Source organism: Halichoerus grypus, chromosome 11 (genome assembly GCF_964656455.1).
Source record: "Halichoerus grypus chromosome 11, mHalGry1.hap1.1, whole genome shotgun sequence".
In the NCBI taxonomy this organism is placed as follows: Eukaryota; Metazoa; Chordata; class Mammalia; order Carnivora; family Phocidae; genus Halichoerus; species Halichoerus grypus.
This window is the reverse complement of record NC_135722.1, coordinates 111,211,060-111,355,238: the sequence shown is the minus strand read 5'-3', so window position 1 is coordinate 111,355,238 and position 144,179 is coordinate 111,211,060. Positions and strand designations below refer to the sequence as shown.

General features: G+C 40.5%; 2 protein-coding genes across 7 annotated transcripts; one reads left to right on the top strand and one right to left on the bottom strand.

Annotated features, from left to right (window-relative positions):
* Positions 1 to 11,755: 11,755 nt before the first annotated feature.
* ANGPTL5 (angiopoietin like 5) lies at positions 11,756 to 27,001 on the bottom strand. 2 transcript variants are annotated; one of them, XM_078059098.1, is made up of 9 exons: positions 26,850 to 27,001; positions 25,951 to 26,105; positions 24,199 to 24,343; positions 22,395 to 22,498; positions 21,783 to 21,876; positions 19,595 to 19,695; positions 17,839 to 17,959; positions 15,582 to 15,767; positions 11,756 to 12,321 (listed from the first exon to the last, which is right to left on the bottom strand). In XM_078059098.1, exons 2-9 carry the CDS (start codon positions 26,041 to 26,043, stop codon positions 12,002 to 12,004), a joined length of 1,164 nt encoding a protein of 387 aa, XP_077915224.1. In that variant the 5' UTR covers positions 26,044 to 26,105; positions 26,850 to 27,001; the 3' UTR covers positions 11,756 to 12,001. The 2 variants fall into 2 exon arrangements, with proteins under 2 accessions (XP_077915224.1, XP_077915225.1); XM_078059099.1 differs by having other exon boundaries at positions 25,951 to 26,137; positions 26,850 to 26,988.
* A 3,758-nt stretch (positions 27,002 to 30,759) lies between these two features.
* On the top strand, positions 30,760 to 121,574 carry LOC118520436 (centrosomal protein of 126 kDa). 5 transcript variants are annotated; one of them, XM_078059094.1, is made up of 11 exons: positions 30,760 to 31,144; positions 35,678 to 35,797; positions 74,408 to 74,553; positions 81,775 to 81,886; positions 91,701 to 91,899; positions 94,996 to 97,123; positions 109,482 to 109,594; positions 112,060 to 112,135; positions 113,735 to 113,938; positions 114,854 to 114,918; positions 121,146 to 121,574. In XM_078059094.1, the coding sequence occupies exons 1-11, from the start codon at positions 31,017 to 31,019 to the stop codon at positions 121,206 to 121,208; spliced, it is 3,354 nt and encodes a 1,117-aa protein (XP_077915220.1). In that variant the 5' UTR covers positions 30,760 to 31,016; the 3' UTR covers positions 121,209 to 121,574. The 5 variants fall into 5 exon arrangements, with proteins under 5 accessions (XP_077915220.1, XP_077915219.1, XP_077915221.1 ...); XM_078059093.1 differs by having other exon boundaries at positions 113,729 to 113,938; XM_078059097.1 differs by lacking the exons at positions 30,760 to 31,144; positions 35,678 to 35,797 and adding an exon at positions 89,905 to 90,516 and having other exon boundaries at positions 74,539 to 74,553; positions 113,729 to 113,938.
* The last annotated feature ends 22,605 nt before the right edge of the window (positions 121,575 to 144,179 follow it).

Sequence of the window (144,179 nt, the reverse complement as noted above, 5' to 3'; positions counted from 1 at the left end):
AGAAAGACAAATGCTGTATGATCTCACTTACATGTGGAATCTTAAAAAAGAAAAAAAAAAGAAAAAAGCCAAAATCATGAAACAGATCATAGATTGGTAATATGCCAGTTGGGGGAAATGAGGAGATGTGGGTCAAAGGGTACAATGAACTTCTAGTTAAAAGAGGAGTAAGTTCTGGAATCTAAAATACAGAATGGTGATCATAGTTTTTTTGTTTGTTTTGGTTTTTTTTAAAGATTTTATTTATTTATTTGACAAAGAGAGACACAGCGAGAGAGGGAACACAAGCAGGGGGAGTGGGAGAGGGAGAAGCAGGCTTCCCGCGGAGCAGCGAGCCCGATGCAGGGCTCGATCCCAGGACCCTGGGATCATAACCTGAGCCAAAGGCAGACACTTAACGATGAGCCACCCAGGTGCCCCCAGAATGGTGATCATAGTTAACAAGACTGTATTATACACTTGAAAATTGCTAAGAGAGAAAATCTTAAATGTTCTCACGACCACCACAACAAAAAAGTGCTAATTATGTGAAGTAAAGGATATATCAGTCTTATGGTGGTGATCATTTCACAATATATATATTATCAAATCATCACACTATACACCTTAAATTTATACAATATTATATGTCAAGTTTTTTCTCAAAGCTAGGGGGGAGAAAGGATCAATCACTAGAGTGACATCAGAAAAATGGTGAAGTAAGAAGCCAAAAAAATGAGATAAAATTGAGTTACTAAAAGGCTCAATTAGTCTAAAAATAGGGAGGTAGAAAAATAAAGAACATATGAGACAAATAGAAACAAAGAGTAAGGTAGTTGATGTCAACTAAATCATATCAATAATTACATTAAAAGTATATAGTTGAAAATCCCCAGTTTAAAGGCAGAGATTTTTAAGATTGGCTAAGAAAACAAAACTAAACTATATGCTGCCCACAAATACACTTTAAGTATAAAGACACAAGTATATATTTTTAAGTGTGGTATCTTTTTCCATTCCAACATAGTCAAAGAAAAGCTGGAATAGCTACCTTAATATCCAACAAAGTACCTTTCAGAGAAAAGAGTATTTTTGAAAATAAAGAAGGTCATTTCCTTATAATAAAGTGGTTAATTTATCAAAAGAACATAACAGTCTTAAATCTTTGTGCACCTAATAAGTTCATAAATTATCTCAGCAAAATAAAAAGAGAAAGAAACTTTTTCAACCTTATAAAGGGCATCCACAAAAAGCCTACAGTAAATATCATACTTAATGGGGAAAGAATGAATGCTTTCCCTAAGATTGAAAGTTTCTATGATCAGGAGCAAGATAAGGGTGTCTGCCTTCCCCACTTCTATTCAACATCATAGTGGAGGTTCTTACCAGTGCAATAAGACAAGGAGAAGAAATGAAAGACTCCAAATTGGGAAAGAATAAAACTGTCTTTAATCATAGACAGTGTAGGAAATCTAGTCAAATCTATAAAAAAAAAAAAAACCTACTAGAACTAATAAGTGAGTTTATTAGAGTTACAGGGTACAAGATCAATATACAAAAATCAATTTTAGAATGATAGAAGAAATGGCAGTAGATCCAACCATGGGGTACTAATCAGCAAGAAACAGTAAGAAACTACTGATATACATGACCATTTGAATGAAATTCAAGATTATGCTGAGTGAAAAAATCCAACCTCAAAGGAATACACTCTATGATTTCATTTATTTAACATCATTAATTAACATAATTATGGACGTGGAAAGCAGACCAGTGGTTGTGGGGTGAGAGAGAGAGAGAGAGACGGCGCCATCTGCAAGTACAGTCAGTAAATCAGCTGCGTCCACTACCATTGCCTCCAGGATGACCCAGTGTTTGATTCAAACCCACACTTCCTCCAGCCAGTGACTGATCCCTGCAGGGCAGGTCGGGGGAGACAATAAGGCCTGGCCATTGCTGCTCAACACTGGACACCTCCAATGGAGAATTTTTTCTATGGAGCTCCCTGGTGAGCTAGCTGAGTCTTTCTCAGACTGGTACCACAACGTGAGGCTCTTCTTATCTAATCTACCTTCTCTTCCTTTCATGGGTGTCAGACCTGTCTCACATTCCTATTGCATTTCTTTCTTTAAAATTATCTTTTAATTTAAATTCAATTAATGAACATTTAGTGTACTATTAGTTTCAGAGGTAGAGGTCAGGGATTCATCAGTCTTCTATAACACCCAGTGCTCATTCCGATTGTATTTCTATTCTTCTCTACTCCCATCCCCTTTACCTTCCGCCAGTTATTGCCCCCAATGAATCTATTACAGAAGACTTGTTTCACAGGTGATAAGTACAAACTATTGCCCCTTAAAAAAAAAAGACTGTTTAATATGTTTAATAACAGAGCCATAGATCACTGTGTGACTATTAATCTATTAACTTATGTGACGACTTACAGAGAAAAACGTTCAGACATGATGGATCTACTGTAGCATGTTAAATTTGTCCTTGTATCATGCTTCCCAATGACTGTAGACCATGTTTTGTGGGCAGAGGGCAAAAATCTAAGGTAAATAATACTAGGCAAAAAAAACAATGTTAGTTGCAGTAACTTGGTGGGCTTATATACCTACTGATGGCAGCCCATTGTCTGCCAAGAGCATCTATGGGAAGCTCTTGGCATACTCAAACTGTATTTTGGGTCAATGATACCCATATGGCATTATTATGTGGAACTCAACATTTTGGGGTCCAAAATATATATTCAAAACTACTGAAGCAATAAGTACTCTACGACAACAACACATTGGATAAATAAACCAACATTGGTCAAAACACCCTAAAAGCGCCCTGGGTGAAAATGGCACAAGTCTAGAAGTCCTGGGACAAGCCAAATCTGTCTCTAAGGAAAAAATTTATTGGCCCATGTTGGACATTTAGCAAAGATTTTATTTCAGGAGGAAGAGAAAGGGTGACAAGCAGCCTGGACAGATGGTACAGCCTTGGAGAAGTGAATGAAGACTCAACAACTAGTTAGATAGAATATTAGGGATCACACTGACCCAAGATGGACGAGTAAACATGCCCCTTGAGATAGAAACAGAAATAGTTTAAGGAAAATGTCTTGGAATCTTGGCAGTGGAAGTACATGGAATGAATGTAAAGATGTGTGGAACCCCTAGCCTATGGGAGTTCATGGAGAGCATAATTTGCATAGATCCCTTCTAACGGCCAAGACACCATGTACGACCAAAAACTAGATGTACCAAATTTTGCAGTTAGTCAGAATAGGAAGCCTATTAAACTTGATTGGTGGGGTGCCTGGGTGGCTCAGTTGGTTAAACATCCAACTCTTGGTTTTGGCTCAGGTCGTGATCTTGGGGTCCTGGGATCAAGCATGGAGTCTGCTTGAGATTCTTTCTCTCCCTCTGCCTCTGCCCTTGCCTCCCCTCATGTGCACATGCACTCTCTCACTCTCTCTCAAAATGAATAAATAACGTCTTTTTAAAAAAAGCTTGATTAGCATTTTAACAAAGTTGACCAATACTTAAAGCCCACTGAGATCTCATGTCAGTATAACCCTTAGTATGAAGCATGGCATATGTGTATGCCCACAAGATTTGCAATCCAGAATTAAATGAGACTTGGCCCTTGATTTATTCTCCAATTCATGACAGTATTTGGTATATTGTCAATTCTAGTAAGAAAGCATTAGTGTAATTATGACTTACTAAAAGGCCACTTTTATAAGAAAGTATTAGTGTAATTATGACTAGTTAATTTTCTAATGATTTTACTTTAACTCATAACGTAACCACTATCAAGTATAATTAGTAAGATTAAGTTGATTTTTTAAAGATTTTTTAAAATTTATTTATTTGACACAGAGAGAGAGAGCACACACAAGCAGGGGCAAAGGGAGAGGGAAAGGCAGTCTCCCCACCGAGCAAGGAGTCCAACTCAGGGCTCGATCCCAGGACCCTGGGATCATGACCTGAGGCAAAGGCAGACGCCCAACCAGCTGAGCCACCCAGGCACCCCAGTTAAGTTGATTTTTAACACAGTTTATGATAATACCAATATCAACAATGAAATGTACCAGGAGATTTAGTTAAAAATATCTATAAAATGTTCTTCCATTTGAACCTGATTCCTACAAATAATCTCCAAAATTATCCCTTTCTTTAATCCTCCAAAAATCTATAAAAGCAAGGAGAACACCAAAGGGAAATGGTCAAAATCAACTGTTGTAGAACTTTAGAAATTAACCAAAGGCTTGCAACAATCTAGAGATAATTTATTCAAGAAAAATGGCTCAATCTTGGTAAGAACAGTGAGCTTTGTGATTTTATAATTTGATCTATTCCTACTTCTTCTCCTCAGATCAGTCATAGTTTTGAAAACCAATAATTGCAATCACAGTAAAAATCAGCAGCCTGGAATACACTGGCGAGGGTAGAATGGGGTCAGAGCTCCTGCAAAGCACATTCACAGAGAATTATCATGATTTTATGGCCTGGTGGTTCCCTAGAAGAACCCACTCATAATACCGTAGTTTACCTTACTTGGAACCTTTCCATTGCTAAGAAGTCTTTTCTCCAGGGGCCTTTGCTGAAAACAACTGGAGGCAATTATGTAACATTGCGGCTGCCAAAAGTAATAGATAAGAGTTGGGCCAAACAATAGACTAACCAAAAAACTTAAAAGGAAAAGCTAGCAAATAAGATGTCCATGGGGGCTCTAAAAAGCTGTATAACTTTTAGTATGAAACTTAGGGATCTTCTTGGGATTCTTCTAGATTCCTGGGAATCTGGAAGGCTGTTTGCATGTATAGAGCTGTATGCCCTCACAGGGCTCCGCACATGCTCAGGAAAGACCTAAGAAGGCCCTAAACTCTCACCTCTGGCTCACTTTGAGCTCCTGCACAAGGAGAAAGTGAAGGCTAAAGCAAAGTTGTGAACTTCCTGGCTGAGTCTTGAAGTCAGGCCCCCGAAACACACAAAGAGCCACTTGGCAGACTGGGAGGCTTATTGGTTCCAGGCATTTAAGGAAATCTCTATCAAACCATTAAGTGGCCACTTAGCTAACCAAGCAGACACTTGAGTGGGCACACCTGAAGAAGAATAAGGACTTTACAAAATTAATTCTGAAAATTCACTAAGCAAACAAACACATAACAACAAAAGCAGCAAAAATAACAAGCCATGAGGAGTGATAAAGACTCTGAACTCCAGAGTTGCCACATGATATTATTTTAAGTGTTCAATTTGCATCAAAAAATTATAAGACATGCAAAGAAACAAGAAAATATGGGCAACATGCTGGACAAAAAACGTAACAAACAAACAAAAAAAGAGTCACTAGAAACTGTCCCTAGGAAGATCAGATATTGGACTTAGATAAAGACTTTAAATCTGTTGTTTAAATATATTCAAAGAACTAAAAAAAAACATATATAAAGACTTAAAGGAAAGTATAAGAATGAAATGTCATCAAATAGAGAATATCAACAAAAAGAAATTATTTTTTAAAAAAAAGAACCAAATATAAATTCTGGGGTTGAGAAGTACAATAACCGAAGAGAAGGAGCCCAGATTTGAGCAGGCAGAAGAAAGAATCAACAAATTTGAATATAGGTCAATTGAGATTACCCAGTTTGAGGACAGAGAGAAAAAGAATAAAGAAAAATGAATAGAGCCTCAGAATCTTATGGGGCACCATCAACAGTACCAACATATGCAAAATGGTAGTCCAAGAAGGAGAGGAGAGAGAGGAAGAAGCATTAAAAATATCTGAATAAATAATGACCAAAAACTTCCCAAATTGGATGAAAACCATTCATCTACATATTCAAGAAGCTCCAGAAATTCCAACTAGAGTACACCCGAAGATGAGGTAAAAATGTTCTAAAACTGATTGTGGTGATGGTTGGACAATGCTGGATTTACTGAAGACCCTTGACTTGTACTCCTTAAACAGAGTGCATTGTGTGTGTAAGTCCTGTCGTACGTGAATTATAGCTCCAAAAAAAGAAGAGAATAAGGTACTGGGACCTGCTACAACGTGGATGAAACTTGAACATGTTATGCTAAGTGCAAGAAGCCAGTCACATATGATGTGAGTGCATCCATATGAAATGTTCTGAATAGTTCCATAGGCACAGAAAATAAATTTGTACTTACAGGGGCTAGGAGGTGGGGGAGGCAAATGGGGAGTGACTGCTAATGAGTATGGGATTTCTTTTTGGGGTAATAAAAATTTTCTGGAATTATATGGTGGTAATGTTTATAACATCTTGTGAATGTACTAAAAATCACCCAACTGCACACTTTTAAAGGGTGGCTTTTATGGTTTATAAATTATATCTCAGTTCTTTAAAACAAAAAAGCAATCCCCTCTCCCCAAAACATATTCAGTGGCAGAAGGAGGTAAAACCATTGTTAAGCTTGTATGTAATTATGGGCATTCTTGCGCTGGAAATTTGGTAAACTGAAATGTGTGTACAACAATACCTATTTAAAACAATACTCATTGGGGGCGCCTGGGTGGCTCAGTTGGTTAAGCGACTGCCTTTGGCTCAGGTCATGATCCTGGAGTCCTGGGATCGAGTCCCGCATCGGGCTCCCTGCTCTGCAGGGAGTCTGCTCCTCCCTCTGACCCTCCCCCCTCTCATGTGCTCTCTCTCTCATTCTCTCTCTCTCAAATAAATAAATAAAATATTTTTAAAAAAAAATAAAAAAATAAAATAAATAAAACAATACTCATTGGGAAACAGTTATTACTTTGGAAAATGTTTTTTCCCCATTCTATAAATAGCCAAAGTTCCAGGGAAAAGAATAACACGCAATGTATACTTTAAAAGACATGACCTAGTGTCAGAGGGTAGATTGTATAGGCTGGTTCCAGGATGACTCCGCGCTTGTCTCCGCGCCTGGGATTCTGGCGCGGACACTTAGCCAAGAGGAGGGCAGTGAGCCAATGATTTATGATGTGCTGTGTGAAGTTTGGAGTCTGCTGGTGTCAGGCAGGACCAGTTTGTTTATCGACGGCCTAAGCCTGGTGTAACTGGTTGGACAGCCTGGTGTGGCTACGTGACCGCGAGAGACATGAAAGCCCCTGATGGAAACTTGGAAGTACTGCTCCCAGAGCAGAGATGCATCACACGCAGCTCTTGGCAGTTCAGTCTGGAGACAAAGTACACCTTGTACAAATAACGAGGACACTGGGAGCTACATGAGGAAGCGGCTTGCACTCCCAGTGCTTGCTTGGACTCTTTCTCCTTCTGCACCACTTCCTTTGTCTTGACTTTTAAAGACGTCAGGGAGGCCTGCTAAGTGTCCCAGTCATCCAACCAAACGACGCAGTCCTTGTCCCGATAACGCATCCCCTACCGCAAACTGTTCTTTTTGTAAAAGTTAAAGAGGAGGCAGCCTCAGAATTCTATTTTGGTGAGGCCCCCAAATTCTGTTAACAAATGTAAGCAGGGGCAGTCCCCCATCCCTGGGACAGTGTCAATGTACCCAGCAGTTGTTCATGAGGAGTAATTGCCCGGGGTGCCTGGCGGTGCTGGCAGTTAAGCTTGGTTTCGGCTCAGGTCATGATCTCAGGGTTGTGAGATCAAGCCCCGCGTGGGGCTCCATGCTCAGTGGGGAGTCTGCCTGAGATTCTCTCTCTCCCTCCCCTGCTCCCTGCTCCCCATGCTTGCTCTCTTTCTAAAGTACATAAATAAATACAAAAAAAGAAAAAATAAAAGAAAGGAAAGGAAAAGAGAAAAGAAAAGAAGTTGCCCCTCCTGCACCCGGAAACTCAACCGGGTCTCCCAGTTCAAACCACCACAATTGGTCATTCTACGGACAGGGGTGCAGAAGTCATATGTGTGAAAGAAAAAGAACTCTCTCGTTGAGCGGGAAGTGAGGATCAGTCCACCAAGCTCTGAATCTAAGAGTCTACTTCTGAGTACCGCCCCCCATACACATCATCTATCTCATAGACTGTGGGTCTAAGTCAGAGACCCTCACGACCTTCCAAGGCACGTCAGCAAATTTAGGACAAAATCCTCCAATCGTGTCTGGGTAGAGAAACATTTGGGGTGGAAATTTCTCAAAATAATGTAGCAGGACATCCAGTTTAGGAAGACAAGATCCCCCAGAATCCCTACCTCCACGATTCACAGTCGGGTCCTCTAGCCCAACAGAGCTTTCCTCATGTCTAAGCTGGTCTCTGGCACAGGTGTTCAGATCTCTCCAGGCTCCACCAGGGATCCAGTATCAGGGCACAAACATCGGGTCCTCGCCGCTTTGGAGTGAGCCTCAGACGCCCCCTTCTGCTTTCCTGAGCTCACCCTACGGACATGTCTGGGGAAGGCTCTGCTCCCTGCATCTACTACAGAACCCCCCCCCCCCCCCCGGCTGCTATTTAACCACTCGTTCACTCCATCATGACCACCTGACTGTTATCCTGTCCACCCAAAACGTCACCGGCGCACAGCCAGGCTTGCCACCGCCCTCGAGGATTCTGACAGTCCTGGCTCGATCTTGCCCCGTCCTCTCACGGCCTTGTCCTCCACCCCACCACCTGGCACCCTGTGACTCAGAGGCCCGTGCATCCAGACAGCATCCTGGCCCCGTAGCCTGTCCTTCCCACTTGCTTAGGTGCTGGGATAGACTCCCGGGGCCTGCAAGAGCCCGAGCGCAGGGCCTCCTTCTCGGGGATCTTCCCAGCCCCTGAAAACTCCGACTGAGCCACAGAGTCACTGTTCTTTAAAATACCGCTGGCTCTTTCTCTGAAAGCAGGCAGCTCAGGGGAGGACATAGGTTCTCCTAACTTCTGTTTTTGTTCGTTAGTGTTTGGGTGGGAGGGGATCCAGTTGACTTTTCCTTCAGGACCCCCTGTATCCTAGGAGGAGGGGCGAGAGCTGAGGAACGGTGATCCAGACTCTCCAAGGAAGAGGCTCTGCGGTCAGTCCCGGTCCCCACAGGATGGCTGCAGGCCACCTGGGTGGACAGAAAAGCAGCGAAGGACTTTAACACACACACACAATAAACAGAGCTGACTTAATTCTTCCTCACTGTTGTGGAGGGCAGACATAGATCATTTTTCCGCCCAATGTCTTCCTCTGAAGCTCTGCGAGGCGCCTCCAGCCGAGCACCCACGGGGACGCCGGGCAGCCCGAGGTGTCCTCTGGTGGCCGGTGCAGACGTCTGCGCCCCGCGCCGGGCACGCATGGACACCCGGGGCTCACGGACACCTGGCAGGGCGCTGACTGGATGAGCACATTGGAGCTGAGACGGTTGCAGTATGAGAAATCCATGTCTGTTATACGCATACTCATTTAAAATGGAAGTTTAATTCAGGTCCTGTGTCCAGATGGTAGAACGCTGAATAAATTCCTTAATTTTCAGATTATCAGCTGCTTTCATACTTCTCATACTTCTCACTTCTCATACTTCTCATGATACTAAGTCTGTTTACTGCTTGAATATCTGGCCAGTTTTAGGAGTTTTATTTTAAGACATTTATGGAATTTTACCCCCAACAAATGTATTTGGTAACAAAACTTCCATCCAAGTGTGAAATTGCAGTATTGTTAAAGATGTAAATTAAATACGTTTTCAGATACGTTTCTCAGAAATTTGTGTGACTTACAAAAAAAAAAAAAATCAAAGTTCTCATTATACCATTTGTCTTGGTTTCAGGAGCCGAGCTCTGAAGTATGAAGGGCTTGGGCAATCCTGGAAAATGCAGTGCCTCAGGTCTTACTCCCAGCCGGGAATGCACCGAATTCTCAAGCATCAGAAACGAAGCGTTTGACTTCTTAACTTGCACTTTCACGGGAAACACAGAGAATGAATGTATTAGATGCATCAGTGATGTTTTGTAATTATGCTTAAACAGATTTCAGCTTGTTTCTAGCCTGCATCTAAGTCCCATAGTTCTCAAAGTTATCATGCCTGCTAAGCTTTTCCTATTTATAATTAATACATATGCTGCTATAGAGAGAAGCCTCTGGGTCTGCATATTTTTCTTTTGATTTCTAACCAGGCACTGTTTCAGCGTTTACTAACAAGGAAGGTGTAAGTTGATGGAAGAATTTTTATTTGTATTTATTGAATTTGTTTCAGTGTGTGCATGTTCACAGGATACCATTTCTCTGGGGCGGCCCTCAGACCCTGCAAGGATGATCTGCGATGATGCTGTTCAGACCACAGGCTGTAGCCCGGCCTTCTCTGCCCACTGCTGGGAATGCGTGTGGGCTGTCGGGATAGTAGATAGCAAAGAAGGAACAGTTGTCCTGATCGCTTAGCTTCTCCCAAGGCTCAGGTCGCCTCATTTCTGGGAGCCCTGAGCTCAGGATTATTAACCAAAATATGCCTTCTCCTTCGCAATGGGGCCTGAGGCCTCTTGATACTTTGCAGCTTCTCACAAGGCTTCCTGGGGGCCATTGCCCCTTAGCCGTTCTGTGTTCCTCCGACCCGGTAGACATCTTCCTCCACTGCCAAGACCCAGGCCCTCAACGGTGCCTCCATGAAATGCGTGGAGGCCACGGGGAACCATGTTCCCCCACGTGTGACCTGACCCTGTGCAGATCCTGGATATGATCTGTTCACAGCTTTGAGAGGCGATCAAAGCGAAAGCGATCTTGCGTGGTGACCCTGCCATTTTTGCCCATCCCTGAGCTCAGATCAGATTCTCTGTTCTGATCAAGCTCAGCCTACCGGGGCTGATGTCTCCCCTTGATCTACATCCTCGCATGTATTTCTAACTCAGTCTTCTTCCTACCTCAGTGTATCACCCTAACTCTGGACAACGTACTTTTCAGTTCAATACTGATTTTTGTCTCTCTCGTCTTTTTTTTCTTTAATGTTGTTTTTATTATTATGTTATGTTAATCACCATACATTACATCATCAGTTTCTGATGTAGTGTTCCATGATTCATTGTTTGCGTATAACACCCAGTGCTCCATGCAGAACGTGCCCTCCTTAATACCCATCACCAGGCTAACCCATCCCCCCACCCCCCTCCCCTCTAGAACCCTCAGTTTGTTTCTCAGAGTCCATAGTCTCTCATGGTTCATCTCTCCCTCCAATTCCCCCCGCCTTCATTTTTCCCTTTCTTCTCCTAATGCCCTCCATGCTATTCCTTATGTTCCACAAATAAGTGAAACCATATGATAATTGACTTTCTCTGCTTGACTTATTTCACTTAGCATAATCCCTCATCTTTTTGATCAATGACTGACCCTTGGCTCAGGATGTTCCCTGCTCTTTTCCCAAGGAATACTTGTCGTTCCAACTCTTTCCAACTTAGTGGAAAAAGTGGAGGGGACAGGCTTGTTCCAAGAGCTGCCTCTAGACCGCTGAGTAATGGCTCTTTCTCTGTTGTTCTTCACTTAAAGAAGTCCCTACCATTCTCACTGGCTTAATATAGGATAAAAGGACATAAATGTACAGTACATTTATTACAAACAAGAATAAAATTACTAACCAGAATAAAATGTGGAAAAAAGGACTTTCTTTGTGCAGCGAACTCTTATTACCTGTAAAATATTGTGGAATCACCTGGAAATAGTAAAGTATTTAAACCATGTGTGTATTAATCTGCACAGTTATTCCTTGTAATGGTCTTCAATAGAAATTATCTGTATATTATAGAGTTGACCATTTCTAATGAATATGGAAATAAGTATAATGTTCCCTTCAATTTTCCTAACAATCTACTATAATACATGTTCTTTGAAGAGAAGGGACAATTCTTTGAAAGGACAACAGACTCCAGGAAGACAACGTGCAATTTACTTACAACAAATTTTATTACATATTGTTAATGTGCTTAGTACTAAAAGCATACATTGAGCCATGTTTTATAAAACTCTACAAAAGTAAAGATTTCTAATTAAACCCTTAACACCTAGATGTCATCTATAGTTAAATTTTGGCTAAATTGTTTGAAACAGTAAAAGGGGAAACCATGTAAAATCCCTTCTATATTATCAAAAATAACTGTGGAATGCACACTACAATTTAAAAGGAGATTACTTAAAATATGGATTGTAAATTCTTCTAATCTTCATTGAAACAGATTTAATCCTGACAGGTGCGTTGTTTTTGGTCCATGTGCCCCATTGGATTCCAGTTGCAAGCAATTTTCCAGGGAAATGATGAATGCCGTTTAGGTTCGCTAGACCACACTGGCTGAACCACCAGCCGGTGTTGTTACTCAGGTGACTACAGCTTTTCACGGACTGACCCTGGACTAGGCATGCGGGGCGACACCCATCATTATCCACATCCGATGTGCTGAAAGGCATTGCGTTTTGGTTTTCTTCTTTTCTGAAGCCCCGGAAAGCATCACCTGGGTAAAACAGATTTTTTTTACATGGGTACATTTAAAGGCACTTTTTGTAAATTTAATTGACCTTTGCCAAAACTGTTGTTATAAAGCTTCACATCTAGAGCTAAGGTTTCGGTTATTTTCTACTAGGTATCGTATTAAAATCTCTCCTCCAGATTGCAATATAGCAGAACCTGGAAATGAATTCCTCAGCATGATAGGCATCGTTAAGCGGATATTTGATGTAAAATTACAATCCAAATGGAAGTTTGGCTGTGTAGACAGAATCAGATAATTTAGGCCAAAAATGATGCTGTACAAACCTGTCATACTTTGGGGAAGGGTAATATGGTACTTGGTAATTTAGGGAAAAGAAGAATTTCTATGTAATAATAATACAGAGTACAGAATAAGTGTTCATGCCACTACCATTCTCCATCGCTTGGCTGGAAAGGTTGCTGCCACCTTTCAGATGCTTCCATCTGTAAATGCACAAGTTGTTGGGTTTTATTTAGGGGTCACGAAGTTGGTATAAAACACCCAGTTGCTTCCAGCATGCCATCAGCTACACTACCGAGGTGCGCCTTTTCTTCATGGCTCCCCACACAACACATGGAGAGGAGTTGAAGGAAAACCATTTTTAAATGGCTGATGTTCATGTATGGCATCCCTGATAGTCACCAAAACCTCAGAGTGAGCATCTTGGCCGAGGAGCCCATGTAAGTAAGTAGCAGGGGCAGAAGCCATGCCCTGTTTTACTAAAACTGTATAAACAGAAGGTTCTAATTAGTCCCTTACATGAGATCACCCCACAGGTAAACTTCGCTAATCTGGGGCGCTGGCTGGTGCAGTCCGTTGAGCGTCTGACTCTTGGTTTCACTCAGGTCCTGATCTCGGGGTCATGAGATCGAGCCCTGCATTGGGCTCCGCACTCAGTGGGGAGTCTGCTGGAGATTCTCTCTCTGCACCTCCCCACCTCCCACCCCCCCCACACACACACGCACGCGCACACTCTCTCTCTCAGTCTCTCTAAAATAAATAAATACATCTCTAAAAAAAAAAAAAAAAACTTTGCTAATCTGTTTGAAACACTGACTTAAAGTGAAGTTATGCGAAATCTTTAAGGAATCCAAAGCCCACATTTGTTTCATTATGTTCCGAATGTTTGGGTCTTTGAGGAGCCTGGAGAATTTCCCAAGTGGTAGTGACCCATCCTATACCCCAGCTCTGCTTGTTATTAAAGCCTCTTACCCTACACTTCACAGGAAACAAAATGCCCACATTGCAGGGATTTGCAGGGAGAAGATAATTGTCAGCACCCACACAGAAGTTCGGATGAGAGACAACACTTAAGGAACATTGCCTAAATCATATGATTCCTCCACAGATAGTTTCTCTGGACAAAGACCAACCACCAGAACGGGTATATGTTATATGGGCTCCTCCCTGGGTTATATTTAATAAATAATTCTTAAAATATAGTGCATAGGGGGCGTCTGGCTGGCTTAGTCGGTGGAGCGTGCGACTCTTGATCTCGGAGTTGTAGCTTCAAGTCCCACGTTGGGTGTAGAGATGACTTACAAATAAAATCCTTAAAAAATAATACTATAATATAATATAATGCATAAGTCTATTTTTAAGACCTAGCCCAGTAAAACTCACTGCCATGTTTCCTGTGAGAGTGTACTTAGAACACGGCACTGTTTTCTCTGAGAACCCAAATAAAGCTCTCTCAAGTTTTAGAATCAAGAATATTTGTCCTCATGGAACAACTGTGTTGTTCAAAAGTTCAAATTTCATATTTCTATTTTTGCTCTGAGGTCAAAATCAAATTTGCAGCTCACCTCTACCATGCACCTGATCACACTTAACCCCCTGGTTTTATCTATGTTTCTATCTTTATGTTCTACTGACAACGTTTCTTTATCTTGATTGTATTATGTGATCATCTGTTGAAAGTTACTTAACCTTACTGGGGAAATGCAGAGTATTTTCTGAGGGCAGAGTCTGAGGGCTCTGTGGTGAAAACACTTGCACCATTATAAATCGTATCCTCTAGATCCTACTCCAAGAGAGAAACCCACACAAACATTTCCTAACATAATATGTTCCATATTGAGATAGTTCTTTCCACTTTTATAGATGCAGCATTAAAAATCACATATTGTAACTCTTTAAAATTTTCCCTATACATCAAGATTGGAATTTCAGACCTTCACCTAATATCCCAAGGCTAAACCCCCTCGGGCATCAGGGACTCCAACCATACCCGACACCTCTTCATGCTCAGCCATTTTCCTCCCGCTGTGTCTTGGCTCAAGCTGTTCTCTTTGCCAATATTCATTGGCCAGAGGCCTGTCCCTTCCTCCAAGTACAGATTAGTGGTTCTCAACTATGAGGATGCTGACATCTCCATCTTTGGATAGAAGTAGCTGGGCCCAAACTGACTGAATCCGGCTCTGCAGAGTATATACTTTCAAAAAACCTTCCCACATTAAATCTAACATTAACTGCTTGTTAGAAACTACCCTTCCGTGAAGATTTTCTAGTTGCAATCAGTTGGGATCCTTCTCTCCCTCTCTTAAACGCCCAAAGCTCTGTCAGTATTCAGTATTCCAAGTTTTGGTTTTCTTTATCCTCCCTCTATATTGTACTCAGTTAAAGAACTGGGAACATATCTCACTCGTAAATATACACAACAAACAAGTGCCATGATTTAAGATTTTTCAGCATCAAATTATAAATTTAACATGATGTATTTTGAATTTCTTAAAAATTACATTTATTTGGAAATGAGTAGATGAATCAAGGTATAGTGAAAAAAAATACCCACTTAACTAGCTGTTCTATCAACCTGGCTCCTTGCCCTGGCTCATGTGTGGTGAGCTGGGACTTGTGGGCAAGTCCCTTAATCTTAGGTTCCTTCAGCTGGAAAGTGAGAACAGAGATCAGCTCTAACATTCTACAATTTCTAAATGCCAACCTCTCATAACATGAGAATGTCAGCAATTCCTTCCCAGCCTGCCCCATAGACTCTCCTTCTAAAGAGTCAATTGCAATTACACATGGAAAATAGTTTTAAAGAATATAAGCTCTTCAAAATCATGAGATTGTTCAATGATCATAGCAGGGCTTCAAAACTCAGTGTTCTCATTGCTAATCTATTCGTTATCAGTTATGTGTCCTAGAGCAAGAGAAACGCATTACTTTATCTTCACCTAATATTGAGTCAGCTATATATTTAAATATATCCTGCATAATTTGGGGAATAAAAAACTTACCAGCATTTCCTGAATACCGTCCTAAGTGCATCTTAAAAAATCTTGTTTCATCTTCTAGCCAAAAGTTATCATATGATGCATAAGCAAATGTGTCATCTTCAGATTCCAATGCAATATACAGCATAAAACTGGTATTTTTCTGATTTACTATATAAAAAATCTTTTTTAGTCCTAGCCAAAATTCACCTGTTAAAAAAAAAGTTTTTTAACATATTTTAATACAACTTAGAATAACCCCCTTTATTATTGAGTGTTTGGTGGTGTTTAGTTTTTAACACTGAAATGGCTCACATAAATTATTTGAGAGACTAGATAGCCCTCACTCAAATTACCAGTGTTTGCCTAATTTACAAAATATATACATATGTATTGTTTGTATATGGATACATACGTATTTGTGTATGTATGTGTGTGTACATACATACATACACGTGTATAGGTATATAAGCATGTTTATGTACGTATACACACACCCACACACACACACATGTAATCTTCCCCCTTCTACGTCACCAGACTGGGGCAACTAGACTGTTTTATTTTTACTCTCACCAAAATAAATTCAAAAATTCATTTAACGACTAACTAAAATTTCAAGATTTACCTCAAGGTATGTCAACAAAGAAGCTGTTGAAATATAATGGCAGGTAACAAAATGATGTGTGCTCATAAACGTTAAGAGTTTTAACCTCCAAATCAGCAGCTCCTAAAGAAACATTTCCTGAAAATGTTCAGTTGAAATTATTTTTTTTTGTCTTTCAGAATGATGCCCTGTGAACAAGCATTTCTTCGTTAGAATGCAGTGTGTCAGCTACCTACAAATAAACATGTCATGTCATGTGATGAATGAAAATGAATTCCGGGATGAATTAGGAAACAGTGTTGGGACTGCATGCTCTTTGCATGTTCTACTGCGGCTTCGGGCCTCCCCCTGCCCACCTTGGCACGGCCTCTGCTCTAACATACATGCCCCCAGCTGAATCCTGAGATGACGGAGGGAAGGACGGGGCTAGTGGAAACAAACTTCCGAGAGTTGGAGAGTTGGGGGACAGAGTGACAGCATTCACGTGGTTGAAACTCTAGCTAGGGCACCACGTTCCCCTCAGGGCTGACGGGGGCACTCTAACTGCACGCCCACGTGGAAGTGGAAATTACCCCGAAGAAAAGACAGGAAGGAAGGGGGTCCACTTGGTGTCTCCAGTCTATGACACTCCATTATAAGTGTCTTCGCCATCTTGCCCCTCTCCCCAGCCCCTAATTTGAACTAACAATATATTTTCCTTAATCCCAAGTTTATTTTTTAAACTATACCAAGTACAGTCTGTTCACATGAAATATACCTGCCTGAAGAGCTTTGTCTCAAAACTCAGATAATTTCCCCGTAGAAGTAAGCATCAAGGGAGAAGGATGACAATTCAGAGCCTGTAGATCTATGACTGCTGAAATCAGGAGATAGCACTTGCCAGAAAATTAGAGGTAATGCTGGGAAAGTACACTATATTAACCATGCTCCATGACAGGGCATCTGTCCAGCCGCCTTCGTAACACTTCGTTACATGTCCCGTGCTTTCTAAAATCATTAGCGTGCAGGCGGGATTGTAGCAGGAGAACTAACACCCCTGCTTACTAAATCCTTGGACGATGTTATCACGGGATGTTAAAGCTTTTAAATTAAAACAACAGTAACTTAAAATAACAGCATGAAAATGATCAAAATCGCCTGCAAAACTTCCAACAAAGTTCAGATTCTGCAGTGGTCAGAAATACTGGCATTCCTATTTGCTGGCAAAGGTAATGCTGTCATGCGGCTATTATGTGAACAGATTTCACAAATTTTTATAAAATACTACTCCCAGGTCACGTGATTTGAATTGGTAGCGCTGTGCACCTCAGTTCTCCATTCGCGGAGACAAACCACACACGCCAAGCGTTTCAAGGTTCGTGACAACCCTGCCCTCCCATTCAGTGTTTCATTCTACAAATAGTTGTTGAGCATCTACCAGAATTCTGCTGGTTACACAGTAAATGCTTAATAATTACCCAGGTTAGAACTTTCACTCAACCCCATTTCAACACGTATCTAAAGATAAGGATTTCCAGATCCCAACCCAAGACCCACTCGTTCTAAGTAATACAAATGAAGAGAAAGTAATTTGAGAGAGGATTTGCTGTTTTTGCTTGTGATGTGACCTACAGAGAAACAGTCCATAGGTGTCATGCCAAAAAGAAGAAAAAAAGAGGAGAAATAAGATTTGACCTAAAAGGTCGCCAAATCCGTCCAGATAATCACACCACAGCCTTTGGAAATCAATGACCCCGTCAACCCTCTTCTGTATCACGGTCCATCCGCCTCCTCGGTAATCCATGTCACACATTACCTAAGACAGACCCAGAAAGATAAAAATCATATACTATCACTTTCATTCGTTGACCTAAAGCTCATGCTTCACCCTTAAGCCCAGAGAAAGCAAAGACAGTTCCACTGAGTTTCAACGCAGTTGTATGCTATTCATACATTCAAATGTAAATCTCTAGAAATAATGCTGTTTAAGACAAACCTGCAGCTAAGCTAATTGCAGCTCCGTGTCAGTAATCCGTCTACATACGTAAGTGTTCTATCCTCGTATCCTCAACTCCGTGGATATTCTTCAGTTGAGGTAGTGCTGCCGACTGACGTAGCAGCATGGGTGTCTGCAAATTCACTTTTCCTTTGAATGAAAACACTGATTTTTTAAAGTGTTCATTAAATATGCCCGTGTACCTGTCTTCAATTACTCTTTTCTCCAAAAGCCTGAAAGGCCTGTGTTCAGACTGGGCTCTGGCAGACAGAACGGTGTGATCTGTGCCCCACCTGGGCCCGTGTCCCTAGCTGCACCTCTGAATGCCCCTAAGAGGACAGCTGGCGGGACCCAGGGAAGCGACATGGGGAGAAAATCCAAGCAAGCGTCCCCATCCGAAACTCCCTGCACACGGAGAAAGGCAGCCTGGAGGAAGTTAGGTCCTAAACACCTCCCCATGGCTTGAGAAGGTAGTTATGCATCCCACTCTTGACAAAATCAGAAGCCCTCCCTCTCCTCGTATGTTCAGGCTCATTTCTGAATCTGTAGGTGAAGCAAGTTAGGTAATTTTAAAATTATTTCCCATCTAAACCCCAATTTTTTGACATCTTGTCAATAGATGAGAAAATAATGTTAGAAATAAATAATTTAATAACTTCAGGATGAGAAACTGGTAGTATCTACTCAGGAGAAAAATTATGTTATTGTGTAATGAGATTATCAATAAGATGTGATAGTGACATCATAAACTTTCTTACGCACAAAAGAGTGAACAGAAAAAATTATATATAAATAATTTATATGTTATTGTATATGTAATATTACTAGGTTAATATTATAATACGATATTATATATATCCTGTCAATAACAGTAATTTCTGATAGAAATTTCTTCCAGAAATCATAGCATAGGACTACTAAAGATAGACATGAGGGTAATTTATCTTATTCAATTTAAAAATGGTTTTAATTTTAAAAAAGTTTTTCTCAATCTGTCTCACACTTTAGTGAAAGGTTTTTTGTAATTATTAATTTCTTATATAATCACATAAAACCATCTGTCACCTTCATGTATGGGAAGGGAAATCAAAGTTTCTTTAGCAAGTTCCAAGGCAGAGCACCCCACTACTTTCTAATATCCACAAGATAATTAAAGCAAGCATTTATATGCATATTTCTGCCTACTGTAAAGATAATATAAGCTCTTACACCAAATGGATTTACTTCAAAGAGTATAAACATGAAACCTCAAATGGAAAAGTGAAAGACTCTCAAGCTGTTTTACAGGTTCGTGGTTTGGGCAAAGAATTTCAGGAAACCAAAATTTTGAAACTGGAACTTCTACCCATTTATATTAAAAATTTCAAGAAAAAAATATTAAAACAATTGAATTTTTAATATTAATTAAGTAGATTGGCTGCTTATCCTGTTTCATATGATAAGGGAAAACTTTACCTCAAACGGGTAACTAGATCCTTCCGGGTAGATTATATATAAACCACTTGGAGTTCTGGTGACAGACCCAATGGTATCTTTAATATCAGTACAATCTAAACCTAGAAAAGTAAAACCAGTTAGTTAGGATATTTTCAAGTGCACATTTAAGCCTTAATCATTTTACTGTAGAGATCTGACAGTGCTCTCTGAAATTATAATTTCCATTAACAATATGATGATTTTAACTTCTTAGAAATGAAAAATGATCTCTATTTTAGAAATCAGGAGAAAATACACGCAAGAAATGGGATTAAGGAATTCATGTTGCAATAAACCTTTACTAATATCATCACTGTTAGTGATTAGTACTCCATACTGCTTAAATGTTCCATTTGGGATCCACATTTATTTAATATATTTTATAATTATGCATTCTCTCACCCAATAAATAATGCTCTTTCCTGAATCTAGGCTTATTTGGGGGGCATAATGTGTAAAGGAAATCTATATGAATGGGAAGGAGAAACCCAAATGAATAAGTAGATTAACGACAGGTGACACATCCTTGACTACTGGAAACTTCAGAGACTAGTCGGGAAGCACCGTTACAAGAGCCAAAGGGAGAGGACGGGAAAATCACTTTCTTCACCAAAAAGAAATTATGCTTGAGGCCAGAGCCTGTTCTGCGGCCGGGAGTTAGAATTGTGGCATCCTGTGATCACCTTCTCCAGAGCACCCCACTTCCCAGGGGATTGTAAGCATATTATTTGGATATGGATATTATATTTTATTCTAAGACACTTTGTGTTATCTTTTATAAATGTAATAAAATAAATGCAACCCTTACATTGTTAATTACCCAGAGAAACAAACACATGCAAGCCTTTGACTCCAGAACCAGAAGCCTGTGTTAGAGTCCTAGTCCTAGCCCTACTCCTTAGCGGCCGAGAACCCTTAGCTAGGTTACTCAACCACTTTTCTTCTTCTATCGTTGTAACAATGCTGTCTACTTTATAGTGTTATTCTGGTGATTACATAGTGAGGCATTATATAAAGCACACATATGCAGAAAATGTCTACAAAAAATTATCTATTAAAGATTATTTGTTTCCCCCTTTTTCTCCAGAAGATAATGGGTTTGTTGCCTTTGTTCTGAATTGCTAAGAGACATTCTTCTAGAACCTTGGACGCAAGTAGATATGATAAGAGTTCACAATAAAGGACCGATCTGGGTTGGAATACACGCTTCGCTATCACCATCCAAATAAATGTGCGCACATTCTTTAGATTTTTCTGGGCTGCATATTCCTCCTCTGATGATCATCATCATCACAGCACAGCCTTATATTGTCTTACTGTGCATCAGGCACTATTTGAAGAGCTTTTCGCGCACTTGGTCATATAATCCTTGCAACAACTGTAGGAGGTAAGTGCATCATCAGTCAGCCGATAAGGAAATTGCATGAGTTAGTGGAAGGCGGGCGGTCCGGCCTCAGCGCCCACGCTCCTAACTACACGAGGTACAATAAAATAATATAAAATAAAATAACATACGCAAGTGCCTGTCTTACACCTGACACTTAGGAGATTCTCAGTAATTGTTTATTTCCTTCCCTTCGGAAGGAAGAAAGATCATACCCTAGGCCCTCAATCATATTTATTTACTTGGAACTCTTTGGTATTCATTCACATTTGTAAGATATGATACGGTATTTTCCTTAGAAACCCAGGCCTCTGGGAATTACTACACTGTATTTTTATACAAAAAGCTCTAAATTCCACTTTATTTCTGTCTTAAGTTTTTCTTTTCAAATTTTATGTTCCAATTTGAAATATTTGGAACATATCAAAAGTACTCCACAGGTGGAAAGAACTCTGAAACCTTCTTTTCTTCTAACTGAAGATTAATCATGAATAAAATGTAGGTCAGCCCAGAAAGGACGTACATAAAACCGTGCGGTTTCCAACAAATCCAGGATGTACATTTGGTATAGTATGGCCTTCAGATGCTCGAAAACCTTCCTGACTTGGGAAAGCACACTTGTCCGGGTTGAAGTCTGCCCAGTGGCAGGTAGGACTCCTCCAGTCCATTAGATAAGAGCGAGCTCTATTTTATAAACAAAACCCCTAAAGGCACCAAGTTGTCCGGGAAAATCTGAAGCAATTAAAGACAAGTACGAAAAGTCCGAAATAGCAAAGTTCTCACCATGTGACTGAATCGGCCTGTGGGGAAAAGGATCCAGGTGCTTTCTGAAAACTTCTGTGGTCAGAAGGAGAACCCGGTTCATGAGCTCGTTAACCTGAACACACAGGCGCACCTTTAAGCACTTTATATTCGAACAAAACCCCTTCCCCTGAATTCTGTAGCTGGCATCCCCGAGCTTCTCACAAACCCAGCTCTGCAGTATGTAATAATGCCCACTGCCCCGCCCCGCACTGCGCCCCTCACCCCTACAGCAAGGCTGCAAAGGAACAGCACAGACTCCTTCCAGGTGTGGCTCCCACCTGCCCCCCTGGGCAGCGAGCAGCCTTGCAGGCCCCCAACCTGTCCCTTCCAGCTCCCCCTCACACACTGCGGGGCTCCCGGTGGGCGCCACTTAGGGCCTGCGTCTTTCAGTCAGTTGTCCCCGTACACCTACCACCTCACCAGCACCAGCTCCAAGCAGCTTTGTGTCTGCCTGAGGTTTGCTATGATGCCCCTAACAGAGCAGGCCCTACACACACGCCTGGACGTGGCCGCATTGCAAAATGAAACGGCTGTACCTCCAACCATATCGATGAATATGTGCAGTAACAACGCCAGGGAACAGATCCATACCTGATTGGATAAATAATCCAAGGAAGTTTGTTGCTCGTCCATCATATTTCTTAGCAGCTTTTTGGTACTTCGGGTGTAGGAAACAATAGAATTTTGCAAATTTCCTTAAATCATAATAAAAAGTGTTGGCTAAATATTAGATTGTTAGAGAAAATAGAGTGAAAAATCATGAATTTTACATGATTTTGGATAAATATGTAGACACAATAATATCTCAATCTATCTAAATACTCCAGTTAGTATAATTTTTGTTTAACCAAGAAAATAACTGTCGTAACACTTCTTAATGAAACTATGCTTTCCAACAGTTTAGATGACCCCCAAATAATTTAATCTCATGTAACAGAGACACAACATTCTGAATATTAATTCTGACTTCATAAGATGAGAGATACAAAAGCAGGAGGTCCAGAAGTCCTCAATTCTTACCATATAAGAAAGTAAAAGGCAATAATCCATATCATGGAAGTTAATTTTCAAAATAAATGTTTCTCTTAGTTTGTTCTATCACTGCTGTATGTTTTTATATCAGCAAATAGCAAACACACATATACACGGTAAGTCTTAGTCGAAGTTTTGGTTGGTTGGTTTCTGATTGAACTTTTACTATATGTTTTTCTTTGAAAAAATTTTTTTTATTTTAAAGCAATTGTATTCTTAGAAGGGTTGCCAGAGCAACACAGATAACCCAAATCGTCGGAGAGCAGGCTTCCGTGGTGTCCCTGGATATTTCAGTCTGTACTTCTTATACCCAAGACATTCTCTACGACACAACCCTCAAATCAGGAACTAATCATACACTATGTTGTATTTCCCAGACCAATTATAGTGATGATGTCCTTTATAACGAAAGCATCTACATAGTATTGCACACAGTATTCTTCAAAAGGTTATTTCTAATTTTCACTCTCACAGCAGAATCACATTAATAATCCTTGATATCTTAAAACCGACCCCACCCAGCTTCATCCCTCTTTTTCACTTTCAGTCTCTCGCTTTCTGTTAGATTCTTCCTGGATTTAGACATCTGTCTTAAGGGACAGTACCCACAGGGCACTCACCAGCTTGGGAAACCAGAGGTGCTCGTGTTGCACATAGAATTAAGCACGTAATTTGTCCTAGGATGTCCACCCTGTAAGAGCTAGACTAGAGCATCACCCCCTCCCTCTCCGATCCCCCTTCTTTATCTTGCCGACCATGTGCATGTAATAGACCATGAAAATTCCTGCACTGTTACTGAATAGTTTTAAACAAAAATCGACTTTGAACATTTGTTTTTATGCTTTGCTACATAAACTGGCTATGAATTTGTATTATACTTGCTGTAGCAGCTATTCAGTATTAATGGACTCCCCCCTCAAAACTAAGGTGCAATTTCCTAGGGGCTCAGAGGGAAGATCAAAAATAGCCGTTGGTGGATTGATAAAACACAGCTCTCAGCGCCCTCTGCCCTCTGTGGGCAGCGGATGCCACAGGGCTGTGTATAAGAAGGATTCATTCATTCACTCACCAAATATTTACTAAGCACCTACCATGTGCCAAACACAGAAAACTTCTGGCCTAGGATGATCAAGATACATATAAAATGACCCAAACACATCAAGGAGGGCATGTGATGTGATGAGCACTGGGTGCTACTTGAAACTGATGAATTATTGAACACTACATCTGAAACTAATGATGCTAATTGAATTTAAATTTTTAAAAAATGACCGAAACAAAGCTAAGGCCTATTTCCTTCTATGTATACCCTAGAAATAATAAATCATATACCCTTATAATTGTGGTCATTTTTAATACTTACTACACATAAAATGTTTTTCTTCTCGTGTAATTTTAATTTTACCATCACATGACTCCTCACAGTCTTCCTTATAAACAGTATCATTACTTTTACTCTCATCTTTTGCATTAGATACGTCTTCTACAACATTAACTGCTGGAGAATCCTTTACATTAAAAAATAGAAATAAGAAAACAATATATGAGGTATGTTCTATACATAATACATAATAAATAAGAAGAGTGCATGGAAAAGATGAAATTTCAGGACATACACAAGGATGATCGTTAGAAAAAAGAAAACAATGAACTGGTTAGTTAAACTTCCACAAGTAAACCTTATGGGTAAGTTTTAGGTAAGAATAAAAAGTATATGTTAATTCAATATTTTTGCTCTGCCTTCTTCTTCTCCAATTCCTAAGGGATATATTTAGGGTCTACTTTCCATTACATGGCTCCGTGGCCTTGACCTTGAACTTTGGCCCGTTCGGTGTCTGATCCAGCGCCCAGCCTTCCCTCCTCCAAGCATCTATCTGGCAGTCTGAAGTTCCTTGACCAGGACTAGGAAGGTTCCCTGAGATATCTACACTTCTATGCCAAATGGGCTTTCTGCCAGCAACCTATTAGGAATTGGGGGCGGGAGGGCGGGGGTATGTGTGGAAGGCTTGTTGCTTTTGTAGAAACTAAGCTATTCACAGATTTGAAAGGTCAAGTACTCATTGGTTTGAAAGATATCAGTGACAGTAGTAAAAAAGCACGAATTTTGCAAAATCAACAACAGATGTCATCTTGGAAAGCCAACTACAGCTGCCGTTCCAAATGTATTGATTTCTGTTGGTAAATACTGGTTTTCCGATATAAAAACATTCTTTGGTAGAAGTCACATAGATTTAAATAAATGTTATTAAAAGAAAATAGTAACAAGCTTTACCTCCCTTTGACCTGGATATTGAGAGAAAGGTAAAGAGCTAATCATATTATAAAAGATATTTGCCCCCAAAAGACCCTGGCATTTTGTTACATTGACCTATTTTTAACTTCTTGCTCTTTCCCCTCTCCTCCTGTAATAATTGGCATACTGATGTTTTCAAAAACCTAGGTGACAACCATATTTTTTCAGCTCTAAATAAATAAAGTTTTTAAATTTTTAGTATTTTAGAGAATTGTATTATTAATATTTGTGTGGCTCTCCTAAAATTTATTCTTTATTCAACCTTGGAACTTTGAATTTGTATTGATACCATGGTAAATATATTGTAAAATATTTTAAAATTATAAACCAATATTTGAATATGTACAGATTCAAATCCCCATCTGCTTAGAGTACTGCATATACTTTATTAGCTGTCACACTGACATTGTTTTAAATAAAAGTTTCTAATTTCCTAGGTAACCACTCACAAGACTGTATTTGAAATATAAACACTTATAGAATACTCATTTTTTTAAACAGCAAGTGAATTTTTTCTTATTACCTATCAGATATTTCATTATCAAAGTTAACCCGAAAGTTGCTGGCTAGTTTTTAACCTAGGCCTGTAATTTCTTTAAAATTTTTTTCATTAGAAATGTGTTAAGTGACAATCCTCAATTTATGGTTTCCTAAGTTTAAAAATAATATCATTTAAGCAGAGTCTCAGCATTCTAAATAAACACTTTAATCTTTCCATAATTACATTGGGTACTACAATTAATCTTTTCAAACTTTTAATATGTATCTTGAAAACAATATACCCATACTTCCTAGCTAAAATAATATTGCTGAAATTCTTACCTTAGAATGATGTACACAGTTACCTTGTATAACTTCTCCACAAATAAAAATAACTGTGTTTAAGAATAAAAGTGAAGCTTGAGGAAGATACATTATATTCTTCTTGGAGAAATGAAAAACTTCTTCAAATATCAGTCAGCTCTCTGTTGAAAGAACTACAGTGCATAGAGTCTTCAGTTGAAAGCTTCTGGAAGGTGTTCAACAAAAACAGAAGCCAATACTTACTGGTTTCCATGCCCTCGTTTGAAACAACACCCTTCATATGAAAAACAAGGTAGCCCATAGAGATCCTGTCATTTTTAAGTTATACAAACCTTTTTTTTATGGCTACACGCCTGCTGTTAGAATATAGGCAATAGCTAGATAAATAAGTAAATAGATAAAGCATGAATTTATAAGCCCACCTAATGTTTATGAGTTGGATTTTTGGGGGCCTTGGAAAAAACACCTTTGATAAAATATCCCTCAATAATTGTAAACCAGTTTGCATAAAAATAGTAAGGAAGTAGACATGAATGATGGAGTAGAAAGAAGGTTATATTAAAATTGTTTTTACAAAACGCTAAGCAGAAATCTAATCAATGTGGATATCCAGGACAGCTAATTCAGTAAAAAGTAAGCTTCCCCCTGAATTTAGCTTTCAGGGATGGTCATATTAATCACATAAATGCCAAATTTCTAGGACTCTGATTTGTATGTAACATCTATGTTACTAAAACTTCAAAAATTCTGAATGTCAGGTAACTATTATTATTGAAAACTACCACTCTCTAAGAGCTGATAGATCAATGTCTATAATGAGTCTCCAAATAACCCCTTACACACTTCCTTCTCTTCATTATATAAACATGCCTAAATATTCACTATACTAAAATTAAATAAAATAAAAGGATCCAAACCTTTCCTGAGTCTGGCTTCCTGTTCCAGGTATTACGTTCTCCACTCCCTTTTCCCGGCCCGAGAACTACCATAGTGTTTCTGGGGCTAATCATGCTGACTGGGGCACAGCAGGCACTGAAATGCTGATTAATGAATTAATACCTTCAAACAGTTAAGTATTCTCTGACTGTGCTTCCTCGCCGCCCACTATTAAACCCAAACACTCTCCTCCTCTCACTTCGAGCCTCTCCAGCAGGCAGCATGAGGCGGCTGCTGGCATCGGCTCTGAGACCAACTCGAATCTTGATTCCACCCCGCCTTCACTCTGGAATCTTGAGCAAAGTTATCCAGTATCGCTATAGCTTAACTACTTCCTCTGTAGAATGAGGATTATGCTGTGGATTCAATGATTTAATATACATAAGCACTCAGCACAGTGCCTCGGAGAAAGCAGGCACTCAAATGTTAGGGGTCACTATTATTACTATTATTTGACTTGATCTATAATGCAGTCTAACATTGCTGACATTATCGATGACCCTTATAATCTGTATTAAGAGTAGATTAGCACTTATCTTTAATTTCTGGTTGAAGTCTTACAAAACTTAATGAATATGGCAGAACTTCAGTAATTTTAAATCAGCCAGATGTTAAAATTCTTTGTTCTTTCATAGCTTTCCCAGAAACAAATCCAGGAAATTCTTACTGGAGCAAGAAAATACTTCAGCAGAAGATGGAAAAAAAATAGCCTCAGCCAAGAAGAAAGTGAAAGCTCAGGAAATTGTCCCTCACAGCTGCTTTGCATAACTCACAAGGTTATTACAGTACTCAAATTAGATAAGTTATGTGGACATGCTTTGTAACCATAAAGGGGTTATTATTAGTTTCTTTTGTAAACAGAACATCATTAACAGTTTATGAGCTTTGTTAATGAAGTTGGGTGTCTACTAGGCATCTCCTCCTTAGATCATGTCCGAAGCCCAAATCTTATTCCTTCCACCTTCAACCTGTTCCTCCCCATTTTAGTAAATGGCAATACTTTTCATCCAATTGGTCCAGCCCTAAATCATAGAGTCACATTTGATTCTTTTTTCACTCACTTGAAACACAACCATTTTACCCACTTGCCCCAACCATTCATCAATACCTCTTACTGGCTCAAGGTTTAAAATTCTGAACACTTCTGGGACACCTGGGTGGCTCAGTTGGTTAAGCGACTGCCTTTGGCTCAGACCATGATTCCAGGGTCCTGGGATGGAGTCCCGCATAGGCTCCTGGCTCAGTGGGGGCCCTGCTTCTCCCTCTGCCCCTACCCCACTTATGCTCTCTTTCTCTCTCTCAAATAAAAATAAAATCTTTAAAAATAAATAAAATTCTGAACACTTCTTACCACCTCAATTACCACCAACCTACTCCCAGCTTCCATAATCTCTCACCTAACCTACTATAACAACATTCAAACTAGCCTCATCGTGTCTAGTCTTATCAACTACAGTCTAAGCTTCCTTACCTCAGCTAGAGTGATTCTTTCTAAAGGTTAACTTAGATCATATTATGCTCTGGCTCGAAACTCTCCAACGGCTTCCTCTTCATTTGAGGTTGGATTTTACATCGATTCCTTGAAAACCGTTATCAGTCCCTGCTAAATCTGAGGTACATCCCCAAAGCATTTCTCCAATCTTGTGTATTAGCACACTTCCCTCCCTCACCCTGTTCTAGTCACAGTGTCTTCTTGCTGGTCTATGAACACATCAAATATAGTTCTGCCCTCAGAGCCTTTTGTACTTACAGCACCCTCTGCCTATAATATTCTTCATCCAACTATCTGAACGGCAACCTCCTTTCTTCATTTAGACTCTGCCCTAATTTCCCTTAATCAGAGGCCTTCCCTAAGCACCATATCTAGAATAGAACTATATCAGTCTCTACCCCCCTACACTACTCCATTTTCCTCATAGTGCTTTTCACTACCTAATATATTCTCGTGGGGAAGAAAAATAAATACAAACTTCATGAGCATAGGGTCTTTGAAGTTTTGTTCACTATTGTATCCCCAGCAGCTAGAAAGTCTTTGGCATATACTAGGTGCTCAGTATACATTTCCTTAATAAAAGAATGAATTATATATATTAAAAGAATGTATAAAATATTTGTAAAATAAAAATATTATATAACATGTATATAATATGTTATACTGTGGTTTTAAAGTGCAAAAGAATTAAGCATTATATTCAATACAGATGTCTCTTCTGACAAAATACAGAGACTTTAGTGTAATATTCTTTTTTGTTGCTTGAATCATACTTGACTTTCCTGTCAAAAGAAAAAGTTTATAAATTTTGCCTCAAATTATCTATTATCCAAATATCTAATCTTAAAGCCTCTTTTTTTTTTGAACCTGGGACTATACAACTTCCATAAAGGTGGAAACCTGATTAATATTTTGAAGAAATAATTTAAAGGTTTAAAAAAAAAACAGATCCTGTGATTTAGAAAAAGTAACAGCACTGTGCTTAAAATTTCTTTTCTTCTTGGTCATCATTGCAAAGCAACATTTGAATGAAGAATGATTAATATGAATGAGCATTTCTAGGCACTTGAGAAACTAAGCCATGCTTCCTAATGCTAATAGTCCATGCAAAGCAAGAAGGTGCCTAGGAATTTCAAAATGCCAAACTAATAAGATAGCGAAAGTTAGATTTTGAGGAAGTCTAAGCATGCCTAAATACTCCCAACAGCAACTACAATTTTCTCACTTTGCAGCCTGCTTTTCTTACTCTTTCAAATAGGCCCTAGAGAAACAGACTTTTGATGATAGCAATGGGAACAGAATCAAGGTCAACACTGTGGCTAGGCCAGTCTAAGACTTGCCAAGATAGCTAATGGTCCATTTAGCCTTTCTTTGCCAAAATTATATATTCTATCTTCTTGGCATTGTCCTGAAGGAAACTTATGTGCTTTGCGTGTTAAATCAAAACTGGATTTGCTGTGGCACTTTAAAATCTCAGTCACCAGATGACATTTCAATTTGGATCACTGCATCCAACTTTGCAAAAACTGTTTTAAATAGTTTCAATTGGAAAAGTTTATTTGAACTCCAAAAATGAACAAATTAATTCACAAAGGCAGAGACATTTCAATGCTGGGTGAGTGATTTTTATTTGGTTTGTACATTCTGCTTCCAATCTGGGAGTTTTTACACACACACACACACACACACACACACAAACCCTGGCTGAAACACAGTCGGAATTTATATGTACTTTTCTACTGAGCTCCAACAAAAATTTCCAGCCTTTTTTTCAAATTTTCACTTGCAAAGCCATTACATCAACGGCTCAGAAACCCACTCAGGTTGGCACACCTCCCGCAGCAATCTGACATGGTGATGTTTGGGGCATACTCTCCCCGAGATCTGAAATTAAACCTGGACTTCTTTCCAGGCCCCCGACGCGGCGATGCGCTGTCGCCGGAATCTGGCAGCAGGGCAGGCGCCATCGGGGGTGCTGAAAGGCAGACCTTTTCAGCAGGGCGAGGGCGAGGAAGAGACTGCAGAGGACCGGCCAGCATCCTGCGGCGGTGAGAGAATGCAGAGGAAGGGAAATCGCCACCTCATCAAGCTGGGGGAAGGGACTGCTGCCCCCAAAGACTTCCAGCTCGAACCCCACAAGATTCGGTGGTTCCATCGACAATCCCCACCTTCCCACCCTGAATGATCCCGTGGCCGCCCTCCCATCCCTCAACACCCCCAGGACACGATCCTCAGGACCGGGGACGGAGGACTGTGCCAGGCGCTAACACGCCACGCAGCTCGGGGCTGCTGCGCAGACTCGGTTCCCGGGAGGCCGGGACCCGCTCACGCCGCCTATTGGCTGCCCGGAGCATAGCCCCGCCCCGCCCCGGCGCCCTGGTTTCCGTCGCCAAGGACGCGGCGTCCGTTGGTTGCCAAGATGGCGGCGGCGTCGGTGGGGCAGCTGCCGCCCCCTCCGCCAGTGCCAGGCAAGGTCGCCGCCGCAGCCGCCACAGCCACCATCGCTGCTGCACGGGAACCGGGGCTGCCGTGGCCAACCCTTCCGCGCCCGTGACGCGAGGCCTGAGAGACGGAGTGGAGGGAGGAAGAGGAGGAGGCCGGGGCTGCCATGAGGGAGGCGACAGCGGCGGGCGGGGAGGCGGCGCTGAGGTGAAGGATGCTGGCCTGGAGGCCTGGAGCCCGGAGCGCGGTCTCGGGACGGGGCCCCGAGGTGTCGGACGCCCGCGACGGAGCCCCCCGCAGCCCCCGCTTGGGCCGCGGGCGCTGCCGGCCTGTCGCCGACCTGTATCCTTCCCGGGGGTGGTGGCCGGGGTGGCGGCGTGGGCGGCGGGCCCCTCGCCCCCTGGGAGCCCGCGGACGTGGGGCGGGCTGGGCGCGGGGGTACGCCCCGGCTGTGGGGCGGTGGGCTCCCCGGTCCTGCGCCCGCACCCCCGCTCCATCTCGGCCGGGTCCCTGAGCGCCCGTCCCCCCCCCCCCGCCGTCCGGGTCCCTGAGCGCCCGTCCCCCCCCCCCCGCCGTCCGGGTCCGTGAGCCCCGTTCCCCCCCCCCCCCCCGCCGTCCGGGTCCGTGAGCCCCGTTCCCCCCACAGTCTTCCGGGGCCGTGAGCCCCGTTCCCCACCCCACTCCGCCGTCCGGGTCCGTGAGCCCCGTTCCCCCCCCCCCCGCCGTCCGGGTCCGTGAGCCCCGTTCCCCCCCCACCCGGTCGTCCGGGTCCGTGAGCTCTGGGCCCCCATCCCCCCCCGCCGTCCGGGTCCGTGAGCCCCATTCCCCCCCCACCCCGTCCGGGTCCGTGAGCCCCGTTCCCCCCACAGTCTTCAGGGGCCGTGAGCCCCGTTCCCCCCCCACCCGGTCGTCCGGGTCCGTGAGCTCTGGGCCCCCATCCCCCCCCGCCGTCCGGGTCCTCGAGCCCCGTTCCCTCCCTACCCGCCGCCGACCTGGCCCTGAGATGTTCTGGAACGTCGGAGCACCGACCCGCATTGTGCGGGGACAGCGCTGTGGCCTCGGGAAGGGCGCCGCTGTGTTCTGTGCACCGGGTTCACCGTGCCGCTGGGAGGGCGGAATCCCGCAAGTGCAAGGCCTCCCGGTCCTGCGAGAGGGCGAGTTAGCCGGTTAAGCTGGCACAGCCCCCCTGGTTCATTCGCGGAGCGGTCCGTTCACGCTGGGTGTCCCGCCGTCGGGGGACCGCCTTCCCCAGGACGAGCGGGAGCCCGCCTTCGGTGTGGCCGGGGCTGCGCCACGGGGAGTTCAGAAGGAAAGCGTTCGGTTTGCGGAATGTGGAAGCGCGTGTCCGCCTCCCGAGGACGCTAGGACGGGGACGAGTCGCGTGGGTGCTGGCGGAGGCCGGGGCTGGACTCCGCACTCAGTCGGCCGCACCGCGCAGCGACCTCTGTCTCCGCCCTGCCCGTGTCCCTACCCCGCGCTTGCCCCCGCTTCGGAGAAGCTGCGCATTCACTGCGAGCGAGCAGAGGCCCTGGCGGTGGCGCGGGCTCCGGCCGGCGCCGTCGTGGTGCAGTTCCGGGGGCAGACCCCGTGCCAGGAGGACGGCAGGTGTGGCCGGAGCTCCCCCTGACCGTGCCGCTCCTGCAGCTGGCCTCTCGGCGAGCCGTCGTCCACCCCGGCCTGCGCTGGGCCCCAGAGCTGCGCTCTCAGACATGTGTTCTGAAGTAGATGGCATCCTTCTATACGGATTTGATTTGGGTCCCTTGACATTGTGTTTTCATGCACACTGAAGTCCTATTACACTGACCCTGACTTACTCTAAATCGGAACATGGGGAAGTAGGGTCAATGGCTCACTGACAAGAGTGTATCTTTCCATCATTTTCATGAAAGAAATGGTTGTAGACTTCATTTTGTAAATTGATGTAGTAGGAACACTGATTAAACATCAGAGAAAATATTTGTAAATAGAATTAGTAGTAGCTCAAAGGAACAAAACCAAACATTAATTCCAGAATTGTAACAATGGTTTCCTGTAAAGAAATATATTACTAAAAACATACTTAAATACTGCATCTATGGTTGAAATTAAGAAAGTTGTGAATGACTATTTCAGTAGATGCTCAAGAGGCTTTAAGGAAATCCAACAACTTCTACTAATATGTGTGTATATATATGTAAAAGGTATCTACATACCTATCTTTTGCTAGTTTATATATATACATCAGTTTAAATTGGGATAGAGGAATTCTTCTTGGACATAGTAAGGACTACGACACTAAATCAAGAATATCATTATATTGCTAATTGGAAAAATGCTTAAGTACCTTTTGGAAGTATTTGAATGTTCTTAGTGTCTGTAATGTTTTCCAATGGATACATTACAGAGTAGGAGCTCAAATTTATTGAACAAATAACTAAATGGGGGGGGGGAGAACAAATGAAAGAACTTTAGTCAGAAAATAAGCAAGTGCCTTGGTAAAATTTCTACATGTAATTTCTGAATGTGAATTCAATACTCAGAAACATCCAGCTTTCTGTTGAAGATGTTTTCTTTCTCAAGTCAGAATCCCCTGACTTTAAAGGCTATGAAAGAACAAAACCCTATAAAGTTCATCTAATTAAAATTACCTAAATTTCTATCATTTCAATCTAGAATAGGAATAGAATAAACTTTTCTTTAAAAAAAAAAAAAAAGGTGAAAGGTCTCTCGTTCCCTTCACACTGTGCCTCTTTTTCTTCTCATAAATATCTCTTCTTTTCCCCTTTCATTTTATTTTAGCACCCACCTTGCCTGTCCCTTCTCTACCTGGTTTATACCCTATTCTTGATTACCCACGCATGTTCTCTCACCAGCATCCTTGGTCCTTTGCACCCCTGTTCCTCTGCCTCAACCACCCAATAACTACTAGAGTCCTACTTCTCTACTCCTTCACCCAAGTAATAAAAATGCTGTCAGAGAAAAATCACAAAACAATACAGACTGGCTCCACACAGATTAATGGTTTCCAGCTTTGCCTGAACAAGAACAGGGATCTCTGTTGTTCCTCTTAATGCCTGTGCCAGATCTTTATCATTTCCCTCAGCTCTCAGTAGACTGTCTTACTACATCATGAGACAATAGACACCAGGAAGGCTCTCAGGTCCCTCCTCAACAACAACACAAACCCACATACTACCAACCACCACCCCTGCCCCCAAACCCATCTTTTTTTCCAGGCTCACTGATGGGATATCACTTTTACTGTAGAAGATGAGTCTGTTCACCTGTGTCTTATTAACATAGCCTTTTTTTCCCCCTCCTTCATACCCCTGGATTATAAATTATCCCATCTTATGATTTACTTTCAACTTGTAATGGCATTCTTTCCCTCCAGCCTATAAACACACTCAGGTCTTGGCTATCCTTAAAACGAACTAAACTAACAATCAAACCCTCTGATCATAAGAACCCTTTTAACTTTATTCTAGTATCTCCTGTGTCCATATTCAGACCTCAAAAAAGAATAGTCTAAGTTCACTATCTCTACCTTGAGTCACACTTGGTATTACATTCCAAAATTAACTTAAGCTAATAAAATATAAATATGAAATTGTAAAAGAATACTGACAGAAAATAGAATTTCATATTTTTCATGTGTTTGAAGTATAGTAACTTTACTTTTTGAAAGGAAAGAAATTTTAAGGGAAAAATATTTCAAAGATGACTAATAAAACTTCAGTGGAAGGAAAAATTGTATAAATACAATGATCTGGGAAAAATACTTAACACTATAGTAGAGGATTAATATCTACACTATCTCTATTGAATTTATTGAAATTGATTTTTTTAAAAATCAAGTTCTCAATAGATGAATGGCCAGTGACTGTGAGCTAACAATTCACCAAAGAGGAAAATAAAAATTAGTAATCATACATGGAAAGTAGTCTATTTTGCTAATACATATATAATAAATCATGGTTTTCCACATGGTCTTTCTAGGAAAAAAAAAAGTACTATCCTATGCTCATGAGGTTTTCAAACTTACATACATATATTTCTGATGACGTAAGTTTGTATAACCCTTCTAGAAACCTATTTTTGTCTATAAGGCACAAAAAGCTATAAAAAATGTATATATCTTTTGTCCTGTATATCTACTGAAAAATTTCTCCAAGGGAATTGTTCAACGAGATTTTATTAAGCCATTTTTCTATTTTAAGCACCATGCCAGGCATTGGAGTTACAGAAATGTGGAGGAGACATGTACTCATAGGATGTACTCATGAAGGTGTCGGGTCATTCAGTGAGGGTTTTCTCCTAGAAAATAGGAGGGGAACGGCTTGAGGTGGTCCTGAACCACCATTTGCTGAGAGATGATGGTGGATGTGTCATGGCTTGTTCTGTTAGTATCTTCGTGTGTCTGGGTGTGGGATTCATGCAGGGAAGTGTTGAGAACTGAAGTTGAAAAAACAGACCAGATTACAATGCTTTATATACTAGGTAAGGAGATTTAGAATTTATCGGGAATGTGACAGGGAGCTTTAAGAGAACAACAAAGAATGAGAAATCCAATCAGATTTGCCTTTATTAGGTTTTATGAGGTTCATAATGAATGAAAAGATATGTAGTCTCCTTATCTGAGCTCATGATGTCTAAAAGTACAATTTTTTCCCCAGGGAAAGTGAAATATATATTCAGTTCTAATACCGAATCAGATTTTTTTTTTTTACACAGAATATTTGCTGGTCACATACTAACGCTAATGACTACACCTATTAGTTGTTCCACAAAAAATCATTATCCTTAGTATGAGGCTGTGATTATATTTATCAGATAGCACTAACATTCATCCACTGGAGATATAAGCCATTGTCCTTAACTTTGTGCTATTACTAGAGATATGAAAATCCATCTGGAGAAAAATTTAGAAGAAGAGCGTCAAATATTACTGCAGCAACAAAAAATATGTCGAAATCGAGCACGTAAATATTTTGTGGAATCAAACCGGAGAAAAAAGTAAGTAATTGTATTTTCTTCAAAAGTGTAGAAATTCAAAGTCATTATAAATTAATAGTTTCTCTACTCTGCAGCATTTTATGAACTATGAACCTAAGTCATGACATTGCTTTATCTGTAAAACACTGATCAAGATTTGTGTGCCTTCATAAATTTTCTTATTGTTTTTCTGCCTAAAGCACAAAGGTGGTGGTGTACTCATTCCACTGAGTGGGACCATAGCAGTTTTTTCTTGTCATAGAACTTCTTATCACAGTGTCATAGGATGGCTGCAAAATGTGCTATCTTCTTTGTTTTCTGTATCCTTTTACGGTAAATTAAAAGATTACTAATTAGTGTTTAGTCTCTAATGGAATGTAATTTGATTTTAATTTACTGTTCACTTCTATATAATTTTTCTATATAGCTATGCTCATTCATCCAATCAGAAAATGGGGGAAAATATAAATAATGGTGGAAATATGATGCAAAGAATATTATAAGTGACTACCATGAAAAAAAGAAAGCTTTCTAAGCTGGAAGCCCAATAAAATAAAAGTATGAACCATCCAGTCACTGCTTAACATTTTTCAAGCTTTCTTTGAATGATTAGATTTTGTTTTTTATACAGATTGTTAATAATGTTTTTGCTACCTTGTCTGTATTTCGTCAATACATCAATAGCAAATCCCTAGAGTGTATTAACTACATCATTGAGCATGTGTTGCAAATCCCATTTGGGGAATACAGAATTGTTTACCTGTAACTTTTTTCTGGCATCATATTTCTCTTTCGATTAATTCTTTCATTGTCTGGTGTAGTTGACGTTACTTAATGAAGCTTGTTTTTTGTTGTGTATTTGTGTCTTACTGTTTTTCTCCTACCTCTTGTCTCTGGGGGCATATAAAAGGCACAGGACAGGTGTTCAATAAAGATGCACAGTCATATGTTGAGTCAGTCGTGGGTTCTGGAGTCAGAGATCTAGGTTGAAGTCCCCATTCCATGAGTTAGAGCAACTTAATCTCTTTGAGCCTCAGTTTCTCAGTTATGATTGGAATTAATAACATCTATTTCAAGGGATTGTTATGTAGAGCAAAAAGGTAATATTAGGAATAGTTGAAAACGTGGAAAATATTTATCACACTGTCTGACCGATAGTGCTTCTTCCTTATTTAGTTTATTTTGTTGATTAGTAATTAGTATTTCTCAATTGTGTGTTTTCTAATAACTGAATTACTTTGTAAAAGTGCCTTCCTGTCTTCTCTCATCAAACACTTTTCTCATTAAAAAAACAGAATTCTGGGATGCCTGGGTGGCTCGGTCAGTTAAGCATCTGCCTTTGGCTCAGGTCATGATCTTGGGGTCTTGGAATGGAGCCTCACATCCGGGCTCCTGCCTGCCACTCCCTCTGCTTGTGCTCTCTCTCTCTCTTTCAAAAAAATAAATAAAATCTTTTTAAAAAACAAACAAACAAATCCCTGGAATTCTGATGTAGAAAGAAGAGAAATTTTGGTTTAAAATTCTAAGAGGCAGAACATTTTCCAATATAATTTATGTTTTATTTTTCTGTTACCCTACAGTGCTGTGTAAAGACACGTAAAAATTTCTTTTTAAATGCTAATCATTTTACTTTTTAAATGGGGACCAAATTATTTGTGCACTTCTGAATTTCAAAATATGTCTATCATCATGGCCTTTTTGGCCTTGCCATTATCTATCCATTTATGTTTTACATCATCTAAGTTTATGCTGTCTACTCACATTATGGTCACACAGTTTTTCTTAAAAAAACTATTTTTCTTACAAGCAGAGACGTTGTCCCTCCACTCTTAGTGAGTTACATTTTGACATTAACAGTGCTGTGTCCCCTATAGTTTTCAAAGGAGAATGTTCACAGCATCAAGTTCTCTGTATTTATTGCCATCAGTTGCTTAAAATCGCACACATTTCTTTTTAAAGATTTTATTTATTCATTTGAGACACAGAGATACAGAGAGAGAGCACGAGCAGGGGGAGGGGCAGAGGGAGAGGGAGAAGCAGACTCCCCGCTGAGCCAGGAGCCCGATGTGGGGCTCGATCCCAGGACTCTGGGATCATGACCTGAGCCGAAGGCAGACGCTTAAGCATCTGAGCCACCCAGGCGCCCCCAAATCACACACATTTTAATTTTCTTGTTATTTACTACTGCTTGGCTTTTCTATTTGCCGGTATTTTTCTTATATGTTTTTATTACATTCTCAAGTTTTCCATTCTCTCAGTATCTGTAGAATGGAATCCCCTTTATTTTACTCCCAGGACCTCTTACCTTCACCCCTACCTTCAGTAGATACTGCCCCAGTATGTACTGGTTATCTTCAGGCCTAGTGCATAACTGGCATTCTGGGGCTTTCCTTTATTGCTCTTGCCTCCCATAGCATCCCTTTTATTTGGTTTTACAACATTATTAGTTCACTGGAGCACATCCTCACAAAGTTCTCCAATATGCTGCTATGTAGACCAAAGGACCAAATGACCTAAAGATACACATACACCTAAAGAAATGAACTATTTCCTACCTTTTTTTAATTTTCAATTTTGGAACTATCTTTGGTCAATAACTGAACAGGCATTTATTTACTGAATGAGCATAACTGGTTGAGTACCGATAATTAAACGTTGTGTCAGGAGAAAAAAAATTTTGTTTGTTATTAAACTTTAGAAATGGCAATCTGATTTAGTGTGACTTCATAAGGAAAAGAAATTGAAGTAGATTTTAAGAAGTGTGCAAAAGGAACCTCAGTTTTTTTAAAGTTTGTTTTAATTTTGTTTCTTCAATTGTTTTTTTTTTTTTAGATTTCAGATATGAGTGAAGTCATGTGGCGTTTGTTTTTCTCCTGGTTCATTTCACTTAGCATAATACTCTGAAGTTTCATCCATGTTGTCAGCAGTGGCAAGATTTCAGTATATTTTATGGCTGAGTAGTATTCCAATGTATCAATATATCTTCTTTATTCATTCATCTATCAATAGGCACTCAATATCTTGACTATTGTAATTAATGCTACAATGAACATAAGAATGTATATATTTTTTTAAATTACTCTTTTTATATTATTCAGATAAATACCCAGAAATGGAATAGTTGGGTCATATGGTAGTTCTATTCTTCATATATTGAGGAATCTCCATATGGGTTTCCATAGTGTTTGCACCAATTTACAGTCTCATCAACAGTGGGTAAGGTTCCCGTTTTTCCATATCCTCTCCAATACCTGTGATTTCTTATCTTTTTTTTTTTTTTTCCTTATCTTTTTGATAATAGCCATTCTGTTGGGTGATTTCTTATGGGGGTTTTGATTGAATTTCTCTAATAATTAATGGTGTTGAGCATCTTATTCATATGCCTGTTGGCCATCTGTATGTCTTCTTTGGAAAAATTTTTATTCAGATCCTCTGCCCATTTTTAACCAGGTTGTTCATTTTCTTGTTCTTGAGTTGCATGAATTCTTTATATATTTTAGATGTTAACCCCTTACTGAATATATGGTTTGAGATTCAGGTATATGGTGTGCAGTTGAGCAGGCTGCCTTTTCATTTTGTTGATGGTTTCCTTTGCTGTGCAGAAGCATTTTAGTTTCATGTAGTCCCATTTGTTGATTTTTGCTTTTTGTTGTTGTTCCCTTTGCTTTTGTTCCCTTAGCTTTCAAAAAAAACAGTAGCTGTGACTAACATCAAGGAACTTACTGCCTCTGTTTTCTTCTAGGAGTTGTATGGCTTTTGGTCTTACATTCAAGTCTTTAATCCATTTTAAGTTAATTTCTGTGTATAGTGTAAGACAGTGGTCTAATTTCATTCTTTTGCATGAGATTGTTCCGTTTGCTCAACGCCATTAATTGAAGAGACTGTCCTTTCTCCATTGTTCTTGGCTTCTTTGTCCGAGATTAATTATCTGTATATGTGTAGGTTTATTTCTGGGTTCTCAATCTGGTTCCATTAATCTGTATGTCTGTTTTTATACCAATAACATACTGTTTTGATTACTATAGGTTTGTAGTATAGTTTGATATCAGGAAGTGTGATACCTCCAGCTCTGTTCTTTCTCAAGATTGTTTTGACTATTTGAGATCTTTTGTGGTTCCATACAAATTTTAGAATGATTCTGGTTCTGTAAGTATGCCATTGGTATTTGGATAGGGATTGCATTGAATCTGTGGATTGCTTTATGTGGTATGGACATTCTCGCAATATTAATTTTTCTAATCTGTGAGCATATAATACCTTTCCATTTATTTGCATCTTCAATTTCTTTCACCAGTGTCTTATAGTTTTCAGTATAGAGGGCTTTCATCCCCTTGGTTACATTTATTGCCAGATAGCTTATTCTTTTTGATGCAGTTGTAAATAGGATTGTTTTCTTGATTTATCTTTCTGATGCATCATTATTAGTGTATAGAAATGCAATGGATTTCTGTATATTGATTTTGTATCCTGCAACTTTACTGAATTTATTTATTCTAATGGTTTTTTTGGTGGATTCTTTAGGGTTTTCTGTATATAGTATCCTGTCATCTGGCAATAGTGACAGTTTTGTTTCTATCTTTCTGATTCGAATGCCTTTTTTCCCCCTTGCCTAATAGCCATGGCCTGGACTTCCGGTACTCTGTTGAATACTAGTGCCAAGAGTGAGCATCAAGATTGAGCATCCGTGGGCGCCTGGGTGGCTCAGTTGGTTAAGCGACTGCCTTCGGCTCAGGTCATGATCCTGGAGTCCCTGGATCGAGTCCCACATCGGGCTCCCTGCTCGGCAGGGAGTCTGCTTCTCCCTCTGACCCTCCCCCCTCTCATGTGCTCTCTCTCATTCTCTCTCTCTCAAATAAATAAATAAAAATCTTTAAAAAAAAAAAAAAAAAAAGATTGAGCATCTGTATCTTGTTCCTGTTCTTAGAGGATCACCATTATGATGTTAGTGGTGGGATTGTCCTATATGGCTTTTATTATTATGTTTAGATACATTCCCTCTTTACCCACTTTGTTGAGAGTTTTTATCATAAATAGATGTTGAATCTTGTCAAATGCTTTTTCTGCATCTATTGAGATAATCATATAATTTTTATCTTTCATTTTGTTAATGTAATAAATCAGTTTAATTGATTTACAGATGTTGAACCATCCTTGCATCCCTGGAATACATTCCATTTGATCCTGGTATATGATCCTTTTAATGTATTGTTGGATTTGGTTTGCTAAAATTTGTTGATGATTTTTGCATCTATGTTCATCAAGGATATTCGCCTGTAGTTTCCCTTTTTTGTGATATCCTTGTCTGGTTTTGGTATCAGGGCAATGCTGGCCTTGTAGAATTGTTTGGGCTTTCCTTCCTCTTCAATTTTTTTGGAAGAGTTGAGAAGTATACGTAATAAATCTTTGAATATTTGGTAGAATATGCCAGTGAAGCCATCTGGTCCTGGACTTTTGTTTTTGGGGGAGATTTTTGATTACTGATTCATTCTCCTTACTAATAATTGGTCTGTTCTAATTTTCTATTTCTTTATGATTCAGTCTTGGAAGATTGTATGTTCCTAGGAATGTATCCATATCTTCTAGATTTTCCAATTTGTTGAAGTATAATTGCTCCTTGTAATCTGGTATGATCCTTCATATATCTGTAATGTCACTTGCAATTTCTCCTCTTTCATTTCTAATTGTATTTATTTGAGTCCTCACTCCGTTCTGTTCTTGGTTAGTCTAGCTAAGAGTTTGCTGATTTTGTTTATCTTTTCAAAGAACCAGCTGTTAGTTTTATTGATCTTTTCTATTGTCCTTTTAGTCTCTATGCATTTCTTTCTGCTCTGAACTTTATTATTTTCCTCCTTCTACTAGTTTGGGACTTTGTTCTTCTTTTTCTAGTTCCTTTAGGTATAAAGTTAGATTGTTTGACATTTTTCTTGTTTTTTGAGGTAGACCTGTCTTGCTATGAACTTCCCTCTTAGAATAGCTTTTGCTGTATATAGATTTTGGTATGTCATATTTCTGTTTTCATTTCTCTCTAAGGGCTTTTTTTAAAAATTTCTTTGATTTCTTCTATTACCCAGTAGTTGCTCAGTAACGTGCTGTTTAATCTTCACATATTTATGGTTTTCCCATTTGTCTTCTTGTAATTAACTTCTAGTTTTATACAATTATGGTTGGAAAGATGCTTGATATGCTTTTAATCTTATTGACTTTATTGAGACTTGTTTTGTAGCCCAACATGTGATCTGTTCTAGAGAATGTTTTCTGTGCCCTTGAGAAGAATGTGTATTCTGCTGCTTTTGGATGGAATGTTCTGTGTATATTAAGTCCATGTCATCAAATGTGTTTTTGAAGACTGATGTTTCCTTATTGATTTTTTTTGTCTGAATGATCTATCCATTAATGAAACTTGGGTATTGAAGTTTCCTACTATTAGTGTATTGTTCTCAATTTCTCTCTTTAGCTCTGTTAATATTTGCTTTATATATTTTGGTACTTCTATATTGGGTACGTATATATTTATAAATGTTATATTTTCTTGCTGGATTAACCCCTTTATCATTATGCAATGACCTCTTTGCCTCAAGTTACAATCTTTGTTTTAAAGTCTATTTTGTCTGATAATGAGTATAGTTACTCCAGTTTTCTTTTCATTTTCATTTGCATGGAATGTCTTTTTCCATCCCTTTACTCTTCGGTCCCTGTGTGCTTATTTCTGAAGCCAGTCTCTCATAGGCAGCATGTAGATAGGTCTTGGTTTTTTGTTTTGTTTTTTTTATTTATTCAGTTACTCTATCTTTTGATTGATGAATTTAGGCCATTTACATTTAAAATAATTATTGACAAATGTACACTTATTGCCATTTTGTTAATTGTTTTATGGCTATTTCTGTTGTTCCTCTTTGTTCCTTTCTTCTCTTTTCTCATTTTTCGTGGTTTGGCTTTCTGTAGTGTCATATTTAGATTCTTTTCTTATTTTTTTTTTTTTTTGTATTTACTATAAGTTTTTTCCTTGTGACTACTGTGGGAGTCACATAAAATATCCTATGTAAATAGCAGTCTATTTTAAGTTGATAACAACTTAATTTTAAATACATTCCAAAGCTTTACCTTTTTGTAACCCCCCCCATGTTTTATATTTTTGATGACATATTTTACATCTTTTTATCTTGTTTCCCTTAACTAATTATCGTACTTTTAATTAATTTTACTACTTTTGTCTTTTAACCTTCATGCTGGCTTTATAAGTGATTGATCTACTACCTTTGTTATATATTTGCCTTTTCCAGTGAGGTTTTTACTTTTCTTTGTTTTCTTATTAGTGCCGTTTCTTTTCAGCTTAAAGAAATCTCTCTAACATTTCTTATAGGGCTGGTTTAGTAGTGATGAACTCCTTTTACTCTAAATCTGTCCTTCAAGTCTGAGTGATAACTTTGTTGTGTAGAGAATTCTCAAGTGAAAGGTGTTTTTGTTGTTGTTGTTGTTGTTTTGTTTTTTAGCACCTTCAGTTTATGTCATGGCACTCCCTTCTGGCCTATAACGTTTCTGCTGAAAGACCTGCTGAGAGTTTATGGGGTTTCCCTTGTAATAACAAATTGTTTTTCCCTCACTGCCTTTAGATTCTCTCTTTATCCTTAACTTTTACCATTTTAATTATAATATTTCTTGTATGGATTTCTTTGTGTTCATCTTATCTGGAACTCTCTGGGCTTCCTGGGCCTGGGTGTCTGATTCCTTCCCCAGGTTGAGGAATTTTTCAGCCATTATTTCTCAGGTAATTTTTCTGGCTCTTTTTGTATGTTGTTGTCTTCTAGGCTCCCTATAATATGAATGTTATTCTGCGTGCTCTTGTCCCAAAGGTCCCTTATGGTGTCTTCACTGTTCTTTTTTTTTTAAGATTTTATTTATTTATTTGACAGAGAGAGACACAGCGAGAGAGGAACACAAGCAGGGGGAGTGGGAGAGGGAGAAGCAGGCCTCCCATGGAGCAGGGAGCCCGACCCAGGACCCTGGGATCATGACCTGAGCCAAAGGCAGACGCTTAACTGACTGAGCCACCCAGGTGCCCTGTCTTCACTGTTCTTAATCCATGTTTACTTTTGCCAGTCAGTCTGTGTCAGTTCCACTGCTTTGTCTTCCGGTTCACTGATTTGTTCTGCTTCATTCAGGCTGCTGTTGAGCCCCTCTGGTATGGTTTTCAGTTCAGTTACAACTTCCGTTTGCTACTTGATATTCATCCATTCTTCTCCCAAGTTTGGTGAACATCTTTATAACCATTACTTTGAACTCTTTATCAGGTAGATTGCTTATCATCATTTCATTTAGTTTTTTCTGAGTTATTATCTTGTTCTTTCTTTTGGAACACATTTGCTTTCTCCTCCTTTTTCCTAATGCTCTATGTTTGTTTCTATATATTTAGGTAAGGCAGCAACCTCTCCCAGTCTTGAAGGGGTGGCCTCGTGTAAGAGATGTCCTACAAGGCCAAGAAGCACAGTCTCCCCTGGTCACCAGAGCAAGGCACTCAGGAACTATCTCCTGTGTGGGCTGTGTGCACTCTTACTGTGGTGAGGCTGTCGCTATGCACACTCGTGGGCAGGGCAGGAGCTCAGTCTGGCTCCAGGAAGCAGCTGTGACTGCCGCCGTGTGTCAGCAGGGATGGCCTCTGACCCCAGCTGTGAAACCCATTCCTGACCATGCACACATTGTGGGCACGGCTCTTGGGGGACACGCCCACTGCTGCTAGCAGCAGGTTAAAGGGAGAATTCCAAAAGGCTGCTCCCCAGTGCTGGAGTTAGTAAGGTCAGCTGAGACAGCAAAAATGGCTTCTGCCATTGTCCCAGTCCCAGGGGAGAGTGCCTACTGTTTCCCACACCTTTGGCAGACACTTAAAGGTTCATAAATGGGTCAGTCTTACCTGTTGTCTGTGCGCAGTTCAGATTGGTGTTGAGTCTTTGCAAAAGCCCTCTAAGAGTGAGTTTTCTGTTCCCTACAGTTTTAAAGTTTTCCTGAACATAATCCGTGTTGATCTTCAGAGCGCAATGTTTTGGGGCTCATCTCTCCTGTGCAGGATGTAAGGTTTGCAGCACCTGGTATGAAGATGGAAGCTGTTACTCCTCAGGGAAACACTGCATACCTTTATATCCCTTCTGATTGTGACCAACAGCAACTGGGGTGTCGTTGTCCCTAGCAAATTTGTGTTTCTGCCTCTTTCCCTTATTGATGTTGTCCTTTTATCCTTTGTTGTGGAGGCTCCATTCATTCCATTATTCCATATGTAGTTGTGAATTTGTGTCCATGGGAGCTTCAGGATCTTGCTAGGCTGTTATCCTGAACCCAACTCAACCTTCAGATAGTTTTAAAATACTAATGTAAGCATAGAGACTTAAAAGTTCAGATGATCAGATAAAATTCCTGTGTAACTAACCAGCAGAATAAGAGAGAAAAGGACAGAATACAGAAAATTGCCCAAATAAAGAGAAGAAAGACTACCAGGTAATAAATGAGGGGCAAGCACTTTGGAAGACTCACTAAAATCTATAATAAAAAAGATTCCTTAAATACCCTAAAGGCATGGGGCACCTGGGTGGCTCAGTCGTTAAGCATCTGCCTTCGGCTCGGGTCATGATCCCGGGGTCCTGGGATCGAGCCCCGCATCGGGCTCCCTGTTCAGTGGGGAGCCTGCTTCTCCCTCTCGCACTCCTCCCTGCTTGTGTTCCCTCTCTCGCTGTGTCTCTCTCTGTCAAATAAATAAATAAAATCTTTAAAAAAAAATACCCTACTCCCGGCTCAGTAGGGAGCCTTCTTCTCCCTCTGACCCTCTCCCCTCTCATGCTGTTTCTCTCTCTCAAATAAATAAATAAAATCTTTAAAAAAAAAAAAAAAATACCCTAAAGGCAGAAGGAAATTACCTATGAAATAATGGGGTATCTGCATTATCTATTTGTGAAAATGATGCAGTTTGAAGTTTCCCATGAAGCAAGAAATATGTACCCTTAGAATAAATAAGAAGGAATTATACTTTAAGCAGTGTCATATTTATCATGTTTATCATGTGGTATATACTGTAAGCTAAAAAATATACATAGATTCAAATAAGGTCATATGTCAGTATGTGTAAATATCCAGGGGTATATTGTGCATAATATATTAATAGAAAATTAAAGGAATTTAGGATATTTACAAGTAATCTTTGACCATTTAAAAATGTTCTAGAGGACAGCCATTTACTCACTAAACTAATATTTGCTGGGAGACTTAAAGATTTCATATACTAAAGAATAAAAAATAAAATGCATGATTCCTGCCCTGAAATTACTACTTGTGAAGTAATAAAGGATGACAGTGCTGTGCACCAAATACTGTGACAGTCGCCTGTGACGTTCGGTGGGAGCACACTCACGCTGCAGGACAGAGAAGAAGTCCGGGGAGAATAAAGTCTTATTAGATGACCAGGAGTTATCCAGGGTCCTGAGGGGTAAGAGTGTTTAACACGAAGAGGACATTATGTGGAAAAGTTTAATGTCGTGAAATATAAGACAAAAATTTTATGTCATTTACACAGGAAAATGTGGAAGAGTGTCAGAAGATGAAGCTGTAAGTTGGCTGGAGACATTTCATAACATCCATGCCAATCTAAAGAAATTAAACCCTATCCTTAGTACTTGGAGATGCTGTTGAAGGAGGAAAATCCGAGAGTGTCATAATCAGATTTACATTTTAGCTCGTTACAGCAAAGGGTTAGGAGGTGAGATAGAAGCAGCTGGAGGCAGAGAGAACAAGTAGACAGTTGTTTTACTAACCTGGGCAGAGCACGAGCACACAGACAGGGCTGTGACTGAGTGGGTAGGGTCTGTAGGAGTCTAAGGTCAGGGGTGGGTGGTACATGAAGAGCGTTGTCAGAAAGGGAATACTTACGGGTTAAGCAAACTTTAATATTTTTATTATTATTATGTTAATCACCATACATTACATCATTGGTTTTTTTTTTTTTTTTTTAAAGATTTTATTTATTTTTTTGACAGAGACATAGCGAGAGCAGGAACACAAGCAGGGGGAGTGGGAGAGGGAGAAGCAGGCTTCCGCAGAGCAGGGAGCCCGACGCGGGACTCGATCCCAGGACCCTGGGATCATGACCTGAGCCGAAGGCAGACGCTTAACGACTGAGCCACCCAGGCGCCCCTACATCATTGGTTTTTGATGTAGTGTTCCATGATCCATTGTTTGTGTATAACACCCAGTGCTCCATTCAATACGTGCCCTCTTTAATACCCATCACCAGGCTAACCCATCCTCCCACCCCCCTCCCCTCTAGAACCCTCAGTTTGTTTTTCAGAGTCCATCGTCTCTCATGGTTCGTCTCCCCCTCCAATTCCCCCCCCCTTCATTCTTGTCCTCCTGCTATCTTCTTCTTTTTTTTTTCACATATAATGTATTATTTGTTTCAGAGGTACAGATCTATGATTCTACAGTCTTGCACAATTCAGCAAACTTTAATATTTTTAACTAAATCTTTCTAAGTTACAGTGCATATTTCTGGGATCCTTTATCCAGATTATAATACATATTGTTTGAGTTTTCCTTTATGCCCTAGGATAATTATTATAAGCATCAAATATTCTACTCTGTTTTCTTGCTGTTTTGCCCTTGAGCTGTTAAGCTTTATTTAGTTCATAATAGTAGCCTGACAGGTAAGCTTGTTGCATTTATCTATTAAAGATTTTCTCTTCACTGTTAGCTGAAATTTCTCTTTTTTAAATTTAAGTCTTTATTTTAAGGTAATTATAGATTCACAAGCAGTTGTAAAAATAAAAAATAATAGAGATCCCATAGTACCCTTTACTCAGTTCCCCCCCCCAAAAAATTATAGTTCAGTCTCACAACCTGAATAATGACATCTTTACAGTCAAGATACAGAACATTTGCATCATCACAAAGATTCCTCACGTTGCCCTTTTATAGTGACACCCACTTCCCTCCCACTCCTACCCCTGGAAATCACTAATCTGTCCTCATTTCTATAGTTTTTTTCATTTCTAGGGTGTTACATAAATGCTGTCATACTGTACATAACCTTTTGAAATTGACTTTTTTCACTTAGCACAATACTCTAGAATTCATCCAGGTTGTCGTGTGCATCCCTAGTTCATACTGCTTTATTGCTGAGTGTTTTCCATGATATGGATGCACCAAAGTGTGTTTAACCACTCCTTCATTGAAGGGCATCTGGCTAATTTCCAGTTTGGGTTACTGTGAATAAAGCTGCTATAAATATTCATGTATAGGTTTTTGTGTGAATATAAGTTTTTATTTCTTTGGATAAATGACTGGAAGTACAATTGCTGGATCATATGGTGGTTGCATGTTAGTGTGTTAAGAAATTGTCAAACTGTTTCAGAGTGACTGTGCCCACCAACATTGTCAGATTGATCCCCATTTTCCACATCCTCACTAGCACTGGTGGTGTTAATGTTTTTTATTTTAGCCATTTTTATGGGTGTGTAGTAATATCTCATTGTATTTTTAATTTTCATTTCCTTAATGGCTAGTGAGGCACGATATTTTTTCATGCACTTATTTGCTATCTGCTTACCCTCTTTAATGAAATTTCTGTTAATGTCTTTTGTGTTTTCTAATCAGATTTCTTGCTTCTTCAGTTTTGAGTGAGAGAACTATATACATTCTAGATACTTTGTCAGACGTGGTTTGCAGATAACGTCTACTCTGGCGCTTCTCTTTTCACCTTCTTCACTGGGTCTTTCCTGGAGCAACACTTATTATTTTTATAAAGTCCAGTTTATCTGCTTTTCTTTTTATGCATTGTGCTTTGGTGTCAAGTCTAAGAACTCTTTGCTTAACCCTAGATCCAGAAATTTTCTCCTGTTGTTTCCTAAAAGTTTATATTTTTATATTTCATGGTAAAGTCCATGATTCATTGTGAGTTAATTTTTGTATAAGGTGTAAGACTTCGGACCCCCTCATCAGAATGCAGTTGAGCATATTCATGTGGGTCTATTTCTAGGTTCTGTATTCTATTCATCTATATGTCTTTGCGGAAGACATATGCTTCAATTTTTATTGTGATTGTGTAGCTATATATTATGTAGTTATGGAATTGTGACTGTGTAGCTATGTAATATGTATTTATGGAATTGTGACTATGTAGCTGTATCATATGTAGTGATGGAATTGTGACCGTGTCACCGTATCACGTGTAGTGATGGAATTGTGACCGTGTCGCCGTATCCCGTGTAGTGATGGAATTGTGACCGTGTCGCCATAACACGTGTAGTGATGGAATTGTGACCGTGTCGCCGTATCACGTGTAGTGATGGAATTGTAACCGTGTCGCTGTATCGTGTGTTGGGATGGAATTGTGACCGTGTCACCGTATCCCATGTAGTGATGGAATTGTGACCGTGTCGCCGTATCCCGTGTAGTGATGGAATTGTGACCGTGTCGCCGTATCACGTGTAGTGATGGAATTGTGACCGTGTCACCATATCCCGTGTAGTGATGGAATTGTGACCGTGTCGCCATATCCCATGTAGTGATGGAATTGTGACCGTGTCGCCATATCCCGTGTAGTGATGGAATTGTGACCGTGTCGCCGTATCGTGTGTTGGGATGGAATTGTGACCATGTCACCGTATCCCATGTAGTGATGGAATTGTGACCGTGTCACCGTATCCCGTGTAGTGATGGAATTGTGACCGTGTCGCCATATCCCGTGTAGTGATGGAATTGTGACCGTGTCGCCGTATCACGTGTACTGATGGAATTGTGACCGTGTCGCCGTATTGTGTGTTGGGATGGAATTGTGACCGTGTCACCGTATCACGTGTAGTGATGGAATTGTGACCGTGTCACCGTATCCCGTGTAGTGATGGAATTGTGACCGTGTCGCCAGATCACGTGTTGAGATGGAATTGTGACCGTGTCGCCGTATCACGTGTAGTGATGAAATTGTGACCGTGTCGCCGTATCACGTGTTGAGATGGAATTGTGACCGTGTCGCCGTATCACGTGTAGTGATGGAATTGTGACCGTGTCGCCGTATCACGTGTAGTGATGGAATTGTGACCGTGTCGCCGTATCCCGTGCAGTGATGGAATTGTGACCGTGTCGCCGTATCCCGTGTAGTGTTGGAATTGTGACTGTGTCGCCGTATCACGTGTTGAGATGGAATTGTGACCGTGTCGCCGTATCACGTGTAGTGATGGAATTGTGACCGTGTCGCCGTATCACGTGCAGTGATGGAATTGTGACCGTGTCGCCGTATCACGTGCAGTGATGGAATTGTGACTCTGGCCATATCATGTGCAGTGATGGAATTGTGACCGTGTCGCCGTATCACGTGTAGTGATGGAATTGTGACCGTGTCGCCATATCCCGTGTAGTGATGGAATTGTGACCGTGTCGCCGTATCACATGTAGTGATGGAATTGTGACCGTGTCGCCATATCGTGTGTTGGGATGGAATTGTGACCGTGTCACCGTATCCCATGTAGTGATGGAATTGTGACCATGTCGCCGTATCCCGTGTAGTGATGGAATTGTGACCGTGTCGCCAGATCACGTGTTGAGATGGAATTGTGACCGTGTCGCCGTATCACGTGCAGTGATGAAATTGTGACCGTGTCGCCGTATCACGTGTTGAGATGGAATTGTGACCGTGTCGCCGTATCACGTGTAGTGATGGAATTGTGACCGTGTCGCCGTATCACGTGCAGTGATGGAATTGTGACCGTGTCGCCGTATCCCGTGCAGTGATGGAATTGTGACCGTGTCGCCGTATCCCGTGCAGTGATGGAATTGTGACCGTGTCGCCGTATCACGTGTTGAGATGGAATTGTGACCGTGTCGCCGTATCACGTGTAGTGATGGAATTGTGACCGTGTCGCCGTATCACGTGCAGTGATGGAATTGTGACCCTGTCGCCGTATCACGTGCAGTGATGGAATTGTGACTCTGGCCATATCATGTGCAGTGATGGAATTGTGACCGTGTCGCCGTATCACGTGTAGTGATGGAATTGTGACCGTGTCGCCATATCCCGTGTAGTGATGGAATTGTGACCGTGTCGCCTTATCACGTGTAGTGATGGAATTGTGACCGTGTCGCCGTATCACGTGCAGTGATGGAATTGTGACCGTGTCGCCGTATCACGTGCAGTGATGGAATTGTGACCGTGTCGCCGTATCACATGCAGTGATGGAATTGTGACTCTGGCCATATCATGTGCAGTGATGGAATTGTGACCGTGTCGCCGTATCACGTGTAGTTATGGAATTGTGACCGTGTCGCCGTATCACGTGTAGTGATGGAATTGTGACCATGTCGCCGTATCACGTGTAGTGATGGAATTGTGACCGTGTCGCCGTATCACGTGTAGTGATGGAATTGTGACCGTGTCGCCGTATCACGTGTTGAGATGGAATTGTGACCGTGTCGCCGTATCACGTGCAGTGATGGAATTGTGACCGTGTCGCCGTATCACGTGCAGTGATGGAATTGTGACTCTGGCCATATCACATGCAGTGATGGAATTGTGATTGTGTAGCTGTAAGGTCAGTCTTCAAATCACATAGAGTGATTCCTCCCACTTGATTCTTTTTTAGAATTGTTTTACGTGTTACAATTCCTTTGCCTTTATATATAAAATTTAGAATAACCTTATCTATATCTGTAAAAAATATGGATGAGATTTTTGCAGGAATTGCCTTCTACCTTTATATCTACTTGGTGTAGGGAGAACTGACGTGTTTCGTTTGTTGAGTCTCCTAATAAATCTACTGAGTTTTTTATTTCAGTTATTGCATTTTTCAGTTCTAAAATTTTCAGTTGGTTCTTTATATCTTCTATTTTGAGACTTTGTATTTTTCCACTTACAGACATGTTCATAATTGCTCATTGAGCACTGTTATCATGCCTGCTTTAAAGTGTTTGTCAGATCATTCTAACATCTCTGTCATCTTGGGGTTGACATCTATTGTCTTTTTTCACTCAATTTGAGATCTTCCTGGTTCTTGGAATAAGTGGTTTTCTGTTAAAACCTGGGTGCTGTCCTATTATGTCATGAGACTCTGAAACTTCCTTCAGCTGGCAGCTTTACTGCGCTCTCTCTGGCCCCATGCCTGCTGGGGAAGGAGTGTGGGGGCGGACACGGCATTAGTGAGGACAGATGGAGGTGGACGTCTGGCTGCAGGAGGGCCCCCGTGACTGCAGCAGTAGTGGGCGCTACAGTGGCCCCTTCCGTGGTTCCCAGGGACACCACAGTGCGAGCGGCCTCGGAACTGTTCCTGGGGAGTGCTGGGTACCCAACTCATTGCATCTGGACCCTCCAGGGGACCAGGGGGCTGTGTAGCCCGCAGCGAGGGGTGCGAGCACGCTGCTCCAGCCTGAGCCCTGGGGTGCAGGTTGCAGCAGGGCAAGTCTGGGCTCTGCACTCACCTGCTGTCTGCAGGGCTGACTTCTCCTCGTCCCAGGGCTACAGAGAGCAAGCTTCAGCTGCCGCTGGTTTTGGGGATATGCCTATTGACCTGTACCCGCTGCCTGCTTCTTCCACTGATGGGCTATTTGAAGTTGTTCGTCAGGCCCCATGGCCCCAAGTTGGTCTGCTTCCAGGTCTACCTCTGTCTTACCTGAAGCAGAATTTGTTTCTTTTTGATGCCAGTATTTCTCTTTGAGAACTAGCTCCTTAGCCGGGTGCCTGGCGGGCTCAGTGGGTTGGTGGGGGGGACTCTTGGTTTCTGCTCAGGTCCTGATCTCAGGGTTGTGGGATCAGCCCAGCTCTGTGCTCAGCCAGGAGTCTGCTTGTCCCTCTCCCTCTGCTCCTGCCCCCTGCTCACTCTCTCTCTCAAACAAATAAAATCTTAAAAAAAAAAGAACTAGCTCCTTAGCCTTTCTTCTTTTATATTTCTAATACATTGTGACCTAGTAAAGAGAGGATCTTCTTAGAACTGAATCTGAGATAAGAATATAGCTGGAGTGGTGGGGAGTGGGAGGGATGGGGTGGCTGGGTGATAGACATTGGGGAGGGTATGTGCTATGGTGAGCCCTGTGAATTGTGTAAGACTGTTGAATCACAGACCTGTACCTCTGAAACAAATAATACATTACATGTTAAAAAAAAAAAAAGAAGAAGAAGAAGATAGCAGGAAGGGAAGAATGAAGGGGGGAAAATCGGAGGGGGAGACGAACCATGAAAGACTGTGGACTCTGAGAAACAAACTGAGGGTTCTAGAGGGGAGGGGGGTGGGGGGATGGTTTAGCCTGGTGATGGGTATTAAGGAGGGTACGTACTGCATGGAGCACTGGGTGTTATACGCAAACAATGAATCATGGAACACTACATCAAAAACTAATGATGTAATGTATGGTGATTAACATAACATATTAAAAAAAAAAAAAAGAGTTAACTGAATACTCCAAATACCAGTTTTAAGCTACTAGTTCTCTTTTTCATCATCCATATTCTTCCTTTGTTCATTAATTCTAATATACCTATATATGTATGCATAAACATACACACTAAACAAATAGTTAGATGACATTATTTAAATCTTTTGACTTTAATTTTAAAATAAAATTAACTTTATCTGCATGTTAAAAAAAAAAAGAATATATGTGAATACTCATATGTGGAACATAAGGAATAGCGCGGAAGACCATAGGGGAAGGGAGGGAAAACTGAATGGGAAGAAATCAGAGGGGAAGACAAACCATGAGAGACCCTGGACTCCAGGAAACAAACTGAGGGCTGCTGGAGGGGAGGTCAGTGGGGAGATGCGGTAACTGGGTGATGGGTATTAAGGAGGGCATGTGATGTAATGAGCACTAGGTGTGATATGCAGCTAATGAATTGGTTGAACACTACATCAAAAACTAATAGTGTACTATATGTTGGCTAATTGAATTTAAATTGAAAAAAAGAATATATGTGAATAAGAACCTAAGAAACTCTCTAATGATTAAAATTTATGAACTTTAGTTAATTGATATTGGCATGTTTATTTTGGCTAATACCTCAGTCTTTAAAAGAAATGAAGTACTATTGTAGTTTCCCTGTGTAGTGTGTGCATTCCTAAGTCTGGGTGGCAAATTGGAGTATAGAGCTTTGTTGTTTGGGTGTTTTTTCCTCCCATAGTGTGTTAAGGGTTGTCTTAAACTTTTCACTTGCTTTCTTTTCCAGTCAAGAGAAAGACAATCAGTTGGAAATACGGTTTTCAATATAGGTCTTTGGGATTTCAGATGATTGTAAGGGTTAGCAAGTGTAGGATTGACAATCTGTGGCACATGTTTCTTTGCCAGACAGTGAAAAGTGACAGTATATTCTTGCACTTAATTTTATTTCTCATAGACTGTTGGCATTACTATTTATTTAAAATGGTATGCTTTATTCCTGAAAACTACTTTTTCTCCAGTTGTATTTTTTTAATTGGAGTGATATCCTATTTTTAAATTTAATTTCTAATTATCTCAAAATATAGTTTTTAAACTTACATATGATCATATCTAAAAAAAAGATCATATCTCTAGAAATTTGTAGCTACCTAAATCTGAAATATAGTTCCTTCTAGAAAAAAGAATTACATTACAAAGTCCAACTTTCCAACTCTGCCTGTGTGTCCTGTGGCCTCAGGAACTCTTACTACTACGCGTGGATTCTGCTGTTAAAGTTGTTGCCATTGACAGTTATTTCTTCACTTTCCAACAGTATTTCCAACAGATAAAAATGCTATTCCGTAGCCGTGAATTCCTGGGGAACCAGAGCAAGCGATTCGACGTGTGCCATCGTTTGATGCACGGCTCACTCTGGGCCCAGGGGCTGTGCGTGATTCAGGAGGCACAGCTGCACGTGTTAAACACACCCTTCAGAATCTGCTAGGGTACATGATTCATACTACCCAAGATCAGAGACGATCGAGGTGTCCATCAACAGGTGAACATACAAGAAAATGTGGGAGGTGTATGCATCATGTAATACGGCTTCAGCCTTAAGAAAAGAGGGATATCCTGCCATTTGTGGCAACATGAATGAACTTGGAGCACATTATGCTAAGTGAAATGAGCCAGACACAGACAAATATCTCATGATCTCACTTATATGTGGAATCCAAAAAAAAGTGGAACTCACAGTAACAGAGTGGAATGGTGGTTACCAGAGGCTGGGGGGTGGGGGGGCGGGTGTGGTTAGTGGCAGGGGAAAGAAGACGTAATGATCACAGGGTACAAACTTTCAGCTGTAATATGAGTAAGTTCTGGAAATCTAATGTACAGCATGGTGACTGTAATTAATAATGAAACTTGCAAGTTTTCTCACCACCAAAAAAAAAAAAAAGATAACTGTGGGAAGGAGAAGGATATGCACAACTTTGGTTGTGGCGATCATTTCACAATGTATCCATATATATAGACATCCTGTTGTGCACCTTAAATACGTAGTTTTTATTTTTCAAAAATAAGTAAATGAGTTTTTTTAAGTTGCTAAGACAGACCATTTTTCTGTGAGAAAGGCTAATTCCAGGGCTAATGGGAAGCAGCAACATACTCTCCCAACTCTGAATCCTACAGTGGCAGAGAAGCTGTCTTTCTTGTTTTTGTCACCAGGTCTTTCGATTCCATAGCATTTCCCATAGTGCCTGGCACATAACAGCATAAAGGAGCTCGGGAACCAGGGAAAGAACTTTATCAATCATCTCTACAATTGCTTATTAAAACTTTTTTATTATTAGGCCCATCGTTGAGTTTAGGAGCAAAAACTTCTTGGTCACGTTCCATCCCTGGTTTAATTTTATTCAGTCTAACACATACTTTCTTTCCTATGGTCCTAGAAAGTACTGTGTGAAATTATTATTACTTTCTATATACATTTGAGCCCAGAGAACAATATGAGATAATAGTGATGATAACTCACTATCAAAATTACTCTCTGGTTATAGCAAAGGAAACACCACGTGTTTACTTTAGAGAGTCATTACTCCTCATTGCCTCAAACGTTGCTGAACTGGTATTATTTTCATTTTCTCAAAATGCTAATTTCTCTCCCTGCTCCCCCCGCCCCCAACTCAGGACCTTGGCATGCTGTTTCTTCTACCTAGAGCACTTTTCCCCACCCACTTCTTTTCATGACTGGCCTTATTCTGAATTTTTTATCTTAAATGTCATGTTTCCAGAGAAATATTCCCTGTTTCACTTTATTCAAAGTGAGTTCTCTTGGCTTTCTGTCTTGGACTAGAGTTTTTTTTACTTCACAGCATTTATGACAATCAGTAATTCTTTGTTACTTGGTTTTGTTAGCTTGCTTCATTAGATTATAAATAACTGCATAGACCACATCTGTTTTGCTTACTGTTATATCTCCAGCAGATAATAGTAAGTCAAAATAATAAATAACCACTGTTAAAAGTGCTCTGATTATATTTGAAGTTGACATATGGTCAAGCATTCATTCGGCAATTATTTATTAAACATCTTTCAGATGCAAGGCTTGGTGTTAGGCACAGAAATTCTAGAATTTAAAATTTTAGTCCCTGCACTCAGTAAACTTAGAGTCAGATAGGAGAGAGAGATGGTTAAAATGAATGAATTCTTTTATTCAGCAATTCTATGTAGTTCCTGATATGTTTGTTTCAAGCGCTGTGTTATGTGCTGACACAGACGTTATCCTTCTTGATACTTAGAGTCTAATAAGCAATACAGAAAACTAAATAGATAATTACAATTGAGCGAGATAAATAAAGGTAAGCTTAGGGTCCCATGGGAAGACAGCGTTGTTCTTTGTGTGGATGTTGGGGATGGAGATGACTTAGAAGAGACACGTACACAGTCTGTAGTAAAGTGATTAAAAACCAGAAAGAGTCAGACTGCCTTGTTTAGACTCCCCATCCTTCTATTTAGTGATTATGTGACCTTGAAAAACTGTAACCTTTCTGAGACTTCGTTTTTTCATTCATTCAACTCACAGAATTGTTGTGGGCCAAAGCAAGGTAATAGGCATAAACTAATGAGCACTTGTAATGAATGAGCACTGTTCTTATTCCATTCCCACCGTTCATCCTCTGTGCAGTGATGAACTGCGCTTTGCCAGCAGCCTTCTCCCAAACTTTTTGTCTAAATCAGTCCCTAGAGTCCTGATGCATCTCCTGTCCAGGAGCACAAGTCAGTTCAGTTATATAAACAATTACTCATAAATATAGTGCTTTTGGAGAGAGAGCAGACATGGAAAGTGTTTACCCCCCAAAAAGAAAAGTAAGACAAAGCAGTTGAAGACGTGATTGTATTAGAAATTTACTAGAACTCAAATTGAGATAAATATGGATGCAAGTAATTTTTAGGTAAGTGACATTCTCTATTTTTGTTTGTATAAAGAATGTGAGAGGGGCTCCTGGGTGGCTCAGTCAGTTGAGTGTCTGCTTTAGGCTCAGTTCATGGTCCTGGGGTCCTGGGATCGAGGCCGGCATTGGGCTCCCTGCTCAGTGGGGAGTCTGCTTCTCCCTCTCCCTCTACCTGCCGCTCCCCCTGCTCGTGCTTGCTCTCTCTCTGTCAAATAAATAAATATCATCTTTAAAAAAAGTGTGAGAGGGAATTAGAGGGTGATATTGTGGAAAGTGTGATAAGACTAGTAGGTATTTGATAGATACAAAGGATGAAGCATGAAGAGTCATTACTACTCCTCATTGTCACTTTTAACTGTGGCTCTCTTTTCTTTAAAATCCATCAGTTCTTTTTTTTTTTAACTTTTTTTCATTGAAGTGTAGTCGACATACACAACGTTACATTAGTTTTAAGTGTACTACATAATGATTGGCCATCTCTATACCTTGTGCTCACCACAACTGTAGCTGCCGTCTGTCCCCATACAACACTGTCACAATGTCATTGACTCTCTTCCCTATGCTGTGCCTTCCATCCCCCTGACTTACTGATTCCATAACTAGAATTCTGTGCCTCCCCTGCCCTCCACCCATTTTGCCCATCTGCCCACTTCCTCCCCTCTGTATTTACGGATCTGTTTCTGCTTTGTTTGTTTCTTCTGTTTTTTAAGATTCCACATATGGGTGAAATCATACGGTATTTGTCTTTCTCAGTCTGACTTATTTCACTTAGCATTATACTCTCTAGTTCCACCTGCATTGTCGCCGATGGTAGGATCTCATTCCTTTTATGGTTAATATCCCACTGTGTGTGTATGTGTGTGTGTGGATAGATAGATAGATAGATAGGCAGAACAAACACATCTTTATCCATTCCTCTATCGATAGACACTGAGGTTGCTTCCATATCCTGGCTATTGTAAATAATGCTGCAATAAACATAGGGATGCATATATCTTTTTGAATTAATGTTTTACTTTCTTTTTTAAGGATTTTATTTATTTGTTTGAGAGAGAGAGAGCAAGAGAGGGAGAGAGAGACAGGAGCAGGGGCAGAGGGAGATGGAGAAGGAGACTCCCCGCTGAGCAGGGAGCCTGATGCGGAACTCGATCCCAGGACTCTGGGATCGTGCCCTGAGCCGAAGGCAGATGCTTCACCAACTCAGCCACCCAGGCGCCCCAAGTGTTTTGTTTTCTTTAGGTATGTACCCAGTAGTGAAATTGTTGGATCATAGGATATTCTTTTTTTAACTTTTTGAGGACCTCCATACTGTTTTCCAGAGTGGCTGCACCCGTTTGTATTCCCAACAACAGTGCACGAGGGTTCCCCTTTCTCCATATCCTCACCAACACTTGTTTCTTGCAGTTTGGATTTTGGCCATTCTTAGAGGTGTGAGGTAATATCTCGTTGTAGTTTTGATTTTCATTTCCTTGATGATGAGTGATGTTGAGCATCTTTCCATGTCCCTGTGGGCCATCTGTGTTTCCTCTTTGGGAAAATGTCTGTTCAGGTCCTCTAACCATTTTTAATGAATTGTTTGTTTTTTTGGTGTTGAGTGGTATAAGTTCTTTATTTTGGATATTCAGCCCTTATCAGATATATCATTTTGCAAATATCTTCTCCCATTCAGTACATAGCCTTTTCATTCTGTCAATGGTTTCCTTCGCTGTGCCAAAGATTTTTACAAAAGATGTAGTCCCAATAGTTTGTTTTTGCTTTTGTTTCTCTTGCCTGAGGAGACATATCTTGAAAAATGTTCCTGCGGTGGATGTCCAAGAGATTATTGCCTGTGTTTTCTTTTAGGAGTTTTATGGTTTCAAGTCTGACACTTAGGTCTTTAAACCATTTTGAGTTTATTTTTGTGTATGGTGTAAGAAAGTGATCCAGTTTCATTCTTTTGCATGTAGCTGTTCAGTTTTTTGCCAGCTCTTTTGTTCTTGGAGAAGTCTCCTAAAGATTACCCCCTCCTCCAGCAAACTTCTGGAATTAGTAAATGAATCTCCTTCATGTCTACCCCAGGCGCTTTTCAAACACCTGCTTCTATGCTGTATCTCAATGGGGTTGGCTGTTAGGCTGTCTCTTTGAGGGCAGAGACTCAGTTCCCGAGTACCCCCTGGCTCTCCAAGACCTAAGCTCACTGGTTTTAAAGTACCCACAGTTAAGCCCCACTGATTGTAAAATCTCAAGAAGTTAAGCCCCAGCTGGTTTCCAGGGCCAGATGTTACAGGGATTTGTCTTCCCAGCACAGGGCCCCCATGTCTGGGGTGCCTGGCAGGGGGAATCTTTTTCTCTCCCTTCTTCGTGCTTGTGGTGTCCCTTCCATTTGTGGTTAATCTCCCTGGGAGTTTGGCTACTGACCACGTCTCCACCCCTCCTGCCCTTTTTGATGTGGCCTCCTCTCTACCATTAACTGTGAAGAGTCTGTTCTGCCAGTCTTGGGGTGGGTTTCTAGGTTAGTTGACTGACTGCGGTGATGGTTACCAAGGTGTATCTGTGGGATGAGGTGAGCTTAGGAGATGCTCCTACTCCACCATCTTCCCAGACTCCCACCTCGACTTTTATCACGAGGCTTGTCCTGGATGGCCGCAGGTTGGCGAGAACTGTCCTTTCGCTGTATCTTACACGGCACACCCCGGGCTGCTGCAGCCCCACTGGCCAAGGCCTGCTTCTGAGCCCTTGAAATGTGACTCGTCTCAATGGAAATGTGTCCTCAGCTGGAGATGGTGAGATCTGTCTGTCCTCCCCAAGAACTCTGGGTTCCTAGTCCTTGGAGCTACACCCGCAGCTCAGCACTGATCATATGCTCTTGACACTGGTGGGCAGGGGAGATGGATCTCCTCACGTGACAGAATCTTCCCCTGTGAAAGAACTGGCCCCACAGCACAAAGAGGAGGCAGTGAACCCTCACTCCTCAATCCTCTTTCTCCCTTGGAGACCCCCCTATATCTTTTGATTGGAGCATTTAGACCATTGACATTTAATTATTGATAGATATGTACTTATTGCTATTTTGTTCATTGTTTTCTGGTTGTCTTTATAGTTCTCTGTCCTTCTTTTGCTTTCTTTCCTTGTGATTGATGACTTTCTTTAGTATTATGCTTGGCTTTCTTTCTTTTTGTTTTTTGTGTCTATTATAGGTTTTTGGCTTGTGGTTACTGTGAGATTCGTGTATAACATCCTAAGTATATAGCAGTCTATATTAAGTTGATGTCACTTAAGTTCAAACACATTGTAAAAGAACTTCATTTTTACTTCCTTCTCCATGTTTTATGTAAATGTCATATTTTACATCCTTTTTATTTTGCGAGTCCTCTTAATTTTTTAGATATAATTGATTTTACTACCTTTGTCTTTTAACTGTCATACTAGCTTTACAAGTGATTGCTCTATTAACCTTTACTGTGTGTTTCCTTTTATTCATATTTTTTCTTTTTATAATTTTCTTCTAATTATGGCATTTTCTTTTCCAATAAAAGAAGTCCCTTTCACATTTCTTGTAAGGCCAGGTTAGTGGTGATGAACTCCTTTAATTTTTGTTTGTCTGGGAAACTCTCTATCTCTCCTTCAATTCTGAATGATAACGTGGCCAAGTAGAGTATTCTTAGTCCCAGGGTTGTTCCTTTTAGCACTTTGAACATATCATGTCACTCTCTTCTGGCCTGCAAAGTTTCTGTTGAAAAAAATCAGCTGACAGCCTTATGGGGTTTCCCTTGCACATAATTAGTTTCTTCTTTTTTGCTGCTTTTAAAATTCTCTCTTGGTCTTTAATCTTTGGCATTTTAATTATTATGCATCATGGTATAGACCTCTATGGGTTCATCCTGTTTGGAACTCTGTGCTTCCTGGACCTGGATGTCTGTTTGCTTCCCCAGGTTAGGGAAATTTTCAGCTGTTATTTCTTCAAATAAGCTTTCTGCCCCTTTCTCTCTCTCTTCTCCTTCTCAGATCCCTATGATGCAAATATTTGTTTGCTTGATGTTTTTAAAGAGACCCTTTAACCTATCTTTTCTTTTTGCTATTCAGCTTGGGTGTTTTGTTTTCCATTACCTTGTCTTCCAGATTGCTGATCCATTCTTCTCCATCCTCTAATCTACTGTTGATTCCTTCTAGTATATTTTTTCATTTCAGTTATTGTATGCTTTGATTCTTGATTGGTTCTTTTTTATATTTTCTGTTTGTTAAAGTTTTCACTGAGTTCACTCTTCTCTCCAGTGTGCTGAGCATCTTGAAGACCATTACTTTGAACACTTTACCAGGTAGATTTGTTATCTCCATTTTATTTAGTTCTTTTTCTGAGGTTTTGTCTTGTTATTTGAAGCATATTCCTTCGTCTTCATTTTGCTTGACTTTCTGTGTTTGTTTCTATGAATTAGGTAGAACATCTAATTTTCCTAAACCTGAAGGAATGGTCTTGTGTATCATTGTCCCTTGTGTAGATTGTGCATGCCTAGTGACTTTGGCTGGCTGACTGGAGCTATGGCTGGCATGGGCTGGGGGTCCCAGGGCAATCTATGCTGTGGCTACCTTGGTGGGATAGCCAGAGCTAAAGTGGGTGTGGGCCAGAGTGGGCAGAGGGTGCCCTGGTCCCCAGGCTCTTTTAAAACATATGCTATCTAACTATACTGTTTACCACTACCTCTCATTATTACAGTGATCTATAGATCCTCTGTGTCATTGCTTGAAAGTTTTAGCACCTGGCTCTTCTTGCCACCCTACCACTATTCCAGTGACCATTCTTTGTAATTTCAGTGTCTTCATAGATCATCCATCCATCATAGTGACCCATCGTTATCTTGAACTTCACCCATTCAGTGGCATCTCACCTCAGCTACTACCAATTATTCCTCCACCTCCAAAATTTCAATTTCAGGAATCTCAATTTCTGATCTGTACCTCCTATCTCTCCATGTCACTTCCTCTAGTAACCTGAGTTTAGCAATTCTAAGACCCCATCCCAGTCCATTTCTCTTATCATCCTTTCTTCTTCATTCCTATCTCTCGTATTCTCCCTTCTATTCAAACTGAGATTCTTATTCCATGGTTTGTCATTATCTTTCCCTTGCATATACCTTCAAATCCCTTGTAGGCACTCTCCACCCCTCAGCAACCACTGTTCAAATTTCTATTTCTAAAGGTAGAATTGCTAGGTCGTAGGGCACATGTATGTTTTCCATATATGAAACTGTCAAAAAGCTTTCTGAAAGGACTGACCATTTTACCCACCAGCAATATACATGTGCATGAGTTCCCAGCTGCTTCATAACTTTCCCACTCAGTCTTTTTAATTTTAGCCATATAATAGGTATGAATGGTTTTAATTTGCACTTCCCTTATTAGTGATTTTTATGTGATTTTTGTGATATCTCTATTCAAATATTTTGTCCATTTTTTTAAGATTTTATTTATTTATTTGACAGAGAGAGACTCAGCGAGAGAGGGAACACAAGCAGGGGGAGTGGGAGAGGGAGAAGCAGACTTCCCTCAGAGCAGGGAGCCTGATGTGGGGCTCGATCCCAGGACCCTGGAACCATGACCTGAGCCGAAGGCAGACGCTTAACGACTGAGCCACCCAGGTGCCCCTATTTTGTCCATTTTTAATTGGATTATTTGTCTTCTTTTCGAGTTGTAAGACTTTTTTTTATATATATTCTGGATATAGTTCCTTTGTCAGAGATATATATTGCAAGTATTTTCTTCCAATCTGTGGCCTGCCTTTTTATTTTCCTAATGATCTTTCAAAAAGCAGTTTTAAGTTTTGATGAAGTATAGTTTGTCAATTTTTTGTCCTGTAGTTAGTGCTTTTTCTGTACTCCCTAAGACATTTTGCCTACCCCAAGATTATGAAGTGTTTTCTTGTTTTCTTCTGGAAAGTTTATACTTTTAGCTTTTAGGTTTAAGTTTATCATCTATCTCAATTATTTGTATGTGGTATTATGTAAGGTTGAGTTTCATTTTTTTTGAGTTGATTTAGTTGTTCCAGCAGCATTTGTTGAAAAGACATTCCTTTCTACATTTAGAGGCTTTGCCACCTTTTTCAAAAATCAGCATATGGGAGAGTTTATTTCTGCATCCCATTGGTCTGTTTACTCTTATACCAATACTACACTGCCTTGACTATTGTGGCACTATGTCAGAAATTGCCAACAGCACTGCTGACATTTTGGGTAAGATCATTCTTTGTTATGGAGGCTACCTGTATATTATAAGATGTTTAGCAGCATCCTGGTCTCTACCAGTGGTGGCAATTAAAAATGTTTCCAGACATTGCCAAATGTTTACTGAGAAGGAAAGGGGCAAAATTGCCCCCAGTTGAGAACCACTGTTTTATAGTGAAATAAGGTAGTGCATACTCTCCAGTTTTGTTTTAATTCAAGATTGTTTTGCCTGTTCTAGGTATTTTTGCTTTTCCATACAAATATACCTGCCTGGTTTTGAGCAGGATTGTGATGAACATACGATCAATTTAGGGAGAATTGATATCATAACAATATTGAGCCTTGTAATACATGAAATCCATGAACATAGTATATTTCTCCTTTCCTCTGTCCTCTTTGTATGTGTGTGTAATTTCTCTTAGCTGTATTTTCTGGGTTTTATTGGAAAGTTCTTACATGTCTTTTGTTATGTAACTTAGGCATTTCATTACAACATGCTGTTGTAAATGGATTTATTTAAATTTCATTTTCCATTGTTATATATAGAAATACAATTGATTTTTCTATATTGACCTTGTATTCTGAGAACTTGTTAAATCCACTTATTAGTTCTAAATTCCTTAGCATATTCCATTTGTATAATCACGTCATCTGCAAATAAAGGGAATTTAACATCTATCTTTCCAGTTGATATGCCTTTTATTTTTATGTTGGCCTTATTGAACTTTCTAGGAGCTCCAGTGTAATGAGGAATAGAAGCAATATGAGTGAGGTTTTTTGCCTTCTGTCCCTTCAGAGGGAAGTATTAACTATTTTACTGTTAACTCTCCTGCTAGCTACAGATTTGGGTAGGTGCCTTTATCGGATTGAGGAAGTTTCCTTTCATTCCTTGTTTGCTGAGAGTTCTTAATCATGAGCATGCATTGAATATTATCGTATACCTGTTCTCCTTTATTTGGTCAATGTGGTTAATTTCACTGATTAATTTTGAAATGTCAAGTCACCCTTGCCTTCCAGGGGTAGCTCCCATTTGGTAATGATATGGGTTTTTTTTAATAAACTGATGGGTTTTATTTGCTAATATTTTGTGAAGGATTTTTGTGTAATGTTTGAGAGATGTTGGTCTATAAATTCCTTGTAATATCTTTTTCAGGTTTGGAAATCAGGGTTATACAGGCCTTATAAAATAAGTTGGGGAAGTGTTTCCTCCACTTCTATGTTTGGAAAAAGGTTGTGATTGTTATTTCTCCTTTAAATGTTTGACAAAAGAGAATAATAAAATATCTGAACCTAGAGTTTTCTTTGTAGGAAGCTTGCTAATTATAAATTAATTTTATTAATAAATACAGAGTTTTTCACATTTTATTTTTCTTTGTCAATTTTGGTAAGTTGATTCAAGAAATTTGTCCATTTTATCTAAGTTGTTGAACTTATTAGCATAAAGTTGTTAATATTATTCTTTTAATGCCTATGGTATTTGTAGTGATAACCTGTCTTTCATTATGATAGTGATCATTTTTGTTTGCTTTTTTTTCTTCATTATTCTTTTTTTTTTTCATTCATCATTCTTGGTAGGAGTTTATCAATTTTACTAAAATTTTCGTACACAACTTTAGTCTGTGTGGTCTCTGTTTTTTAGTTCACTGTTTCATTAGTTTCTTCTTTTATTTTTATTAGTTCCTTTCTTCTTACTTTAGAATAAATTTGCACATCTTCCAGCTTCTTAAGGTGAGAACTAAAATCATTGATTTTAAAGATTTTATTTATTTATTTAACAGAGAAAGACACAGCGAGAGAGGGAACACAAGCAGGGGGAGCGGGATCGGGAGAGGAAGAAGCAGGCTTCCCACAAAGCAGGGAGCCCGACGCGGGGCTCGATCCCAGGACCCTGGGATCGTGACCTGAGCCGAAGGCAGACGCTTAATGACTGAGCCACCCAGGTGCCCCTAAAATCATTGATTTTAAACTTCTCCTTTTCCACTATAGACATTTAAGGTTCTAAATTTCCCTCTGAAAAACTGCACTTAATAAATTTGGTATGCTGCATTTTCATTTTCATATAGTTTAAAATCCTTTGCTACTTCCCTTTTGATTTCTTTTTTTTTGAGCTGTAGCTTATTTAGAAAAATGTTTTTTTTAAAAATTTCCAGTTATTGAGCTTTTCTAGATATTATAATTGATTTCTGATTTAAATCTGTTTTGATCAGAGAACATCTTCTGGAAGAGTTAAGTCTTATGAAATTCATTGACATTTGTTTTATGGCCCAATATAAGATTTCTTATGTTGTACTTAAAAAAAGAATGTGTATTGCAATTGTTGGGTATAAATAGTTCTATAAATATCAACAAGGTCAAGGTAGTTGATAGTTTTGTTCTGTATTACTGATATTAAATCTTCTGTATTATTGATATTTTTTATCTGATTGTTTATCAATTACTGAGAGAGATGTTACAGTATGCAACTATAATCATGGATTCATCAGTTTCTCCCTTTAGTTCTGTGTTTGCTTCGTGTATTTTGAAGGTCTCTTACTAGGTGTATACATACTTATGATTTTTATGTCTTCCTGATGAATTGACCTTTCTATCATGATGAAATGTTGTTTTCCTCTCTGGTAACACTCCTTGTCTTAAAGCCTACTTTGGTATTAGTATAGTCAAATGTCTTCTACTGTTCCATCCTTTTGCTTTCAGCCTATCTGTATTTATGGAGGTCTTCCTGGGTCTTACTTTATATTCAGTGTAGCAAGTGCTAAATCAGAAACTGTGCAGAAGTGTAAAGGATCTGAGATTTTGACCTACATGCAAGCTAATGATTACCACAACTTCATCTATGTTGTGGCAGGCGGAAAGAAAGCAAACCCCCTCATTCAAAGACAAAGACTGTACATTGTCGTGGGAAAGGCAGCAGCCAAAGCCATATCTTGTGTCAGTTTCTAAACTCCAGTCCCCAGAGGGCAATGCAGTGAGGGCCAGATGGTTCCTGCACAGAGTAGAACTAGTTCATTACAGTCTAGGAACCACAAACTGTGGAAACTCTGATCTTCCATATGGCTGCCGCCCATCCTCTTCTCCAGAGAGAAAGAAACCTTACCTTTACTCTGGGATCCAAGAGCTCTCTGGGGCAGGGAAGGGGAGATATTTATCTTTACTCCCCAGCCTCCAGGATGGGAGCGCTCTCTAAGCTTAACTACCCTGCAGTGTCTCTTTATACAAACACCTCTAACCTGGCTGTGAATGCCTTCATTCAGAGGACCTGGGCTGTGCACAAATATGAAATATTTATAGAGAATTGTCTCCCAAAAACAAGACTCTGCCTTGTAAATGGAGTGTGTAGTCCATTGACATCTAGTAATTCCTAAAACAGTTTGATGTAGGTCTGTCATTTAGCTATTTGTTTTCTGTCCATTCTCTATTTCTCCTCTTGTTTTTTCCTCCTTTCCTGCATCCCTTTGAGTTAGTCACAAAAAAAAAAAAATTCAATTTTACTTTTCTTTAGTGGCTCCTCTAGGGATTACAGTATTCATTCTTAACTATTTAGAGTTATATTTGGACCATTTCACATAAATATAAGGATCCTTCAACTTTATAATTCTGTCTGCCCCACCCCCATGCTGGCATCCTTTGTGCTAATGAATTTCTTTATATCTGCATGTTATAAAGTTCACAATACAGTGTTGTAATTTCTGCATTAAACCCTCAGTTGTCTTTTTACCAGTAAGACAAAGAGAAGAACATATTCTTTTTCACTCCCCCGCATATTTATTGTTTCTAGTGTTGTTGGCTGCTGTCTGTAGGTCCCTGTTTCCATCTGGGGTCAGCTCCCTTTAGCCTGAAGAACTTCCTTGGGCACTTCTTGCAGGGCAGGATTCCGTCCATAAACCCTCTCAGTTTTTGCCTATCTAACTTTATTTAGCTTTTGTTTTTGAAAGATAGTTGCCCTGAATATAGAATTCTGAGTTAACAGCCATTTTCTTTAGCACTATCGAAATGCCATTCTACTGTCTGCTGACCTCCACGCTTCTCCATATATAATGTGTCTTTTCTATGACTACTTTGAAAATATTATTTTTATCTTTTGTTTTCAGCAGTTTGACTAAAATCTGCCTAGGTCTGTGTTGTTAATAATTATCTAGTAGTTCACTGAGCTTCTCTCATCTGCAATTTAGTATTTTTTCACCAAATTTGGGAAATTTTAGGCCATAGTCTTCAAATGTTTTATACCTCACTCTCTCTCTTTTTCTTTTATTTCTGGGACTCCAGTTACACATATATAGTACACTTACACATAATAATGACCACTTACCATTTAGTGACCCATAGGTCACTAAAGCTGTTATGTATTCTTTTCTCTATCTTTTTTGTTCTGTTTTCAGGTTAGATAATTTCTGTGAATCTGTCCTCAAGTTTACTGATTCTCTTCTGTTATCCCCAATCTGCTGTTCACCTACTAGTAAAATTTTTATTTCAGATTTTATAATTTCAATTGCAAAATTTCCATTTGGTTCTTTTTTTAATAATTTTCATTTCTCTTCTCACTATGTTTTTGTCTTTTAAGTGCTCAAACTGTAACAAGTCCTCACACATTTACTGTTTTACATTTTCTAATATAAAACCATTGTGAACATCAATATCATTTTATCTCTCATATAAAAGTAATAATGGAGAATGTGTAACAAATCTTTTATTGTTATTCCTTCCTCACTGGAATCTTTTTAGGATCTCTTATCTTTACAATACCTATGGGATCGTTATTCATTCATTTTGCCTGTTTTGAGATTCTAAACAATGAATAAATTTTGCTTCTTTTTTTGTGTGTCTGATACGTCACATAAATGTTCAATGTCTTAATTTGATGACTCAGATAAGACATCTAACTGAACAACTTCACATACTTGAGGTAGAGGAAGGCTTACATAACCATTATTTAACAAATTCCCTTAAGCATTTAGTCAGCCCTGGATTTCTCAAGCCAACTCACAGGTACATAATTTTGTCTAGAGTTAGCTCCGTATCAGCCCTCAAAGAAAACATTTTCCCCAGGGGGAGGGGCACCTATAAGGATCACTGGGAGGCATCACTAAAATAAATCAGTAATACATACCAGCTAAGATTTCCTCCTTATCTAACTAGATAAATGTGAATTGTTCTTATTACCAGTGAAATGGTACTTTAGAAGAAAAATACAAGAATAAAAAAAACCTGAAACAGACATCTCTATTAAAAAAAAAAGATGTAATAAGTGTAGTTTTGTACAGTTCCTTGCTGCACTCTCAACGGTGAGACGTAAAGATGACAGCTGTCTACGTTGGTGACTGAGTTCACTGATACTCCGAAACTGAATTCATGACCTCATGCTGTTTACTGAGAATACTTATCAAAATACTAACTTCCTCTATGCCCCCTAAATTTTCGTAGAAAAGCATATATAGTAAGTGGATTAATAAATCCTTTATAATTAACATAAATAAAGTAAATAATTTTTATTAATAAAGATTTGTCCCCATCCCCACTAAATAAACATTAACTGGGGAAAAAAATGGTTGAAAGTTATTATTCCGGTCATTTACTGCTGTATAACAAACCACCCTAAACTGTCGTGGCTTCAAACAACAATTTATTACAGTTCTGTGTGTTCAGTGGCTCACGTGGAAGTGTCCCGCTGCCGCACTGAGCTTTCTGCTGTGAGCGGTGTTATCTGAAGGGGCTGCTGAGCTGCACATCCAAGATGGCTTCTGGTCACATGTTTTTGGGCTTGGGCTTGGGTGACTAGGATAGCTGGAGGATAGCCAGGCTTCTCTCCCTTGCTCCCTCTCCCTTTAGCTAGCGTGGACTTAGCGTAGTGATCTCAAGGTCGCCCAACTTCTTACATGGGTCTAGCTTTTCCTAGAGCAAGCATGCCACAGGCCAAGTTAGAAGCTGCGAAGTTTCGAATCTAGCATCACTTCTATAAAGTTCTGTTGATTAGCAGAGAGTCACAGGACCAGGTTGATTAAAGCAGAGAGTACTGAATGATCCTGGTCCATTGGCGACTGTCTTTGGAGATGAGCTACCATAGTAGTGCACTCATGTCTGAGTGCCCTTGACACTGCCATCTTAACCTCAAGTGAGAGCGTATGAATTTAGACCTTACTGAGTGACTCGGTCAGCTTCTGCCCCGCGCACCTTAGCCCCCTCCGCCTCCCTGGAAGTAGAATACTCAGCTAATGCCTCCATTTAGTTGTTTTATCTCCTTTCAAAGGCTGCATTAAAACAAATGAATGGTCTGCCATATATTTTATTTTTCTTTTCTCAACTCCCAATTCTCTCTTGATAGTTATGTCCAATTTAGGTGTCTTAAGATTCATGTGTAACTTAAACCTCTGCCTTCCTCCCCCCTCAAAGGTTACCTTCCTCTAATCTAGTGGAAATCAAGGCCAGGAGTAGGAAAGTAGGTTTTTGTCTTACCTCCCACCCTAATTGTTCACCTGGTGTTATTTCTCCACATCTGCTGACCCTAGCCATCCCCAGTGTTGTTGGGGCTTGCTGCTAGTTATTGCCCAGAATTTTTGGAGTAGTCCCCTTGATAGTCTGCCTGTGTGGCAGCGGAAGTATCGATGTCTGGCAGGTCCACCGTTCTCCAGGATCCCACCACACAAGGCTGTAGGGGGATATCACACTTTATTGAAAGAGTTGAGTGGATGAACCTTTAGTTTTTGGAGTAGAATAATTCTTTCTTGGGTAGATATGTCCCATGCATTATATAACACTTAGCATCCCTGGTCCTGGGGAACTGAAACCTGATAGCCCACGCTAATTATTGTGACAGTCAGAACTCCTCCAGAAGTTCCCAAGCACTCCTGGTGAAAGGGAAATGTCCCAGATTGAAAACTACTGGATTAGAGTCATTAAAGTAAACTCTATTTAAAAACAAAAAAATTTCGGGGCACCTGGGTGGCTTGGTCATTGAGTGTCTGCCTTCAGCTCAGGTCATGATCCCAGGATCCTGCGATCAAGCCCCATATCAGGGTCCCCGCTTGGACAGAAGCCTGCTTCTCCCTCTGCCTCTGCGGTCGCTCCCCCTGCTTGTGCTCACGCGCTCTCTCTCTCTCTCTGTCAAATAAATAAATAAATAATCTAAAAAAATAAATAAAAGTAAATAAAAACAGAAAAATTTCATAAGATTGACAACTATATGTTTTCTTATAATCGAAGGGAAAACTATTTACGAAGTTACATGAATCCCTTTAAAGGCCTTCTTAGTTTTTAACCTGGCTTCCTTGTCTTCAAGTCTTTGCCTTTCTCTAAAAGCCTTTCCTTCTTCACAAAACCACACTGCCTACCAGCAGAGATTCTAGTCTATTAACATAGCCACTAGCCTCATGTGTCTACTGAGCACTTAAAGTGTGACTAATCCAAACCGAGATATGAAAATACACTTAGTACAAAGAGGATATAAAAAATTCTAATAATTTTATGTTGATACATTTTGAAATATTTTTGATATAAGGTGAATAAAATATTGAAATTAATTTCTACTGGTGGTGTTTTTTAAGGTGGCTACTAGAACATTTTAAATTACATATGTAGCTTACGGGTTGTTTTTTTTTTTAAGATTTTATTTATTTATTTGACAGAGAGAGCGCACAAGCAGGGGGAGCAGCAGAGGAAGAGGGAGAAGCAGGCTCCCCACTGAGCAAGGACCTGAGATCATGACCTAAGCCAAAGGCAGATGCTTAACCAACTGAGCCACCCAGGCGCCCCTGTAGCTTACATTTTATTTCTAGTAGACAGTGCTGATAAATTGTGTCTCACTGTGGAAGGGCTCAGGGGTTCAATCTGGTTGGATAAAGGAACTTAAAGCTACACTTGCATTGTACATTATATAAGGTTGAGGAAACATACTCAGTATGAAAGACCTGGGGGGATTCTTATTTTTTACTGTGATAAAACATACATAAATTTACCATTTTTAAGTATACCACTTAAGTGGTACTATGTACATTCACATTGTTGTACAACTGTCACCCCATCATCTTCCCCACTGAAATTCTATACCCATTAAACACTCAACTCCCCGTACCCTTTTTCACCCAGCCCTGCAGCCACCTTAGTACTTTCTGTCTTTGAATTTGACTAATCTAGATAATATGATTGTGGAAAAAGACAATATTTGTCCTTTTGCGATTGGCTATTATACTTAGCAGAATGTATTCAGGGTTCATCCATGTTGTAGCATATGTCAGAATTTCCTTCCTCTTTAATCCTATTGTATGTGTATGCCACATTTTGTTTATTCATCTGTCAAGGGACACTTAAGTTATTTCCACCTTTTGGCTATTGTGAACAATGTTGTTATGAACATAAGTATACAAACATTTGTTTGAGCCTCTGCTTTCATGTCTTTGGGGTATATTCCCAGAAGTGGAATTTCCAGATCATATGGTAATTCTAAGTAATTTTTTGAGGAATCACCATACCCTTTTTACAAAAACTGCCTATTTTGCATTCCCACCAATGTATAAGGATTCCAGTTTCTCCACATCCTCATAAGTACTTGTAATTTTCTGTTTTTTGTTTTGTTTTGTTTTTATAATGGCCATCCTAATGGGTATAAAGTGGTATCTTACTGAAGTTTTGATTTGCATTTTGCAAATGATTAGTGAAGTTGAGCATCTTTTCATGTTCTTGTTGGTATTTGTATATCTTCTTTGGAGAAATATGTGTTCAAGTCCTTTGCCTGTTGTTGAAGCCGATTATTTTTGTTATTGTCCAAATGTGAGAATTTTTTTATATATTCCTGAATCAATTGCTTATCAGATATATGATTTGCAAATATGTTTTTCTGTTCTCTCAGTTGCCTTTTCACTTTTGATAGTGTTCTTTGATGCATAAAACCTTTTAATTTTGTTGTAGTCCGATTTATTTTTTCTTTTGTTGACTATGCTTTTGACATCATATCCAAGAAATCATTGCCAAATCCAAAGAAGCTTTCTCCCTATGTTTTTCTCTAAGAGTTTCATAGTTTTAGTAGGTCTTTGATCTATTTCGAGTTAATTTTTGCATATGCTGTAAGATAAGGGTCCATCTTCATTCTTTTGCATATGGATATCCAGTTTTCCCAACATCATTTGTTGAAAAAGACTGTTCCTTCCTCATTAAGTGGTTTTGGCACCCTTGTGGAAAATCATTTGGCCATAAACAGGTTTATTTCTAGGCTTTCTAATCTACTCCACTGACATGTCTGTCTTTATGCTCGTACTGTACTACCTTGATTACCATAAATTTGAAGTAAGTTTTTAAACCAGGAAGTATGAGATCTCCACCTTTGTTCTTTTTCAAGAATGTTGTGGCTATTTGGGGGGGTCCCTTGAGATTTCATATGAATTTTAAGATGGATTTTTTAATTAAGTCTACTAATCCATGAACATAGGATGTCTTTCCATGTATGTGTGTTTTTAAAAAAATTTCAGCAGTGTTTTTGTATTTTTGGTGTCCAAGTCTTTCACCTCCTTGGTTAAATTTATGCCCAAGTATTTTATTCCTTTTGATGCTATTGTAAATGGGATTGCTTTCTTAATTTCCTATCTAGATTCTTAATTGTTAGTATATAGAAACACAACTGATTCTTATGTATTGATTTTGTATCCTGCAACTTTGCTAAATTTATTTACTAGTCATAAGAGTGTTTTTATGGAACCTTTAAAGTTTTCTGCATATAATATGTCATCTGTGAACAGAGATAATTTTACCTTTTTTGTCTCCATTTTGGATGCCTTTTATTTACTTTTCTTGCCTAATTGCTCTGGCCAGGACTTCCAGTATTATGTTGAATCAGGTGCTGAAAGCAGCCTTCCTTGTCTTGCCTTGAGGGGACTCTTGAAGGAGATTATTTGGGCATGCCTACCTGTGGCACTCAGCACTATCTCCTACCTACCACAGGGGTAGGACTGTTTGAAGATCTGTAACCCTACTTCCCAGAATTGTAGTTCCCTAAATCTGAGTTATTTAGATGAGAATAATGCTCCAGCCAGTGAAGGTCTTTGGAAGGATGGTGGTTTCTTAACTAGTGAGTTGCCAGCTTCCTTCTTCATTTTTCTCATTGTCCAGAAAATAATTATTAAAACACACACACACACATGTTTTCCACAAAGAAAATTAATTTTTTGAAACAGTTGAAACTAGAGAACATGAACTCGAGTGCCCAGGCAATCAGAAATAAATGAAATAGGAAAGTTAAGAAAAATAGGGACTGATAAAGGTTATGGGCAGATGTTTGTAGTCATGTGTGGATAGGAGTTCAGGGTTGACAAATCTTGCAGATTTTCAAGAGAAGGTGGAAATCAAGATTTTTATGTAAATTGTATGGATTTCTAGCATAGTTCTGACTTAATATGTAGTCAATTTTAAACTTTTAGTCTAAAAGAAGAAGAAAGGGGCACCTAGGTGGCTCAGTTGGTTAAGGGTCTACCTTCGGCTCAGGTCATGATCCCAGGGTCCTAGGATTGAGCCCCGCATCAGTCTCCCTGCTTGGCCGGGAGCCTGCTTCTCCCTCTCCCTCTGCCCCCTGCCCCCGCTTGTGATCTCTCTCTCTCTCTCTCTCTCTCTGTGTCAAATAAATAAAATCTGTAAAAAAAATAAAAAATAAAAAAAGAAGAAAAATCTATAGTATTATCTTGACTGCCCTATAATTTGTGAAGCTGCTTCTTTCACCAATGAATTAATTTTTTTCATTCAAGAAAATAGTGTAGCTTTTTAGTAAAGAATTCTTCCGCAGCAGGCTTTGGGAGGTGGTTACATGCATGCAGGCCTGCCAGAAATTAGAAATAAGAGCCTTCCCTTATTTGCAAACGGCCTGGATAAGGTTCTGGAATTGCCACATATAAAGATAAAATTCTTAGCTAAGGGCCTTTTTTTTAATTTAAAATTTGCTGTTTCAAAAGTAAGTAGACTTTTGAAATATGAAAACATCATTATATAACAAATCATGAGTTTGAAACTATTTTCTGCATTCAGATTTTTTTTAATTTTATTTTATTATGTTATGTTAGTCACCATACAGTACATCATTAGTTTTTGGTTTTTAAGACTTATTCCCTCATTCAGTTATCTACTTTGTGTTTCACATATAGAGCTTTTGAAGAAAAACGAAAAGAACAAGAAGAAAGAGAACAACAAATCAGAGAACAAATACTTCAACAAAGAAAAGAGAAGTTTGTAGAAGTCACTGAAAAATTCCAGCGTGCTCATATTCCTCTTTCACAAAGGAGGAGAGCAGGTATCTGAACTTCTAGGACAATATGAGGACAAAAGTGAAAATTATATCATATTCAACTTGCGTAGACAATAAAATGATAAATTAAGAAAGAAAGTGTAAATTCAAACTAAAAAGTATACCTTTTGAGCAATAAGACTTTAACCAAATAAAAAATTATAATTTGATTTAGGTTTAATTTGGAGACTATTTTTTTGGCTCTATTAGTAAATTTTGAAAATTCACAAGTTTGATTCTACTTCATACTGGCTTACAATGTTTTGTCTTTTTAAAACTATGTAGTAAAAAGAAAATTTAACATTTACGTTCAGTAAATTAGCATCACATTCATTCTGGCATTTTATTCACATTTTGGTTCAAATTCTTATTTAAGAGAGTGACAAAATAAAAAGAAAGTGCACAAAGTGATATAATCTAACAATCTGAGGCCTAGAATCAATTAAGAATTTAAATACAATTATGGTTGATTCTTTGGTACCATATCTACATTTTTTTATACCTTAAATAGCAACACAGAATTAACTATAAAATGTCAAAGCTTCAGAAAGAAAAAGACAGGGGCACCTGAGTGGCTCAGTTGGTTAAGCGTCCGACTCTTGATTTCAGTTCAGGTCATGATCTAAGGGTCATGAGATTGAGCCCTATGTCAAGCTCTGAGCACTGGGCATGGAGCCTACTTAAGACTCTCTCTCTCCCTCTCCCTCTGCCCCTTACCTACATCCCCACTCACATACATGTGCTCTCTCTAAAAAAGGAAGGAAAGGAAAGAAAAGGGAAGGGAAGAGAAGAAGGAAGGAAGGAAGGAAGGAAGAAAAGGACAGGCAGAACCTTTATGTTCAGCAAACATACGTTGTACTATACTGTACTTAGCCCTGGGCTGAGATATAGAGAAATGTAATCATACTCTACCATTAAAGATCTCACAGCTTATTTTGGAGATGAGAGTAATGTAAACAATGTCAATAAATATACTGAGAATCTCTGTGGTAACAGAATGTGTAAAGTACTGTGTGAGCACAGAAGGAAGAACACTAAACCTATACAGGGACATCAAGGACATCATCCCTGGAAAAAAATGACTTAATTTGAATCATGAAGAATGAGTATTTTGCCAAGCAAAGAGAAAAAAAAATTTAAATCCCCAACAAGGAAAAACTTTTACAAATAAGTTATGTATTAAAGAGCATCCTGAAGCATAGGATGGGGGGAAGGTGAAGATGAAGGAATGTGAGACTAGAAAATAAGCTAGAACCAATGCTCAAAGAGCTTGGCATATCATGCTAGGAATTTTGTCTGTATCCAAAATGCAATCCACTTAAAGTTTTTTAATTGAAAAGCAAGCTATTATTGTGTCAGTAAGAGATCCTAATATAATTAAAAGGCAAGATAATAACATTAAGAAAATATGAGTCAGCTAGTAACACCCCTAAAAATAACAATAGCTTAAATACGACATGGGTTTATTTTTCTCTCGTATAATACGAAGTCCTGAGGTAGGCAGTCACAGCTGGTTTGATGACTATGCAGTGTCACTGGGAACTCAAATGCCTTCTGTGTCTCAGCTCAACTATCCTTAGTTTGTGATTTATAGCTTCATCCTCATGGTCACATTGTAGCTGCTGGAGCTCCAGCCATCATGCCAAAGCTGTAGGCAGAAAGAAGGAAAAATTGTAAAGGACAAAAGGTTGTACCTCTGAGCTCCTTTTAAATTATTTTCCTAGAAGTATCCATCTGTCTACTTATGTGTAATTGGCAGCTCCATGTGCAAAGGAGACTGAAAAAAGAAAAATCTTTAATAAGGCTGTGTTGCTACCCCTAACTATTGATATGGGGTCTGTTGCCAAGGAAGAAAGGGAAAATGAATACTAGGTGGGAAACTTGAGGGTCTCTACTACAATTAGATTTGTTTGTTAGAATGACAATTACAGTTACAACATGGAAGTGGATTGAAGTAAAGACATACTAAAGTAGATAGACTAGTATGAGATTATTTCAATATTTGTGGCAAGAGGGGTTAAGCTGTACTCCTATGGAGAAAAGTGGTAATATTCAGGAGCTGTAAGCAATAGATTTCAGCTACTAATTGATGGAGAGTGGGGAAAGAAAGTCTAGGTGGAGAGCAGTGCCCCTAGGACTTAGCGGAGAGCCTCACACATTTTTCTACTTTTTAAATGAATTAATTAAAAAAACCAAAAAATAAATAAATAAATAAATTAATTAATTAATTAATTAATTAATTAATTAATTATTTTGATAGATGATGATAATATTCATCAAGGTTATGGATAAAGAAGGAGAATCAGATTAGAGGTGTGAACAAGCATTAAGTTTTAAATGCACTGATTTTGAGCCTCCTATGGCTCATCCAAATGGGGAAATCAAAGCAGCAACTAGAAATATGGGTCTGTGGGGCGCCTGGGTGGCTCAGTCAGTTGGGCATCTGCCTTCAGCTCAGGTCATGATCCCAGGGTCCTGGGACTGGGCCCTGCGTTGGGCTCCCTGATCAGTGGGGAGCCTGCTTCTCCCTCTCCCTCTGCCTGCCGCTCTGCCTACTTGTGCTGTCTCTTTCTCTGTCAAATAAATAAGTGAAATCTTTAAAAAGAAAGGAAGAAAGAAAAGAAAAGGAAAGGAAAGAAAGAAGAGAAAAGAAAAGAAATATGGGTAAGAAAGAAGAGAAAAGAAAAGAAATATGGGGGGCACCTGGGTGGCTCAGATGGTTAAGCATCTGCCTTCGGCTCGGGTCATGATCCCAGGGTGCTGGGATCGAGCCCCACATCGGGCTCCTGGCTGGGCAGGGAGCCTGCTTCTCCCTCTGTCTCTGCCTCTCCCCCTGCTCATGCTCTCTCTCTATCTCTGTGTCTCAAATGAATAAAAAAAAAAAAAAAAGAAAAGAAATATGGGTCTGAAATTTAAGAAAAAGGTATGGAATAGAGATGTATATTTAAGAGTCACTAATGAATGGTATATAGTTGATAAATGAAGCCATGGGAAAGATAAGCTAAACCAGGGTATAGACCACAGATTGAAGGTAGGGCCTAAAATGGAATCTTAATGCACACTAGTATTTACTGTAGGTAGAGCAAGAAAAAACTAAAAGAGGATTTTGAAGAGGATTTTGAGAAGTAGTTCCTAAGAATGCACAGTGGGAAACAAAAGCAAATAATATATAAGAAGGCAAAAGAGAAGGTAGTTTTAAGAAAGAGGATGTGGTCAGTTACGTTAAATGCCTGAGAAAAGTAGTTACCACTCATGGGAATTATTTGCTCCAAAGAGGGTGCTGACTACCAAAAGGTCTGGATACAAAGAGGAGTTTTAGCAAAAACAAATGACACATTCATGCAATGGAATATTATACAACTATTAGAAAAATAATGGAGAAACTCTTTGTGGACTGATGTGGGAAGTTCTCCAGCAGAAGTAGATTTACTGTGAAGCTACTGAGGCTTGAGTTTCATGAGCCCTCATTGTCATGGCCCCTACACCTAATTTTATATTAGTAATTTTGCATTATTTTTTCTTAACAAAGTCTCCCAAGTTGTATAAGCCCTTTGTTCTCATAAAATTTGTGTCTATCCCTGATTTTTAGGATATATTGTTAAACATAAAAAGAAGGTCCAGATCACAATATATAATATTCTGCCTTCTGGTAAGAAAAGGGGGAAATTAGAATGTATACTTATATTTGCATACAGAAACAGTGAAAGAATATACAAATGACCCCGGAGAACAAGACTTCCAAATGTGTATCATGTATATTTTTTAACTTCTGAATATGAATATAATATCTATACAAAATATCAAATTAATATTTTAAGAAAATTCAATGCTGGACACCTGGGTGGCTCAGTCGGTTGGGCATCTGCCTTCGGCTCAGGTCATGATCCTGGGGTCCTGGGATCGAGCCCCGCATCGGGCTCCTGGCTCAGCGGGGTGTCTGCTTCTCCCTCTCCCTCTGCCGCTCCCCCTCCTCATGCTCTCTCTCTCTCTGACAAATAAATAAAATCTTAAAAAAGAAAAGAAAATTCAATGCTGTGAATGAAGAGTAAGAACAAAGCTATGAAAAGCAGCTATCTATTTAATTGTCTATTAGTTTAGTTTATTCCCAAATCCTGAAGGTTAACTGAAGGCTCACCAGATAAGCATAATAGTTGGCTCTCCCCCTTCCTACAAAGAAGGGCAGCAGGTTGGGGGTCTCAGTGAGGTCAGAAGACTGCTGGGGTAGAACTGGAAGGCTCCGAGGTCCCGGAGTAACAGGTCGTTCTGCAAGAGCACAGGCTTCCATGGTCAGCGGAGAATGAGAGGGAGGCACTGGGAGGTCCTTGGACACCAGCAGCACAAAGCAGTAATGAGCGGTGGTAAACCGATCTCAGGCATTTTTCTTTTCATTGAGGTGTAACTGACATATGATATCCTGTTAGTTCAGGTGTACATCTTTGTGATTCGGCATTTTTGTATGTTACAAAATGATCCCCACAGTAAGTGTAGTTCCATCTGTCTCCACACAACGTGAGGACAGCGTTACTGACTCTTCTCCCTGTGCCGTACATCCCATCCCCATGATGTACTTATTTTATGCCTGGAAGTCTGTACCTCTTTTTCTTTTTTTTTTTTAAGATTTTATTTATTTGAGAGAGAGAGTGCACAAGAGGGGGTAGGGTCAGAGGAAGTAGCAGACTCCCCACTGAGCAGGGAGCCCGATGCGGCACTCGATCCTGGGACTCCAGGATCATGACCTGAGCCGAAGGCAGTCGCTTAACCAACTGAGCCACCCAGGCGCCCCTGGAAGTCTGTACCTCTTAATCCCCCCACCTGCTTCACACTTCACGGGACCCTCAATCTTTGCCCCTTCTGGTAACAGTTTGTTTCCTCTCTGTCTGAGTCTTGTTTTGTTTTGTGTGTTCATTTGTTTTGTTTTTTAGAGTCCACATATAAGTGACATCATATGGTATTTGTCCTCTGATTTATTTCACTTAGCATAATGCTCTGTAAGTCCGTCACCTTGTCTCAAATGGCAAGATTTCGTTCTTTTTTTTTTTTTTTGAAGATTTATTTATTTATTTGACAGAGAGAGTGAGCACTAGCACAAGCAGGGGGAACAGCAGAGGGAGAGGGAGAAGCAGGCTTCCCGCGGAGCAAGGAGCCTGATGTGGGACTCATTCCCAGGACCCTGGGATCATGAGCTGAGTGGAAGGCAGATGCTTAACCGACTGAGCCACCCAGGCGCCCCATGGATTTCATTCTTTTTTATGGCTGAGTAATATCCCATCATGTATATATACCACGTCTTCTTTATCCATTCATCTGTCAGTGGACATAGGTTGCTTCCATTTCTTGGCTGTTGTAAATAATGCTGGGATGAACATATGGGTACATCTGTCTCTTCAATTTAACATTTTTGTTGAGCTGAGTTAGTGTTAAAGTTAGTGTCTAGGCCCTCTTTGATAGATAACAGGTGGTGGTTAATAAAAGCAAGTCTCAGACCATAACCTTGCATAACTAGACACAGACCATTCACACAGCTTGTTCAGTAAGCTGAGTAAAGTCCCAGCATTCTGTCCTTGTACGTGCTCTAACTACACCTTACATGAAAGGTTTACCGAGGCACTCACAGCCACATTCCAGAGGCAAAACTGTGTGCCCTCTGGCTTTGGACATTTGGAAATGTTCCTGTATTAATGGTTGAACACAAGACTGATCAGATGTCAAGACTCAGAGGTCATCCACAGGGTAAAGGACATAGACCTCCTCGGATTCTTACTCTCTGTTCATGTAAAAGTAGGGAGTGATTGACATATGTTTAGGAAAATGCACTTGTCTTGAATTCCTTTAATTTCAACAAAGAAAGCCCATTTTTAACATTCATCAAGCTATTCAACAGGCTGTTATTTTCACTAATGAAAACCCATGTTAGACGGTGAGTATACTAATTAGAAAACCAGTCAATATATAACACTTGATAGTATCTGCCTCAAAAGGATTGGTCCTTTACGACTAGAATATCTTGTCAGCCCTGTCATAACTGATGGTATATTAATGCCATCATCCCTTGATTAGGGAAATGGACTCTCTAGGGTTCAATGTGAACTAATCCATATATAATAATATACTGGCTTTGCTTCGCATTTTAAAGTAAAACATCACAATGGTGGAAAAGTCTGATAACAAAGGGGCTTTTTAAAGGAGGAGGAGATACAGTTTGGAGGTGTCAATGGAGCACTTGAAAGGCGGCTACCCTACCTCCACGCCTTGAGTTGTCTGTGGTATGTGATGGGAGGGAAATAGTGCCTCCATTTTAGCAGGCTGCAAGAGAAGCAGTATCCCTAGAAGACAGCTGTGTTTCACCTGGCGCAGGAAGGTGAGAAGAATACGGAGAAGTAGGAGAAGTAGAGCATGTTGAGTACAGAGTGCACGGGGGAAGGCTTCGGGGAAACGGGCACACATGGGAAGCGGGGCTGGTTAAAGGATGTGCTGCGTGCTATGTAGACAAATGTCCACAGAATCTATGACCCTAAACTGGGCCCCAGTTTCCTCCATTGCAAAATGGAGATTCAAGTAGCAGCTGCCTCGTAGGCCATAGTGAGGATTAAATTAGCTAATAGTTACAGTGTGCTTAAAAATAATGTCTGTAACAGTAAGTGCTCAGTAAACAGTAGTTGGTGTTTTTTATACCTTCCCATTTTCTTCATAAGAATATTAACAAACTTTGGGGCACCTGGGTGGCTCAGTCAGTTGAGTAGCCGACTCTTGATTTCAGCTCAGGTCATGGTCTCAGGGCTGAGGGACTGAGCCCCACGTTGGGGCTCCATGCTCAGTGGACAGTCTGCTTGAGATTCTCTCCCTCTCCTTCTGCCCCTGCCCCTGCTAGTGCACTCTTGCTCTCTTTCTCTCTCTCTCTCAAATAAATAAATTAAAAAAAAAATCAGTAAATTTTGTCAGAAATTTATGGAATCCTGAGATCAAATATTGTGGGGTGCATGCCAGAATGAAGAACCCAGATATTTCTCAAAGTTTCTTTCCAGATAAATATTCTTAAAATTGGCAAGTAACAGTTTCTCTGTGGGTAATTAAATGTCTAAATTTAAAATATTTACACTATTCTAAAAACTATTTTCTTTTTACAAAAGTTTTAAAGTAGTATTTTATTATTGACCAATTATCTAAAAAAAAGATAATTGAAAATGAAGTGATTCTGTACTATTTGATTTTTATTTATTATCCCTTTAGTTTTTAAAAAACCAGTTCCTCCGTTGGAAGAAGCCCTCAAGCAAATTCAGGAATCCAATTTAAAATCAGAAGTAAACCTCCTCCCTTCCCACAGACCAACAATAAATTGGAGGTAAGTAATTTATTATTATAATGTATAATTATTAGTATATATAATAATTAAATAGGTTTTTTTGCTGAGTTTGTAGGCCTTTTCTTCAGTTACTCCTCACCTTTATTGTAGCGTTTACTATTTTATTCTCACAGATTAATTTGAGGTAGAGTAGAATATAAATTGCTTCAAGAATAAGGCAAAATTCTAATTTTTTGTCTTTGGTATTACAGTGCTGCCTATGTTGAATAATTTTCCATGGAGACTATCACTAAAACCATTTAAAAATATTGATGTTCATTATTTATCCTTACTGAGAGGAAAAAACTGTGTTGTAGTGATATAAGTTTAGATAAAAGGAGTAATTTATGGTAGAAATGGGTTTTTCCTCATGGAAAAAATCTTTCTTGGATCTCTTGAAAAAGCTAATGTCTCCTGGTTCCTCTCCAGGGTAGCGTAAGTGAATTATCTAGGAGCAGTAGAATGGCTCAGCCAGAGTACCCTGTGACATCTTATATTTTCCATTTACTTAGTATAAATGTTTATTGGAGCTACAGCATGCGTAGTGCTAGATCCGGCACTGTAAAGGGGATGTGGAGAAGTATAATACCGTAAAATACGATTCCTAGCGTATAATCTAGGAGAGAAGCAAAATCGTGCTTCAAAAAGTATAGATAGTACCAAATGAGTAATGATAATAATATGTGATATTTATTTATATAAAGGCATTTACAATTCGGACATTAATTATGTTAATATTTTACCTGTACATAATGTTATTTACTAAAGTACTTCCATTTTTAGACTATGTGTGGCCAGTGGTTCCCTTGATCAGAGCTAAGAACAATTAAATTCATTTTCTCAGTCATCATTATAGTTCAGGAAAGACCTCATGGAATAGAAGATTCTTCAACAAAGCTTTGGAGAAGATAGGAATTGGTTATGAAACAGGTGGGCCCTGGGACTCCAGACAGAGGGCCGAGAGTGACGGAAGGAGTGGTGTGTTCCAGGGGTGGGAGTGTGCACAGTAACAGGAGCTTGGCTAGACAGGAGGTTGGAGAGTAAAGGCGTCTGTACACTAAGGAATATAAACTTTATCTTGAGAGTTCAAGAGGAGTCAGTGAAGGATCTTAAGTAGATGGGTGGTAAGATCAGCTTTTCTTTTTTAATATATCATTCCAATCTACTGTGAACAAATGTGAATAATGGATTGAAAGAGGACAAAACAGGAGGCTATTTCAATACATCTAATTGAAATTATATCAGTTCAGAGCTCTAGAGAAAGATGTAGGCTTAAGGTCATTGAACAGCACACAGTGGATGAGACGCAGCCAAGGAGGATGTGTGCTGTGATGACAGGCCTAGGACAGAGCACTGAAAACAGCCACGTTTAAGGAAGTAGAAGAAAGAAGCCTACAGATGGGAGCAGAAAGGTTGATACAGGACTAGGAGAGGGTTGTGCTATGGAAACTAAAGAAGGATAGAGGTTCTTGGAAAAAAAGCAGTTTATAGAGATCAAATGGCTTCTAGGGAATTAGTCACACAAGCTGTTGTCCTGGCGTGAAACAGGTGGCACATTTAAAAGGGGGGACGGGAGAGGGGCTAATGAAGGAACTGGAAAGCCAGCACGGGATGGGGGCCCCCAAGAACTAACAACCACAGAATCAGTGTGACCCCCACAGACCTGACCTGGAGACATGTGTAGCCACAGATGAGCACTGCCAGAAGACCCCGTGTCCTCAGCAGAGGAGCCCAGCAGAGTGGAAGCTAGAAGACTAATGATCAAAAACATCTTTTGAGAAAGAGAAGCAGTGAAGGTTTTTAATCAGGGACTGATTTTTTTTAAGACTTTATTTATTTGAGAGAGAGAGAGCAGGAGAGGGGTGTGGGGGAGGGGCAGAGGAAGAGGGAGAAGCAGACTCCCCTCTGAGCAGGGAGCCTGACGTGGGGCTCGATCCCAGGACCCTGAGATCATGACCTGAGCCAAAGGCAGACGCTTAACCAACTGAGCCACCCAGGCTCCCCCATCAGAGACTGATAAAATCCTCTTTGTCATTTTAGAAAGATAATTGGTGTGAATGTTGGAGAATGAAAAGGATGGAAAGAAAGTGAAGGCAAGGGAACAAGAGAAGATTAATGGGATAATCCAAAGGATATATCATTACTGTTTAAACTGGAATAGTACTATTTTGTATAGTGAGGAAATGATAGGTCTGTGAAGGAATAAAAATATTTTGAGTGGTTAGAAGGAAAGGATGAGAGAAGGAAAGATGCAAACACCTTTTCACAGCACAGAGAACTGATGTAAGAAAGAGGATTTAAGAATGTTGACCAGATAAAAGTATAAAATGTGGAGCATGGAATGATTAATGGCAGGAAGATCAGGAGGTATCCAGCCGTGAACTTAAAAAGACTTATGTTAAAAGGATAGTAGTAGTGAAATCGAAAAGAAAGATAGAAGGAAAAGACATTTCATAGAAATAGACTATGGAAATTAGATTATGAATTTGGTGTATGATGGGATAAAGAAAATGAAAAAAAGCAAAAAAGATCAAAAGAAGCTGAAATTTTGAGTCTTGATAATTGAGGGAATTTGTTGACTTTAAAAAAATAAAAAGAAACAATGAAACAGTATAAGTTTGGCAAGATATTGCTAAATTTTATTGCAGGCATCTGAACTGAGGGGATAAATATCCAAGTAGAATGTATAAAAACAATTGGACCTAAAATGAAATGAGATATCCAGGCTATAGAATACACTTGGAAGTCATGATTGTATATGTTGTGGCTTCATTTTTATATGTAGTTATGTCTCCCCAACCAGAATGGGGTATTCTAGGGATCAGTGGCTAAACGGTGCACACGCAGGTATTCCCTGTAGTTCCTGGCTCTGTGCTGTGCATGTTGGAGGCGTTCAGTAAATACGATGGGTGGAGGAACATCCCTGACATACGTGGACACTCCTCCGAGAGTATGAACTTGACCTGAAGTCAGTAGACGAGGAGGAGATTGGTCAGAGACAAACACCGAGAGGGCACTCCAGCTGGGGGAGCAGGTAGCGTGGGAAAGGGCGTGCTGTGTTGAGGGCGCTGAACGCAGCTCAGTCCCGCTAGCATGCACAGTGAGAAGGGGACTTGTGAGCGGACAGTTTGCTTGGAAAGGAAGCCATGAGTTAACTCATGAAGAGGCTTGTTAAGGAGTTTGTCCTACAAGTAATTACTGAAGCAAGCATTCAACATTTATACTTTAGAAATACTGCGAGAATGGGAAGGAGTAGGGTACAGCTAAAGGTGGGAAATAGCTAACGTGATACTTCAGTTAATAAAAATGAAGACTTCTTGAGAGTTGTTTAGGAGGGGGAATCAACAGGATTTGGTGACTGTTTAAGAACTGGAAGGTGTTCAGGAGGAGTGAAGCATGACTGGAGATCAGGATTGGTCAGTTAACAGGTAGTGAAACCATAAGAACTATTAGGGAAGAAGAGGTGTGAAGGAGGGAGTGACTGGCAAAAGGATAGTAAGTTGTAAGTTTGAGGCACTTAGGGGATATTCCCGAGCCAATTTCTCATGGTAAGAGCTCTCAGCCACAGATCTAGATACAATAATTGCCAATGAATGGATGAAGTTAAAGACATGGTTCGTGAGTTCAGCTAAACAGTGAAACTCCCAGCAAGTTGTGTTGGGCTTCAGTTAGAGGACAGAAAACGTTTCACGGCAACAGGCAACATTCTTCAGCGGGAGGGATCCTCCTGGCAGATCACAAAGCAGTCGGTCTTTGCTATGCCCCGTCCCCGCACATGACAGCTCAGCTACGAGGAAACAAGATCACAGGGTGGGTGCGTGCCACCCTGGCTAGAAACCCCGTGTTCCAAACAGGAACCAGTATTCCTGGCAATGGCTCCATATGGATCACGCCTAGGTCCATGAGAGAGACACGTCCAGTAATAAGAATTTCCACACTCGGGGAAAACCACAGCTGTAGCTTCGTGCCAGCTATCTGGGGTTGATTCAGTCCTCTAGATTACACAGAGTATGGATAGATAAGCAAAAAAGAGCGTCACATAACTCTCAAGAATTCCAGCATAATAAAAAAAGTGAATTCTTCAGTTCAAGAGTACACTTGTAAAAACTCACCAAAGTGAATAGTTGTTTTGCTAGTTTAGATGAAAGTTCAAAACTTTACTGGATTTCAATACAATAGCGCTTTTTTTAAGTTTTTATTTATTTATTTGAGAGAGAGAGAGAATGAGCAGTGGGGAGGGGCAGAGAGAGAGAGAGAGAGAGAGAGAAGCAGACTCCCGCCTGAGCAGGAAGTCTGATACAGGACTTGATCCCAGGACCCTGAGATCATGACCTGAGCCGAAGGCAGATGCTTAACCAGCTGAGCCACCCAGGCGTCCCAATACATTTGCTTTTACACCAAAACTTTACAAATTAAAACTGGAATTCTGTCAGTATCTTTTTAACAGAGTTACCTGGAGTAAGGAGATAAAATAATTATATCTCTTTTGACCTTTTGGAAAGTTTTTTTTTTAGTTTTGCAAGTATATTTAACAGCAAGAGTTAGATATAATTTTATATTTATAAAGCAAGAGTCCATTTCAATATTTAGCTACTCTCTGGATTTTGGAAGCAAAGTACCAAGTCTTAATAAGATAGTGCCCATATAGATGAGCTTCCCCTGAGGGCGTGGAGACCAACAGATTGAGTGCATCTTGATGGTGCTTGAGATTTGTCTTGCAATGTTAGGTTAAGCAAATCACATTAATTTTCTTTGGAACTTAGTCTCCCAGCACTTACTGTGATTACAAAGTATTTACCAGATATTTAACGAGGAGCTTTATTTGTGAAAAAATACCATCTAAATCAAAAACACTATTGATGTGGAACACTAAATTACACTGTGTAGCAGTCAATCCCTTAGGATTTTTTTTTTTAATTGTGGGTTATTTTCTGATTCTCATTTTTGGGGTTCTTAAATCTTAGCAAGCATCGCCAATAATAAATACCAAGAGTCCGTTTTACCTTTTTTTTAAAGTTGCAGCAGTTGTCTGTTATGATAAAATAATGATTAGGGCTGGAGCTCTGAGTGCCCAGAAGGGAATCCATACCAGTTGTTAGCCTGCTTTGTCTTATTTAGGAGCCACCGCATTTTTTCCCCACTGTTAATAACCAAGATAATTAAGTTAGAATGTGGCCATTTTGTTATGCTTATGAGACTACAGTTCTCAATTTTGGGTTAGAGGTTTTGGCTTCTATAAAAATGTCACTTTAAAATACATTTTGAATTATAAGAAAAAAATTTTTTGTACTTTTGTTTAATTGGAATAATTTTCAAATTTCTACAAATAGGGTAATTGTAAATTTAAAGCATTAAGCTTTATTGGTGAATAATGTATATATTCCCATTTCAAGAAATATAAGTGAATGACATTGAAATAGTCTTTAAAGTTTACTATAAAAAAGAAATTCCAGCATATAAAGGACAAGCAAAGAAAGGAGCTCAAGAAAGAACCTGAGTTTAACATAACAATAAAAAAATTAAAAAAGAAAAAAAAAAAAAAAAAAAAAGAAAGAACCTGAGAAGGAACAACTGGAGAAGTAGGAAAATAACCAGGAAAGCACGATGACATGCAAACCAAGGGAATTAAAGTCAGAAAGACAGTGGTCCAGAAGTGTCTGTTTTTAGTTAATCGTGAGCAAAAGCAGTACCTCGGAGCGGCGGGAGGAAGCCGGACAGCAGTGGCCGAGAAGTCTCGGGGGTGAAGGGAGTATAACTTCAGAGTAGTCCGTGGGGAGGGAAGACGACAGACATTTAGAGGGGGGATTTAGAGTAATAAAAATTCCAAATCATTTAGTATAAAAGTAATGTGCATTTTTGTATACAGGTTTTCCTTACTCACAGGTTTCTTTCTGCATATCAATTATTATCCTTTGTGTTATCAGATATTTTCAATAAAAAAGCTCTTTATTGCTAGGAATGAAAGTATAGGCTATTTTTCCCTCAACACTGTACAGTTCCTTAAAGTCTTAGAAGAGATGAAGTGTCAGAACAACTTTGACTTCCTGTAGCACACAAACATAGAGTTAGCATTATCCAAATCTGCTAGGACCACTAAGTAACATACGTCATTTTGTTTTACGAGAGATGATCTCCATTTTAAATTAGAATACATAGTTTTCATTTATTATTGTAATGCACTATTTTGACTATGACTATCTACACCTATCTGTATGTATACACACACACATAAATGTTATATATTTGGAAAACAACAAATGTATAGAATTTACAGAGATAACACTATGGCTTACTTGTAAAATGTTGAATTTCTCCCCACAGATAACTAACAGTATTAAATAATGTGTATGAAAATGCTTTGTAAATTATAAAATGCTATACAAGTATGAAATATTGGAATATTAAGGATCAGGTGTTAAGTTAATAGAAATACGTGTACTATTTATTTAAAATATGATTAAGCTACAATATTGATAAGCTAGCATCACATTAAAAATCCATTATATGTGGAACATAAACCTAAAATGTGTTAAGGAATAAAGTAATGGCAGGAGGGGCGCCTGGGTGGCTCAGTCGTTAAGCGTCTGCCTTCGGCTCGGGTCATGGTCCCAGGGTCCTGGGATCGAGCCCCACATCGGGCTCCCTGCTCTGCAGGAAGCCTGCTTCTCCCTCTCCCACACCCCCTGCTTGTGTTCCCTCTCTCGGTATGTCTCTCTCTGTCAAATAAATAAAATCTTTAAAAAAAAAAAAAAAAAGTAATGGCAGGAAACAGGCAGCATCCAAAGTAGGTGATTCTATCAGTACTCATAAACAATTGTTCCAATGTGGAAAATATTAGTGGCAGATAAAAAATAGTTTAAGATGTTGGTAATGTGATCATCTAACGGTAAAAAATTGTATGAAAAACTAGAGGGCATTCAATGCTAAAGCCTCAAGACAATCAGAGAATATATCCATATGAAAATAGAAGCTGCCTCAGGAAATAATGAGATATAAGAATATTAATAAGGGACTAACATTAAAAATACAAGTAATCAGCCTTCCATCACAACCAAATACTTATCACAAATATAATATACTTCACCCTTCTGATAGATGTAATTTTTATACTTTAAAGTGATATTATCAGATATCTATCTCCAATATCCATGTATTTATGGTGACACAGTTGGACCTGAACCACATGCAACCCTGAGAAATCTGGCCAGAGCTGAGCAGTGATCTATTTGACCTCATTTTCCCTTTGTACCAGTAATTTAAACCAGATTTTCTAGCCCATATTTATTATCTGTATGACTACCAGACTTCTAAAGAGGTGAAAATACTCTTGAGAGGAATCAGAAAAGGGGAACGTGAATAAGCTACATACATTTCTCAGCACATGTGAGCGGACACTGGTTGATCAGAAGAACACATGCATGGACCCTCAGGACAAAAATATACTATGAATCAAAAGCCTAGAGGCAGCCTAATAAGCGTCAACAACAAGAAGAACATCTTAATAAGGCTGTCTCTCTACCTGCCTGTCCAAATGCTTTTCCACCTGTGCAGATCCATTCCTGCCTGTCCAGCTGTGTCCACACCTTATCCCTACTTAACTGATCAGCTGTCTCCTCCACGGGCCCCATTGCTATCCCACCATTCCCAGATTCTTCCTGGCTATCCAACTGTTTCTGCCCCCCACCAGCCCCAAACCCTGCCTGTCCGTCCATCTGTCCCCACTGCTCTTCCAAAGACCTCTTTACCAGCCCCGTTACTGTCCTACCCAGTCAAATATCTTCCTCACCCTCCAGCCCCAGTTACCCCCAGCTTCTCTAGCAGTTTCCCGCATCTACCAGCCCCAATTCCTTCTGGCCCACCTGACCATCTACCCCACCCACCCCGAAGTTCCACAATCATCCCTCCTCCTGACTCACAGAGCAAGTTATTTTACAAAACTTCCAGACCCAAACATTTCCCTCCACAGCGTTCTACTCCAGCCACTCTAATGCCTGCCCTCATTCATCATTCCCTTCCAGCTCTACTGGTTGTTTCCCCAACCCCTTTGGAAGCTGTCCCCATTTTGAAGCCTTCCTGTTTATCCAGTCACCCCCCTCATCAACCAGTCCCCACTCTTTCTGATATCAGCCTGTTCCCTGAACATCCTGCTACTTTAGATTCTTTTTGGTCAGTCCAGCAGTCTGTTCCACAAACCACCACATTGTCAGATCTGCCCCAGGCCTTTGTAGACCATCCTCCTGCCTCAGTTCACTCCCACCCACCTCCCTGTCGCTCCCCGTGCTCTTCTTTGTCTTCCACACCTTCTTCATCCCCTGTGCAGTCCTCTTCCTCTTCCTCCATCCTTTCCTCTTCTTTACCCTCCTCTCCTGCCTCTCCATCCTTACCCCTTTCATCTGTCCCTCTCTTTTCCTCTCCTCTGCATTCAGCTCCCTCTCCAATCCATCCTGTGTCTTCATCCTTTCCCCCCATACTTTACTCTCCCTCTCTTCCTACTTCCCCATCTCCTTTTATTTCTATTCATCCCCTCAATCCTCCTCACTGGGGGAAGAAAGTAGAGAAGAGAAGAGAAGCAAGTGGAGTAGAGAAGAAAGAAATAGAGAAGAAAAAGTTGAGAGACGTCAACTTTAAAGGTAAATAAATTGGGTTTATTAGACATTTTGTAGATTTAGTAATATTTTGTTTGGGAAGGGTGACTGAAGGGGAAGGAATCTGTGAGAGTAGGAAAGCCTAAAAGGCAGAGAGAGAAACATACTCTCAGCATTCAGGAACTTGTGCGAAATACCTTCTTGCTCTCCGTGACCGCGGACTCTGTGGTCACAAAAGGATGGGCTGGAATCTAGTAACCGTTGACCTTGACTATTCCAGTTCGTCCCAATAAAGATATATATGTGTATTGGAGATAGGTATATGTTACATGTGGCCATGTATCCTCCAAACATTTTTATCCTCGTTAAAATAGGAGCAGTTGAAGTGAGCTGGGCCTAAATGCTCTTGGGAGTCACACTGCTGCGTGTGCACAGCAGTGGTCCGCTCTGATACGCTTCCTTCCCACCCCCCAGAACAGTGCTCCTGGCTCTTTGCTTCTCACTCTGTACGTGTGCTGAAATAGAACTAGCGAGACGTTCCCAGAAGATGCAGAGTCCTCGTAGAAAGTGGTGTCACCCACTGATAACCTGTGGGTGGCACTTCAGCACACTACAGGCAGACCCTGCACTAGAGACGCGCCTTGTGTGGCCTGAAAACCATGCTTGTATCGTGACACAACTGAAAACAAGTGTGTATATTCTCCTCCGTCAAGAAGAGCCAGGCTTCCAAACCTAGTAAAGTAGGATGGAGATTCCTGCCTGTCCCAACAGGCAGTTTTCATATTTTCTATCTGCTGGAGTCTTCAACCAACTCTATTTGGGTTATGGGAATATGTACCAGCTGTGACATCATCTCAGAGCTAAGGGCAGCGCAGCACATTTTTATCCAGATAGGAATGCTCTTACAGAACTAAGGAATGACTCTACGTGTCTACAGGAATTCCTTCCACATCTGTCCCAAACAATAGAGAAATAGGACTTAATAACCAAAGCCATGAATAATTGGGTATTCCTACATGAAGGTGGAGTGCTTTATTGGCACTCTAATCCCACAACCATTTTTATTCTACTATTGACTGCCTTAAATTCCCATTCTAATATCCTTAAATGTGATTATCTGAACGCACACCCGCACACACACCCATACAACATAAATGTGTCATTTGTATAGATAGACTGAGGTTAACTTTATTTAAATGTACTAAATATTTTTTATGTATGGTTCACAGAGCTATAGATAATGCCTTGCCTTCATCATTGTCAAAAAATGGTCACAAGCATCAGAAACATCTCTTATCCAAAATCAATTGTGGTAAAGAAATGAAGGAAAACAACAGGGCAAACTTGGCTACTAACAAAGATGCGTTCCAGCTTAAACTGGAAGAAACTCAGAAACTCCTAGAAGATCAGCATCTAAGCAGTTTGCAAGTATGAAACTATAAATATGTTAATAATATTTTAGTATCTAGTAATTAATTCTGTCCCATCTCTGCAGTGATCTACACTAGAGAAAAGTATGCCGTTAACCAAGGATAGGATGTGAATGAGTCGACACAAATTCATCACAGATACTACAGAAATAATTGTTTAGATTTTTCTACCTTTTGCTCATTTTTCATTCTGCTTTCTCTATTCTTTTTCCATCTCCCATATTTGGAAAAATATGCTCTATCAATGTTATTTTCTGATCAAACGTGAAAGCTATTTAAAACTACAATGTAATATAAGTATCATTGTTAGAGACTGGATTATAAAAAGCATCCTGAAAATTATAATACATGTGGACATTAGGTTCTTAATGAAAATATGTCACAATTAGCTAGAGATGGCATTTCTGTTCTATCTCTGGTCATCCATTCACTTAGTTTTTTTCCCCCACAAAGTATGGATTTCAGCTGATTTTCCTGAAATGTTCATGCACTTTATTTTTCATGAGTAATTACACACATTTATGAGATTCTTAGTAGGCTGATATCAAGATTAAATTCATGACCTTGGCCTGATTTATCCAGTAACTAAGTAACAATGACAAGGCTTAAAAACAAAAAAAAGGAAAGCAGAAGGCTTCTTCTGGCTATGATGAAATGCCTTCCTACCATAAACAACTATAATTCTGAATAAGATATATGAAACAGCTGTTTTTAGACATCGGACAACAGGCAATATAGGATACGATCTTAAAAAAAGGAAAACAAGTGAGATAAAAGCCCTGTAATCACATAGGCTTTCTACCCGGACATATTCTTTGGACAAGCCTCAAAAAAAATCCACACCCCCTGCAAAGGCACATCAACATCAAATTAAGCCACGCAGCACAGGGAATGTCATCAACGGTGTCGTGTGGGGACAGATGCAGCCACACTTGTGGTGAGCCCAGCATCACTGTGTTGTACATCTGAAACTCATGTAACATTGTGTGTCAACCACACTCAAATTTAAGAAATTATTTTGAAAAATGTGGAAAATTTATCTAGAGGGGAAAAAGATCCATAGCATGTGGGTGAACAAAGATAAGACAGACCACCTTAACTTGAGGCCAGAAGACAGTGAAGCATTTTTAAAGTTCTGATATCAGGAAACTCCTGGCCTAGAATTCTGTATCCAGCTAGAAATATCCTTCTGGAACGAAGGCAAAATAGGCATCTTCAAACAAACAAGAGCTGACGCCACTGCACTCCACCAGCATCCGCACAATAAGAAATGTGCCTGGAGTTTTTCAGGAGGATGAAAACTCAGATCTGTAGTGATAGCAGATTAGTGGTAGTTAGTGGTGGATAGGTGTGGACTTCCAGCAGATGGAAAGGTTCTATGGATTGTTTGATACGGTGGGTATGGGTGAATAATTTGTCAAAATCCATCAAACTGTACATTTAAAATGGGTGCATTTGGATGCATCCTCAATGACGATTTTAAAACTGAAACACAGAGTATAAACTAGTACAGTTTGCATATCAGTAACTTACAAGCAAAAGTTAAAACTGATCATAATGTTTCATTTCTTAGTGATGAGAAGAAATCTGGGGGGGGAAGTATAGTTTGGTGAAATCAGAAGTTGCTAAACTTCTTTCCAGGTGCTTCGGGGTATGAGGCCATCACAGACCTGTAACAACAAAAATCTTAGAGCCATGAATATCACACGTACCAGTCTAGAAAGACCCTCAAACCCAGATTTCTACATCTCATTAGATGTCATCTCAAAGAAGCCCTCGAGGGTTTCCTTATGTTTGTCTATTAAAGCAGCTCAGCTGCACAAACAGGCATTGACAGAGTGTGCTCTGTTTTGTTCTCCTGATCAGGCTGAGTGACCATCACTTTCAAAAGACACCAGAGCACTGAGGATGTGATAAATAGGTGGTAAATGCTAGTAATAGCAAACTCTCATAATCGTTTTCAAAAGTTATTGTGTGATAATATATCAATAAGCATTAACTGTACAAACTAAAGTAGTTTTATTCTGTAATTGATTTCCTGGGTTTCTTCATTTATTTTTGGGCTAGAAAAAAAAAACATATATTTTTGTTTAGTATCAGAATATTTAAATTTTCTAAAATTTGCAAAAAATCTTAAGGGACAGTCATTTCCTTTCTTTTGAGTCCATTTAACTTTTTGACAAGATTTACAATCTGAAATCCTCTTGAATATATTTATTTATATGTGATACAAATTAATGCAGGTATATATGGTATATATGAGAAATTAGAAGTATCTTTAAACACATACCACACTTTGAAGTGATCATGAAATTTAATTAAAGACCAATAAGTTCCATGAAAGTTCATTGAAATAGTGATGAGAATGTCTATGAAATTCATAGAAATTATTGCTGTTCTAAGTCTCAAAAAAGAACTCATTAAAATCAGTAATTGTCAATTCTATATCCTCATTAGAATTGCCTGGAGTACTTTAAAATAAAAATACAAATACATGGACCCCATCTGAGCATTAAATCAGCAGGACCCACATGTAGTTATTTCTACAAAGCTCTTCCTGTGATTGTAACATGCAGTCAGAGTGTAGAACCCCACAGTGGAGGCCATGAGACCACCTGGTCTCAGAAGATCAACCCTACCAATGGGAAACTCACATTAGGGTCACAGAGCTTTCAGGAGCCTCATTCAAGTCCAGTGAAGCTTTCAGGAAAAAAATACTCTTTGTAAATAACTATTTTTCAGAATTTCACATGGTGTTATAAAACCTTCAAGAAACTCAATACTCCAAATGGAATAGCAGTAGTAAAATTATTTTCTAAGCAATAACCGTGGCTAGAATAATTAGGTACTTAACTTTCGGTGTAGAAATTAAGGCAAATACAATTTATTGTCAGTCTTTGTTGGCTCCCTCTTCTTCACTTTGAGGACTACTCCAGGGATATAGATTATTTAGATACACTGTTTATAGTCATATTACTTTATTTTATATGACAAGGACAATAGGACTCAGTAACAGTGGTGTGTCAAATCATTAATTTTGGTGTTTAAAAAGTTCTAAGCTGTATAACAATGTTCCTTTTTTTTTTTCTTTCAGAAATTTTGTGATGAAGTTAATCAAATAACAAATTCTGAAACCCTCTCGAGTATAGACAGTCTTGAGGCTGGGGAACATGAAGAAATATATTTAACCCTTAACAAGGAGCCTTCCACATCAAACCAGAAGAATTTCATTTCTCTCAAATCAGTAAATCTGCAATCAACTAATCTAAGCTGCTTTGATGAAGATAAACCGTCACTCTCTAAAACTCAGCATATAAATAATTGGCTCATAAATGTAAATGATCCAAATACTCAGACTGTCACACCTTTCTCAGATATTTTAAGTAATCCTAACGTTCTGCCTTCTTGTGAATGTTTTAACGGTAAAGAAGAAAATCCACCTGTGGAAAGAGTGACAAATAGTGCTAATAATTCAGTAGCCTTTGTATATAGTCCACCCATATTTGTACAAGACGGAAAAAGCAAAGAGGTCTCCGAAACTAGCCCTGTGAGGGCAACTGACTCCTCTTCTGGAACATTCAAAAGGGAGAGACCATTTGTTACTGAGAGCCCAACATTTAAATTCAGCAGAGTCTGGGCCACTCCAGATTGTCTAACACAGGAAACGGCTGCGTTTTCAGACCAAGGGAGCGATTCCGAATTAACACAAGAAAATAGAACTACCCCATTTGTACCTGTGGCAACACGTATGGTTTTGCCACGTCATACGCAGCCAGCTAGGCCTTTACCAAAGAGCAGTCTACATATAAAGGAAGTCGACCCGGCGCCGCGTTCTGCTAAGTTAGGAGAATTGACAAACGTTAAAGGTGAGAAGTTAAAATGCTTCCATTGTGATAACGAAGAGTTGCCTTTGTTTTCAGATGATTTCCAAGTTGCCTATATACCTCACAGCTCTGATTCAAATGATAAAAAACACAAAATACCCCAAACATCAACGTCAGTGTCTCACATGATTTCTAACTGTGACTTAGTGGGTCAGCACAAGAAGATGAAATACAACATTCATGAGAGAAATGGTGTGAGGTTCCTGAAAAGTATTTTAAAAAAAGAATCTAAATACGAACACAATTGTTTTAAGGCACTAGTTATAAACCATAGCTTTAAGTTAGGAAATCAAAAAGCAGCAGCTATCAGGGATAGTATTGAATTAACAAAAGAAAAAGGTACAGAAATTCCAAAGACTATTAAAAAACTGAGGTGGTTTGATGAAACTGGAGATACAGAAAAAAATGCTGCAGACCATCATTCACTGAAGAACAGAACAGAGCTATCTCAGCAGTGGTCTCAGCCTTTCCACGTTCAGACTAAAAGTGGTGCTGCCGGCAACGCAGTTAGAGTTCCTGCCCTAAGTGCTGTAGATTCTGCTGATGGAACGAAGCCCGAGGAGGATTCTGTCTCTGACAATGTCGCTGCTTTAGGAGAAGCTGGGACAGACCATGTGCCTCTGAACTGTTTTATGCCTTCAGGTTATAACGTTGCTAAACAAGCCTGGCCACCCTCAGAAAAAGAGGGCAGTCAACCCCCTCTGCAAAGTGGCGCTTCTAAAGCTCAGAAAGCAAATCCACCACGAGGTGGTACAAGAGTAATCCGAAGAACAAGATCTGCTCAAGTGCAGTCAGCCTTCGTGCGCACACACAGAAAAGGCACTGTCCTTCGGCCCCAGTCCGAGAGCAGAGCCCACAGACTCTTACAAGCTCAGGGTAGACTGATTGTGCCTCATCCTCCTCCTAAGTCTCCGTCAAATATTAGGAGTAGTAAAAATATACAAGTGTCTCAGTGTCAACCGGTAACACTTGAAGATTCTCAAAACGTGATTACAAGTCACTATTTTCATTCAAAGCATGTGCTTCCAACAGAACACAAGTTCAGTCACTGGAATCTCCAGGAAAGTCATTTTCCACCCGCAGCTGTTTGTTCGGACTCTGTCACTGTGATGCCTTCTCTACCGTATTGTTCTTCTGAGTGCCAAACTTCAGCAAAAATAAATGGTTCAGATGGCACACAAGTGGTGCCCCAGCAAGGTGGGACTTCACGTTGCGCCCACAGATGTCCTGTTTATGAAGAAAGCCATCCCTCTGTGACTCTGAGAACTGCTCAAGAAGAGTCTGTTCCCTTGTGGAAAAGACAGAATAATATTCCGGGCCAAAATGAAAAGGCTGCTGGTAAGAACAAACATATATTTTTATAAATAAATTGTACAACGTTTTAAGGTCCTGTGAAATTTTTCTTACTGAGGTACAGCAGCGCGCACCCTGTGATACAATATTAAATAATAAGTTAGCGGCACGGAAAGTCTCTCCCTGAACGTGCTATCCTTGTCTGCCTCGCTGGAGCTTTTGAGAGAACCACCCAGCCCTCACTCAACTAAAATTAGAAACTTGCCAGCCTCCATTTTTTTCTCTTGTTAGTTTAAAAGAGGGAGGACAAAGAGTAGGGTCTGCTTTTTACCCCATATCATTCTGTCCTTACATTACCCCAATATTCTAGTCAAAATTTCTGTCAAAATAAGCACAGTGGAAAATATTTTTTAAATTATTCTAAGTAGGTAAATAAATGTGGTTATAATACCTTATTTTATTTTTCTTTAAAATGTTTGTTAAATTGAATAGTTATAAGCTAATGACAGGTGTGCCTAGCCCTCCCCCTCCCTTTCCAAAAGACTGGCAGCCCTACTTTTATCCCTTATGTATGCTGGTTTTCATGTGGAGGAAAAGTGACGGTGTTACTTTAAACAGTTTGGAGATTAGCTCCCCATAGAATGCCAGTTACCCTTACTAGCTAGTTAACTCCTCCTGAAGCTCTTTTCCTCTGGGGGAATGGACTAGAAGCCCATAAATTCCCTGCCAGTAGGAATCAGTTGCCTATTGAGAAATAGATAGGACTTGGGAAAAAATCGGAAAAGCTATTCTTTTCTTTTCCCAAAGATGTGAGTAAATACTAAGATGATGTAAAGAGGGGGTTAGTTTCAAATTTAATATTCAAAGTTTTCTTTAATTAGACTGAGATTTTAAGGACAGGGGGCGTTTGTTGTAATTCATCACTGTCTCCCCAGGTCCTGGCACTTGGTAGTCACCCACACTTTTCTTAAATTGAATGGATGTAAGTCATATTAGCAGATGGGAAGCTAAATGCAAAGACTCTAAACTAAAAACTTTCAGTACTTGGCTACAAAAATCTAGATGGTTTTTGTTTTCTTTTTTTTTCATTTTTCATCACAAGTGTCCTCCTTCATCCCATCAACTGTTTCACCCATCCTCCCCCCGCACCTCCCCTCTGGGGACCCTTAGTGTATTCTTTATAGTTAAGAGTCTGTTTCTTGGCAAAAACCTAGATTTTTTAAAAATTATTTTTCTCACTAAAGATTTTATTTCCTTTTAATCTAGGCATTTTACAATGTAACTTTAGTTTTCACACTACTTTCAAAAAAAAAAGAAAGTATCATATAGATTGAGTAAAAACCATTGTATGTATATATATATATATATATACCACATCCACCAGTTTGTTCTCTATAGTTGAAGAGTCTGTTTTTTGGTTTGGTTTGTCACTTTTTTCTTCAGTTGTTCTGGGTTTACTTCTGGGTGTTCTATTCTGTTCCATTGATCTGTGTATCTCTTTGTGTGCCAGTACCATACTGGTTTGGTTGCTATGGCTTCCTAATATATCTTGAAATCTGGGATTGTGATACCTCCAGCTTTATTTTTCTTTTTCAAGATTGCTTTGGCTATTTGGGGTCTTTTGTGGTTCCCTACACATTTTGGGATTGTTCTGGGTCTGTGAAAAATGCTGTTGACATTTTGATAGCAACTGCATTACATCTGTATGTTGCTTTGGATAGTATGGACATTTTAATAATATTTGTTCTTCCAACCAATGAACATCGAATATCTTTCCATTCATTTGTGTTGTCTTCAATTTCTTCCGTCAGTGTTTTATAGTTTTCAGAGTACAGGTCTTTCACCTCCTTGATTAAGTTTATTCCTAGGTATTTTATTCTTTCTGGTGCAGTTGTAAATGTGATTGTTTTCTTCATCTCTCTTTCTGCTACTTCATTAATAGTATATAGAAATGCAACACATTTCTGTCTATTGATTTTGTATCCTGCAACCTTATTGAATTCATTTATCAGTTCTAGTAGTTTTCTGGTGGAGTCTTTAGAGTTTTCTATATATAGTATTGTGTCATCTGCAAATACTGGAAATTTTACTTCTTCCTTAATGATTTGGATGCCTTTTATTTCTTTTTGTTGTCTAATTGCTGCAGCTAGGACTTCCAGTGCTGTGTTGAATAAAAGTGGTGAAAGCGGACACCCTTGTCTTATTCTTGATCTTAGGGGAAAATCTCTGTTTTTCACCATTGAGTATGATGTTAGCTGTGGATTTTTCATTTATGGCCTTTATTATGTTGAGGTACAATCACTCTAAACCTACTTTGTCGAGGGTTTTTATCTTGAATGGATGTTGTACTTTGTCAAATGTACTTTTTCTGCATCTATTGAAACGATCGTATGGGTCTTATCCTTTATTTTATTAACGTGGTATATCACAGTGATTGATTTGCAGATATTGAACCACCTTGCATCCTAGGAATAAATCCCACTTGATCTCAGTGAATGATTTTTTTTAATGTATTGTTGGATTCAGTTTGCTACTATTTTGTTGACAATTTTTGCATCTATGTTCATCAGAGATATTGGCCTGTAGTTCTCTTTTTTTGTAGTGTCTGTATCTGATATCTTTTGGTATCAGGGTAATGCTGGCTTCATAGAATGAATTTGGAAGTTTACCTTCCTCTTCTGTTTTTTGGAATAGTTTGAGAAGAATAGGTATTAACTCTTCTTTAAATGTTTGCAAGAATTCACCTGTGAAGCCATCAGGTCCTGGAATTTTGTTTGTTGGGAGTTTTCTGATTACTGATTCAATTTTATTGCTAATAATTGGTCTGTTCAAACTTTCTATTTCTTCCTGCTTCAGTTTTGGTAGTTTATATGTTTCTAGTAATTTACCCATGTTTTCTAGGTTGTCCAATTTATTGACATATAATTTTTCATAATATGCTCCTACAACCCTTGGTATTTCTATGGTGTCAGTTGTTATTTTTCCTCTTTCATTTCTGATTTTGTTTATTTGAGTCTTCCCTCTTTTTCTTTTTTTATGAATCTGGCTAGAGATTTATCAATTTTATTGTTTGTTTTTGTTTTTGTTTTTTTCAAAGAACCAACTCCTGGTGTCATTGATCTGTCCTGTTGTTTACATATCATTTATTTCTGCTCTAATCTTTATTATTTCCTTCCTTCTGCTGTTTTGGGGTTTTGTTTGTTGTTCTTTTTCTAGCTCCTTTAGGTGTAAAGTTAGGTTGTTTATTTGAGATTTTTCTTGCTTCTTGAGGTAGGCCTGTATTGCTATAAACTTCCCTCTTAGAACCATTTTTGTGGCATCCCAAAGATTTTGGACCATTGTGTTTTTATTTGTCCCCATGTAATTTTTGATATCCTCTTTGATTTCTTGGTTCACCCATTCATTTCTTAGTAGCATGTTATTTACTCTCCATGTATTTGTGTTCATTCCAGATTTTTTCTTGATTGATTTCTAGTTTCATAGGGTTGTGGTCAGAAAAGTTGTATAGTATGACTTCTGTCTTTTTTAGTATGTTGAGACTTGTTTTGTGGCCTAATATGTTATGTATTCTGGAGAATGTTCCACGTGCACTTGAAAAGAATGTGTATCCTGCTGTTTTAGGGTGGAATGTTCTGAATGTATCTGTTAGATACATTCTGGTCCAGTGTGTCATTCAAAGCCTTTGTTTCCTTGTTGATTTTCTGTTTGGATGATGTATCCATTGATGTAAGGGGGGAGGGGGTTAAAGTCCCCTACTATTATTGTATTACTATCAAGTAGTTCCTTTTAGTTTATTATTAACTGTTTTATGTATTCGGATGCTCCCATGTTGGATGCATAAATATTCATAATTGTTGTATCTTCTTGTTGGATTGAATTCCTTCATGATTACATACTGTCCTTCTTTGTCTCTTGTTACAATCTTTGTTTTAAAGTTTATTTTGTTAAATAAATAATAAAGTCTAGGTTGTCATACACACACATACATACATACATACATACCTTGGCTTTCTTTTCACTTCCATTAATACAATAAATGTTTTTCTGTCCCTTCACTTTCAATCTGCAGATGTCTTTCTTTAGGTCTGAATGAGTCTCTTGTAGGCAGCATATAGATGCGTCTTGTTTTTTTATCCACCCTGTCACCCTGTGTGTTTTGATTGGAGTATTTAGTCCATTTACATTCATAGTAATTATTGACAGGTATGTAGCTGTTGGTATTTTGTTACTTGTTTTATGGTTGTTTTTGTAGTTATTCTCTGTTCCTTTCTTCTCTTGCTCTCTTCCCTCATGGTTTGTTGGCTTTTTTTAGCGATATACTTGAATTTCTTTCTCTAAAGTTTTTTTGCATATCTACTACTGGTTTATGATTTAATGGTAACCATTAGGTTTGTATCTGACAAATTCTGCATATAGCAGTCTATCTTAAGTTGATGGTCCTTAAATTTGAACCCATTTTTTTTTTCCTCTGCCCTCTACATTTTAGGTATATGGTATCATACTTTACATCCTTTTAGTTTGTGGATCCTGTGACTGATTTTTATAGATATTTTTACTGCTTTTGTGGTTCCTGTTTTTCTTACTCCTACAGTGGAAAGAAAATGCCTATAATATTCTGGAGTCCCCTTTAATATTTCTTGTAGGGCTAATTTAGTGGTGAAGAATTACTTTAACTTTTGTTTGTTTGGGAAACTCTTTATCTCTTCTTTTATTCTGAATGATAGCCTTGCTGGATAGAGTATTCTTGGCTGTTTTTCTTTTTCTTTTTTTTTTTTTAAAGATTTTATTTATTTATTCATGAGAGACAGAGACAGGTAGAGGCAGAGGGAGAAGCAGGCTCCCCGCGGAGCAGGGAGCCGGATGCGGGACTCGATCCCAGGACCCTGAGCCGAAGGCAGACGCTTAACCGACTGAGCCACCCAGGCGTCCCTGGCTGTTTTTCTTTCAGCACTGTGAATATCATGCCACTCCCATCTGTCCTGCCAAGTTTCTGCTGAAAAATCAGCTGATAGCTTTATGGGATTTCCCTTGTATGTAACTGTCTTCTTCTCTCTTGCTGCTTTTAAAATTCTCTATCGCTACTTTTTGCCATATGTGTCTTGGTGTGGGCCTCCTTGGGTTGATTTTTTTGGGGTATCTCTCTGCCTCCTGGATCTGGATTTCTGTTTCCTTCCCTAGATTCAGGAGGTTTTCAGTTATTAATTCTTCAAGTAAATTTTCTGCCCCCTTTTCTCTCTCTTCCCCTTACACTTGATGGTGTCACTGAGTTTCCTAAGTCTGTTTTCATTTTTTCTCTCTCTCTCCTATTCAGCTTGATTGCTCTACTTTACTCTGTCCTCCAGATCACTGATGTGTTCTTCTGCTTCCTCTGTTATTTCTTCCATTCAGTGTATTTTTAATTTCATTTTTTGAGTTCTTCATCTCTGATTGGCTCTTTTTTAGATTGTTTATATTGCCACTGTTTCCTTGTTGATTTTCTGTTTGGATGATGTACACAATTGATGTGGGGGGGTGTGGGACGCAATGGGACTGGGGACATGGTGGGACCGGTGTGTGTGGTTATCTTTCCCTCTCCCTAGGGCAGGAGTCACTTTAGAGGGGTGCTGGCCCCTGTCAGCGCTGCCTGCACACTGACAGCCTGTGGCACATCTTCAGAAGGGCTCCAGCCAAGAGCCTATTGGAGGGGGCAGGGCTGCAGGGTAACAGCGGGGTGGGGTAGGCAGTGTCAGCAAGGTTTGCACCAGTCCTCTGCGGAAGAAGGCCTGCAGCTTCCAGGACTGAGGCAGACCAGGTTGGAGGGGCCAGATCCGCAGAAGCGCACAGGGCAGGACCTGGGGTGTTAGGAGGGTTTGCAGATTGTGCTGTGGGAGGAGACCTGGAGCCAAGGCCTGGCTGGAGAGAGTGGGTCCACAGTGGGGCAGGGTGCTATGTTAGCAAGTTAGGTAGTGGGTGTTGGCCCCTGTGCTGGCTCCTGCAGGTGGCCTTGTGTTTATGCTGTGGGGCAGGGGAGGGAAATGGCACCTGCCATCTACTTTGTTCCAGGAGGAGTCTCCCAATGATTCCAGCCCCTTAGCATATGCTCTGAAATTAGTAAACAAATCTCTCTCCTGTGTGCCCTAAGTGTTTTTCAAATTGCTACCTGTGCTGTATCTCTGTGGGGCTATTCGTTGGCCTGTCTTTTTAAGGGTGGGGACTCAAGTTTCCTCTCACCTTCCCGGCTCTCCGAGCCCACTGATTTTTAAAGTTCCAGGTGGTAAGGCCCACTAATTGTAAGAACTCACAAAATTTGGCTCCTCTGGTCTTCAAAGCCAAATGTTCTGGTGAGTCATCTTCCCCATGTGGGCTCCCTGGTGGGAGGGTCTGTTTCTCTCCCGCTCTGAGCCCATGAGTCCCTCCCTCCCAGGGACAGTCTCCCGGGTCCATCTAGTTCCCGACCACATCTCCACCCTTCCTGCCCTCTTCAATGTGGCCTGCTCTCTACATTTAGCTGTGGAGAGTCTTCTCTGCCAGGCTCCTAGTCGTTTTCTGGGTTATTTACACTGATGAGGGTGTTATCTAGTTGTATCCATGGGACAGGCAAGGTGAGCCTAGGATCCTCCTACTCCACCATCTTCCCCAGAAGTGTCAGAAACTATGTATTAATTTACCTAAATCTTTAGAACTGAGTAGCCACAGATTTTTCAGTGATACCATTTTTTAAAAGTACATTGATCTATACAATTTGTAGAAGGTGTAGAGTAGCAAAGAAAGTCATTAATAAAATAGAGGATGGAATTAAGATTCAAGTCATCTTTACCAACTGAAATGATAAACCAAAAGTAATAAAGTTCAGTTTAGCAAAGATAACTAACTGCAGAGTCATGTATTTGCATTCAACTTACTTTTTAAAGTTTTTTAATTGTGAAACATGTCTTAGAAAATAAATGTGTGTAAAATATAGGAACAAATTAAGGGCTAATAATAACAGAAGAACTCTGTACCCACTGCCCAGTTCAGAAATAGAAACTCATTGGTATTGCTGAGGTCTCACATGCCCTCCCCAGCCGGGTCCCTCCCTCCCTCACAGAAGCGACCACCACGTAGGTGTTCATCCTTCCATGCTTTTGGTATAATTTTACCACATGTAAATTTATCTCAGTATAGTTAATTTTGCCGAGGTCTGTAATTTATATAAATGAAGCCATTTCATCTGTGTTCTTCTATGATTTGCTTTTTTCAATCAATTTTATGTTTTAGATTCTTTGTCATTAATTTAGCTGTACTTCATTCATGTTCATTACTGTATTACATTTCATTAAATGAATGTACAAAGATTTTTCATTCTTCTGTCATTGGACATTTGGGCTGCCTCCAGTTTCTTGCTTTAAGGCGTAATGCTTCTTGTGGATGAGAAATAATATCTACTGACAACAACTTGCATCACCCTGATTACTGATGAATTGAGCACTCTCATGTGTTTATGAACTGTTTGTGTTCCCTCTTCTGAGAAATATCTGCTCTTGGGTTCTTTTTCCCTAATTGACAGGAGTTGTTTATATATTCTAGGGTCCTGTGTCCTTATATGTGTTGCATTTATTTTCTGCCAGTTTGTGATTTGTAGTTTCATTCTTTGTGATGAATAAATGTTCATTTAAATGTGGTCTTTTCCTTTGCAGCTTGCTTGTATGTGTTTGGTTTGCTAGAGGTTTGGTTTTTTTTTTTCAGTTCCAAGAAAAAAGGTATCTGTCTTGACACTGTTCCTTAAAAAAAAGAGAAAAAATCCACACAAAACTAAACCCCCAAAAAAAGAGTTTGTTGTAGCTGTTAAAAATTTAATACAATTTTAGGCAATAATAAACAGATCTTTGGAACTACTGCTGTAGTCTACATCATTTCCTATATTGTCTATATATTTCAACGGCTATTTAAACAAACTGGGGTGACACAGAGCTCTGGAACCAGGGGTTGGGTCTGAAGACCAATAAAGGAGCACAAGCCTAAGAGACATGATAGCTGTGTACAAATCTTTGAAGGTTTACTATATGAAAGAAAGAGAAAACAGAACGAAATGAGGGGTAAAAATTGCAAGGATGTTTTCCGCTTAGTGTAAGGAAGGGTCTGAGCTAAAACCACCAACAGTGCAAGAGGTAGTGGCTCCCCATGGCTAAGCCATTCGAGCAGAGGTTGAATGTCTATGGGTGAGGAAGGTAGATCTCTGAGTGAAAGGTTGACCTGTTAACTTCCAAGGGCTCTTCCAAAGCTATCATTCTCTGAACATCTCCAGAATTTGTTCTGATGTTTATAATTAAGAATACTATACATTTTGGGGCGCCTGGGTGGCTCAGTCATTAAGCGTCTGCCTTCGGCTCGGGTCATGATCCCAGGGTTCTGGGATCGAGCCCCAAATCAGGCTCTCTGCTCGGCGGGAAGCCTGCTTCTCCCCCTCCCACTCCCCCTGCTTGTGTTCCCTCTCTCACTGTGTCTCTCTCTGTCAAAAAAAATAAAATATTAAAAAAAAAAAAGAATACTATACATTTTAAATATGTAATAATTAATAATTAGTAGCTTTATTTTGAGTTTTGATAGAAAAGCTATCATGTGTAGAATTTTCATATGAGAAATTTGGCCAAAGATGCCGGTGCAAACTATATATATATATTATATATATATTGCAAATATACCAAGGTTCTGAGCTATTATATTAATTATTAGATAGTATTTAACTGTATGTATGTGAATGGAACAACACACAGTTTTAAGCATATACTATATCTGTTCCTGGGATCAGTAATTTACAGTCCACAAGACTGAACATCTACACAAAAAACAATAAAGCTCAAAAACAAATAATTATGCTACAAATCAAGAAAGTACAAAAGTGTTGGCAGATCGTGACTGCAAAAGATTTACAAACAGGCTGAAGGAAGGGAAAAATTCCTGACACAGCAGTCATGTGGCCAGAAAATTTTCACTTAAGGTATTTTTAAAGCTCTTCAAAATGGAAAGATAGGGACTTTCCAAGATCTTCTAAGCATAGAAAACAGTATAGAAACTCTTTTGATGCCCAGATGATCCCGCTAGAAACTATAACATTTAGCATATGTAGCCTAGCATATTTAGCATTTAGCTTACCCATATGGGTGGGAATAAAAATAATACAGAGCTTTCTAAACTACAGATTGTGTCTCATTAGTGGATTATGAAATCGACTTCATGAGTGGTGATGAGAATTTTTTAAATAAAATATAATTTTAGAATCAGAATATTCTAAGATAGAAACTACCAGAGGGCATCATATATTGTAAAGGTAAATGTGTTTCCCAGGACTGTATATGCATCCTGGATCACAGTGCAAAATATATTTCTTTCTGTGAGACGGTCAAATCAGAATGAAAGTTACTAGCATGGAGGGTAAGAGCTAGAATTTCAGATTTTAGAGATTAACTGCTTGGATGCAAATTCCAGCTTTGCCCTTTACTGACTCTGTTACCTCAGGCAAGTTACTTTTCCTTTCCTGTGCCTAATTTCTTTATCTGTAAAAATAGTGATGGTAACAGTGCCGACAGCCCTTAGAACAATGTCTGGGCACTTATAAATGGTGAACTAATATCAGCTAGAATTATAGTATCGTTTCCTACTCTCAAAGCTCAGGTGTTCAGTTACTGGCCAGCTTTCCAGAAGGTTGAAAGCTTTGGGGTCTCTGTTGTTATTTAGGTATAGATGGATAGTTTTATATGTATACTTACAGTGTATGCATTTAACTATATATGAATAGTTGGATATAGAACATTAGTAAAAATTTTGAGCATATACATATAAACATGCCATACAAATGTATTACTGTACTAATAAATACATAACCTTAATCAGAAATAGAAATATATAAAGAAGGAGATTAAAATGAAGTATAAACTTTTAAAAGAATGTCAAAATTTTGTATTTTATAAATAATACATTTTTAAATTTTTAAAATAATTTTATGTATTCTATAAAATACTTCTCTCATGTATTACTAATAATGCTCTGAATGTTTAGTTTCAAATGTCTTATCAATTATGACTTCATTTCATATACCATTATTAGTTAATATCTCAAAGTACAATATGCATTTAGGTTGAGGCTTATTTTTATTATTTGTTTGATAATTTTTCCAATTTGTGATTCTAACTTTGTTATAAATATAATTATACTGTCATTGTCATTATGTGGCAAAGAGTTTATGAGGAGAATAAGAGATATATCAGCTCTTTTTCTTATTCACCTGTGCTTGTGTTATTAGTTTTATCTTTGATCTATGGTTTTGCAATTTTTTTGCAGAAAAATACTTGTTTTTATTGTGGGATAATTGACATTACATTGTGTAAGTTTAAGGTGTACCATGTATTGATAGATTTATATATCGCAGTATGATTACTACCATAGCTAGCTAACACCTCCATCAATCACATAATTGTCATTTCTCTGTTGTGGTGAGAACATTTAATATCTAATCTCTTAGCAATTTTGAAGTATATGATACAGTGTTGTTGACTATAATCATGATGCTGTGCATCAAAACTCCAGAACTTATTCATCTTCTAACTGCAAGTTTGTACTTTGACTGACATCTCAATTCCCACACTCCCTAGCCTCTATAACCACGATTCAACAGTTTCTACTAGTTCAGCTTTTTAAATTTTTTTTTAAGTAGGCACCATTCTCAACATGGGGCTTGAACTAACAACCCTGAGATTAAGAGTTGCATGCTCCACCAACTGAGCCAGTCAGGTGCCCCTAGTTCAGCTTTTTTAGATTCCACATATAAGTGATACCATACAATATTTGTCTTTATGTGACTTAATTCACTTAACATAATACCTTCAAGGTCCCATCCATGTTGTCACAAATGGCAGGACTTCCTTCTTTCTCATGGCTAAATAATAATATGTTTATATAAACCATGTCTTCTTTATTCATTCATCCATTGATGGACACTTAGATTGTTTCTATATCTTGGCTATTGTTAATAACAAACAGCAGGAAAATACTTACTTCACAAACTCCCATGTTTGACAGATGATTGAATAATCAATTTAACTTCATAGGGATATAGCATTGCTATTAAAACAAGTTAAATCATAGAATATTAGCAGTAGAAGAAACTTCTACATCATCTAGTCTAGGGGTCTGCAAACTAGTCTATAAGCCAAATCAACTCTCCACCTATTTTTATTTTTTTTAAAGATTTTATTTATTTATTTGACAGAGAGAGACACAGCGAGAGAGGGTACACAAGCAGGGGGAGTGGGAGAGGGAGAAGCAGGCTTCTTGCGCAGGGAGCCCGACGTGGGGCTCGATCCCAGGACCCTGGGATCATGACCTGAGCTAAAGACAGACACTTAACAACTGAGCCACCCAGCTGCCCCTCCACCTATTTTTATAAATTAAGTGTTATTGGCACAAAGCCACACTCAATCATTTACATATTGTCTGTGGCTGTTCGCACTTTTTTTTTTTTAAGTTTTTATTCAAATTCCAGTTAGTTAACAGACAGTGTGATATTAGTTTCAGGTGTACAATACATTGATTCAACACTTGCATACAACACCCGGTGCTCATCACACCAGCGCCTCCTTCAACCCCATCACCCATCTAGCCCATCCCCCCATCCACATCCCCTCTGGTCACCTTCAGTGTGTTCTCTGTAGTTCAGAGTCTGTTTCTTGGTTTGCTTCTGTCTAAGAATATGTTTTTGATTAGTCATATAAAAAGCATAGAAAAAATGATAAGAAATATCCACATGCCCACTACTCACCTAAAATAATAAAACATTGCCCATACGAGGGAGGCACTACAAAAGTCTTTTTTAGACTCTTCCATTTTGTGAGGACTCATTCAGATGCTGTGAGATAGCCATACATCCACTGAGCAGACACAGGTAACATTTAGTTAGATGACAGGAGGCAAGAGAGCCTGGCGACTGATAGCAGTGCCCATCTCTCCCGGAGCACCCATACTGTTCTCCCAGAGAACGGTGTTTACCGTGGGCAGTCTACGACCGTTGACCTTGCAAATGGACAAGGTGCCAGGGTCAACCACATAGTAACATGGTGATGTTTAGTTTCTCCTGTGTAGATAATAAGCAGAAAGTGGAATTGTAGTCTGTTCTTCCCACACAGCATGATGTGTTTGACTATCCTCCTGCCGTTCCGGCAGCATACTTGGGAGGCCACTGGTCGAAACTATAAACTCCTCAGAAGCAGAAATTTTGTTTAATTCATTACTTTAACCATGCCATGCATGGTACATATAACAGAAGCTCAGTAAGAGTTTTCTGACTGAACGGAAGAAACGTAGGGTTTTCTGCAATGTTTGAAGATAACTCGTAAGTTTGTGCATATAACGTACGCATGTTACTTTTGACATTTTGTTGGCATTGTTTAAGGCTCTACTGTTGTAAGAAGAAAGCGAATTGTTGAAAATAAGCAGAGAAGCCTTTTAGAACAGAAAAGACAAAACTCTCGATCTGCAGGAAAGAAGTGCAATGAGCAAATGAACGTAAGTACGGTGTTAGTAACAATGTCTATTCAGTAGTGAAAAATTGCTTGGAAAACAGAATGTTCTCAAAGGACTGTGCTTTTGCTATGAAGTGCGGACCACAACATAAATATAAATATGCCAAGGTCATTAAGCAGCAGCACAGGAATCTCTACCCTAGGAACTTACTGTACTAGACGTGTTTGCTATATTCTCTTTGCCTATATGATCAATTACTAATGAAGATTTTCAACCAACCTTAACAAATCACCATTATTCTTTTCTTTATTATTTATACATGTTATTTGCAACAAAGTTTCTAAGTATACATAAAAAAAGAAAAACAGAAAAGTAACTGAGAGCCCTGGATAGAGGAAGTAAGTGTGTTAATCATAAAGACTAGTCAAGTTCTTGTGCTTAAATATCCTCTGTGGATCTGAGCTTCCTGGAAGATACGGCAAAAGGAAAATAGGATGGGGTGTATGGTTCTCAGGGGTCACTGATAATGATGGTGTTTGAGGTGCAGTAGAGGAAGAGACTGCCCCCCTGAGGCCCCTCTGTGGGCACCTGGAGCTCAGAATGGATGGACACCTCTTCATAGTCAACAGCAGACGAATCAGGAGTTTCATATGGCTGTTTGAGATAGAGATCTTCAGTAAAAGTCAGAAGCTTAATAAAAGTCATTTTAAAATTAGTGGAGGTAATCCCATAAGAGCTAAGTAAACGTGACCTAAATATGACATTTTCTGGACATCTAACCTCATCCAAGGATTGAATTTAAAATATTAAATCAGGAGCGCCTGGGTTGAGCATCTGCCTTCGGCTCGGGTCGTGATCCCAGGGTCCTGGGATTGAGGCCTGCATCTCCCTCTCCTGCTCCCCCTCTTTGCCCTCTGTCTCTCTCTGTCTCTCTGTCAAGTAAATAAAATCCAAAAAAATAAATAACTATTAAAACATCTAGAGGGATGAGTAAATAGCATTTCACTTGGAATTTCTACTCTAAGTAACACTTCCGATTTTTGATAGCAGTGAAATAGAGTGCCTTATGAAGAATTTATATCCGACTTATGAGTTGAGGATTCTATTATTTGTATATTGTAGGAACTATTGTTTTATATAGATAAGATTTTTACTGTGGAGGAAAATCAGCCATGATATATTCTTAACAGCAAGACCAACGTCATTTAGTTCTGTACGATGTAAATAAAGCTGCCCCGTGACCATGCTATTCTTAATGCTTAATAGCCCAGCACTCACTCACAGACCCACCTTCCCGAAGGTACAGTACTGCCTAGGAAGGCCTTCCTCTCAAGCCCCATGTTGTTCACATCAAGCATCTCAGAATCTGTCAAGTGAACAAGGGTTTATTTGTATAAATGATTTTAAATGCTAAAGCAATATATAGTTGTTATAACAACAACAAAAATGAACTAAACTTGAAGTGCTCCTGAGGAGTGCGCTCTCTAAATTCATCTTTGTCTTTCGGGGTCTTCCTCTGTCCGGGTGTGCCCCTTTGCACACTGTCTCCCTGGTTTCGAGCCCACGTGTGTTTTTCTTTCCAGAAGCCCCATGTCCGCCTTCCATTCACACACCTGCTTAAACATCTTCCACGGTCTCGTTACCTTTAGAGTAGGTCAGTGTTCCCGAATCAAAATTCAAGATTTTGAGTTTAAGTTTTTCAGCCCTCTTGTTTTGTTTTGATTTGGGGGGTTTTGTTTTGTTTTATATTTTAACTAAAGAGCCTCCGCAGCGGGGCAGTCACTATAGCGATGGCCCCTGTCACCTTGTTTTGGGAAATGTGTTTTATCGTTCTTCCACGTGGAGAGAATCCGAGAGAGAGCCAGGAAAGGTGGGAGGAGCAGGGTCCCACTTCGTGCCAGGACTGCGTCTCCCCGCCGGGACCCTCCATCTCCAGGGGAGGCCGGGCGAGGCCATGGGGGCAAGGGCGGCAGGGCTCTCGCTCACGCCTGCGCCAGCGACTCTTGGGGCCGGCCGAGCGCAGGCCCGGGACAGGGCGGTCAGGGGCAGTGGGGCCACCCGCCGAGCACGGGCACGCGGCAGCGCAGCCGGCCCGCAGAGCGCGGAGTGTGCCCGCTCACGGCTCTGCGCAAGTCTCGGCCTCGGCACGAGTCCGCGTGGGAGGCTCGGCCCCTGCGGTGAGAAACCAGCTGGGTCATGAACCTGAAGGTAGGTTGTTGCTGTTCCTCTAAGTAGCACCTTACTTCCCTCTTCCAAAGACCCAAGGGAACACTGCAACCTGAAAATTTTCCAAAATTGACATAAAACATTTTTTAAAATTTCAGGTACCCTAGAAAGGCCTTATCCCCGTAAGTCTTGATTTCTGCTGCAAGAAAAAGAAAATATACAGGTTACATGAGCAGTGATAACTGAAACTATGTAGAATGCACATGTTTTTTTTAAATAAATGGATATCGTGAATATTTAAATATGGAAATCTATTCTGAGATAATATTATATTTTTGTAGAATTTTGGGCAAAGTGTCCAGCTAAGTTCAAGTGAGCCAAAACACACTACGAGGGGTACTTCTGATGTTGAAGAAGGTATGTTTCGGTTTAAAATTTTTCTCTGAACTTTGTTCCCAGTGATTTCATTTTTTGTTACGTGTGTTTTCCCAAGTACATACATACTACGTGACAGGTAGGCCCCCAAGTGGGATTCGAGCCCCTTGTCCTGCACATTTAGACTGTTGCCAGGTTTGTTTATTCTAAGTAATAATGTATTGAACATCTTTCTACATGAAGCTTTTTCCTGACTTTTCAATCATTTCCATAAGACAAAGATTCCAGGAATCACAATTACACTATTTGACATGCCATTGGCACCTAATAAATATTTGTTGAACGAAACTCTGTGTATTAAATGAATACTGGATCAGAAGAAATAAGCATTGTTATAGCTCCTTATGCAGATTCCAAAGTATTTTCCTGAGAAATAACGTTTAAAACTTTTCTGAGATGTATGCCAACTTGAGGTAGAATTATTTCTATGATTTGCTTACATGATAGGCAAAGAAATTGTGTTTTATTAGTTTTGAATTGTTTATCTTTTATTAATAATATGCTTAATTATTTTTGTATGTGTCTTTACTTCTGATGAATTGGTCCTTTGTATTGTTTTCCCCAGTAGATATTGGAGTTTTGGTATTTCCTTACTGATTTCTGCAAATTCTTTAAATATCAAGGTTCTATTCTTCATATTAGTTGCAAATGTTTTTATTACTTTATTATTTGCATTTTATTCCACTTATATGTTTATACTTAGAATTAATTTTTTCATTCAACAAGTGATTGAGAGCTAATTTCCTGCCTACAACTAGATTTTGGATATACAGTAATGCATAAAACACACAAAAGTCTTGCCTTTCAAAAATTTAGTCTATTAGGGAAGACTGCCCTTTAAATAAACATGTCTTTTAGTCTTTACTTAGTGATTTCTCCATTACTTTTAAAAGCAAAGAACCTTCCCAATACAGAAATACAGGAGTGTTTCTTTCTGTCTCCTCTAGATTGCTCTAATGGTTTCATTCCTTAAATTAAATAATTTCCTTTGAATTTGTTTAAGTGGATGATGTACAGGAAAACTGCAAGTTGATTCTTTTATAAGCAGTAAACTAATTTATTGAGTCATCTTTCCCTTCCCTCAAGACTTTGATGCTTCTTTGATCAGATGTTAAATTCTTGTGTCTTCATGGGTCTGTTCCTAGGCAGTCAGTTCTGTTTAGCCTGTCACTCATTTTCTAACTTTCCTTTCCTTTTATTTTACTCTTTTATTCATAACTTATCTTAATTGTCATTATAAAGACAATCTACTTCATCTTCTCTTTGAATTACCAATGGATAACAAAAACACAACACAAACAGTCTAAAGGTGATGTGTTTTTCCTTTAGCTCAGGTAACATGCTAGGGGTTTTCATTGCCTCCCTGCCATCATTTTGAATTTCTATTTTTTAATCAGGGATGGGAAAATGCTAGATACAGATAATCCTGATAAATAAAATGCAAAGTAACAGAAGATTTACTGGGTTTCTATTTGTGAAATGAATACATACAGACGCATGTCAGTTAAGTAGGTATGTGGGAAGATCCCAAAGACAAAAAGGGATCAAAGAATAATTGATGTAAAGTTTCTGTAGTTTCAGATAGTACTTCACAGTTTTTGATGGCTGAAAGCCTAGTGAAAGCTTCAGTGCCTGAGGATGAAATTCTCACTGTCATGAATAGCAAGCAGCTACAGAAACCAAATCTGGCTTTAAATAAGACCCAGCCATTCGACATCTCTGCACTCTCAGCTGGGGAGCAGAAGATCCTACAGTCCCTCAGTCGTCTCAATGAGAGCTTATACTGTGAGTGTGGAAGAACAGCTTTCGTAAGAAATTTTATATTTTGTACTTAGACAATTGTAATTTAAAATTTAATTTAATTTAAAAATTGGAAATAAAAATACAAAATGTATCCAGATTATTAGCTACTTAAATCAAATATATAACAGTTAAAAAAATGTATTTGAGCAGGGGTACCTGGGTGGCTCAGTCAGTTAAGTCTTGATTTCAGCTCAGATTGTGATCTCAGGGTCCTGAGACTGAGCCTGCCATCAGGCTCCTCACTCAGCATGGACTCTGCCTGAGGATCCTCTCTCTCCCTCTCCCCCTCACCCCACTCACACGTACACTCTCTCTCCCTCTCTCTAATATATATATAATATATATATATATTTCCCTATTAGATACTTTCATGCTTCACATAAAGGATTCTGCTTGAAGGTTGTTGGGTTTGTTTGTTTGTTTGTTCTTTCCTTTTGCCCGGACCCTTGCTGCTATTGTATGGACAGAAGCCCAAACACTGAAAAGGCAAGAGGTGACAAGTCCCTCAGCTTTTGTGCCTTACTAGCTAATAAGCGTCTCCTCTTTCCTGGCATACTCACAAGAATGGAATTTCCTTTCGGTTTAAAAAAGAAGAAGAAGAAAGACAAATGGAAAGAAATGAAAACCCAGTATTTGAATAAAGATCATTATAGAATAGTCAAAGTATTAGGAATTCCTTCTTATCAACTTAAGTTTTATGTCATTGTTTTTAACCAAACTACTTCTGTTTCCTACCTAATATAAGTATAAACACTGTCTCTGGGACAATAGAAAAAAGACTCTTAACTTGATTTTGAATATTTTGACATACCAGAATTTAGTATCTGATTCTTTAGTCATTCTTCTCAGTCAAATACATAACTAAATTGTTTTTGTGTCATGGCATAATTCTTTCAGATGTACAAGAAGCCATTTGCAAGAATCCATCCATCAAAAACACCTTACAAATAATACCACTTCTGGTAAGTATTTTAAGAAGCTTTTTTTTTCTCCTTTTAGGAAATGTCATGATGTCACATGTAAGCACCCTGTATTGAAATTAATTTTTCTTGAGTTTGGCTTTTGGAGAGTTTTCCTCCCCAGTTAACTTTCAATTATGATCTGTTTTGTTAGAATCAGCAAATATCTTCTCACTTAAAAAGATCAGAATATAGAGGTTTTTTTTTTTACACCCAGAGTATTTCATCATTCATGGGAACAGCAACAGGGATCAGTGAGTGTACTACTCCCCAGATAATAATTTTGGGTGTGTAGCCTAATTGGAAAATTGTCAAGAATTTTACCTTGGTAATGATCCCACCCTTGCTCCCATCCCTTTCAGGTCTTCAAAGTTCAAAACTAGACATTGTTATTTGGAATTTTTTTTATTTTTTGCCTTGACAACTGAGTTCTGGTAAAGATACACATATAAATGGTAATTTATTGCATTAAGGAATTTTCAATCTAACAGGGAGAAAGAGCTCATGGAGAGTGTATACCAATCACTGTAATATGACTTGAGACCATGTGTGGACAGCACAGCCTTAGGAATTCACAGAAGGAAGAGATCCTAGTGGCCATAGGTGACCAGAGACAGGTCTGTGGAAAGGGCGTCTGAGACTAAGATGCTACCTGTACTCTCACTGTCCTCAACGTGGGTGTTTGACAAGGAAGCGTTTTGTTAGAGAACTAACTGGATGCTTGCTCAGTTCTGAAATCTGGACGGGAAAAAATAAGACTACACAAGTCTACTCCATTTCTTACTTGCTGTCACATAAACACAATGATTTAGATTTTTGCTATGTCCTGGGTATGGTGGTAAGTAACGACAAAGAGGCTGCCCCCGCCCTCGTGAAGCTTTTTATTTCCCTCTGGGCAGACGGTTCTCGGAAACGGTCTTCCTGCTGCGGCAAGTGGTACAGCTCCCGTGGTGTCTGTCACTTTGGCCCCTGACAGATGCGTGCACGGTAGCTGCCCACATGCCAGTGTGGCTTTTTGCCAAGTTTTCATCTCCACCAATTCAGAAACTTATGTAATTTTTGCAGTGATAATTTTTGTGTGTCTGAATTTGTGACAGTTTTCTGTTATTTATAACATAAACGGTTCTCACCTCACCTGAGTGATCATACCCGCGGTGATGGAGATCATCCTTCTCTACACTTGAGCTCAACCTGAAAACTGTGTGCTGACCCCAGACAGCTAACGGGGCACCAGCTGTAAATACTGCTCAGTAAGGAGAGAAGGTCGCGTGTTCAGCAAAGCGCTCCGCTGTGCACGTCGGTGCGCCGTGGCCTTATGCCACGCAGCCTCTGACTCCTAACGGAAGAGTTACTTGTGTAGATGAAGGACCGCTGATAGGCTTGGCATCACTTTCATCTTAGATCTTTCACACACCTTACGACAGTTGGTAACCATGAGCTTTCTCTAGTCCCTTTATCTCCAAACATGTCACTCTTCTTACTTTATCATCACTGACATAGGTCAGAAGCCTTCCATTTATTCTCCGGGGAAATGGTATACAATCACAGAATCACTAACTGCCGGTTTAAACGGCCCCCTCCCCCATCAGAATTGTTTCATTTGCATGTTCTGCGTGGGGATTTGAACATTTTAGTCTTGTTTGCCCTTTTTCTACTATTTTTATTCTTTTTTACTCTTCAGTTGGATTTACTGTTTGTTGACATTTTGTCATGCTTGCTTTATCCGATAGATGGAAGGATGGGTGGATGGATGGATGGAAGAATAGAATAAATAGAAGACAAAAGGACAGGAGAGAGATTCATACATATACACACACAAACGTACATTTCAGTGAGCTGTTTGAAAGTCAGTTATAGACATGATGATACTTTCACACTAAATACTTAAGCGTACATGTTCTCTTAAGAACAGACATTCTCCTGCATAACCACAGCACCATCATCACACCCAAGTAAATTAATATTGATACACACTCCATATTCAGAATTCCCCAGTTCAAAACAAAATGTCTTCTCTGATGCAGGATGCAGGGCGCCTGGGTGGCTCAGTTGGTTAAGCGACTGCCTTCGGCTCAGGTCATGATCCTGGAGTCCCGGGATCGAGTCCCGCATCGGGCTCCCTGCTCGGCAGAGAGTCTGCTTCTCCCTCTGACCCTCCTCCCTCTCATGCTCTCTGTCTCTCATTCTCTCTCTCTCAAATAAATAAATAAAACCTTTAAAAAAAAAAAAAATGATGCAGGATGCAGCCCAGGATTATACATTGTACATGGATGTCTCATCTCTTCATTCTCCAATCTTTCGTGCACTCTGACACCTCCGAAGAGTCTGGGCCAGGTGTCTTGTTGACTGTCCCATGATATGGAGGTTTCTGATGGTTTTCTCATTAGATATGGGTTAACATTTATGGTGGGTGCAAAGTTTCAAAGTTTGTGTTCTTAGAGCCATTTGTTTTCATTTTATCACCTGCTTGATTCTACCTGTATCTTCCTTCAGATTTTCTATTTAGCTGCTTATAATTTATTTTGAGTCCAGAAGATGGATGTCCAAGCTTTTAGAGTTATGGTTAAAGCACCAATAAATAAGTGCTTAGTGCCTCCCCTAGGAATAAAGTGAATGGGCTTTAGATACTTTTTGGTCTTTTGTTTTCATCATGATAAGTATAGTCTTTAATCCCCATCACCTGGTCTTTGGAAAGCTGTCAAAATTTGTTCCTGTGTCTCCATCACAATTTCCAAATAAGTAAAATTATTTAATATGTATGTTCTAGAAAGGCAATTTGTAATCATATTCCTATACTTTCTGTATATGACACAGGAGACCACCAAAGCTGCCTTGTTTTTGTCAGGACCCTTGTGGTACAGCCTAGTGCTCTCCACGTAATGGCAGGAATATCTATTCAGGAATATTTGTGGGCTTGGAGATGTGGAAAGTAAGGTTTTTATTAATGTTTTTTATTTTATTTTACCTTTCCACCCCAATGTTTTCATACCCATATGAACTTACAAGATTTTTGTTTCCCAGGGGCACCTGGGTGGCTCAGTCGTTAAGCGTCTGCCTTCAGCTCAGGTCATGATCCCAGGGTCCTGGGTTCGAGCCCCACATCAGGCTCCCTGCTCAGCGGGAAGCCTGCTTCTCCCTCTCCCACTCCCCCTGCTTGTGTTCCCTCTCTCGCTGTGTCTCTCTCTGTCAAATAAATAAATAAAATCTTTAAAAAAAAAAAAAAGATTTTTGTTTCCCAATGATAATGTATGTCATATGTGTCCAGCGTTATAATTTACATGCATTATGTCGTTAACTCAGGAACTGAATTTCTCAGCAGAGCAACATTAATTATGTAATAAATCTACCAGGTACCCCAATACAGAAAACTCAAATGCCATTGGTTTAAGATTTGAGAATTTATGTTTAAGTCTCAAAAATTATACATCTCTCTGGAAAATTCACAACCTGGGTGAAGTTTATATACTTATCCACCACCCTGCATGCCCACATGCGTGTTTTTGTTGCTGGTTTTTGTGTATTTCCCCAATTCTGTTGCCCTTTGTGTTTTTTCTCCCACAGAGTTTGGTGGTGTTGATTTGGGTTTCTCCTCTTAGGCAGAAAAGTGAACTGATATATTCATTCATGCTAAGGTATTTAGCATGAATTTTAAAAGATGACTTATCATTTTTTTTAATCATTCAGGAAGATTTAAAACCATTTAAATCATTTAAAAACAATATCTGGAAAGAACTCTGGTGAATTTCTAGTAGTGGGATTTTGGTGGGATTTAGGAATAATTTTGAGCAGGAGTCATTTCAGCATCTCTCACGCCTCAGGCATCAGCCAACTGGGCTTAGAGCCAGCGCTGTTCTGAGGTTTCAGAGGACCAGAATCCAGCCCACCCTGTCCTGTTTCCTCCTAGCCATCATCATCCCCTGAGAGCACCTGTGAGGGTTCTGGGAGGCAGTCGCTCCTGGAAAGCACTTAGCACAGACCTGTGGTACAGTTCCCGCGACCCACAGCTCAGTGTGCCACATCATTACTGCCTCTATTATGATCATCTTATCTGTTCACATTGTCTCAAAAAAAGGAAGCAGTCCTCAAAATACTTAAGTGCAAGCTACATGCAGAGCATGACTTTCCCTTGTAACTAGTAGGACTCACTCTACCGTTGATTTGTAGCAGCCCGTAGTCCCACCTGCGTCTCTTCTTACACGATGAAGCTTGGGTTCCAGACAAGCCAGTCTCCTGGTTGTCCTCCAAGTCTGCAATACTCTATCCCGCCTCCATGGTTTGCTCATGTTTTGCTGGTGTTCGCGCCCAGTTCCGAACCGCACTAGCTATGCTTTCGCTCTGTTGCCCTAATCCAGCCCTTCTAAGTGCCAACGTAATGACACTTCCCCCATGAAGCCCTCCACAACCAGTGTGGCCGATGTTGACCACACCTTCCCCTGGACGTAGTACTGCAGTATCGCTGGTTTTGTACTTACACTCCATAGGAATTTTCGTGAGCTGTCTTCTTACATGATTAATCTTTGGAACTATATTGTTGAGGCTGTTTTTCCACTTACCTGTTCACTTCATAGAAACTAGCACATACTAAATACTTGAAAATATTGGTTGAGACTGTGATTTTTTTATACATGGTCTTTGAATATAGATCATCTCCCTTTTTCAGACTGCAATAAAATGAGGTGATTTATTTGAACTTGAAACTTTTTTTTTAGTATTCTGAAGCAAGATTTTATGCTCCATAAAATAAAATACCACTATTTCTGGAGTTTTTCCAAAGTCCTTTGGTGAATGTTAATATTTAATCAATTAATCCTCTTTGGTGGCAACTGAATATTGTTGAGATATAATTAGAGAGAACAAAGGAAGCCCATTATGGGGTTCCTGCCCCTGAGAAGTACTTGGCCAAATGGTTTCACACATTCTCTTGTGTGATCTAAGTGAGGGACATAAAGTAATTTTCTCAAGTCTGAAAAATGTTCAGTGGCAGAGCCAGGATTGGCCCTTTCCCCTGTTCCTCCCAAAATCTCTTCTACCTTTTGTAATTCTTATTTCAGTTGAGGACACCTTTGTCCTCCAGATTTCCAGGCTTCTCATTCTCCCGTAGCCCCAGGCAATAAACCCTCCTAATAATAAGTGCACCTCAGATCCGTCACGACTCTTCGCTCCTGAGTGTGTCCTGGTCAAGAACGGATGGCGACTTGGCTCCAGATGTGCTGTCTCCAGCGCACCGTTCACACCATCACCAGAACAATCTTTGTACGGCGCGAGTATGAACAGGTCGCGTCGCTCTCTGGCCAGGGCTACCCATCACCTTGGCCATGACGCACTCAACACCCTTCCTCCCCCGCACGTCGCTCACACAGCCCAGAGCCACAGATCGGTCTCCCAGGAACTCCCCACGTCCCGCCACCCCCTGCCCTTCCCCGCCCTGGCCCTCCGGGACCTGCCCTCCTGCTGGCCTCTCTCCTGCTCCTCCTCCACGCTGGACTTCAGTGCTGTCCCCTCTGGGAAGGCTTATCCAGCCCAAGTTTTATCCCGTCCAAAATCTACAGCTTCCTCTTTTGGGCAGCCGTAGCTGTCTGATGTTTTGTTTTCGTCGGTCATCACACTGGTCAGGCACTCTGCGAGCTCGGGGCGGGGGGGGGAGAACGAGGGTAACACGCTCCTACCTCTGAGGCTCTTGCGCCCGCAGAGACAGCCCACAGACCCCGGAGCCCAGTGGGCCTGCTGCAGGGCGTCCGGAGACGTGCTCTTTCCACCTAAAACTTGTGAATCTTAGAGGCACAATTTTCATTTTGGAATATTTTATTTCCTTTGTAAAAATGAATGTTATGAATTTAATGAATTTAATGAATTTTTAACAATTGCCCTCCCAAGCAACTTAACTTCTTCAACCCAATGTATGTTGTTAAACTACTCCTAGGGTGTTCTACGAGCTGCGAGTGCTTCTCTTAGAACATAAAACTACTCCTTCTGACCATTTACACAGCAGGTGATGACAAAAAGCACCTCCTGAGCACATTTTTACCAATAGGAAGAGTGACGATTATGAATTATTATAATGAGTATGCTGCCTTCCGTGAGGTGGAAGTCACGTTGAGGAGGAGGAGTGTGTAGCCTTTGGGGATTTGAATCAGGAGTTCTGTGTTACACAATCTGTAATCTGTGGCGAGATCCCCGTGGTAAAGCCTGTGAATACTGGAGTGCAGTAATATTGTGACGCTGTGTTACAGAACAGCCAGCCAAGGGGCAGCCCATCTCCTGGCGTCGGATCCAGATGGCAGAGAAAATACTGACGGCGTACAACAGCGAGTATTACCCGGAGTCGTTATCGTTGACAGTCTCCTGTAAATAGAGCATAGATTTCTGCATTTGTTAATGATTTAAAATACTATAACCATAAGATAAAGGTAAATCATAACATGAGTAATGGAGATAAATTGACTAGTTTACATTTATGCTACAAGGTTATTATGTATTTTATTGATAAATACATTTTTAGTGAATGGAAATGCTTCATTGTTTTTAATGAGCATGCTACTGAAAACAAATTCATTATATTTAAAAATAAAAGAGGATATTTTGTTATTCAAATTATGTATTAGCTATAGTTGTGAAGCTTTGTTTTTCTGAAATCCCTAATAAATTCTATTAAATTTTGGTACAGTGGTATAAAAAGTTCATGATTAGTTAATAATATCCCACATAGGGGCACCTGAGTGGCTCAGTTGGTTGAGCGACTGCCTTCGGCTCAGGTCATGATCCTGGAGTCCCGGGATCAAGTCCCGCATCGGGCTCCCTGCTCAGCGGGGAGTCTGCTTCTCCCTCTGACCCTCCCCCCTCTCATGCTGTTTCTCTCATTCTCTCTCTCTCAAATAAATAAATAAAATCTTAAAAATAATAATAATAATATCCCACATAAATAGTAAAGCCATCTGTCTAAGACTTTGAAGGATCTCTGTACTTTGGAGGTGTTGCCAAGCAGTGTTAAGAAAACCAAAAGAAACTCCTTGTATAATCATGAAACTCCTTTTATGATTTTAGAAGTTTTTTCATAGAATTATGATAATCTCATATATCTTTTTATTTTCCCCCACCCATTTCTGCTTCAGGCTCTCATCTGGACTACTTACCTCTCACTCCAGGGAAGCTGACAGGTGGCATTTCTAAAGTTTGATGGACTGGCAGAGTAAAAATCGCTCATATCAATCCCATCTTAGGGGCACTTGGGGGCTCAGTCGGTTGAGCGTCCGACTCTTGGTCTCAGCTCAGATCTTGAGCTCAGGGTTGTGAGTTCAAGCCCCACATTGGGCTCCTATCTTAAAAGTTTTCAGCCCTTTCCCTTTGGCCGCTGGAGGGACCGTGCATATAGGCACTCTGTGTCCCAAGTCCTCCCTGCTTGCACTAATGCTCAGGCCTCTTACAGGCCCCAGCCTGCTGTCCGGGCCTCTCCGCCCACGTGCACACCACCCCCAGCTCCGAATGCCTCCACTAACATCTGCCCGAGTCACGTTGACGCGCTCTTTTAAATTCTGCTCAGGTTGAACGTTGTCTGGTGTTTCCTAATCATCGTCTGCCACCTTTGTATAAGTCACGTCCTTTGCGTGCTGGGCCATAAGGATTTCTGTGTCATGTCCCTCTCCTTCTGGGTAAAGAGCTCCTGGCAGCTGGCAGTTGTCACTGGTGTCTGTGCCCTTAGGAGCTAAAGCGGGGGACGCAGTGGCAGAGCGAAGGAAGGAAGGAAGGACAATACTCAACTGTGCGATTTACCAAGCCCTACTACGTGCTAGGTGCTGCTCCGTGTATTAGGGAGATAGTAAAAAACAGAAGCAATTATATTCTTCTATCATGGAACTTCTATTTTAGTCGGGAATACAGATTTCAAACCTAGGAATATGCCACCAGAGGGTTATAAAGCACGCTGAATGAAAAGCAGAGCACGGGAAGGGGCAGAGTACTGGGGTAAACGTGAGACAGATGGGGTGGCCAGGGAAGGTGTCTGAGGACTGAAGTGAAGGGGAGCCAGCCATGGTGGCCGCGGGAGAACAGATGGGCCAGAAGGCAGGAGAGTGGGCTGTTCTCCTAGTGATTATTTCAGAGCAGGTGGGGCCCGTTAGGAGAAAGAGAGGACCGGCGGTCTGGACAGGGCGTCTCAGACACAAACGCACCTTCTGCCACCGTGGCTGGTGGTAAATGCCTTTCCTAGTCTGAGAGGTCTGGGGTGGGACCAAGACCACACCAGTGCTGCTGGGCCGTGAACCACATTTAGACCCACAGGGTCTGGAGCATAACCTTGGCTGCATGTTGAAATCACATGAGGAGCTTTAAAAAATATTGAAGTCTGGGTTACCCCAAGGTGCAGTTTGAGCATTTAGATTGTTTAAAGCTCCCCAAATTGTAATGAGCAGCCAAGGTTAAGAAACAATGGTCTAGAAGCAACAATGAGAAACAAGTAATGGGGCTGGGGATCCCAAACCCAGCCTGCAGCATAAGGACCGCCAGCAAACAGCCGGTCTGGGTGCCCTCTCCAGCCGGCGGGCAACTGTTCTGCTTTGGGCATTGTCTTTCTGGGCTCCCCTCCATCCCCAGTCTATCACTGAAATCGCCGGACTACGTGACTGTTTAACTGTTGGTGGTGGTCGGGTGTGTTGGAAGAGATTCGTGGAGCTCTGACGGGAGCAGGTTTGGTTTTGCTCCACACCAGCAATAGATGCATGCTCTTGCCATTCCTTGTTTCATGTGATCAGTATTTCGTACTGTTCATGTGCCGAGCGTTTGCTGCAGTCTCTGAGTATGGCATGAGTATGAAATGGCCCTTGTGTGGTTGGATTCGCTGCGGTCCACATTTCCAGGTTAGAAGTGGCCAAAGGGGAAGGTGGAAATAACAGGAAGTGGCTACTCTTAGCAGGTCACTGTGGTCGCTAACGGGGGGACCAGCTGACTCAGGGTGCCCGGCTTCTCCGCTCCACAGCATCTTCCAGCAGCCCCCGGCCCACCGCCAGGCATAGGCTGACACCCACAGAGACTGCATCACCCAAGCTCCCTCCTCACTAACGCAGGCCAGATCTGATCCCCTGCCCCTGTACTCTGCACCTCCATCCTCCCGTCCCAGACTGTCGTTCTCCAGCTCCTCTCATAGTTGGTAAAATGTCATTCTTGTAACAAATCCCCAGTCCCACAATTCTTACAGCGGCTGTGCTTTCCTGATTAATACAGTCTGATGGAGGAGACACACGTGGGAGATGAATGACATTCTGAACTCTGAAAAAAAGCTTCCGAGTTAGCCAAATGGATATTGTTCATTTGGCTAACTCCTAGTGAGAAGAGCCTCCCAGGTCTAGATGAGACAGAGCCCAGAGACGGAGGAAGCAGGGTCCGAAACACCGTCCTGGTAAGGGCCCCAACCACACGGGCTCCACCCTTTGATCACTGGTTCCTCCTGAAGGGTTTTCACCAGAAGCCCTAGAGCCTCCGTTTCAGCTCTGCAAACCTGCAGAGCTTTCTTGGTACTCAGAATTATCTAGAAAGAAATTTTAAATAAAGAACTTGAAATACAGATGCAAACAAATTAGAATTTATAACTGTGCTCTCAAATCTGAATGTTTAATGAAATTATAAAATGGATATTTCCAAAATGGGAATTTTACCTTTCGGAGTAGAAAGGTACTGATGAAAGCCACACGAAGATTGAGGTCAACGGTCCTGGGAGAACTCAGGCAGGATTCACAGAATATGTCATTTTTTGACATGCTGGCCGGGTGTGTGGCTGCAGGGTGTGGGTAGGGGTATGTCCGCTGCTTCTTCGCATTTCTAGGAGAGACAGGACAGGACTAACAGCCGCAGGGACTAAGAGCACTTTTCTTCTGTCTCTCTAGTAGTGGACGCACACATCTGCTAGAACCATTCCCAGGAAAGCAAGTGAGCAACAGAAGTACTGAATACGTGTCCCAACCCGGGGCTGGAGAGCAGCGAAGTCCAGCAGAGCTCTGAGAAGACCCAGCTCTGCACACAAATGCAGTCGGAGACCCAGGACGGCTCACTGTGAGTGGAGCAAATATGCGTTCTTCCCGAGTTCCCAGTGCTGCTTGGCAGCTGTAGATGGAATGATTGAAATAGATGTGAAAGAGAAATTTCTATTGATTAAACCTGTTACTGTAACTTGTGAGAACATTTTACGAAGAATGGCATTTTGGATTTTTTTTAATTGTCCATTTTGGTATAATATAGAGTCCCAAAGTTACCACATCCCCCAAAATGGCCCTTGGTGGCAGCATCAGAGCCGAGGTTAGCTGTGTGGTGGAGGGAGGCCCTCCTATGGCCCTGGGATCACACTGTGTCTTCCAAATCAAACAGTTGGCACTTTTGGAATTCAAAAGAAAAAAAATTCATTAGGAGGTAATGAATTGAAATTAGAAATTGCAAGGTGTTTTTTTTTTGTGGGGGGGGTTTGGAATTGCAAGTTTTAAGGGAGCAAATTATTGTAGCCTTTTAATGACACTGCTCACTTGTGGTTTGCGAAGCTTGGTGTGGGAGTGGGTCACCGTATCCTACCACATACTGTGCACGTGCCGTTATTTCATCCAGACAGGAAGCCAAAGAGCAGCTTTTTATCTCTGGTGACAGATGAGCACAGGGGCTCAGAGACGTGCCACCGCCCCCCAGGGTCACACAGCTGGTCAGTGGCGGGATCACAGTGCCAACCCAGGTCTGTCTGTCTGCAGCCCCCATGTCTGTGACGCTCTACAGGGGGAATTGGGAACTACTGGACCAAATTAGAAGAGAAAAGGAAATGAAAAAATGACTGCAACAGAAAACTTTTTGTACTTTCCTATTTTGGGGGGAGAAGCATAGGATTTAGGAAGGCACCAGAAAAGTTAAAGCTCAGGTTTTAAAAAACAGAAAGCTGCATGCCACTACTAGTGAATATTTGGGGTATTTTTTATGCCATCAAGATACAGTTTTGTGAATTGGGGTATTATTTATAAAATGACATTCCAGTGGGGTAAGCAGGCCAAAGGGCTACGCCGTGATTTCTGTGAAGCCTTCCAAGCAGCTCAAATTAAAACTCAGCTTTATTTTTTTAAAAAGCAAGGATTTGTACTTGGGTGCGACCGTCGCTGTACTCAGCAGCAGCCTGCATGCAAAGCCCAGTGTCACGGCTCATAATCCCTAACTTTAACCTTTCATCTGTGTCCCCAAGAATGTCTCTACAAACAAAGGGTCGTTTAAAATAGTTGAACTCTGGTCAAGTCTGAGTAAACAGGCTTCTCCAGTGAGCTTGAGCAGGACAAGTCTTTATTTTCCTAGTACTTGAACATCATGACGTCATCCTTCCGTGAAACTGGGGCGACCAGAATCCCTCCAGAAAGAGGCGCTGGGACCTTAGCAGAGCTAGGAGGGGTCACTGACGATGACAGAGGTACGTAGAAATTGTTGAGAATTAAAGCGGAAGAGAATAGCTACAGAAGCGAAGACTAAGTGAGGATGTGATTCTACGTATATATAAAATATATAACATAAGACATCATAAATATACGGAAGAAAAATGCCTTATACACTGAGTTTTACATTTTAGGGAAAAGGACCTCTTTCCAGTTGAGAAGGTAAGTCTTCTCAAATTTGCGTGGAGTCAGATTTCCTCTTCACGGTGTACACGGCCATGGGAACGGCCAAGGCCCGGAGCCTGGTGTGTCTGCCGTCCGAGCAGCCAGTGGTCGGTGTCTCGTGCCGGTTCTGCCCTTTCCAGGAAGGGGCACCTAGGACTGAGCCTATGGTGCCGGACCCGAGTCACGGGCGTGAGCGTGAATGCATGCACATGGGCCTCCTCGTTCTGTCCCCTGGGAGGACCTGGCACTCAGATCATGTTCCCTAATGAAAGGAACCCAGGTTCTGGGAGAAGTGACTGATTCCAGGACTATGCAGAGAAAATACAACATGGGCCTGGAGGAAGGATGTATTAAATGAAATAAACAAATAAAAGTGGGACATTCCAAAATGTCCCACCTGTCCACAGGGGTAATCTGACAGTGATCCCAGCAGCAACAAAATAAATAATGATGATATTAGATTATAGCCCAAAGAATAAAACAAATATAAATCCATACTGATATAAATAAATGATCGCATAAGTAGATGGGGAAGAAGGAATGACTTCTTTACAGAAGGATTCCAGCACATATGGAAGAAATGAGGACATAGAAAAATCACCGTTACAAAGCCACACAATTGTTGCAAACAAGACCCACAAACAGATGCCAAAATTAGCTTGGAGGAGAAAAAGGACATCTAATTGCCTCAAAGTATGTCCCCCAAAATATTTATTAATTACAAGGAGAAAAAGTCCTTTTATAGTAGTGAGACCTGGCAGATCTCACCCGAACATAAGCAGTCTGGGTCATAATTACCAGTAAGAAAACATCTCAGAATCATGCTGTGGCCCCTGATACAATGCAGTGAAAAGGGTGTAACTTCAATCAGGAGAAAAGCGTCACAGAAACTCAGTCGAGGGACATTCCACACAATGCCCCCACGGGTACCTTCTACAACTGTCAAGGTCATGAAGGAAAAGGAATAAGAGAGGAACTGTCACAGATGAGAAGAGACTAGAGGATATAAAATATAATATGACAGAGTAGGGACAGTAGTGGAAAAAACTGCTGAAATCCTAAGACAGTCTGTAGCTTAGTTAATAGTCTTACAACGTTCGTCCCCAAGTTTTGATGCCTCCGCCATGGTTACATAGGATGTTGACAGTAGGAGAAGCTGGAACAGGAATACAGGAACTCTGCACTAGTATGACGAGTCTTCCGTGGGCCTAAAAATACTCCAGAAGAAACAGTGATGGGCTGCCTGGGGGGCTCAGTCCGTTGAGCGTCCAACTCTTGATTTTGGCTCAGGTCATGATCTCAGGGTCATGGGATCGAGCCCCAGGTCAGGCTTCGCACAGGGCGTGGAGCCTGCTTATGATTCTTTCTTTCTCCCTCTCTCCCCAGTCTCTAAGAAAAAAAAAAAAAAAAAGGTTAAAATTTTAAAAAGTCTCAAAATATTTAAAATCTTTTGTTGTATCTTATGTCCCAATTTTTGGTTCAGAACAAATACCACTATAATTATATAAAACATTAAAACATACACTTCGTAGTTTCTTAAAAATGTATTAAGCACTTATATACATATATGCCATTTTAATATGGATTATATTGAATTAATCATTGAGGTCATCCATTTGAAAGCCAAAATCCAAGTCAAGCTGAGGGGTATTGCAGAAGAGAAACATCACTGTTGCCATAGTAGCAGAAGAGCGACAGGTGCTTGATGATGAGGCTGGACGCCCGCTGCGTCTCCAGGGGAAGGAATCCTCAGGGCTCCTGGAGGCCCCTGGGCAGTAGCTTCCCGCACAGAGGGGCTTCTCTTCCCCTCCACTGGGTTCTGGGTCTGTGTCTCATCAAAATGAAAATGTAACCCCTTTCATGGTAGGGGGAGAATCTGTTAAGTACAGATTGCTTGAAAGAAAACGAAAAGCCTACATGCCAGGAAAAATGACTTTGTCGTGCAATAAAGACCCTTCCTCTGTAATAACAGTGAACGGTGTTTGAAAGCTTAGGTCAGAGGTCGTGCCCTGCTGTGTCTGAGCAGGATCTCCTCTCATCCCGGCAACCCAGTGAGCCAGGAACCGAGTTGTGGTGGGCAGGCCCCACAGGGAGGAGCTGAGTCACGTGCCCAAGGTCACAGAGAGGAGAGGATCTCTCGGGAGGGAAGCCAAAGTCTTTGACTTGAGAGCTCACTTAACGCCTGTCACGGACAGCCGGCTCCCATGGCAGAGCAGAAGTCTCTGGATGATTTGGGGCATAGCTACAGGATCAAAAACTTTTACAAACAAGCACATAGGCCATTTGGATGGACTTTAATTAGCCTCAAGAGTACCTAGGTCGGGTTGAAACTTGAGTCTGAGTCCATTAGCTTTTGTAGACCACACGTGGAATGTTCTAGGCACCCTGTGTCCTTCATGCTCATGGCGTCGGGGTGGTTACCTGCTGACCGGATTGCAAACGAAATTCCTTTACCTCTTTGGTGAGATTAGTAAGAGAGGAAGAACCAGAATGCTCTAGTCTCAGCCTGCGTTTCTCAGGTTCCTGTCACCCCCCGAGTTTTCTGGGGGGAGTACTGGAGACCTCCTCCCCCTTGCTTCTGTGGTTATGTGGCAGAGTGTGACAGCCCTCAGCCCAGCCGGTCACAGCAGTCCGCGTGGGGCTTGCTCCAGGGGCTGGACGGCTGCCCTCCTGCGGCCCCGCGGAAACCCGGGTGCCGTGACGCAGAGAGCATGTCGGGGGGGATCCCACTGCCGCGCCTTCCCGCGGCGCTCGGATGTGCTCCTGTTCGAGCGTGTGCTTGAGGCACTGCGCGTGTGACGGGCGCGGCCACAGCTAGAGACGGAGCAGGAGCTCGGCTTCCCGGGGGGAGACGCGGGCACTCACCGTGTGGGACGGGCCGTGGCCCCAAAGGCGCACAGCGGGGAAAGCGGTCCCCCGCTCAGCTCTGCTGCGAAAATCAGGCTGTCGGGCTCGCCTGTGAGTTGGGGCTCTCCGGGCAGAGGGAGGAGCGCGTGCGACTTCAGGGAGCGCGGCAGGACCGCGGCTCAGGCTGTGCGTCCGGGGAGGCAGGACCGCGGGCTGAACTGCGCAGGGTGACCTCCTGCACTGTCCCAGCGCGCGTCTTGGGCTTCAGTCTGTGCCACCCAGTAGGTCCTTAAATAACGGGAAATTAACAGGGCGAGAATGGTTTAACTGCAATTTCCTGTCTGCCATAATCAGTTGTAGAACTAGGTCAATTAGCGTCAAACTGTTTGGTCTGAGATTTTTTTTTAACACTGATATACTGCCCTCTAGTGGCTCTAAAACAATGGACTTTGTATCATAATCAACGCCAGTAGCTTTTACTCTTTAACAATGCAGGTTTATTTTTTATTTAAATTCAATTAGCCAACACATAGTAAGTACATCATTTGTTTTTGATGTACTGTTCAGCAGTTCCTTAGTTGTGTATAACACCCAGTGCTCATCACATCACGTGCCCTCCTTACTACCCATAACCTGGCTGCCCCATCACCCTACCCCCTTCCCCCCTGAAACCCTCAGTTTGTTTCCTGGAGTCCAGAGTCTCTCATGGTTCGTCTCCCTCTCTGATTTCTTCCCATTCAGTTTTCCCTCCCTTCCCCTGTGGTCCTCCGCGCTATTCCTTATGTTCCACATATGAGTGAAACCATATGATAATGGTCTTTTCTCTGATTGACTTATTTCACTTAGCATAATACCCTCCAGTTCCATCCATGTCAGTGCAAATGATGGGTATTCATCCTTTCTGATGGCTGAGTAATATTCCATTGTGTATATATGGACCACATCTTCTTTATCCATTCATCTGTTGAAGGGCATCTCGGCTCTTTCCACAGTTTGGCTATTGTGGACATTGCTGCTATGAACATTGGGGTGCATATGGCCCTTCGGATCACTACATTTGTATCTTTGGGGTAAATACCCAGTAGTGCAATTGCTGGGTTGTAGGGCAGCTCTATTTTCAACTTTTTGAGGAAACTCCACACTGTTTTGCAGAGTGGCTGTACCAGTTTGCATTCCCACCAACAGTGTAGGAGGGTTCCCGTTTCTCCACATTCTCGCCAAATTTGTTGTTTCCTGTTTTGTTAATTTGAGCCATGCTGACTGGTGTAAGGTGATATCTCATTGTGGTTTTGATTTGTATTTTCCTGGTGATGAGTGGTGTTGAGCACTTTTTCATGTGTCTGTTGGCCATTTGGATGTCTTCTTTGGAGAAATGTCTGTTCATGTCTTCTGCCCATTTCTTGATTGGATTATTTGTTTTTTGGGTGTTGAGTTTGAGAAATTCTTTATAGATCTTGGATACCAGCCCTTTATCTGTAGTGTCATTTGCAAATATCTTCTCCCATTCTGTGGGTTGCCTCTTAGTTTTGTTGACTGTTTCCTTTGCTGTGCAGAAGCTTTTTATCTTGATGAAGACCCAGTAGTTCATTTTCGCCTTTGTTTCCCTTGCCTTTGGAGACGTATCTTGAAAGAAGTTGCTATGGCCGATGTCAAAGAGGTTACTGCCTATGTTCTCCTCTATGATTTTCATGGATTCCTGTCTCACATTGAGGTCTTTCATCCGTTCTGAGTTTATCTTTGCGCATGGTGTCAGAGAATGGTCGAGTTTCATTCTTCTGCATGTGGCTGTCCAATTTTCCCAGCACCATTTATTGAAGAGACTGTCTTTTTTCCATTGCATATTTTTTCCTGGTTTGTCAAAGATCATTTGACCGTAGAGTTGAGGGTCCATATCTGGAGTCTCTATTCTGTTCCATTGGTCTATGTGTCTGTTTTTGTGCCAGTGCCATGCTGTCTTGGTGATCACTGCTTTGTAATATAGCTTGAAGTCAGGCAATGTGATGCCCCAAGGTTTGGTTTTCTTTTTCAACATTCCCTTGGTGATTCGGGGTCTCTTCTGGTTCCGTACCAATTTTAGGATTGTTTGTTCCGGCACTTTGAAAAATGCCATTGGTATTTTGATCGGGATGGTGTTGAAAGTGTAGATTGCTCTGGGCGGCATAGACATTTTCACAATGTTTATTCTTCCAATCCATGAGCATGGAATGTTTTTCCACTCTTTGTGTCTTCCTCCTCCATTTCTTTATCAGTGCTCTGTGCTTTCTAGAGTATAGATCCTTTACCTCTTTGGTGAGGTTTATTTCTAGGTATCTTATGGTTTTGGGTACAATTGTAAATGGGATCAATTCCTTAATTTATCTTTCTTCAGTCACATTGTTAGTGTATAGAAATGCAGCTGTTTTCTGGGATGCAAGGGTGGTTCAACATTCGCAAATTAATCAACGTGATAGATCAGATTAATAAAAGACAAGAACCATATGATCCTGTCAATTGATGCAGAAAAAGCATTTAACAAAATACAGCTTCCTTTCTTGATTAAAACTCTTCAAAGTTTAGGGATAGAGGGTACATACCTCAGTATCAAAAAGCCATCTATGAAAAACCCACAGCGAATATCATTCTCAATGGGGAAAAACTGAGAACTTTCCCCCTAAGGTCAGGAACACGGCAGGGATGTCCACTATCACCACTGCTATTCAACATAGTACTAGAAGTCCTAGCCACAGCAATCAGAAAACAAAAAGATATAAAAGGCATCCAAATTCGCAAAGAAGAAGTAAAACTCTCTCTCTTCGAAGATGACATGATATTTTATGTGGAAAACCCAAAAGACTCCACCCCAAAATTGCTAGAACTCATACAGCAATTCAGCAACATGGCAGGATACAAAAACGTGGGTTTAGACACATGAGAAGATGCTCAACATCACTCATCATCAGGGAAATGCAAATTAAAACCACGATGAGATACCACTTCACACCTGTCAGAATGGCTAGAATCAACAACACAAGAAATAACAGATGTTGACGAGGATGCGGAGAAAGGGGAACCCTCCTACACTGTTGGTGGGAAAGCAAGCTGGTGCAGCCACTCTGGAAAACAGTATGGAGGTTCCTCAAAAAGTTGAAAATAGAGCTACCATACGATCCAGCAATTGCACTACTGGGTATTTACCCCAAAGATAAAAAAGGACTGATTCAAAGGGGCACATGCACCCCAATGTTCATAGCAGCAATGTCCACAATAGCCAAACTGTGTAAGGAGCTCAAATGTCCATCAACAGATGAATGGATAAAGAAAATGTGTGTGTATACACACACACACACACACACACACACACACACACACACACACACAATGGAATATTATGCAGCCATCAAAAAGAATGAAATCTTGCCATTTGAAAAGATGTAGATGGAGCTAGAGGATGTTATGCTAAGCGAAATAAGTCAGAGAAAGACAAATACCATACGATCTCACTCATGTGTGGAATTTAAGGGAAAAAACAATCAAAGAAAAAAGAGAGACAAACAAAAAACCAAACTCTTAACTCTAAAGAATAAACTGATGGTGACCAGCGGGGAGAGGGGTGAGGGATGGGGAAACAGGTGATGGGGATGAAGGAGCGCACCTGTCGTGATGAGCATCGGGTGATGTATGGTAGTGTTGAATCACTATATTGTACACCAGAAAGTAATACTACACTGTGTGTTAACTAACTGGGGAATTAAAATAAAAAACTTAAAAAAAAATTCTGGTTGTTTTCATGTCTTGGCTTTTGTAGATAATGCTGCAGTGAACACGGGGGTGCAGGTGTCTTTGAGGTAGTGTTTCGTTTACTTCAGATAAATTCCCAGAAGTGGAATTGCTGGATCATCATGGTAGTTCTATTTTAATTTGGGGGGAATTTGAAAGTTGCCTGGGTGTTAATTAAACCTAGTGTGGTAATCATTTTGCAATATATACATACATCAAATCATTATGCCGTACACCTAAAACTAATACAATGTTATATTCTAGTCATATCTCAATTTTTTAAAATGCTAATTATAGCTAATAAGATATCTTCACTCACTAATAGCTTGCCACCCAGTTTGAAAATCAGTAGTCTCTGACAACATTTGTTTTATTTTAATATATCGTTATAGAGCATGGTTCATGATATCAATCATTCTGAAAGTAGAGATGATCTAACTTTTTCTCAAATAGTAAGTTTGGGTAAGTGTAAAATACAAATAAAATTCCCTGCACACTAATACTAATAATTAAACCAAAAAAATATATAATATTTTCTAATTTATATGCATTTCACGTGTATAATGTCACACAAGTCTCTCCTATAAACTTCTCTACTTTTAATCTTCAGAGTTAAAGACTGAATTTTGTCATGTAAGGATAACAAGATGTATATATGTAGTAAAGCTTATGGTTATCATAGGAAAATTTAATAAAACACTGTACATGACAATAGGGAAATTGTTAAATTGCATACATTCATATGATGACCATTATGCAATCATTAAAATCATGTTTTTAAAGAACATTTAACAGGGTGCCTGGATGGCTCAGTGGGTTAAGCGTCTGCCTTCGGCTCAGGTTGGGATCCCAGGGTCCTGGGATCAAGCCCCGCATCGGGCTCCCTGCTCTGCGGGAAGCCTGCTTCTCCCTCTCCCACTCCCCCTGCTTGTGCTCACGCTCGCTCCCTCTCTCAAGTAAATAAATAAAATACTAAAAAAAAAAAAAAAAAGACAAGCCCCTTTGCTTCAAGATAGGACAATTCTGAAAGGCACGACCATATACCAACAAGAAACAGAAAATGTCACTTTTTTTAAAGAAAAGGTACCAAACAGGGGCCTGGGTGGTTCAGTCAGTTAAGCTCCCGACTCTTGATCTCGGCTCAGGTCTTGATCTCAGGGTCCTGAGTTCAAGCCCCCCACTGGGCTCCACCAACAAACAAGAAAAAGAAAAGATACCAGTTACACCAATGACAAAAATTTTAAGTACCAATGATGGGTCTTTTATTTTTTTTTTTTAAGATTTTATTTATTTATCTGAGAGAGAGAATGGGAGACAGAGAGCATGAGAGGGGGAGGATCAGAGGGAGAAGCAGACTCCCCACTGAGCAGGGAGCCCGATGTGGGACTCGATCCAGGGACTCCAGGATCATGACCTGAGCCGAAGGCAGTTGCTTAACCAACTGAGCCACCCAGGCGCCCCCAATGATGGGTCTTTTAAAAGATATGCAAGCCTTTTCTGGGGGGGGGAATATATATATATATATATCATGTTGAAAGACCTCTAAAAAGACTTAAATAAACGGGATATACCACATCATTGAACTTGAAGACTCAGTGTCATAAAGATGTCACTTCTTCTCATTGACCTTAATTATTCAGTGCAATTCCAAACAAAACATTAAAGGGCTGTTTGTGGAATTTGACAAGTGGATCCAAAAATGTACGTGAAGGAGAAAAGGAACCAGAAGAGGCAGATACACCTGTGTGAGGAAAGGGTGTGGAAGCACTGGCTTATCAAACAACAGGCTTCACATGACAGCGTGCTGGTCACACGGGACACAGAGTAAAATCAGAGGGACAGAAAACCCAAACATAAAGCCAAGCAAACGAAGAAACCTGATTCAGGACACAGCAGGTCTTCCCATCAGTAGGGCAAGGGTCACGGTGGCAGCTGTGGGCAGGCCGGCTCAGACGCACCTTCAGGACACTGCACCCAGGGGGTCCCTGGCTGCAGCATCTGGCTGCCCTCCCTCGGCACCCAGCACCGCGTTCCCACAGCACCGGGCTCCCGCGAGGCGGTCCCTGTGACGGACTGCAGCGAGTGTACCAGAAGCAGACCATCCTTGCCCAACGCGGGGCTTCCTCTCAACCTGCACTTCCTTCCCTGTCTCCTGTCTCAGGGGTCACACCTGTGTCCTTGCCCTGCTCCCCTTCACACGTGTTTCCTTCCCGCGAATCTCCTACCCCTCTAAATCCGTCCTGGTATCTGCCTCTCAGGACCAGCGTGTCCCCAGCAGCATCATGCTGGGATTTGACAAGAGTCATCTGCCTATCAGCCAGGAGAGGAAGTGGGGCACCGCTAAGGGGTACCTCTTGCCTTGTGGGGGAGAGGCTCCGGTAGGGCCTTCTCACACGGGGTAAGTGCTAGCTCTTAGCAGAGACGAGGGTTATCACTAAGAATATCAGTGCTGGTTCTCCTTTCTGGGCCAGGCCTTGAAGGTATGAGAAGCAGTCCCAGGGCTGGGCTCATTAATAGTCATGCACACGATGAGCCCCCAAAGGAAGAGAGCCCAGGTAGCAGCACTTACCTCCCAGAAGCCAGGGGAGCACGGTTACCCTAACAACCAGCAAGGTGAAAGAGGCGTGGAAGAGAGCCTGACCGGCAGGAAGATGATTAATAAACTCTGGTGTTCCCGGGGACAAAGTAGCCAGGCACTCTGCAAGGCACTACTGACCATCTGTAATCAGAGGGTAAGGATGGAGGAACAGGAGGCTGAAGACAGGGCTCCCAGTAAAAAGTCACAATGCCTCGTTCAGTTCCCAGAGCTGAGCCGATGAATGAAGAGATGACCAGGTCCCCAGGAAGAAGGGCCCAGCAGACACACCCAACAAATACATGCTGTAAAGATCCCCTCAGTCCCTGCCTAAATGACCAACAGCCATTTCAGTGAAAGCACACCGAGAAAAGGGGAATAACCAAATATTTAAGGAATACAGAGCACAGGGATCTTAAGATTAACTAGAGGATGTGATCTACCAAAACAAAAGAGGAAACCGAGAAAACATAGCTAGGAAATTTAGGAAACAAGGCAGCTCTGGGGGCCATGAGAACGCACCTGCAGCCTTCCACCTGTAGGAGCATGACTGACCACAGGCCTCTGGCACTCTGCTCTGCCATCCGCCCACCCCACACTTCCCACGCACTAGTCCCAGCAAATGGCGTTGTTCCTACAGCAAGCCGATTCCTGGGAGAGACACAACTCTTCTGATGGGCCCCTTGAAGACCCTTCCATCCCACCGTCCTCCCGGCCGGACTTGCCTCGTGGGCTGATGGGTCCCTCAGCCTCTCACTCCATTTTTTGCTCACAGGCATTTCTCTAATAGATTCTTTGCTCATGTAACCCTGCCTTGGTATCTGGCTCTAAGAGGACCCAGTGCCAACACAAGAAAAGGCTAAAAAAAATCCCCAGGATGATGATAAAGGAAGATTGCAGCTCTGCACCAGGCCTAGGAAGCAACTGCTCAAGACCAGTGCCAAAGGGACAGCTGCAAGAAGAAGAAAATGACAGAAAATCCACCATGCTTGAGTGCTATTCCCTTGCACTCTGGCCAAGTAAGAACTAGCAATAAATTACATTAACATCTGAACAGAAATTCATAATTTTTAATAACCAAAATAAAAAGTTGGACAAGAAAAAAATATATTCATAGTATACTACATGACAACAGCAAAAATATGTATTTACCCAGTCATAATAATGCAATTATTAAATATTAGCATAAAAAATTACGATATATTGGTGAGTACTTTAGTAGGATGAAAGGAGGGGAAATGTGGGGAGAAGGGTGGAGAATGGTATGAGAAATGTCCAGGAGGAGCTTAACATATCACACATGAAACTGAACTGTCAAAAAAAAAAAAAAAAAGAATGACAGTATAGGCACTTTGTTTGGAAATACGGGATTAAAGACAAAAGAAAGCTGAAAGAAGAGTGTGTCTAAGGAGAAGGAGTGGAGATTGGTACTGCAGACTATCTCATCATCATACTTGTAGATTTTTATGTGTAACTTTGGTAGAGTTTAAATGAAAAATAATTATTAAAAATGAGATTGCAAAATATGACAATCATATGTGGCAATCATAATTTGACAAATCAACCAAAAGCAAATACCACCATGTAAATAAAGAGGTGATTCATAAGAGAACTAAAAATGTGAAGAATATAAAGACATTTGATTTCAGAATTAGTTAAATGAAAGTTAAAATAGAAAAAGCAGGGCGCCTGGGTGGCTCAGTTGGTTAAGCGACTGCCTTCGGCTCAGGTCATGATCCTGGAGTCCCAGGATCGAGTCCCGCATCGGGCTCCCTGCTCGGCAGGGAGTCTGCTTCTCCCTCTGACCCTCCCCCCCCTCATACTCTCTGTCTCTCATTCTCTCTCTCTCAAATAAATAAATAAAATCTTTAAAAAATAAAATAAAATAAAATAGAAAAAGCAATGAAAGCGCTTCTAGATCTATATCCCAGAGAATCCAAACATGTCCACACAAAAACCTGTACCCAAATGTTCATATCAGCATTTTCCATAATAGCATTCTCCAGCAACTGAAGAATGGATAAATAAAATGTGGTATATCCACGTAATGGAATATTACTCAGCAGCAAAGAAGAATGGCATTCTGATACATGCTACAACGTAGATGAATCTTGGAACACATCATGCTGAGTGAAAGAAGCCATTCACACAAGGGCACATATTGTAGGATTCCACTGGTATGAAATGCCCACAGGAGCAGAAAATAGCTAAGTGCTAGTTAGTAGGAGTTGCCAGAGGCTGGTGGAGGGAAAAATAGGGAGTTTCTGCTAGTGGGTGTGGAGTTTATTTTATGAAGTTCGGAAAATATTCTAAAATTAAATAGTGAAGATGATTGAAAAATTCATTTTTTTTTAAAGATTTTATTTATTAGAGAGAGAGAGAGTACGAGTTGGGGGGAGGGCAGAGGGAGAAGCAGACTCCCGCTGAGCAGGGAGCCCGATGTGAGGCTTGATCCCAGGGCACCGGGATCACAACCCAAGCTGAAGGCAGACGCTTAACAACTGAGCCACCCAGGCGCCCCTGATTGCACAATTCTGTGACTGGATTAAAAACCACCGAACTGTATACTTTATGTTATGGTACGTGAACTACATCTCAATAAAACTTGTCAAAAATAAAACCACAAAAAAACCATTTAAAAAAAATTTTTTTTTTTTATGAGAAGTGTAGAGCAGAAGAAAATAGTAAGATTAAAAGAGAGAGAAATATAAGAAAACCAAAAAACCACAAATGTGTTTCATGGTTAAATATGTGAGTGATACATCACAGAGATCCTCACTCATGGTGTCACAGACTGAAGCTCATGTCTCAAACTTGAACAAAGTATCAGTCATATTCCTTTCTTGTTAATATTTAAATGGCACTAGCATTTCTAATTCCTACCAATAAACAGACATTTAAATAAATAAAATAAAGATTTTATTTTAAGTAATCTCTACACCAAACATGGGGCTCGAACCCACAACCTGAGATCAAGAGTCACACACTCTGTCGACTGAGCCAGCCAGGAACCCTGAGTCATATTTCTTTTAATGTGTTATTTATATATACAAAATATTTTTTCTTACATACCAATTACCACACACACACAAAAGTTCAAATAGCTCAAGATAACATTTTTAAGGTCTAGGGATTAGAATAAAAACCTACCACAGAATCTATTTTATCAACATAAAGAAGTAGAATTGTTTTCTCCTTGGCTTGAGAAAAAAAAAAGGAGAATTAAAAAAAAAAACTATTGGGGCACCTTTGTGGGTCAGTCAGTTGAGTGTCTGACTCTTGATTTAGCCTCAGGTCATGATCGCACAGTGCTGAGATTGAGCCCCGTGCTGGACTCCGTGCTCAGCGGGGAGTGTGCCTGAGATTTTCTCTCCCTCTCCCTCCTGCTCACTCTCTCTCTTTCTCTCTCTCTCAAATAAATAAACTTAAAAAAAAAAAAAAGCTATTAAAGCCACAGGTTTAACAAGTCGATACTGCATTTCTAGGAGAATCTAGCTGATCTACCCCAGTGCAAAATATCCATTGTATTTATTTAGGTTTCTTTCCAAATGTGCGTTATTACCCAAAGTGAGTAAGGTTTTCAAATGGCTTTTTACCAAATGGATCAGGAGGCAAAAATATCATCAAAGACCCAGAGATGCTATCGGAGCATTACAAGAAAAGGCTTGGAAGATGTGCGTGGCCAGGAAGCCAAGGGGACCTTTCATCCAAATGAATCATGAGCCAGAAGCATCCTGTTAAATGGGGAAAATGAAATGAGCCTGTTACATAAAACTATCTCCTCACCTTCCATTTTATTTCCATGACAAGCTAGAAATGACATGGGATTTAATTGGCAGGGTTAGTTTTTTAATCATTTGCGTCATATTTGTAAGTCAGATAAAAAAAAAAAAAAGGCAATCTCTTTCCCAGAAACACCTGCTGAGTGTGCTTCTCACGGACATGTTCTCTCTCAGATCAGTTCTTAAAGAGTTCGTGGAGCTTCAGTTTTCAGCTTTGGCATCTAAAGAAACGTCAGATAAAACACAAACACTTCTTAGAAATTTTTAAAGAACCTAACAACAAAACAAGAGTCACAGTAAGGTGTAGGGCATTCAAGCACCTCGTCTGGGACGTTTGGAAGGGAGGGTGTGCCGCTCTGCCCAACCAATACGTCTGCCTCGAGTCTGTTTATTGGTAGGAATTAGAAATGCTAGTGCCATTTAAAATCTACGTATTGTGTCCACTCTCTTGTGAAAATAACCTTAACATGCTTTAAAATGTTTCTGTTCAGATGTACTACTTTGAAGATTTCCCACTTTCAAAAAGAGTGATCATTTTAATGTCCCACAATTTCCGGAATACATTTAGTTTTAAGGTAAAATTCAAACTTCCTATTAATGAAATATTTTGATATGCCTTTTTTAATATTAAAGCAGTCAAACAAAAGTTAACATCTGTGACCCAACAATAGATTCAAGTACCCCATAAACGGAAAGGCAAGGAAGCTCTGAAGTTTCCCTGAGCTTTTATTGAGAACCCCCTTTGCGTCAAGCATTCATCAACGAGGGTACTCGGGGTAATTCTTCAGTGATGTGCAGTCTGGGCAGCTTTTGAACAAGTGGCAGTAAAGACAGTTTCTTGACCTTTATAACTGATGTCAATTGATGCCAGCAATGATAATTTAATGACAATTTATCGAGCACTTACCATATGCCAGGCATTCGGACACAGTACATGATAAACCTCATTTAATGCTCTCAAGACCTTATCATGGAGGTGGAATAATCCTCCCCCTTTAACACCCAGGAACAGTGAAGCACAGAGAGGTTAAAGTTGCCCAAAGGCACACAGAGAGTCTGATAAGCTGGAATTGTAAACCAGGAGATCTGACCCCAGAACCTACACTCTTAACTACTTTGCCACCTCTTAAAATTCAGAGTGAATTTCCTCTGGCTCATATTGTAACTGTCACTAGTCCATAAAAGCCTAGACGTGTGTCCAGACGATAGACCAGACACACTCATAGCTGGACTGTAAGGACACAGGAGTTGGTTGCAAAAGGAGTATTTTAGCTCTATTTTCAGCAATGGTCATTACCTTGGGGGAAGAAAAAGGATTTCAAACATTTTAACGCCAAAGACTCCTCTTTACAAGTGGAACCTTATCCTGCACTTCAATTTCTCAAACAGGTAAGAGTGGTGTCACTTTAACAAAAGTAAGAAAGGCAAAGCCGTACTCGCCTTCCTCCCCAACAGACCCCAGACTCTTCCCAAGAATTCAGGGTTCCGTGGAAGACAGCCTGAGAATCACTGAGGTCGACACAGAGATTGCCATAGACCCAGTGGATCTTATTTTCTGAAAATCACTGGACAAAATAGCTAATGATGTTCTCGTAGATGAAGGAGGTAAATACGACTCATAATATAGTTAAGCAATACATTTCCCTATCTTCTACTGGACGGACTCTGTATCTGGTCCTGTTGATCCGACAGCTTTCATTGGTAGCTCGGATGATGTCGTCAACGTCCCCTATGAAACAAATGGGGAACAGTGGCAAATTATTGCCAGATGTAATCCAAGACTGTGTGAGCTGCAAGCAGCTCAGGAATACGCATGTCCAAATGCAGAATATTTTCCATAGAAATCTTTTTTGAAGGAGTCCAAGGACTCAAAACTTCATCTTAATTTAAGAAACCCCAAAGTTAGCTCACCTCCCTCCTAGGATGGAGTTAGTTTTCCAGTTGTATGCTCCCCAGGCTGCAGAAACGGATTGCTCCCAAGACCACAAGGTCGCAATGCCAAAATTAGAAAGGAAAGTACAAGAAGCCAGAGTGAACTACAAATTAAATAATCTAGAAACAGATACTAAAACCTGGGTAAGGAGCCAAGAATGCAAAACCTGGGAGACAGGTGTTAACTGATCCAGGGATCCCAAGGAGAGGTCTGGGTCAAGTGTTGTTCTTCGTTTCACTTACAGAAACGGCCACAGTGTGGAGCCTGGGCTGATGGCCAAGTGTAAGGCCTGGGTAGGAATAACGCTGTTCTCCCCAAGGCAGGACGGGACTGGCATCTTCCTGGTTACCCCAGTAGGAGGTTGTAGGAATAACACTGTTCTCCCCAAGGCAGGACGGGACGGGCATCTTCCTGGTTACCCCAGTAGGAGGTTGTAGGAATAACACTGTTCTCCCCAAGGCAGGACGGGACGGGCATCTTCCTGGTTACCCCAGTAGGAGGTTGTAGGAATAGACACTGTTCTCCCCAAGGCAGGACAGGACGGGCATCTTCCTGGTTACCCCAGTAGGAGGTTGTAGGAATAACACTGTTCTCCCCAAGGCAGGACGGGACGGGCATCTTCCTGGTTACCCCAGTAGGAGGTTGTAGGAATAGACACTGTTCTCCCCAAGGCAGGACGGGACGGGCATCTTCCTGGTTACCCCAGTAGGAGGTTGTAGGAATAACACTGTTCTCCCCAAGGCAGGACGGGACGGGCATCTTCCTGGTTACCCCAGTAGGAGGTTGTAGGAATAGACACTGTTCTCCCCAAGGCAGGACGGGACGGGCATCTTCCTGGTTACCCCAGTAGGAGGTTGTAGGAATAACACTGTTCTCCCCAAGGCAGGACGGGACGGGCATCTTCCTGGTTACCCCAGTAGGAGGTTGTAGAGAGGTCCGGGCTGTTCTGGAGGCGAACGGGGGCTTACATGGCCTCTCTCAACTTCTAAGCGCTCCTACAAATACACTAAGTAGTTGAACTTCAGGCTTCTCCACTCTGCATGTGCTGTGGGGCTGAGGGCAGGGTCGGCCGGCCCCGTGAAGCCAGGAGGTGGTGGGACCTGGGGCAGGCGGGCTGCCCGGAAAGACCGGCTGTTGGAGCCTCTGCTGGTTTCCGGGAGAGCATCGTGTTCGTGCCGGAGAGAGGAGGCTCAACAGTCCTAACTCCCCTAACAGAATGAAGTGATAGCCCATGGAAAATGTTTAGAACGATGTGCGGTGAAACAGGACATGTTCAGAAGTATTAGCTGTTACAGTCGACCCTTGAACAACAGATTTGAACTGCGTGGGTCCACATGCACGTGATCTCAATAAATACAGTACAGTAAGTGCTGTGAATGTATTTCTCTTCTTTTTGAGTTTCTTAGTAACATTTTCTTTTCTCTAGCTGACTTTACTGTAAGAATAATGACTAGAATACAGAGAGCACACACAGTATGTGCTCAGTGACTGTTATCGGGAAGGCTCCGGGTCAGCAGTGCGTTGTTAGTAGTTAAGTGGATTCTTGACGCGGGCTACTGGCACCCCTAAGCCCCCCGTTGTTCAAGGGCCAGCTGTGTTTATTATTACAGTATCACCACCATGATCATCATATCATCTCGGGATTATCATCCTGCCACCTGTCAACCCTCCAGGCCAGCTCCCAGGTGGTGATACAGAGAGATCATGGAACCATGAAGTGGGAGTGTTCAGCCCAAATCTGGAATAAGGGCAAGGCTAGGTCTAGAAAGTATATGAATGCTATCTTATTTTTTTAAAGATTTTATTTACTTGACAGAGCGAGAGAGCACGAGCAGGGGGAGCAGCAGAGGGAGAGGGAGAAGCAGATTCCCCGCTGAGTAGGGAGCCTGATGCGGGGCTCGATCCCAGGATCCTGGGATCATGACCTGAGCCAAAGGCAGATGCTTAACCGACTGAGCCACCCAGGCGCCCCACATATGTGGAATTTAAGAAACAAAACAAATGAGCAAAGGGAGAAGAGATAGGAAGGCAAACCAAGAAACAGACTCTGAACTACAGAGAACACTGATGGTGACCAGAGGAGAGGTGGGCAGGGGGGTGGGGGAACAGGTGATGGGGATGAAGGAGACACTGGTTGTGATGAGCACCAGGTGATGTAAGGAAGTGCTGAATCACTATATTGTACACCAGAAAATAATATTACGCTGTATGTTAACAACATTGGAATTTAAATAAAAACTTACAAAAATACATGTAGAGCTAGATCGATTAGGTAACCATATGGAAAAAAATAAAATGAGCTTTAAAAAAATATTTTGAGGTGGATCATAGACATAAATGTAAAACTATTTCCATAATTCTGTGTAGGCAAAAAAATGGTACAAAAATGAGAATTAATTGTACTTCATTAAAATTCAGAATTTGTGAGCATCAAAGCTACAAGCAAGCTATAGACAAAAAGGAAAATATTTGAGGAGTGCCTGGCTGGCTTAGTTGGTGGAGCATGCTACTCTCGATATTGGGGTCATGAGTTCAAGCCCCACAATGGGCGTAGAGCTTACTTAAAAAAAAAAAAAGAAAATATTTGCAATGCATATATTTGGCAATGGACTTACATCCAGACTAAACATTTTCTAAAAATAAATTTTAAAATATGAACAATGCTTCATGGACAAAACACTTAAATAGGTACTTCACTAAAGAAGACATCCAAATGGCCAATATGCATATAAAAAACTGCTCGACAACAACTATCAAGGAAATGCAAA

Coding starts and splice junctions, on each gene's coding strand:
- LOC118520436 (XM_078059093.1), top strand. CDS start 31,017: ATGCTGGCCTGGAGGCCTGGAGCCCGGAGCGCGGTCTCGGGACGGGGC. Junction 109,595..112,059: donor AGTGCAATGAGCAAATGAAC/GTAAGTACGGTG, acceptor ATATTTTTGTAG/AATTTTGGGCAAAGTGTCCA. Junction 113,939..114,853: donor TCTCAATGAGAGCTTATACT/GTGAGTGTGGAA, acceptor TAATTCTTTCAG/ATGTACAAGAAGCCATTTGC.
- ANGPTL5 (XM_078059098.1), bottom strand. CDS start 26,043: ATGTATCTTCCTCAAGCTTCACTTTTATTCTTAAACACAGTTATTTTT. Junction 21,877..22,394: donor TGGATTATTTATCCAATCAG/GTATGGATCTGT, acceptor CTGTGTGTTCAG/GTTAACGAGCTCATGAACCG. Junction 15,768..17,838: donor CGGATTTGGCGACCTTTTAG/GTCAAATCTTAT, acceptor TTTTTTTAACAG/GTGAATTTTGGCTAGGACTA.